Source organism: Triturus cristatus, chromosome 5_2 (assembly GCF_964204655.1).
Source record: "Triturus cristatus chromosome 5_2, aTriCri1.1, whole genome shotgun sequence".
In the NCBI taxonomy this organism is placed as follows: Eukaryota; Metazoa; Chordata; class Amphibia; order Caudata; family Salamandridae; genus Triturus; species Triturus cristatus.
Window position 1 is genome coordinate 1,056,863,422 of NC_140588.1, and position 144,179 is coordinate 1,057,007,600.

General features: G+C 46.4%; 1 protein-coding gene across 1 annotated transcript; it reads right to left on the reverse strand.

Moving 5' to 3' along the window:
- Positions 1–14,994: 14,994 nt before the first annotated feature.
- Positions 14,995–52,033, reverse strand: LOC146829656 (C-type lectin lectoxin-Lio2-like). Its single transcript, XM_085608330.1, has 5 exons — positions 51,841–52,033; positions 43,963–44,132; positions 36,957–37,088; positions 17,503–17,608; positions 14,995–15,440 (listed from the first exon to the last, which is right to left on the reverse strand). Exons 1-5 carry the CDS (start codon positions 51,896–51,898, stop codon positions 15,328–15,330), a joined length of 579 nt encoding a protein of 192 aa, XP_085464456.1. The 5' UTR covers positions 51,899–52,033; the 3' UTR covers positions 14,995–15,327.
- Positions 52,034–144,179: the final 92,146 nt, after the last annotated feature.

Genomic DNA, 144,179 nt, shown 5'->3' on the forward strand with positions numbered 1-144,179 from the left:
GAGATGGACGATCTCCCACGTGCTAGCTTGATTGAACACCCGAGAACTATTGTGTCTGGTGGGTTAGTAACACGTCCAGTAGCACAAAACTTTATATCAGCCTGCTGTTGAATAGGCAAGCATCCTCTCTTGCCCTCTCCGGTATGGGCCTTAAGTATAAGGCCACTGTGGAGTGGGAGTGGAGGTTCTCATTGAAATTTACAGATAAAACGCCACTTGCCCATAGGTGCCCCCAATATGCCTACGTTACATTCTAAGGTGGCAAGATTTAGGGCAATAGAGGATTGTACTAAGCAACTAGCCATATTTATGAATAATGTCCCAAACCTTGCAGTAGGTACCAGGCAGTCACAAGAATTACAGATCAACAATGCCATTTACTGGTTCCGTACATCAATTATCAGGAAGGGCATATTAGACGCTTTTCTGAGAAACACTTGATCATATTGGCCTACGGCTTGCAAGCCATAAGCTTATTGACGGACTGATAGCATTAGAGCACAGGTTTAGGCCCGCCATGGGGTCAAGAATAAGGTTGAAGATGAACCCTCCATTGCATACATCTAACATCACCAACATCTGTAACGCTAAGTCCCCTCCCCGCTCACTGCTAGCCCCAGAATCCCCTGCTCGCCTGTAATTCTTTCAGAAGTAGAATGACTACATAGTGATCTGAGCGAGGGTGATATACCATCCTTACAGTAAAAGTTCCTTTCCGCAGTTAAAATAATTCTGACTATTTCTGCGTGTGCAGCCCATACTAACAAGGGCAAGGAGCCACCATATCTAGCTGCATCGCTAGTCCCAGAGGCAGAAGTGATCCAGTGTAGTGTTTTATCTGCCCGTAGCCTCAGGGTGGGACTCCTACTCAATTGGTGCCATAAGATTACTATCAAGGACTGTAGCAGGGGTAAAAGATAAACTAAACGACCCTGAATGGGGCTCTTTCATAGACCAACATCATATTGTGTTACTTCAGGAGCCATGGGCAATAGAGCCAGTTTTTAGGTCAGGACACATCTCATTGGTAACTAATACTGTACCATCAACAGCAGGCAGAGCCTCTGGCGTTTGCTGATCTGGTTAAAAATATAGATGCTGCTAAAATTAAACAAATAAAAACTGACTGCAAAGACCTACTGGGCGTAGTGATTTCCACAGGTAGTTTATTTGAGTTTAGGCATATTCCCATTGTAAACATCTACATATCTCTCTCCCTGCGCATTCACAGTCAGTTACTATTGACTGACTCTCAGGCATGATCGGCCAGCTGCACCATAACTGGCTTGAAATACTTGCAGGCGGTTGTAACACACCAGTTGGGGCGGGGGCTTCATGCCTAGCCCCGTCTGATGAGGGTCCTCTACTGTCACCAACTCAGGCCTTAGGCAAACAAAGGTTGCCGTTAAGATGGCTGTCCTGATAGTTACACACGGCCAGAGGGCATTGAATGGCTGCACTCCCATTGATTATCCTCTCCGTCCCACTTTTAAAAGAGACTAGTATGTGATCAATAATGATGATATGTTCTTAGATATCAAACGTTGGCCTTACATGACCGATGTGGAGGTGGTCCCTGGAATACATAGCATCCACTGATTGCTTTGCACCCAAATTCAAGATGGAACCTTCATGAACATACACTATATGTGTAATATCCCTTCAAGCATGGTCACTACTACGAACAATAGAAGGAACGTTAAATGGGCCTTGATCTCAGAAAATGCCATGACTCTGTCCCAAGTCTACCAGCTATTGTGGAAATTCTGGACCCATAAGAGCACATTGAGAAAAGACTGATCATTTTTGTAAGTGGTCACTGTGAAATGATGTACCAGTTAAAATACTATTTCACCAAGGAGAGACGGAGCGGTCAGCGGCTGGACAGTTTCCCTGGGTGGTATGTTGGCGATAGTAGATCTGCTAAAACATGTTTACAAAAGTGGTCAAGATAGGAGATTGTAGGGAGTTCATTGAGGTGGGAAGAGGATATATTGCAACTTTGGTCAAGTGTAGAAGCAGATGGGAGGCGGCGCAGTGGGGCGGCCTTACAGAATCTCTTCAAAATAAGAACATCAAAGTATTCTGGAAAATAACAGCCAATGGGAGCCGTACGATAGATACCATCCCGATGCGGTTTATGCAGCCAGATGCATGGGGCGCTCACTTCTCAGAGCTATACAGTAAGTCAGCCACTGACCCACCTCCTTCTAACGATGACCCGGCAAAAGATCACATGGAGTCCAATGAGGGGATTGAGGTCGGCTGTATTGTAAAATTCGATTTGGCAGAAACGGCCCAGGAATCACAACAAATGAAGAGGGAAAAAGCGCCCAGCCCCCATGGCATTCCAGGTGATTTATATCTATCTCAACCTGCAATATGGACCCCTTACCTTAAGTAATGCCATATTGAGAGGGGAGGACATTCCGCCTTCTTGGCAAGCATCTACCATCATGCCCATCTAATCTATGGAGTAAATTATGGTATTCCTGGTGGCCTTTTAAGAACTCCAAAAATCTTGCATTTGGAGACCTTTTCTGTTGTCAGGTGGCGCATCGGTGGGGACCTTAAGCCAAGAATACCAATAAACCGTGGCGTGAGACAGGGATGTGTGCTTGCCCCCACGCTGTCTAGTCTATAAATTAATGGTGTACTGGAGTGGCTGCAAACTGCAATCAAAATCTGCAGGTATTAGCACACTTGTTCTCATGTTTGCAGATGAAATGCTGCTGCTTTCTAGAACCCACTAGGTCTTCAGTCTCTCCTGGATCGCCTTACATCCATCCCGTAAAGTCCACATTTATGGCACTGAATCCATATTGTTGCTTTAGAGGTAGGATGTTAGTGAAGGGGACGCACTTTGAACAAGTGAAAAACTTTGACTATCTGGGCGTTAGATTAGCTGATAATTTGAGCCATGTGACATCATAGAGCAGTGGTTGTAATTAGGAATTAGAAAGCCACCTCTAATGGAACGGTTTCTCCAGCCCTTGAAGTACACAGGGCCACTGCTGTGGCGGAGCGTCTTATGCAGCAGAGATATGGGGTTGTGCAGATGGGGTCTCTGGTTCTAAATGAAAACAAATTCACCAGGTCACGGTTTAGTTTGCCTTCAAGTAAACCTTTAACACCATTATGCTTTGATTTAGCATTAGGTAAGGTAGACTCTGTGGTCCTTGTGGGAATTCAGATATACTGGATACGTCTCTGGACAACACCGGAATTGACCGCTTACTGGGATGCCCTTCTGGAACTTATTAACTTAGACAAAAGTGTATGCACCCTGTAGCTCAAGAAGATAAAATGCCTCTTTCAATGGAGGAACTATGGCAATCCCCAGCCTTGATAGGCAACGATATAGCTATCACGGTGAAGATTGCCTTTTGGGAACTAATACTTTCCAGAGTTTGGAATGACCAAAATGAGGGGCGTATCACTGAAAAATGACTTCCGCATAAATGTATTCTAAGTTTTGAATCCTATATTGTTAGGATCAGGACTGCGCATGCCAAAATTCTGTATATTAAATTTAGAATTAGTAACTTACCGCTCAGATTTTTCATAGGCAAATGGGATAAACAGGTATCCCGTCGCCTACTAATTGCCCTTTCGACCCAGTGTCCTCAGAGACAGAAGAACATTTCTTATTTTTTTTTTCCGGGTTATGTTCTTCCTCAAAGAAGGTGGACCATTCCAATTTGTAAACTAATAGGCACAATACACTATTGGGAAGCCCACTGGCTCTTAAGATGTGACAGAGGGAGCACATTTTTTTGCCACCTCTAGGTTTCTACTCTGAGCATGGAGAATTCGATTGTGTAAGCTTGCAAAAGAGAATTTGTGGAAATTTAGCTTGTAACTGAACATCATCTGCGCCATCTTGCCTCTCCCCAGCGCTACGCACAGAAAACGCACGGCAGCCATTTTAGGCACCTCACTCTCTCTCCCCGCTCATCGTCGATCACCAGCGCGTCCCTCAGGCGCTGCGAACATCCCCCCCGCGCGCTGGCCACCCCCGCTCTCTCACACATGGGCCATAAAACCTCTCCTTCTGCGCGACCCTGCCATGGAATCGCGCCCCGTGCCTGACCAACACCTCCTTTCATCCCATACATGGTCATACATCCTTTTGATAAACCCCCTTCCTCCGCGCCCGATTGTCCGAACCGATCCCAGGCCATCACCTAGCCCTACGGATGCAGTTTATTGCCCCTACTGTAAAAGAAACACCCCACATCAAAGGGATTACAGTGGATCAAGGCCCCCACCCCCTGAGACCCGACCAGTCGCACACACCCCCGGGAATTGGCGGAATGTCCAGCTGTGTGATAGCCATCTCCTACTGTGGGTGGGGCGGGGACTTCCACTGTAGATATGTGTGGGAACGAGCTTGAAGTGGGGATTCTGAGGATGTTCTTTCATGTATCAAAGCGATCTCAAGAATGTGCCATGTATGATAAACCTGCAATAAAGTCATAAACCTGTGTATAAGAGGCCAGGCCTCAGAGATGCAGTTAGAGCACCTCGTGACGATACCTTGCTGTCTGACCTGATGTGTTCTCCTCCGGAGAGAATAAAACTTTGTTTCCTGCCTTCCAGTCTCCGGCGCCTGCCTCTTTGTTGGTTTATCACTGAATGGTATAAAAGGCGATTACCGCCGGGCAATACTTGAAAGGTTATCGACTGCGACTGCCGTTACCATTTAACAATTGGCGTCCCAAGCGTGGGGCCCATCAGCGACACGTGGATCCAGTGGGAGAGGTCCCGACGACAGAGTGAACGACTGCAACGATCGGGAGAGCTCCTGCCCGATAGACCCTCGTCTGGCAGCCGATCATCCGAACTTCACTGGTTCCGAGCAGACCTCTCTCGAGTGATCTACGGTCCTGACTGGGAACCATCAGGACTGCCGCGGCAAATACGGAGAGTAGAGGACCATCGGGCGCTGGAGGCGGAAGACGAGAAACTGTCCACGCGGTCCGGGTAAGGTCGTGAAACACGACAAATTGCGAAACGATTGATTGATTGATTGAAAATACTAGTATTGCTTATTGATTGTTCTCTTTGAGATATTCGCTGTCTGCAAACGGGGAGGAGTAGAAATACTCTCTCTCTCCCTTTGCAGATAGTGAAGGGTAGGTAACGCAGACTTTTGTCCCCATTGTAACCCGTCGTGCCTATTTTTATCTCCCCACTGATTGATTGTCCGAATATTGATTGTTTTGAAGGATAGTGCTCTTTGAGATATTCTCTGTTTGCAAATAACGTAGAATAGAAATATTCTGTCTAGTCTTTGCAAATAGTGAAGGGTAGGTAACGCAGACTTTTGTCCCCATTGTAACCCGTCGTGCCTATCTCTTTCTCACCATTGATTGATTGATTGTCCGAACACTAGTTGTTCGATATTGGTTCTTTGGAGGTATTCTCTGCTTACAAATAACGAGGAATAGAGATATTCTATCTGGTCTTTGCAAGCAGTGAAAAGATAGGTAGTGCTGACTTTTGTCCCCGTTGTAACCCGTCATGCCTATCTTCTCCCCATTAATTGGTAGTTGGTTCTGCCCGGACCGCTTATTAGAGGTGAACCATCCAGCTCCACTGGAGGACACCCCTAATAAGGACATATTTACTGAATATGGATTAGTCGCTGTAGCTTACAGCAAGCTAGGGCATAAAAATCGCTATAAAGAAACAAAAATAATCTAGTGAGACCAGTAGACCGCTGACGGGATCCTTTTTGACCCTACAAACGCAAGAAACGCTAGGAAATAGCCCTTTACGAGGAATATGAAACTAGGAGGAGGAGCCAAGCCCACGGTCAGGGTAGCCACGAGGTAGCTCGGCTCCGCCGCTCTCACTGCCTAAAACATGTCTGCCTTACTGCCCACCCCGCCTAGTAAACGCGACAAAATCCTGCACCAACGGAAGCCTGCTGGTACCCACCATCGACGTCACCGAACTGGGCTAGATCGCGCACAATTGGGCTATGTCATTTTCCGGTTGCGCAGTAACATCCTCGTGCTTATTGCCAGATTGCAAACATATACAAACATTCCAACAAAGTAGTATAATTATAACATTTTAATAACTTATAGGTACAACAACACGCCAACAGGGTAAACACATTAAAACACGTTTTTAAACAACTATTTGCATGACAGTCCTCGCCCCTCCTTCTTCGAAATAGCAACATTGGCCTGTTTTGGGCGGTCCTTTTAGTTGGCTTTGGGCTATAAAAGACCTGCAAAATCCATCGGCCTGTGAGGCGGCATCAGTGGCGGACGATTGTGCGAGTAGACCGGAGGCTACGCGCAGCGCCGGGACCCTGGCAGCGCCAGGGTGGAGTCCACCACGTTGTACTGGTCTTCCCATTCTCTGCTTCGACCGGCAGCGAAGGGTGCCCTGGCAGGGGGGAAGTGACGCGGACGGGCCTCCCCCGCCTCCCCAGGTGGAGGCTCGCCAACAGAGAAGGCACCCCTGCCGTTTCACTCGCCGGCCGGCTGAGTTGCACCCAGCCGTTTCGCTCGCCGTCCAGATGAGTGGGCGCCCCTGCACTCACCAACCAGCTGCAGCAGGACAGCCATTCAAGTCTTGCCTGCCGGGTAACCACTCAGGCGCGGATCCACTAAGATTGCCATTAGCGTTTCACTCGAGAAATGGGCCCCCGCAGCCGAGTGATTGAGGGACCCACCCCGGTGGCGATACCATCGAACTGCTGCTGTCGCTGCCACTGGACTCCCGAGACGGCGGTTGGTTCTTCAGATTTAGGCCCGGCCCGCTAAAAAGACGGCTCTGGACTCGGAAGCTTGTCTGCTCGGGCGTGGGCCCCACCCTTGAAAAACACCCTGTCAGCTTTGCAGATTCTGCGGGAGTCATTGACATTCGACTCCCGTGGACCTCCGGTGGGGGCAATCGCCGCTATTTGCTTGATTATTCCACATTAACTTGTCCTTGCCCCGGGCGGCAGCCATCTTGCCTCCGTTTGGTGCCGTAAAAGAAAGACTGATTCAGGGCGACAGCGGAAGAACCCGCCTGCTGTCCCGCCCCAAGGACGGACCACGGCATCGCTACAAGACCGCGGTGACGCCATGCTGACGCAAGCTGACGCTAACGAAAAGTTCTCGAACTACCGAAAGGGATTCTGGTCCGGCAGCTAGTTAGTGGGAAGACTTAGACTGTGCACTGGACCCACCCGACCTCGCCCCAAAATGGCGCCGAGACGCCTCTCACACCGTGGCCGGCCTGAACGGTTGTAGGCCCGTATTTGTATACAGACATTGTTTTCAATAAAGGGCTTCTTAAAGGAATTACGGAATCAGCGTCATGACAAATCATCTAGGTGGGTAAAGGTTTTGAATAAATGATTGTTACTCCCAAGCAATAGAAAGCAGATAATGCAGACCCTATTTGCCTGAATTTTTTTGATTGACGGAATTTGTACCTATCACACCTGTCTTTTTTTTCCAAGAGTTGTCAGAAAATGGTCGACTGTAGCTTAAGGTATATGCCGAATGCAAGGTACGGTATCCTGCACCATAATATACGACCGATTGAGAAATAAATGTACGACTAGGGAACTCGAATTTAGGAGATGAATGAAATAGAGCATCTTTGAATAAACGAAAGAAAGAACAATAGGTCTTTGGTATTACCCACTCCTGCGGCTAGCCTGGTACGTGGTAAGTAGAATTTTTTTCGTGTCTACGCGCGCTAATGTACTTTGAATGCTGCGCACCCCCCCCCCCCCCCCTCCCTTCTTCTCTTCCCTATAGGCCACATCGGAATTCCGACTGAAGAATGGCGTGAACATGGACCACACCGTGCTCAATGTAGGGAAAAACATAGACAAACGTTGTGGGATGGTGCGTGAAGCACAGACCACCTCTGGGAACGTGAAAAACTGTATGGTATAACTGTGCGTATGTGCCCTGATTGTACGGTATGAATGTGTACGTATTGTATATACCTGGGTCGCTGGAGAGAACGTCGTCGTATGGACTGAGACACTTGTCTATCGACCAAAGGGAGGGGAGTAAAAAGTCCGACCCCCCCCCAAAATGAATTACGGAAAATACTGAAAAATACACAGCACGCGTAGAAAAAAGGGACAGGAAAAGAAAGGCCCCCTTTTCCCTAATTAGCTCTGTGTCTTCGTCTTCAGTTTCTGCGCTTGGTGTGTGTACTGTCATGTCCTATCCGGTATTTGTGTGTACGTGAACGTTGAATTTATGTTTTTCCAGCCTATGTTTCTTTACGTAAAACTAACCCGTGCTGCTCTGCGTTGTGTGCACACCAAGTAGCCTATAATCACACACATTTATCTCTCTCTCTTTTTATGTCGCACATTTATCAAATAGCCTACTTGATGCGCACGTACTCTCTCTCTCTCTCTCTCTCTCTCTCTCAATAAATGATGTTCTCTCTCTCTCTCTCTCTCTCTCTCTCAATAAATGATGTACTCTCTCTCTCTCTCTCACTCTCACTCTCTCTCTCTCTCTCTCTCTCTCTCTCCCTCCCTGAAGGCTCCCTTGCCCTCTTTTTAAATAAATGACGACACTATACCACCCCAGTAGATATATGATTGGCCTAAAAACGGCGGTGTTCGAACAAATTGACAGAAACACAAACAACCGTACTTTACCACGTTACTACCTCTCCTTTCTGCAAAATGTTGAACTTAATTGGCTAAGAAAGAAAGGACAGGTAAGACGACTGATGTCTCCCAATCTGGCCCTCGTCACGGGGACTATTTGTCAGTGGTTTTCATTTTTAGAGCTCTAACGACACAATCTCCACCGCCCAGAATTGCCCCCGCCCAATTGCTCCGAACTAGAATGTCTAAACACCCCGTCCTCCCAGAATCACCCCAGCTCTGTACTAGCCGTCCCAGAGTATTTCGAACAAAACGACTAATGACTTTATTTTCTAAAGGTACATCGCCTAAGCTGATGAGGGTTACCTATTGTCTCCAGCAAGGAACATGTCTAGCTTGTATCCCTCCCCGAAATAGATACCTGTGAACCTATGACAGTAGCACCTCGCACTTTTTCATAAGCTTAACAGTCTCCGGAGAAAAATATGAATTAACAGAGCTTGTGTTAAGAAGAACGAGTCTCTACCGGAGAAGCCGGTTCGAATTTTTGATAGACCAAAAGGTTGACAGATGTCAGGCCTCCTGCCACGATTACAAGGTACAGGAATCGGCACCTAACAGGCCAGACGATGGAAATTTGCAGGAACACCCACAGAAACCTGCACCGCAGCAATGATTAATAAACTAGTAACATGCACCGACGTAAGAGTTAATAGACACCAATCTTACAGCGACCGATAAAAGCATTTCCCGGACTACTCGGTGGTTGGGAGAGAGAATGAAGTGTGTAAATGTCTTCCCTACCAGCTCTCTAAGATTTTGTTTTTCTTGTACTCATTCAAAGATAACATGCGGTCATCGGAAGAGAGGGGTCGGACGTGACGCACAGCCTGGCTGCGGACCATGGAACATCTATGGCATCGACTAAGGGGGAGCCACGGAGCAAAAGGTTGCGGGACGAGGCACCATTCTCAGCGTGGAAAGCAATGGAACGAAAGGCTATCCCGAAGCCCCCTGCTCGCTGATCAGCTCGTGCCTGAAGTCCCAGCCCGTCGGGCCCGATTGATGGGCCCAATGCTGAAAGATTCTGCTCTCCTTGGTCCGCTTTTTGATCCGATCCTACTCCACCCCCTCTTCCCTTGGCCTCCCAAAGCACCCCTATTTTTGACATTGACCTTACAAAAGAAAAATGAGAAGCGGGTACCCCGTCTCAAGGTACCTACGATAAGACCAGTCAAGGGACAGGACAGAACAGGACTGTGATCCAAGAGCAAAGGATGATCACACCCTGCAACGCGAAAAATCTGGATTTGAGCTGGACCTTAGCTCCACCGCCGGTGCTCAACAGTGCCACCGAGAGAAGAAGAAAGAGCTTACCAGTGATGGCTCACTGCAATAAGACACTGGAAAGAAGAACCCCCCCCCCCACCCTGACTGTAACTCATGTTGAGTTGTATTCCTCTCCCAACCACTTTTTGATTTGACTATCTCTCAATCAAGTTTCCAAGATCTTTTATCGGTCGCTTCCAACTACACACTAAATAAATGAGGAAACATTAGCTTATTATAAATGACAATTGTATAGCATCAACCGTACACATGTCTATGCTGTTTAGCTTGATCCACGCGAAGTCTAGGCCTTAAAGTAATGAGCGTAATTATCCCTTGTTTTACCGAACCTTTTTCAAATATCAAGTTTGTGTTCAAACAAGTTTCCCTCCACCTATCTCCGTGTCTGATATATGATGCAACTGATGCAATTCTGTATACGCTACCTCCTCGACTGTCACGTCAACCACATGTAACTATGTACAATTGCGTCAAGATTGCTCCCGCCCGTCCTAAGACTCTGTACTTTTAAAAGGGGAATGCATGAAAACATTTACAATATTATGGCTAAAGGGTTAACGAAGGTGAATGTCGGCCAGACAAGCTGGCGAGATATGTTAAAAGGGGGGACTGTGGAAATTTAGCTTGTAACTGAACATTATCTGCGCCATCTTGCCTCTCCCCAGCGCTACGCACAGAAAACGCACGGCAGCCATTTTAGGCACCTCACTCTCTCTCCCCGCTCATCGTCGATCACCAGCGCGTCCCTCAGGCGCTGCGAACATCCCCCCCGTGCGCTGGCCACCCCCGCTCTCTCACACATGGGCCATAAAACCTCTCCTTCTGCGCGACCCTGCCATGGAATCGCGCCCCGTGCCTGACCAACACCTCCTTTCATCCCATACATGGTCATACATCCTTTTGATAAACCCCCTTCCTCCGCGCCCGATTGTCCGAACCGATCCCAGGCCATCACCTAGCCCTACGGATGCAGTTTATTGCCCCTACTGTAAAAGAAACACCCCACATCAAAGGGATTACAGTGGATCAAGGCCCCCACCCCCTGAGACCCGACCAGTCGCACACACCCCCGGGAATTGGCGGAATGTCCAGCTGTGTGATAGCCATCTCCTACTGTGGGTGGGGTGGGGACTTCCACTGTAGATATGTGTGGGAACGAGCTTGAAGTGGGGATTCTGAGGATGTTCTTTCATGTATCAAAGCGATCTCAAGAATGTGCCATGTATGATAAACCTGCAATAAAGTCATAAACCTGTGTATAAGAGGCCAGGCCTCAGAGATGCAGTTAGAGCACCTCGTGACGATACCTTGCTGTCTGACCTGATGTGTTCTCCTCCGGAGAGAATAAAACTTTGTTTCCTGCCTTCCAGTCTCCGGCGCCTGCCTCTTTGTTGGTTTATCACTGAATGGTATAAAAGGCGATTACCGCCGGGCAATACTTGAAAGGTTATCGACTGCGACTGCCGCTACCATTTAACAATTTGATGGCTCAAACGGGGGAGTGATGCTTTTAATACATTCAGTTTCCTCCATATGTTGCATTTGCACTTTAAAAAGTTTGCTCTTGTTATTTTTAAATTATGTCCTTTCATGACGGTCACTTTTTAATAATGTTTTTTTAGTACTGAGAACTGATTGGTACGTAATATTATTTTCAATTTATTTGTGAATTTACTACTTTTATGGTTTTTATAAGCCAAAATAAAGTAAATATTGACTACTGACACTTCTGTGTGATGCCCTAAGTTGACAGGACAGGCTTGGGTTCCGTGCACACTGTGCCACTTGAACCAAGCTATATCCGGCTGGTGAGGCCATAACAAGGTCGAAACCAATGCTAGGGTTGCTTATGCTCTGGGTCAGGAAGGACCTGGCCTGGCGGTTTGGGTTGAACTGTTCCTGGAGCAGAGTCAAGACTGATTTGCTATTGGTTGGGCCCAAGCTAAGGCTCACTTCGCCAACCAAGGTCAGACCCAGCCATATGCAAATCAGTCTTGACCCTGTTCCTCATGGGAACAGTCCAGCACGAACTGCCAAGCCAGGTCTTTCCTGGAGCAGAAATAAGCATCCCTGGACCGGTTTCGGAGCAACACCCCTCATCAGCCAGGCTAGCTTGAATCCAGCGGCAAAGGGAGCAACTTAGGGTGAACAAAACAAACACAAGGAGAGCAATTACCTGTGGCTAAGTTTAATTCAAGCATTCCCCCATCACTTTTTTGTATTCTTCAGTTAAACAAAAAATAAAGGTAGACAAAGGGAGAAGATGGGGACAATCTATGGCAGGACAAATGAAAGCAGCCTACAAGTTGTGACTGGGAAACAAAAACCACAGGAGTATTCCACACTGAGGGCCCCATCCGCCCGCCACCCTAACGGTGCAGGGATCGGCAACAAGGAGTGCGGTGGTCCCACACTGCCAATTAGGATACGACCGCCACCCTGGCGGTCACATTCCGCATCTTTAACATTGCCAATAAGGCATGTTGTGCATTGCCATGCACAACATAACAGGCACCGCGTGGTGCCTGCCACCTTGAGCATGGCAATGTAGGGAGGTACCACAGGGACCCCCCAAGTGCAGCACCCCGGGGGCCCCGAAAGCAATTCCCGCCAGCCCGATGCCGCCATGGAAAGGCCTTTCTGTAAAGCCATGCTGAGATTGATGGCGGTGCCTGGTAGGCACCGCCACCATATTAGTGCCCCAGTCTGCCCGGCCAGCAATTGTAACGATTGCCGACCGGCGGAAAAGCGTCAGACGCACTTTGCGTCTGCCGCGAAACTCCCCGCCATTGTAATATGGCGGGGGGATACACTCGTTATGATGTCGTGACGGTTGCCACCGCCGGCTCGGCGGTGGCGAACATCACGACATCCTGATGGGGCCCTGAATGCCTAAATTGTTTCTAGGAGCTCTTAAGAGAGGGTTTTGTCTTGTGTCCAGTTCCGCGAATGGGCTGTGAGTTACATAACTGAGAGGCGTCATCGTTTGTTTCATATCATATCACATCATAGGAGAGCACCTCACTTACAAAGGTGTCACATCTACAGCTTAGGCTGGAGTCGGAACAGTGTTTACCTTCCCCTAAAGGTCATTAAGGCAGGATCACTGCGGAAATTTAAGGAGAGCTTGTCCTCTGATATGGGCAGCAATCAAGCAGCTCCTGTCTCCTCTTGTGATTTTGGGGTAAGTAGGAGGTTTGGTTGATTGGATTGGATGAGGTCTGATGATTGGCCGCACCTGATATTTTCCTGCAGGTAGGGAGGTGCAGAGGCACACACGTTTTTGTAGAGGAGGCGCTGGGTTCTGAAGCGACCCTGAGGAAGCAGCGCTTCAGCTGCGGAAGAATGCCAGATGCATGAAAGGAAGTGCTACAAAAGGCGAGAAAATCAAGTGACCAATTGGGTGTTCGCGGGGTCTGTCATCAGCTTGCACTGCGCATGTGAAGACGACCTTCGCTTCAGTGTCCTTCATTTTGTGCCATTTACCCAGGAAGACCTGGTAGATTGCTCTACGAGAAAGATCTGTGATAAGCAAACTCAGGTTGACAGCTATTCGTGATACTCCTTTTCCCCTGCCCCTCACAGGTGCGTTTTAGGTAATTGGGTACAATTTTGCAACTAATCAATTTATCCGGAAATGCAAACACAAAACAAAATAATTCTGCAAAGCAAAAAGTTTAATGTATTTATGAAAGCAAAACCATCGAAATGTGGGGAAAATGAGAGCAATCATTGCAAACCATTAAGAGTAAGGAACAGTGCTTAAGTTGAGTCCGTGGTTTCCGGTGCTTGGCACTAGTGGTACTCATGACAGTCTGCCACAAGGTGGCGCTGTTTGTCTAAATTAAAGATGAACACACAACAGTTGTTTATTAGTTAAATAAACATTTAAAAGAACTAATAGCTGCTGCCCAAGCCATTCTCATAGCTTAGGGGGCCCGGAATAGTCTGAAGTGTCACTCCATTAGGAGTGCGATGGTCACTAGTTGTGTTGTTGTGATCATTGGCAGGGCTGGCACGGGCAATGGGTGATGCCAGCTGCAGTGGCCTCCTGAGGAGGGCCCTAGCACTTCTTTTTTTATACAAATTAAGTACTGAAACACAGAGATGGTTGAAGGTTAGGGACTGTATTGCTGTTTTCCAGGATTTAAAGAGAAGATTAGCACGTCAAGGGGACAGTGACAGGTGATGGTGAAGATCTAGGATCCTATGAGGTTTTACCCAGAAAGGAGCAAATTAATGACCAGCCAGGCAAAAGTAGCTAGCAGAAGCGTAGTAAACAAGGGCTACTGCTTAGCAGAGGCGAAGGTGGGAAAACCATCTCCTCAGGCGGAAAAAAGACCGACATTAATAGACAAACTACGGATGGAAGTAAACATCATTGGTGACAAAAGTTAGTCGAGCAATAAAAAGTTTATTACTGAAATATTTACTTTAAACTCTTAAAACGAACCTTAATAAGTTTGTATAGTCCTAATGAGATCAAATATTTTATATTTTAAGTGAGTTGTTTGAGTAGAGTTCATAATTTGAAATGTACTCTCTTAACATTAATTTAAGGGTTAGTATATACATATCCTTGTGTAAGACATGCGCAGAAAATTCATCAGCTGTTCGCTATTGAGGCATTAACAATATGCAATATAGTTTGTTTATGTCAAATACTAATGGACACATTTTAAAAAGTGAATTTCATGATTTAAAGGAGGTATGTCTGCACACTTATATAATAACCAGGAACTGGAACAACTTTCCATTGATCTTCAGTTCTGCCCCCAAACCCTCCTCACAGATGACACACCTCTTGAAAGAAAACTAATTCACAACCCAGTAAGAGTCCTCTTTCACTCTCTCCTCTTAACTGTCTTTGCCTTTGACCCTGTGCAGCGCCCCACTGTCTTTTCAGCAGCTCTGCATCATACAAATACTACACGCATGCACACAATACAGCTTACATCTGCACATATCACACTTCCTCTAAGCCTCTCACTTTAACCCATCAACCACAAATCTCCTGATGCCACCAAAGAAGACCACAGATTCTAGGATATGCAAAATGAAGGTTTTATTTGAATGCCAAGCAGCATAAGACAGAAACACATGGGTAGATTCACACAGGGAGATGTGTTCTGTCTCCTCAGCCTAGCCTACTCCTCCTGGGTTACTCCAGCTAGTGCTGGAACCTCAAGCATCCGTAAGATACTGTGAGTGCTGGAGACAGGCACATCGGTGGCTTTGGTGTCAACGCTTTGCCTGAATGTGTTGCTTCTACTTAAAGGTGATATCGCCAAGTGGTATTGCAAGGTGTGGATCACAGCAAAAGCGCAGAAACTTCAGCAAAGCAACGTAGGGAACCAAGACTCCGCAGGATGGACCTGCTCCTAATCGGCAATCTCCAGGGGTTCCTCTTCCTGGTCCTCCTTGCAGTGCAGACGGTATTCGCAGATAAAGACTTGCCGAGTGTTACAAGACACGTCATTCCATTTCCCATTCCCTGAAAAAGACATACTGAGTGTGAGGCGGGAACCAAACATCTGGGGGCAAAGGAACTGTTGGAATGGGTGAGGGATAGGGGGTTCTAGACGAGTGTGGGTTGAACAGAACCCAAGAGGAGAGTTTGTACAACAATGCCATCCGCTTCACTCAAAAAGGCAGAGAAGGCATGAAGCAACATGTGAAATTAGTATAAAACGGTTTGGGGGGGGTGGATCATACTAAGTATGTAAAGCGAATGAAGGAGACAATGACATACTTGTCTCTAAAGAGCAGACATGACACATGAATCCTGAATCTAGATCCTTATTATGCGATGTGGTGAATCACACTTGGACAGACGTAGATACACACACGGTCGCATTCATGCCTGAGAATGTGGTACATGTTATAAAACACATTCTCTGAAACAACCTCACTCATGACAAAGTAACGTGCTCATTCGTAGGAACCCTGATGAACTGTTGTGAATGTTATGGTTGCTCTGTGTATCGAAAATAGATATTTGAAGCTGCTAGTGAAAGGAGGGGGCATTAGGCTGAACGTCACTCTTGCTTTAGCATTTCCTAATTTGCGATTTCCTATTAGGAAATCGCAAATTAGGAAATGCAAAACAATTCGTACTTATGGGTCTTGTGGCCCATAGGAATGAATGGTTTGGTATTACCTACATAGCTATCGCCCAATAGCAATTCCTACTCTGTAGGAATCACTATTAGGGAGTCTCTATTTTTGTACGTACCATTTTGCATTTCCTACATAGCAATTTCTAAGGAGTTGCTTTTCAGAAAATGCAAAATAAGTATTTCGTACATCTGGCCCTGTGTGTCAGCAACTGCTTAACGGTCAGCTCCAGATACGGGAGCATATTTGTCAAATATTCCCACAACGCAGTACAGCAAGCCATCTTGGTAAGCTGCATGAAATGAGAGGGCACGTATACGCAGCATTTAACACGATACAGCACACTCCTGCTCTCTGCCTGTACTGGCGCACAAACTCCTGCCTAGCACCAATGCAGGCACTTGTGGCAAGCTGCAAGGGACCCTGAGTTGTAGGCTGGATTATTTTTGTGCAGGTAGGGTCACCTCAGAGACCTTTTCCTCTTTCTACATGCGCTAAACAATGCAGCACACGCAGAAAGAGAAAAAAACAAGGAGAAATCCGTGTATTTCTCCTCGTTACGCCTCTCCTGGGGAGGCGTAGCATTTCCAGATCTACCACTAATGGTATATCTGAGAATGCACCAAAACTCCCTGGGACAGTGTAATAGAAGGCAGTGCCTTGCTCTTCCTTGTGTTACTTCACATGGATCAAACCACGCGGGGCCAAGCCAGGTGGCCTTGCCTGGCCTTGTAAATGTTATTCTAGGCTTTGCATCGCCCTTTTGTCCCTTCGCATGGCTCAAGGACGAAGCAAAACCAAGATAAATATGCCCCCCTGATCTCACCCACACAGGGGAACAATATCTTATCCTTAGAAGTAACTACCACTGCCAGGGTCTAGTTCATCATGGAGTCTATTTAAACAAGGGATTGCTCTCTCCCTCTGTCTACTTCTACCCCTGACTCAGTCTCTCTCCCCAGCTTCATCTTAATGATTTTTGTGGTCTCGGGTAAAGCATATTTCAACTGCCTATCACCGTGTTCAAACTTTACATATAATTTAGTATTTTTTGGCATCACAGGTGGCATGAATTATCATGAAATGGGCAATAAAATTAAATTTTGATCTCTACAGGGACCCCAAAAATATTTTGTTGCCACGTTCCCCCAAAGACGACATGACACTGCTTTCACTGCCTAGTTTGTCCCCTTGTTCAATTGTTTCAGACTCCACAAGTGTGCCATCCTCTGCAAGGGATCCTCAAGTGTACAGAAAATCTACCCAAGACAATTTCTCAGTGGCGGATCTAGGATAAGTCACACTTCAAGAGCTTCAATATTGAACTTTATTTTCCTCCTTCCCGCATTGTTGGAAATGGATCATATTCACCTAAACACTCTTTCTTTCATCCAAATAGCTAACAACTCGCAACAATGTTTGTGTCTCTGTTAACTTACTGAACATCTCCATACAATATTCCCTTCCACAGCTGTTGTTGGGTTCTCCGGGAATCCAGTTCTGGTAGTTGAAGTGAGTGCCATCGGTCCAAATATAGCATTTCCTCTAAAGATAGGGAAAGAGAGATGATCACACACAAGAGGCACACAGATTGAAGTGAGAGGATGAAATCAAAAGAGCAGCAAGATAGCTTTGGAGGTAAAGATTTCAAGGCATTGTAGTGACATAGAGATGAAATACTACCAAGAGGAAAGATAAAGGTTTCAGGAATAGTTGTTCATTTTCTGGTGCATTCAAAACATCTTCTGCCACATAGATGTTTCTACTGGAAATCTAAGCTAGTGTAGCTAACCCAAGTAGTGTCCATTGTGGACCTCTTCTAGTGGTTGGCCCGCCTCTGCCACTTTATACCCATGATTAGATGGTGTTTTACAGTAGTTTTGTCTCATGCACTACCTGCTGTCCTCCAGTCCTGCTATTCATCTGTGAAACTACAACTGAAAGGTCTTTTGAAGGATTGTTAGCGTTTTACTGACGCTAGCGGCCTTATTTAATTTATAAACTTTTGCCTAATACAAGTGGCTTTATTTGCTGTACATAGCCTGAATAGTGATTGGAGTCATAGAAATGCCGAAAAACATTTAAAAATCCATGGAAAGGGGTAAGAAATATTTGCTGCAGTACAAGGGCTATTTAGGTTGATGCATGTTTGGTTTTGCGCAAAATAAACCAGATGCATATGCAGGGACACACTAGTACAAGTGCATGAACGGATGTGTATTGATAAATATTCATAAACCCTGATTTGTGTGAAAACCAATGGGCTTCTGTAATTGAGCGGTCAAGATACTGATGCAGCCATACTCAAGTGTGCTGACATAGTAACTTTTGTAGGGTTCTTGGCACAAGTGACAGCTCACAGGCGATTAGGGTCAAATTTTAGAGTTGATTCATAAGCCTTATTCATGACTTTTATATTTACCCATTAAGAAGAGGTACAAATATACATGCTTGCCTGAAACAATTATCTTCTATTGGATATTGCTGAGCAGGCTTTTTATTGAAAACAGAGGCTGAGGTGAGTCAGAGCGAACAGGAACTGTGTTCAACTACTTTGTACTTCAGAAAATATCAAGACTCACCCTTCTCCATAATCCTACCACCATGGCATTTGCTTCGCTTTTCGCTTTCACGTTGCATTACAAACATTAATTGGATCCACATAGACAAACAAGCCAGGGGAGTTTTGCATTTTCCATACAAGTGTGATGTTTAAACATATGTCATATTGCTGCAGTCCGATGTCTCGCCAAAAAAGAAAATCAGACAGCAGCATTTTTGGGGAGGACAGTGCATAGCTTGTTCATTCCCCCATCACCAGCAGAAGATTTGCATGATCAAGGAATGAAGAAAAAAGGGCCGCAGCCAAAAGAGTTTTATTAAGAAGTAGCTATTTACCTATCTATGCTGTTTAGCTGGCCACAGGCCTAACAGTAGCGATGATGTACAAGCTGACTGGCTACCAGAAAAATAGCGCGAAGGAGATCTTTATTTAGCTAGGCATTAAGAAAAAAGAGACAACAAGCAATGGTGGGATGCTGGCCATCGTGTAATGGGGATGTAACAAGTGTGAGGCATTTCAATGTAAGTGCATATACAAATGTACAATACTTTGTGAATTCATTACAGAAGAAAACAAATAGCAACATCGATTTTGAATAAAAACATTTATGTTATTCTAATATTCAGATAAAACATATAGGAATCAAACTTCTGTTTTAGGATCTTCAGGATATGGCACACAGATATTTTACACTGCAGGCTGGGAGTATTTGGCTGCCTGCAAAGAATAATTAATATGGTTTTAAAGCATGTTCATAAATGTTTTATTCACTCATGAGAATACATTGGTTTTTTTTAAATATTCATGATCCTCCTTTTGATGATTGTTAAGGGCTGGACTCTTTTTGGACTTCTTATGGAAGTAATTGTGCTAGCTTTAGGCTTCTTTTTAAGGGGGATTGTGCTTGCTTAATATTTTGAAACCTGGCAACACACCAGCAGTCAACAAGCACCAGCAAACAGGTAATGCAGCAGACAGGTGATAGCTGGGCCCTTGAGAGAGGCACACATACAATAGGCAATTGGTTCTTGAGGACACTTGCAGGAGGTAAATTGAGTAACAGGGCTTCTGTGGAATGAGGAAGTGACAGCAGGAGACAGGTTAGTAACATCTGTATTATTCACAGGAGGAGTTCACGTTGCTGCTTGTGAATAAACACACTTGTTCATAATTTGCAGCAAGCATAGTGGGTTTCAGGCATAGATGCTTATTGATCCCATGGCCCTTTCAATCACACTGATAGTCTAGTCACCTGCACAATGAATCTTGGGAATGCTACTTTAGATTTTTAACATACTGAGCAGTGTTTTAAGTGGACAAGGTTCTGTCTCAACTGAGCCCTCATTTCTGTCCTTGAAAGTGTTGTAGCAGCAAAAGAAATCTTTAAGGCAAGAAAAAAATCACCTGGGTTACAGAATTAGAGCCTGCACCTGACTAAAAAACTTGTGGAGGGGGTCTGAGGATGGAAGGAATAGGACCAGCAACAGCAGGATAATGACTAGGAGGAGAATAAGGCCCACAAGGAGGACGACCATGAAGGCTAGAACAACCACAGCCACGAGGAGCAGGACAAGCAAAACCAGGCCCAGGGAAAAATAATGTACAGTAACTAGGTTTATCTGAAAGAGACAGTTAGTTGTAGATTCCTTACCATAGAATTTACCCCAGACCTCAGACTGGATCTGGAAATTTTTCTTTAGCAGTACCCCTGCGCATTAGTAGGTGGCGTTGGTCGACTCCACGTCCATCATCGGTGTCACGGTCGCTGGTATGATGTTGCAGTACCTACTTAGAGCCGGCATTGCGTGCTGACGTCAGTTCTATCTTTTCTCAGATCCGGAGAGAGCCCCTTTTTGGCTAGCCTTTTTGTGACGCTTTGTCGACTTCTTTTGAGTCTATCAACTGCTGGTGTGCGAGGGATGTTCCGACGTCAGGCCAGTTTCAAGCATAGCGGGTCCTGTGACAAGATAATGTTGGTGAAGGACCCGCACCTCGGCTGCTTGTGGTGTCTGGAGCCCGACCATCACGCAAAGTAGTGCCCCGACTGCCGGGCCATGCTTCCGAACACTTTACGGGAGCCGTCCCAAAAGATGTTGGAGGCCCGGCTCCACGTCATTCCCTGTCTCGTTCGAGAGGAAAGTCTCGAGGCAGTTCGCAGTGCCCCCACTCCTTGTTGCATTCCAAGTAATCGAGGTTCTTGGGTAGTCTAAACACCAGAAGAAGGCGAAGAAGCCCAAGTGCTCTTCACCTTCTCCCCGCCGGTCAGTTGACGTGATGCAGGAGTTGGAGCGTCGACGTTCAAAGGCTCCGTCTCTAGGGCATGATTCAGGGACGACTCCGTGCCTCCCTCCATTTCTGATAGCTGTAGCATCCCCTGCCCAACTTCGAGAGTTTTATGTGGCTTCACACCGCGCCTTTGGGCAGCCCGACTCCGCTGGCATGCCTTCGTGCCCCGCAGAGCGGGTTGGGGGTCCTTGGCCTTCGATGTCGGTGGCTCTGGCCCCAGCACCGGGGGACATCTGCAATCCATGCCTGGATCCGGATCGATGCCGGTCGATCTCACTGGATCTTCCCCGGTGCAGATCCGGATGAGGATGCCTGTGGTGCCGGATGTGCCCCCGTCCAACGCCGTCCGCATTCCTGAGTTGGACCAGGAGCCGGACTGACGTCTGCACCGATGCCGGAGTGTACTTTTGTTCCCCTGTGGATCCCTGGTGTTCCCTATAGAGCAGAGGGTGGTGATTAGGACTGGGAGGGATCGCTGGATCCTTTAACGGACAAGCTGGAAGAACCGGACTTGCAAGAGGACCTGGGTGATGATAGTGGTCTGGAAACTTCTCCAGACACTGGCTTTCTTTCTCCCCATACCGTGGCTATGGAAGAGAGAGCGTCCTATGCTGTGGAGGTGAGAAGGGCAGCCGAGGTCATAGGCCTTGAGCACCCTTCGGTGGCGGTCAGGACTAACCTCCTGACAGAGGTGCTTCAGCCTGCGGCATCCACTTCTGAACCGTTATTGTCGTTTAACTAAGCCCTTACTGACATCCTACTGGGCACCTGGTCCAAGCATAGCATAGGGACTCCTGTGGAGAGGGCAATTGCCTGTCACTATCGCCCGGCCCCGGGCGACTCAGTGTTCCTACCTCAACACCCTTCCCCCGAGAGCTTGGTTGTCCAAGCCTCTTCTTCAAAGAGCGCGCTCCCTTCTGCCCCTCCAGATAGAGAGTCCAAGAAGCTGGACCATCTTGGGGAGCGTATGTTCGCTTCCTTCAGCTTGGCAGTGCGGTCCGTGAATACCGTGTGCCTCTTGGGCCGATGCTCCCATACCATCTGGGATACGGTTGCTTAGGTGCTGCCTCAGTGCCCGAAGGAGGCCCGGGCCATTCTCTCCCAGGCAGTGTCGGATGGGAGAGATACAGCCAAATTCACGATTATATGTGGCCTGGATACCACCAACTTACTGAGCAAAACGATTGCCACGTCAGTAGCCCTCAGGCGCTATGCCTGGTTAAGGATATCTGGCTTTTTAGGGGATGTCCAGTTAACCTTGATGGACATGCCCTTTGATGGGCGTCGTCTTTTTGGCGACAAGGCAGACTCAGAGCTGGAGCGCCTTAAAGATTCTCGGGCTATGGCCAGATCTTTGGGCCTTGCCGAGCCTTTTCGCCCACTCCAGTTTGCTTTTCGTCCCTTTCGTGGCTACAGAAGGGCACCCAACCACGTCTGGCCCAGTCTAGCCACTGGCTTACGCCGAGTATGTGGGGCCCAACGACCTTGCAGGACTGGAAGCCAGCGGGTGGGCCGGTCCACCCTTTCCCCTCCCTGCCACAGCCTCCAAACCTTGCTAGTCCGACGTTTCAGGCCCATCAATGGCAAGTGGGAGGCAGGATTCGCTATCACCTCCTCCACTAGAAATCCATCATGTCGGACAGGTGGGTTTTGCAAATACTCTGAAGGGGCTACTTCCTCCCCTTCAAGACTACCCCTCCCTCCATCCCACTGTCTTTCGATCGCATGTCATAGGATCATTTGGCACTTCTCTGCCAGGACGTTTCAGCCCTCTTGGCCAAGGGAGCTATGGAGAGGGTCCTTGCACCAGAAGTAGGTTGTGGCTGCTATTCCTACTACTTTCTGGCACCCAAGAAGGACAACGGCCTGTGTCCTACTCTAGACCTCAGGGCCCTCAAACGCTTAAAATGCTCACGTTGGTTCCAGTCCTGTCTGCCCTCGCCCCCAGGGACTGGATGGTGGTGTTGGACTTGCATGATGCCTATTTCCATATTCCTGTCTTGCCAGCCCACAGATGCTATCTACGGTTCATGGTGGGCCACGAGCATGTTCAATTCACCGTGCTCCTTTTTGGCCTTACCAGTGCCCCTCGCGTGTTCACGAAAGTGACGGCAGTGGTCGCAGCTCGTCTGCGCAGATCAGGGGTTCCAATCTTTCCCTATCTGGACGACTGGCTGTTGAAGGCGAGCTCACCCCCAGGCTGTTGTCTCCCGCCTCCAGACTACGGCGGACCACTTGCACTTGCTAGGGTTCACTATAAACGTGACGAAATCACACCTGACTCCTTTTCAGATGCTCCCTTTCATCTGAGCTGTTCTGGACACAGTTCAGTTTTGGGCCTATCCTCCTGAGAAGCGAGTACGGGATATTCGGGCTATGATACCGATGTTTCAGCCTCTGTGCCAGATTTCGGTGAGAATGACTTTGAGGCTGATGGGCCTCATAGTCTCCTACATCCAGGTAATGGATGGCAGATGTGGGATCTGCAGTGGGACCTGAAGTTCCAGTGGGTGCAGCGTCAGGGGAATCTTTCCGACTACGTTCGGATCTCCTAGAGAACTGCACAACAATTGCAGTGGTGGTTAACGAACCAGAGGCAGATCCCGCTCCCTTCCCCAACCAGATATAAAAGTGGTAACAGATGCATCACTCCTGGGATGGGACAGCCACCTGGGAGAGGCGGAGATCAGAGGCATCTGGGCTCCGGCTGGAGCTCCAGGCGATCTGACTGGCACTGAAGGCATTCCTTCCCTCTCTCAAAGGGAAAGTGGTGCAGGTATTCACAGACAACACGAACGCCATACGGTACTGCAACAAACAGGGTGGGGTCATGGGCCCTTTGTCAGGAGGCTCTTTGCCTCTGGACATGGCTGGAGCTTCAGGGCATGACCCTGGTGGTTCAACACATGACGGATTCTCTGAAAGCCTGGGCGGACGAACTCAGCTGACTGTGTTTTGTCGATCACGAATGGCATCTTCACTCGGAGGTGATGCAAGTTCTCTTTCAGCACTGGGGAGAGCCTTGGTTAGATCTGTTCGCCGTTGAAGAGAATGCGCAATGTCCGCAGTTTTGTGTGTTGGAGTTTCCAAGGCGGCATTCATTTGCCGACACTTTTCGTTGCGAGTGGAACTGCAGCCTCCTGTGCGTCTTTACGCCTGTACCACTTCTGCCCCGAGTGATCAAGCGTGACCAGGCTCAAGTTATTCTCGTGGCTCTGGACTGGGCATGAATGGTCTGGTACACCGAGCTTCTGAGCATGGCAATCGATCCTCCCATTAGACTGCCCCTTTGGGAGGATCTTCTGTCGCAGCAGCAGGGGGCTATTCTCCACCCAAACCTGTCCAGTCTCCACTTCCTTGCATGGAGATTCAGCAGCGACAGCTGACAGCTTTTGACCTTCCGCCCGAAGTCTGTAATGTCATCTTGACAGCCAGGTGTCCCTCCACTAAATCGGTAAATGCCTGTAGAGAGCACAAGTTTGTGGCATGGTGCATAGCAAAGGCTGTGGATCCCCTTTCTGCCTCTCTTTCGGAGGTCCTCTTTTACATACTTTCTTTTTCCCAGCAGGGTTCTGCTCTGGGCACTCTCAAAGTCTATCTTACTGCTATCTCTGCTTCTCTTCAGCTGCCAGATCAGCCATCCTTATTCAAGTCTCCTATGTAAATAGATTCTTTAAGGGAATTACTCATTTGTTTCCTCCATCTCCTTTCATAATGCCCCAGTGGGACTTGAATCTTGTTCTAACATATCTTATGTGCGCTTCCTTTGAGCCTCTTTATAACTGTCTTCTTAGGCTCCTTTCCCTGAAAACTACGGGGCAGATCTACCAGGAAGTGCCGCAGCGTGGCACCGCAAACCCTTTGGCTGCGCCACGCTGCGGCACTTCTGAAGCACAGGGATGCGACATATTTACAAGAATATGTCGCATCTCTGTGCTTTCCCCTGCGCTGGTGCACAAACTGCAGCCATGCGCTGCCGCAGGCACCCTTGCACCATGGTGCAAGGATGCCTGCGTCGTGGGGAGATTGTTTTGTGCAGGAAGGTGTGCCTTCCTGCACAAAAACAATCACTACAGGCATTTTCCTCTTTCAATGAGTGCTGTAGAATGCAGCACGCATTGAAAGAAGAAAAAACAAGGAGAAATTAAAACATTTCTCCTCGTTGCGCCTCGCTATGCCACATCTAAGGTGGTGTAGCATTCAGAAGCATCTCCAGATTTACGATTTCTCGTAAATCTGGAGATGTGTCTTGTTCCATGGGTGTTGCGTGGGAACACCCACTGCAACACCCATAGAACGCCCCTTCAACACACAGTGCTGTGTGTGAAGGGGCCGTATTTACAAGGAGAGGAAAAGTCACGCAAGGTGGCTTTCCCTGTCCCTGTAAATATGGAGGAGCCCCCTGCGCCACCAGTACGTCACAAAAAGTGATATACTGGTGGCGAAAGGGGCTTGTAAATCTGCCCCTACCTTCCTTGTGGCCACCACCTCTGCTCGCAGGGTGAGTGAGCTGCTAGCTTTGTCTTCCAAGCCCCCTTTCTTCTCTGTGCATCCTGACAAAGTGGTGCTTAGAACGGGGCCTTTGTTCCTTCCTCTTTCATGTAGGACAATCTATCAGCTTGCCCACCTTTTTCTCACCTCCGCCCCCCTCCAAGGAGGAGGAGAGACTCCACCAAGCTGTCCTTCTACCTTGACTGCACCAAAGATTTATGTCTTTGGTGCAGATCAACTCTTTATTGGATATGTAGGTGCCAAGAAAGGCCGGGCTGTTAAAACATTTATCATCTCTCAATGGGTTGTCCTTTGCATTAGGATCTGCTACGCTTTAACGAAGAAGGATCCTCCAGTGGAGCTGTGTGCTCATTCCACTAGGGCTATGGCAGTAACCACTGCATTGGCACGTAGAGTCCCACTCCTTGATATCTGCCAGGCGGCAACATGGGCATCTCTGTACACGTTCACCAGACATTACTGCCTGGACAGTCAGGTTCGGAGGGACTGCTATTTTGCCCGTTCAGTCCTCCAGGACTTTTATTGGTCTGAACTTGGTTTGCAGACTCTCCACCAGCGATGGTATTTCTTGGATATCTATTATAAGGTAAGGAATCTACAACTAACTGTCTCTTTCAGATGAACAAGTTACTTACCTTCGGTAATGATGTATCTGTAAGACATTAGTCATAGATTACTTACCGCCCAGTCATCCTCCCCGCTCTGCGAACTGACTTCTAGGGATAGAGACTCCCGTCCAGGGCCCTAGTTGCGGTGCACCAGTGGTCAGTGTCTTTAATGGCTCTGCACTTCTGGCATGGAAAGTCGTGTCAGAACTGACGTCTGCACGCATGGGCGGTGTCTAAGTAGACACCGCGACGTCATCCCAGCAATCTAACCCCGCTGACGGACGCGGAGTCGACCGACATCACCTACCAACGCGCAGGGGTACTGCTAAAGAATGATCTCGGGATCCAGTCTAATGCCTGGGGGAAATTCTAATGTAAGGAATCTACAACTAACCTGTCTCTTACAGATGTATCGTTACCAAAGGTAAGTAACTAAAATAGATGATAAGGAACAGGACAAGGGAAAACAGGACTAGAAGTACCAGGACCTGGGTGAGAAGGATAAAGAGGGCCAGGAGGATATGGAACAGGGGAATCTTAACCCAGTGGACAAGGGCCTAAAGGAACAGAAACATTAGGGGTAAAAGTAGCAAAAGGCCAAGAACCATAATGACGAGGTGGGCTAGGAGGGCCAGGAAGCACCAACCAGGACCAGAGGAACAAGGACAAACAGGGCCTGGAGTAGCAGGCTCAGGTAGACAAACCAAATAGGATTCGTACCAGGAGAAAATGGAAAGAAATATCGGAAGACCAAGACCACGGAGATCAGATCAAGGAAGAACAAAGGGACCAGAAGCAAATGGGCCAGTACCAGAAGTCTATGACCAGAATGGACCTGGGCTAACAGGACCTGGAGACCCTATATTAGATTGACCAGGGGTGAAATAAAGGACCAGGAAGCCTAGGCCCAGTGGTGTCAGGATCAGAAGGTCCACGAGGGTCAGACTCAGGGGGATCCTATATCATGGTGACAAGAACGGCATTAACCAGGGTGACTGTCAACATGGGAATTAGGAGAACCAGTGCCAGAGGAATGAAGAAGAGCAGATCCAGGACAAGGAGAAATAGGCAAACCAGGAGGACCAGGATCGGGCATGAGAACCGGGGGGTGGGAGGGCGGTTGGGAAAGCAAGACCAGAGGGACCACCTGCAGAAAATCTGATTCTTGAGATCAGATCAAGGTATACTAGAACTAAGACCAGGACTATATGGATCAGGAGAACCATGAGCAGAAGGGTTGGGGAGAGGCAAACCAGGGAAATAGATAAACCAGGGAAGCAGGACGAGTAATGGATCAGAAATAGGGTGAGGGGAGTGAAAAGGTTTAGGGCCGGAAGCCTGTGTAACAGGAGACACGTAATACAAAAGACTACATGCAGACGTAAATGGGAATAATGACCAGGCTGACCAATAAATACAGGGTCAGTACATTCTAAGGCTTGCATGCACAACCATGAGGGCGATGACCAGGGGGACTAGGGATAGGAGGAACAGAACCACATTGAAAGAAGACTACAAAGATCAGGACCTGGAGGGCAGTGGTCAGTAGTACCAGGATAAACAGGACAGATCAAGGGTACCAGTAGCAAGGACACACAGAAACCCAGAGCAAAGAGGACTAGGTGAACTAATATGATCAGGAAGACTGCAAGCAGGGCTAATGGGCCTTGAAGATTAGGACATAGGGAGCAAGAGCTCAGAATACCACGTTTGGCAGAGTAAAGGGAATTGGACAGTGGAGGCCAAGAGGAGCAGGGCCAAAATGACAAGGTTTAGAATGACCCAAATAAGGAGAACATGGATCAATGGCTGCAGACCTACAAGGGCTAAGATGACAAGAAAAAGATCCAGTAGGACAAAGACTAAGAGGGCCAGATGGACATGGACCTGCAGCACCAGAGCTAGGAGGTTCAGGGTGAGAAGATCTAGGACAATGTGACAAGGACCAAGAGGACCAGAATGAAGCAGAGCCAGATGGTCCAGGTCTGGGGAACCAAGAAGGACCAAGATGGCCGAATGTCAAGGTTTATGATAACAAGCACAATAGGACAATAAGGACCAAGATGACCAGGACGAAGTAAACTAGGCTAGGATGGTGGGAGAACCAGGTCCCTGAGAACTAAGCCCAGGAGAAACCAAATCGCAAGAGCCAGGATCAAGAGGATTAGGACCAATGAGCACATCATTTAAAGAAGAGCTATAAAAAGCAAGAATAGCACGTCTATGGCCAGGAGTGCCAGGGAAGTCAGTTCAGGGAAACAGGAAACCATAGCCAGAAGAAAACATTCTAAGAGGACCAGGAAACAAAGAACTAGGGGGGCAAGGAAGACTAGGGTAAAGAGGATGAGGACCTTGATTATGTGGACCAAATGAGCCAAGGTAAAGTGGATCAAGACCAGGGACATCAGGACCAGGGTGACCAGAGCCTGGAGGTCCAGGCCACAAGGCTAGAACCAGTATGGCTAGAAAGATAAGCAATAGGATCACCAGGCCCAAGAGACCTAGACAAAGCAGAAGTTTGTGTAGAAGCATAAGGACAAGAGGCAGGAAGACCAGGACCAGATGGAACAGGGCCAGCTCCCCGAAGATCAGATTGAGGCAATAGGACCAGGGGGTTGAAATAAGCAGGGAAATTAGGGGGCCTGTTCCAAGAATACTAGGCAGCCCAGAACCAGGAGGAACAGGACCAGAGCAAAGAGGGTTAGATAGATCATCACCAAGAGGCCAAGAACAGTCCTAGTAGTGCCAGGTGGACCATGATCATTGGAATAGGGACCAGAGTACTGAGTGAAGCACTAAAGACCATAAACTCAGTGTAGCAGGTCCAGGGGCGAAACATCTGGAGGACCAGAACACCCAGAGCCAGAAACTAGGAGTGCCAGATTCAGATAACAAGTACCAGGGTGGCAAGAACTAGTTCGACCACAGCCCGGATGAGGATTAGAAGGACCAAAACAGCCCAGATAAGGAGGGCTTAGAAGAGGACTAGGAGGAGGACCAACGCTTAAAGGCACAGAAGGTCCTGAACAGAAGAATGAATACATGTATGTTAGTCTAGGCCACATGTATTAGAATATCCCTTATGTAAATAGCTCTTATTTATGCTCCTTATGCTGCCAGTTCTGAGACACCCCACCTCTTCTTCCTACGTATAGAACTGGTAAGTATTTGCTGAAAAATCAGAGCATGCAACATGAGTCAAAAGTCGGGACTGTTACACTCTTACCTCTGACTGATAAAATACGCTGTCTGTTACTGGCACAGTAGTCTGATGGTGGATCTGAGGGCATAGGGACTAAAACTTGGCAGATTAGTTTAAAGGTAGGTAGGTGAAAATGATTGTGGTCTGTGAAGGGCCGCAGAAAGGGTTTGCGAAGCTCAGATGGCTGAAGTTAGAAAAAATAGTTATGGTTAACAAAGAAAGGGGTCAAAGGGCTATAGCAATACACAAAAGGGAGCTCAGGATCATAAGAAGCTCTGGTGAGCAGAAGAGAGGGTGATGGAGGCACCAGATGGATTGTCTCAGATGGTCCAAAGAGGGATTTTATGTGACCCCAGATTCCATGTGTGTGGTTGTGTGGTGGGTATTTAGCAAGTGTGTAGTAGGAGGACTTCTTACTAAAGAGTAAGGGCATGGACCAGTGCAATGCATTTTGCATGATGTGATGAAGAGAAGAAACAGCTTCATTACACACTGGGTGTGTACTGACTGCATCGCTGTGGCTGGAGGATGGAGACTCAGAACAGAAATGAGTGAGAATAGATAAAAAACTACCCAAACAAATTCTGTGAGGGCCTTTTTAGCAGAGGGCAGCTGATTAGTTCTTCCTGAGTGATGACATAGGGTAGATGGTAGGAATAAGGGGTAGGTCATAGGTTTCTCTTGTTAAAGGTATCAGAGTTTCAAAGCAGGGCTGCCCATTTGTTTGTGCCTGATGACTCCTCAGGAATGCGGATAACAGCCAGGTGTTGAGATCTCATGCTTGATTCTGTCCTTGTTTTGGATACTCCTGCTTGGAGACAACACTATTGCTGCTGCTGTGAGAGTCATCACGTAGCACCTAGGCTGTGTGTGAGCTAAAGCCAGAAAATAATAATTGAAAGGGAATCACCCTAATTCAGTTCTGATACCTCAATGGTGGATTCACATCCCCTTTCTAGGAAATGAGTATTGAAGTAGAACTGTGAAATGATTGATCCATAGGTCGCAAGAATGTCTCTGTTTATCTAGTGTCTTCTTCCCAACAATATTTGTAATAAAATCAATGAAGTGAAATCTCTTTGAGTTTCTTTTCACCTGTGTCTTTGATGGTTTGCTTGGAAAATTGATTCATATTACAATGACATTCATTTCAATTATTTATAGTCCCATTCCTTTGCTTTTAGCTCCTCTGCAGAATACTTTCTATGATGGCCAGACAGAGTAGGGGCGGTCGAAGGAAAGACTTTGTACAGGCTACCCCATTTAGAGCAAAACCTGGCTGTAAGGGACAGGAAAAAATACAAGGACACTGTCACCCTGGGAGAAAGCTTCCAGCGTGTGGGACCATTTGCTTTTTTGTTTTTCAAACACAAACTCCGGCATTGTGTTGTTTTTAAAAACAATACATGTTTGAAAGGTTTGCTGGCCGGCCATTTTGTCTGACAGTAATGTTCCTGTCAATTTGGAGACTTTTCCTCAGGGGCAGCTGACAATTCGATATTTCGCAAGTGGAAGCCCCTTAGGATTGTGGAGGCACTGTTCTCTGCTATCCGGACGGAGCTAACTCTATCCTAAATCATGGAGATAAAACCTCAATCAGGTACATAGTTTTTCTTTGTTTTGTCATGAGATTGGAATGAAGCCTCTCAATTATATTGTGCTTGTCACTTCATAAGGAGCCCTATGCAATTGTTTCTATTTTGAGAAAATTACCCTAAATATTAGATGGCTCCATGTCACTAGTATGCAACATTTCCAGTTCTGGTTTTTGCTTTCACAAATCATAGTTTTCATGTGTTTTGATCCAATTTGTTTAATTTAAGTGAACCAGCATTAATAATTCCAGAATACAATAATTGGCTGCAGAAAAAAAGATGCTCTGATAAGATGGAGCCTTTTTGTAATCCTACATCAGGTCCTAGAGCATTCCCACTGCTTTGTGAATAAGAGAGTAAACAGCTTTAAGTAGCCTTGTAAAGCTTGCAATCATCTTTATCAATAATCAGTCACCTCTGATCAACAATAGGTCCTTGGTCAAGCATCATTTTGAGTTCTCAAATTTCCTAGACTTACATCAGTTTGACTTAGCCTTCATGACAGAAACCTGGGCAGTGCTTGCATCTGGCCTGGATATGGCGGTGGTTGGACCTTCTGAATATGCCATCTATAGATTAGATATAGCATACACAAAAAGTGTGGCGGACTAGCCATCATAAATAGAGCCACTATGGCCGCTATCTTCTCACCAGCTTCATCTAATAAATGCAAGGCACTCATTTTTAACATAGAACTAACTAAAAACCAGTCTTCAAGTTTACCGCCCTCCTGCATCCAGCGGTCCCTTCACCTTAGAGATCACTTCTCTTCTGGAATTTGTCTCCCTTAAAACTGATCTCACGGTGCTATGTGGTTTTAATTTTCATTTAGAAAAGCTTCTGGATAAAGACACAGAGGGGCAGATTTATATCGGACTTGCGCCACTTTTACGCCGCCGTTGCGTCACTTTTGTGACGCAGCGGCAGCGTAAACCCTGCGCCATGTTGCGCCCCATTTACAACGTGACGCATCTAGGGAGATGTGTCATGTTGTAAAGCTTGTGCAACATGTGGGCGTACCTGCACAGGGGGGGGCGTTCCGGCGCAGGAACGCCTCCGAAAAGTGGCTGAGTGAAATCTACAAGATTTCACTCAGTCACTTTTCCGGCCATGCTGCGTCAAAACCCTGCGCCTGCTTGAAGCAGGCGTAAGGATTGACGCAGCATTGTAACGATAGGGCACCCCCGAGCCTTGCTGGAGCTGCGTCGCACTTGCGACGCAACTCCAGCAATGCGCCAACCTTCCGCCATCAGATGCGTCACGCATCTGTTTATCCTTGCGCCACGATGCGCTGCATTGTAAATGCGGCGCATCTATTGTGGCGCAAGGGTAAACTTTCGTGACGCATCTTTCCTGGCGCATCCCTGCTGATTTGCAGCGATGCACCAGAAAACATAAATCTGCCCCAGAATATTTAGTAGATATATTGTCATGTCTTAGCTTCAGTCAGATGGTAGCTGATCCTACACATCTTGCAGGGCACACCCTTGACTGCATTTCACCAACAATCGCTGCATCACTAGTTCGTCCTTCAATCCATTAGCATGGGCGGATCACAGGGCCATAATTTACAAACTTATAATTCCTTCCAAAGACCCCTCCCACTAAATCCTTTCACAACACATGTTTCTCATACATGGCACAACATTTAGGCCTCTGAATTTAATTCCCCACTAGAAGCTTCACTGACAGCTATTACCAATGACCTAGATGAGCTGTCTTTGAATTACTCTGCGTGGCAAAAAATCAACAGTCAATCCTCTTACATCCCCTAAAACTAGGACCTGTAATACAAGTAAACCGTCAGCACCCTGGTTTAATGAGAACCCTAGAGCCTCTAAAGAAGGTTGTCGCAGGCAGGAACGGATATGGAGGAAGGACTACAACTTCCTAGAAAAAGAAAAATACAAACATAGTATCACGGAGTATAAGTACCAGTCCCTAAAAGAAAATCAATTTCTTACTCCAAGCAAATTGAATTGGCCAAAGACTCCCAAAAATATTTTTTTCAGACTGTTTCCAAGCTTAGTTCTACACCTATTAGTAAGTCGGCAGGATGTAGTCAGTTTTTCTGTAACTTTCTCGCAAGCTTCTTTCTTAAGAAAGCTGCGGACATATTTATCAAATTCTCTACAAGAAAATCTACTAGTCTTCTTAGTAACAGCATTACATCTATAGTTCCAGCGGAACTGCACTTGGAGGAATTTGAACACCTCACTACAGATCCGGTAAAACAGGCCATTCTTACCACCAAGCACCAAGTCAGGCTCTCCTCTTGAACCCTGCCAACCTGCAGTTGTTCAATTGGCACCAGAAACGGTTGCCATTTCCTTGACCAGGATCTATAATCTTATGTTTAGTTCAGGCTCTTTCCCTAAACCCTGGAAATCATCTTCAATTCAACCTTTATTCAAAAACGTCAAAAAAAGGCTAACCTTAATCCTACAGATCCTAATAACTATCGGCCCATCTCCTGTCTTCCTTTCTCAGCTAAAATTGTGGAGAGGGCCATGAACCAACAACTTGCATCTTTCATCAAGAGGAACCACTTATTGGATGACACCCAATTCGGCTTCAGAATTGGCCACATCACCAAAGCGGCGCAGATTTTGACCAATGTAGAAATCAGGTCAACTTTAGATAAAGGCGGTGGAGCAGCCCTTATCTTACTTGACCTGCCTGCAGCCTTTGACACAGTCAATCATGACCTTCTGATTGACCGGTTACACAATCTTGGGATCAGAGGCACAGCTCTGTCTCTACTTCTTCTCTTCTCTCAGAGCGTGTTCAAAAGCTCACCCTTGAGAAATTTACCTCTGATCCGTTCTTTCTGCCCTGTGGGGTTTCTCAGAGCTCATAATTGAGCCTGAGCCTTTTTAATCTTTATGTCACGTCCCTCGCTAATTTAATCAAGTCTTTTGGGTTTTCGTTGGTGTCTTATACCGGCAGCACCTACATTCTTGTTTCAGTCTCCAACAACAATCATAACTGGGGCGAGGCTTTCCGGAACTGCATGTCTGCAGTCAGCAACTGGATGAACGACAACTTTTTTGAAGTTGAACTCTTCAAAGATTGAAGTTCTTCTGTTTGGAAGCAATGTTTCTTTCTGGTCCCCCTCCTGGTACCCACCAGATCTTGGAGCTCTTACCCATTGCCGCAAGGAAGGTAAAAGATTTTGGCGTCATAATGGATGAGAAACTAAACTTTTAAATCCAAGTGAACGCGATTATTTCCTCATCGTTTTATATGCTTAATACCATAAAGAAGGTTGCGCATTTTATCCTTCCGCCTTATGGAAGACAGTTGTCACTGTGCTGGTCTTGGCCAGATTGGATTACTGTAATGGCCTGTATCAGACTCTGCAAAAAATCTAATTGAATAAACTGCAAATCTTGCAAAATTCTGCAGTCCAGATGCTGTTTGATATTCCTAGATTAATAAATTGCACCGACTTCCTGTTAAGAAATGCATCCCCTTAAGGCCTTATGCAATGCATTTAAGGCCCTGCACGGATCTGGCCCTCTGCGTGAAAGGTGCAAGTGGTATTCTCCCAACAGAACTCTTCGTTCTAGCTCTGCCAACAATTTGATTGTTTCATCTTTTAAAAGCGCCTCCTGGGGAGGCAGAAGCCTTGACAGGTGTATAGCTCTTCAGTGGAAGAGCCTCCCTGAGAAACTAAAATCTGCTACTTTATTATTAACGTTTAGAAAAATGCTAAAAACTTGGCTATGCAGAACCTAGCCTGGTTCTGCTCAACAAGATCTTTGTTTGTTTCAGCTTTTTGTTTGGTTCTCATCCTTGTTCACCTACAGTGCCAAGATGCCTCCGGGCAATCGAGTGCTCTATAAGTTCTATAATCATCATCAATATTAATTAGGCAGGTCGTTCTGAAACCCCCCACGTTACAGTATTTTGAGGACCGACTGAACAGTACATATGTCAGTTTTGTAAAATACAATTCCATTCACAAAATGTATGTGCAGAATTAGTGCCCACATTTTGTGAATGAAATAGTAATGCATCAGTACCCTCATTTTCAAAAGGAGATGGATGCCAATTGTGTTAATTCCTGGTTTGCAGTTCCACCAATAGGGCCGAGGGGCCACTCCTCCTCACCTTTTTCCCCTCAATAAGGTCAGCCTGACAGACACTCTTCATTTCAGGCCAGGCAGCCAGGAGCTAGACATGCACTAAATGTGCAGGCTCCTGGCATCCTGAGCTGAACTTTGCTGGACTGAGATTATCACAGCTCCTGTGGGTGTGACCTCCTCAGTTCAGCAAAAGTCCTTGAGGCCCTCCCCCTTGGTGATAAAGGGTATCGTCACACATGGCCTCGTACCTGGGCACTTCAGTTTTAAGCCCTGAAGCACCAAGGGCTGAGTGCCAATCAGTGACACTTTGTCACAAAATGGGGTGGGGTCAGCAGTCTCACTGACCCAATACCGCTGTGTGACAAGGTTGGGACTGCTGCCTTCCCTCCTTGGCTGACCTAAGGCCAACCAGCGAGGGAAGGCAGCAGTCCCAACCCTCCTGGGACCTCTGTGGTAGAACTGCAGGTAAGTGTGATTTTTTTAGGTAAGTGTGCTTTTTTTTTTTAATTAATGTTTCGTGCGTGCGTGTATGTTTGAATATTTGGTAATGAATGTTGTGAATGGATGTGTGTGTGAATCCGTAGGTGAGTGAGTTTGTGTGTGTGTGTCCGTCCACACCTCTCCCTCCTAAAATTACCAGCGGCCACTGAGTTTTACCTGGTGTAAGTACCTGTTGAAATCTGCATAAGGCATAATAAAACAAACTTTAAGCTGTGTAGAGATCATCTGGGTAAATAGTGAAGTTCCTCTTCTACGTGCATGGATACTGGCCAAGTCGTGCACCAGGTAAATAATGAAGTTTATTTTCAAGTTATTTGCAAGGCCACTTGCAAACCAGTACATCATTCCTACTATTTAATCTGCTGGGTAAATAGTGACATTTCTTTGCTACTTGCTTGGCTACTGGTCAAATAATATAACATTTCTGCTTTTTAACCAGCAGTCAAGTACATAATTATATGTATTTGCTATTTGCATGGCTGCTGGCCAAATTGTACATGTCTGCTGTTTTGCCAGCAGCTGGGAAATTGTTTGCTTGTCTGCTAGCTAAATAGTGCAAAACCTCTGCTATTTAACAAGTAGCAGGGGAAATAGTGAAGCTCCTTTTTATTTGCACGGCTGCAAGCCAAACAGTGCAGAATCTCTACTATTAAGCAGCATCTGGGTAAATAGTAACATTTCTCTGCTCTTTTAATGGATGCTGGAGAAATAGTAAACATTTTTTATTACTTGGTCAGCAGTTGGGTAAATAGCAGAGAAAATTCAATATTTACCCATCAGGCGAATAAATAATCGCTACTTAATGCATAAAAAAAATCACCCATTTCGTGCTTTGAAAAACCATTCGAAGCTGCAAACTGTCAGGTTTTGTAACTTTGCGGCATTCTTGTAAATGTGCCTGCTTGCGCTCTGAGGTTTGCAGGGGTTCCTGTTGCTAGGTTATGAATGTGAAGGATTTGATCAGGGAGAAGGTAATGGAGTGATCACAAACATCAGAGACATGCAATGTACAGTTTCTGAACGCCCATAAACTCTGGGTTCTGAAGTGTTTTCTTGAGTTCCAAAATCTGCAAAGTTTAAAATACATTTTTGCACTTGATAGACTTTGAGTGAATACATTGATCATTTTGAAATTCACAAGACACGTGTGGGGAGGTGTGCAGACAAATAGCGAGGGAGTGGAGAAATATTGAATTTTCATTGTACGAAAGGAGAATAAAAAACATAAAACATAATTTGTAATTTCCTAATTCTACGCCTGCAAGCTGAATAGAATGTAGTATTTACAGGTGTGCAGTTAGAGCAACAGTTAGAGCTTTTGTTTTGAATGCAATATATATTTCCATCAGTACATCCTGCATAGTAAATGGATAAACAAAAGAAATTCTGAATAAGCTTAAAGTGTAGAGGTAAAGCACCAACTTCACAGTATGCAAATTGACCGCACAGGTTTCAACCAATCTCAAAAGATCAAGACTGCCCCTCTCCCCGCCGGAAGTGCTCCGACAGCACTAAATGTGGGATGTTAAACGTACCTGATGTGAGTAGAGTCCTCCCACCCAGGCCTTGCTGACCCCGCAGGGAAACAACCGTCTTAGCGCTAGGTTGACCCAACTGGAATGTATGGAGGCCAGGCGACCACCCCTGATGCGCCTCCTGCAGTACCACTGGCAAAGAAAGGGGGAACAAGATGTTAGCACACCACGTGGCACAATCGGATAGTCCTATAAGTGAAGAGGAAGATCTATAGAATATGAAACAGTACACCTGCATGGGGCCTTAAGTTAGACCGGTCTAAAACACTGCTTTCAAACAACTCCCAGGAACCTGTCTCCATCAAGGATGGATGACTGCGTCTGTTTGCGCGTGCGCTCCTTGCTGACGCAGAGACGCACAGAGGTCATCTTGCACGTCATGCGCTAAGAGGCTACAGCGGCACTCATAGAGCTCCGGCCCTTTTAAACCGCTGCTCCATCTTTCAATGCAGGCAGAGGCAAGACTTCACCAGGCCCTGCATTTGGCTGCAGGAGGAATCATGTAAAGATACAAAGTCTGCTCAATGCCCTCTCAATGCCAGTATCTTCCAAGATACTTTTAGAGGAGTCCCACACAATATATCAGCGGGATGTGTCTCTCAGCTGCCCTATTTGCATTGCGTTGATCGATATACGCTCAGAGTAGAGCAGCCGAGACATCCACCAACATTTAAATACCCCTCAAATCCCCTCTCCCTAGATCAACCTCCAAGGAGGAGAATGTGTCTACATCTGATGAGGACCCCTGATGGTTCTAGCTCCAAAAGAGCTTCCCTCGCTGCTTGACCCTCTGCGTTTCTGGTCATCAGTGGTGAACCCCTTTATGGTTCACTTGACGTACGCGCCCAAAGCCTAGGGACTGGTTCCCTTCATCGCCTGTGGCTAGGTCGCCCTTGAGGCAAGGATCCTATTTGTTGAGCTGAGTTCCCAAGCCCTTGGCTGAAACTTTGCTTTGACATTAAGATTGGCCCTTGTCTGGTTTCATTTCTTCTGGGGTCTGGTAGAGACACTAAGAGGAGCATTGGACCACCCTTTAGATGCCATATTATTATGTCTCATTGCTAAGGGGGGCAATTAAAGATGACATTGCCATATTATTTACTCCTCTATCTAAAAAATCCATTTCCAGGCACATAAAGTACTGTCCAGATTCGTAAAATGGTTGAGTTCGTCTTTTTATTTGATTTAGATGGTAAACAGACATAATATCGAATAAAAAATATCGACAGGACAGAATATCTAGTTTTTAATATAGAATGGACAGAATATCGAATTGCCAAAATATAGTGGTGAAGAATATCGAAAATCAGGTAAGAAATATCGATTTAAATAATATAGAAGTAAGTAATATCGACAGTCATAATATAGTTGTTAAAAATATCGATTTTTTTTTATAGTGTTTTAAGTGTTAGTATATGTGTTAAAAGTATGTATTAATTTTGGAATGTATGTTTGAATATTTTTAAAGTAATGAATTTTATGTTATCTCATTTTTGTGTAATTTAATTCCGTAGCGGTTTGTGGGTTTATAGGGGATTAGGGTGGGAACTAATTTAATTATAGTACATTAAATAATAATTTTTAGGAATTATTAATTATTTTTAATTTAATTTTGCGTTTTACTTCTGTAGCAGGTTGTGGGTTTATAGGGGAATTGGGTGAGAAGTCATGTAATTGTTATTAGGTAATTATTAATTGGTATTGAAAATTAATTGGTTGTTGATTAATTTTTAATTGGTAAATAATTTGTATTAATTGGTAATTAATTTGTATTAATTGTTTAATTGATAATTATGTTAATTGTATTAATTTATTATTTGTAGCAGGTTGTGAGTTTATAGGGGAATATGGTGGGCAGTAATTTAATTGTAAATAATTAATTATTGAAGTAATTTTTGTATATTGATAATTAATTTATTATTAATTATTAATTGGTATTAAATGTATTTATTAATTTTTGGTATTGAAAATTAATTGGTTGTTAATTAATTATTAATAGGTGATTAATTTCAAAAAATGCTTTATTGGTATTTATAAATAATTAATTATTACATGGAGTGAGAATAATAATTTTTACCCCTACGCTATCCAACGCTTTCCCTACTGTTACACTCTTTGGAGTGGGGATAGTAATTTTTACCCCTATGCTATCCAACGCTTTCCCTACTGTTGCACTCTTTGGAGTGGGAATAGTAATTTTTACCCCTACGCTATCCAACGCTTTCCCTACTTATTGCACTCACTGGAGTGGGAATAGTAATTTTTACCCCTACGCTATCCAACGCTTTCCCTACTATTGCACTCACTGGAGTGGGAATAGCAAATGTTACCCTCCCGCTATCCAACGCTTTCCCTACTGTTGCACTCTCTGGAGTGGGAATAGTAATTTTTACCCCTACGCTATCCAACGTGTTCCCTACTGTTGCACTCTTTGGAGTGGGAATAGTCATTTTTACCCCTACGCTATCCAACACTTTCCCTACTGTTGCACTCACTGGAGTGGGAATAGTAAATTGTACCCTCCCGCTATCCAACGCTTTCCCTACTGTTGCACTCTCGGGAGTGGGAATTGTAATTTTTATCCCTACGCTATCCAATGCTTTCCCTATTATTGCACTCTCTGGAGTGGGAATAGTAATTTTTACCCTCCCGCTATCCAACGCTTTCCCTACTGTTGCACTCTCTGGAGTGGGAATAGTAATTTTTACCCTCCCGCTATCCAATGCTTTCCCTACTATTGCACTTACTGGAGTGGTAATTTTACCCGCCCACTATCCTACGCAAAAAATATTGAATATTTTTAATTAATATTACGTTAATATATATGGATTTAATTTTTTTTTTACTTACATTAATTATTTCTTAATGTTAAAGTTATTTAAGTATTTGTAAGTATGTTTCAGTTAATTATATGTATTATTTCATTAATTTTACATTACTTTTAAGACATAAAAAGTTCGATATTTTGCCTAACTATATTTTTTACAACGATATTTTGGATTCTATATTTTTGTACTTACCTGTTTGGAGATAGGCATTCGATATTTTGGCATTCTATATTTTTTCCTCGATATTTTGGTAGGTCGATATTCTCCTTCTCGATATTTTATCAGTGATCTGATTTAGATATATCACAGTTTTTTGTTTTTTTTTCGATTCTAGCATACAAAGAGACACATTGTATCTTGTTTCATTTGTAGTATTGCTTTTTAATGGGAAACATCCATTACAACCCAGTCATTCCATCGCACTTCTTTTACAATGCTGCTGTTACAACACAACTGCCTTTACATCGCATGGCATTACAACGCATGGCATTACAACGCATGTCACTATAACGCATGCCATTACTACGCATACCATTACAACACATGCCGTTACAACTCATTATAAGGTAAGTAATAGAGATTTTTTACTTTTAGGGTGGGTATGGGTTTTGGAGTAGATGGAATAGTAATTTTTGCCCGTACACTATCCAACACTTTCCCTACTGTTGCGCTCACTGGAGTCGGAATAGTAATTTTTACCCCTACACTATCCAACATTTACCCTACTGTTCCCTAAAAGTATTATGCATTGTAACGGTATGCGTTGTAATGGTATGCGTTGTAATGGAATGTGTTGTAATGCTAGTTTTTAAAAATGTGTTGTAATGGCATGCATTGTAAATTCATGCTATGTAATGGTAGTTGCGATGTAAAAACCGCGTTGTAAAAGCATGCGTTGTAATTGTTTGCGTTGTAACATCAAATATTCCTTTTTAATTCTCAGATCATGATATTCCTCCTATTCCTAGTATCCTTAGCCAGGTTGGTGATTTTTTTGACAGCCGACACAGTTTGCCCCCTTGTAAATAAGCCCTAATGTGTTTCTTTGTATGATAGATTCGAAAAAACAAATAAATAAACCAATAATAGCTCTAAATAAAATACGAGGACAATGTCAACCATTTTACTTTTACTAATGACAGGGGCAGGGAAGGTCCAAACCCCGAGCTACGTCCTACCACGTATATAAAAGAAAAGGGCATTATCCACCCAGTGAGAGAGTACTTGGACCTTAGCAACTTGAATACTACTGTCCCGATTCACCTGGAATGTAGGGTCTGCCCTAGTTCTCGGTCGGAGGAATACAAACTGTGGGGCGCTCCCCCCTGGGGGTCTGTGGCAACATTCCCAGTAGAGTGCAATTGCTGTAACAAGTACTTGTGAATGAAGATGGCCTGGAAGCGCGACTTTGTTTATTTGGCACATTTCCAGGCTGGCTTCATCTCATGCAGCCCTCCTTGAAGTGCTTAAAAAATATATGTGAAATTTTATAAAGTATTAAGTTCGATTTAATTTTCGTTTCAGGTTTCTGCCTTATTCTATGTGCAAATAATTTAAAGTGAAAAAACAAGTCACTTATAGAATATTTCATTCTTTTTTAGCCACGTTTTTGACTGCCACCACAGGCTTATCATATGGAAATACATTATTTTACATTATGAAATGTAATTTGGTTAATGTGACCACTACAGATGTAGGGAATAGTGAATTGTGTATTTATAGTGCTATGATGTCCCATTCTGGAAGAGAAAGCTCTGTAAATAAGCAACTCATTATTTTAAAATTGTATAATACACAGTAAAAGATTAATGATTGTAGGGAGCTGCTGACATAGCATTACATTCAAGAAATAAACTTGAGATAATGTATGCGAGAATACCGATTTATTGAGGCCCCTTATTAGAAATGAACAGTGATGTAATCAGGAATTATTCATGTTTAATAGACAACACTTTGTAAAAAAAAATTATGTTGCGTTAACAATATAGAAGTATTCTCTCACATATTATCTCTAGATTATTGGATGAATGTAATGCTGCGTCAATAGTTCCCTGCAGTCACTAATTGCTTATTTAGAATTTCTCTTCCAAATTGGGTAACTGGCCCAAGAGGTGAAAGCTAGTGCAGGGCTACTGTCATCTTATTACCCTCATACATTTTACACAGTATAAGGTTGTAGAATGATATAGTGTTTTAAGATAAAGCAAGTGTTTTCAACATATATAATTTAGTAATCTGCAAACTGTACCTAGTGCAAACATTGTGTCCATTAAAAGTACATTTTCTAGAACTCAGCTTATAACACCCTGAAATTACATATCAAAAAGAATAACCCGCTTCAATTCAAACCTATGCTGCCTCCCAAGCCGCCTTTGCATGTGGTGCTTAACAAACTGCACACAGTTGCATGTCTTTCAGGTAGCAGGCACCCTGGCGAGAGGTCCTATTTCTTCCTATGTTCTCTGTCACTCCCTTAGCTCGCTGTCCCCCGCGGAGCCTCACAGCACATGAATACCCCTCTCCACCCCAACCTTGCCCTCCCTTCACTCTAATGCGAAGACACCTCAAGGACTCATTGGGAACTGCTTTTGTAAATTGAAAAAAGCATGGGCCTATGGGCTCCCATAGATACCGTCCACTTTGATCTCCGTTTACATGCAGATGTCCTTCAAGATGAGTTGAAGGGGTGACAGGGAGGTGGGCAGCAGGGTCACGTTCAGACGCAGAGCCCTGATCGTCCGGTTTACTTGGACCACAGAGTAGTGGCCCAGGAGAAAGAGGAAAGTAGTGAGATCCTTGGATAGCGTTAAGGAGTTGGGCCAGAGGAAAGGGCTTTATATGGAGGATAATTCTTTACTTTACAAATGACATAGACAGCTTTCTGGGAGCCATGTCTTGAGGAAGGTAGGAAGTTATTGGGGCTCTTTTTTTTAAAGTGCCATTGGTAAAGCAGGTGCAGTGGCTCTTGGGCCATGGTTGTGAGGGACCACACCCCAATTTTGGGTGTCTTACTAGCAAAAAAGGGACTGGGAGCCATTTTCCATGCTAGCATAAGGGGCAAGGTCACCCTTGTTGACAGGGAAGAGGGACCAAGCAACACAGGCCAAGCGATGGGTCTCCCCTCCCCCTTTTTTATAGAAAGGGGCCAGCAGCTAGTTTTGGCCTCCGGCTTAGGCGTGATGTCCCAGTGGAATGGGCAGAGGACACAGCCTTCTTCGCAGGGTTGGAGTTATCATTAGTGCTGAAGGTGCAGTGGCACCAGGGCCCAAGGTTGCGAAGGGTCAACTAAACCTCAGTTGTGGCTGTTGTGCTAGGCTGCCTTGCTTGCATTAGGGCCCAGTACACATTTGTTTTACCAGTTCTGCTTTGGGACTTGGACCGATGACTCAATGGGGATGGAAACTGAAGCAGAGGAGACATCTTAGCTGGGCCTCAGAGAGACGGCAAAAATGGGGTGGGGCAAGATGGATCCCATGGTTTTAGCAAAAGATTGAGTGGACGCCCTTCTGCTCAAGGCTGTAACTGTCATTAGTGAAGCTGGAGCCCTGGCACTGGAGCCCCAGTCGGTGAGGGCCCCGCCTGTCACAATAATGATTGTCTGCCTTTACAAAAGGGGCACAGGGGGCTTATTCTCTTTGCTAGTGTTAGGGCAGACGGCCCCCTTGCGGCAAGGAGGGGGCACTACTTGGGGGCTCATTTTTTTCTCAGACACAGGGTTTGTTTCAAGATTGTGGTGATGGCCATGCATGCGGGAAGGGGTGAAAGAGGCAGAGGAGACAGCCTGCTTCTCCAGGATGCAGCTACCATTAGAGCAGCAGGTGCAGTTGCATTGGGACTCAGGCTCACAACGCCCGAAGGGGGGGGGGCGTGTTTTTGGACAGTTTCTGTTTGATATATTTGCAGTTGTAGAAGTCTCACATATGGTGTGGATTATGGGCTACAGAGAAATACCCCTGAAATTATCTCCTAAACTCTGTCCGCGCTGCTCACCCTTTCCCCTCCTGCTCACCCTATTCTTACTATAAATGTTTGGAGGGTGGTCCGACTTCAAAACATTGCTTAGGGGGCTCAGTGCAAATTTGTTTAAAGACCTCTGCTCTAGAGCGATAACAACTATTTCCAGACCACAACATGCGCTGTTTAAAGAAGAGAGATGTGTAGACGCGATCTTTACATACCTGAGCCTTGGCAAATGGAACCCTGGGAGTGAAAAGTTTATAGCACGCGTTGCCAAACCGGCTCCAGTTTCGGATTCCACACACAGGGCACCTGGTGGTATCAGAGATGTTCATTTTCTCACATGGTTCGGGTGCTGAGGCCTCCGCCACAGCATCTTCCATTGTTATTTCTGCAGAAATCAATGGTAAAGACACTCACATTAAGCTGCATTGACCCCTGGTTCTACTGCGTGGCTTGTGCCATGGAATATCCCCATCTTTGCAAATGTCCCTTACACTGGAGTCTCTGGTCCCCAAAGGGACTGTTCCAGGAAAGGAACAACTTTCACCTTGATTAACCTCCTGTCAAGGCTGCTCTCATTAGTGAAGGATACTTACATTTGAGTTCATTTGTTCCCACATGCAACTCAGTTATCAAACATCCCAGCAGTGGTGAGACACTTACCATGACCAGTTCTGCTGCCAGTCTACCAGGTGAGGCTACACTCTTGGAGGGCACTGGGAGGGCGCTCTACCAGTATTTCAGAATATCCCTGTCCAGTATTGGCACCCTGGACATTTGTGGGGATGTAGGAGTGTGTACGTGTGTAGGAAGGTTTCAACTACCATCTCAGGGGCATTCAGATACTCTCAGCACAGCTACTCCTCACTCACAACAGTGGGCATGGCCTGATGGGCAGACAAGGTGAGGCCATCAACACTTTCTCTGCTGTACTAAAGAGGAGACTCGAGAAAGCAGGATGTGGCGAAGCTTCCTTCTCCTCTTGGAAAGAATGTGAGCCCTACTTCATTCTGGATGTTGGCATGTTTTAAGATGCCCTCCGCCTCTCTCCGTGTCCAAAGCTTGAGGGACCTGGACCACCCTCTATGGAAGGTTAGGCCACAGGCTAAGGAGGGCATTACACCGCTCATTCCCCTTAAGGCATCAGATGCCATGTGGGGTAATTGAAAAGATATCGCTCCTTTTGTCACTAAAACCATTGATAGACAATCATTTTAAAGGGCCACAAATCACAATAGGAGGAGGAACATTTAGCCAAAATCAAACTGTACATAGAGAGCAAAATAATACACGTTTACTGGGCTTCTCTTCTCCATGCATGGCACCCCTTCAGGACCCTTTCCTCCATTTTCAGCCCACTGTGTCACCATGTTATGTCCTCCCAACTCATGCTATGCCATGCAGAGCTTTAGGACACCCTAAGGTCACCTGAAGGTGCTAAGAGGGGAGAAGAGGGATGGAAATGGGGACCAGGAGAATGGAAACGCAGGGGAAATGGAGGAAAAGAGGGATGAGTTTGATGGATTAGTATGTGACTGAACCTAGCAATATTATAATGTTAGGAGCTGCCCTAAGGCCACCGGCTGTTACGATTGTCAATTGGCCAATCATCAGTGCAGGCCTCTAGGAGCTGAGATAGTGTGTGCAGCTGCTAGAGATTATAAAGTAACAGCAAGGTGGTTTTCCGTTGCATTCAAAACATTAAACACTTGTCATTTTCACAGATAAAATTATAGATTAGTCCACACTGAAGACGCTTATAAAACGAAAACGATCAATTATAACACAGATCACAGTGCTTCTATTGGGATACAGCTCAGTAAGAGAATATAGCCAATGGAATTACGTCCCTTGTGAATCCTACAAGCTGACAGACCAATAGGGAGAAGGGCCTATTTAAATGTACATGGAGATAGGCCAAGAGGGAGACGGGCCTTTTGATTCAAACATGAGCATTGGCGCTTGTGAATTAAACATGAACATGAACCAATAGGGTGAAGATGGGCCGATAAGGTGAAGCGCCTTGCCTATGAGAATGGGCCAAGTGGGCATAGCACCTTGTGAACCTGCCATACCGATGAACCAATGAGTAAAGAACAGTGAGCTCCTTATATGGCTTGTCCATCTTTCCACATTGTTCTTGAGCTCCCATCGCCAATTGGAACCCATTCCTGAATTCATCTTTACCTGTTATACTCATGCTCAATCCATTGGGCTTCTTTTGAGAACTCCCTTATCCTAGCCTAGTACACAAAATGTTTTTACGTAAAAATTCCATACATTTTCATGGAATGCCCTGGAGGAGCCCAGTCAGAGTCCTCCTCACCAGTGAGAGCTTCTCATCATGCACGCCACTGGGCATAGCCCGGCCCCAGTGTCAGTTCTGTGTCGTGTGTTATCAAGATTTTGTGAGAAACAATATTCACCAGAGAGTGGACAAAGATCATCAGATACAAGGGAGATGGACCAGGGGAGCCCAGGAAAATCCAGCTCTGGGCCAACTTCAATGGAAATGATGAAAACAATGTGATAAAGGTGAGGTCAGAGGGCACGGGCCGCACCTGCCTGAAAAGAGGAGACAAACACTTGCACGTTGCCCCACTGCCAGCCTCCCAGAGAAGTATCTGATCACCTTGAGAAAATGGCACAAAGATATCAATTTCCATCCTTCTACCTCTGTTCGGATCTGAAAATGACCAGATCATGTGTGCTCATGCTGCTCCCTTTTGCAAGCACCACATCCAGACCCTAGAATGGAATGCTCTATGCACTGAGAGGTGATGTACTCTGCTGAGTATGGTGCACAAGGAAAGCCTTTCCACACTGAAGGGGATGGCATTTGTTTTAGAATCAGATCTAGTCCATTACACGAGCACCACCATCTCTCTATGTTATCGTTCCTATTAGCAGACTCCAGTGTCACAGCATCTCACTTTCGAAGAATGTTTTGATATTGCTGCCACTGCAAGGTTCTTCCCATGGGTATCTGTTCTTACTGCCAGTTCACTGCACTTCACATGAATTGCTCTCACTGTCGCTGCATGGCACTTCATGTGAATGGATCTCACTGTCACTGCATGGCACTTCATATGAATTGAACTTATGGTCAATGCATAGCACTTTGCATGAATTGATCTCACTGTCACTGCATGGCACTTCACATGAATGGATCTCACTGTCACTGCATGGCACTTCATATGAATTGATCTTACAGTCACTGCATGGCACGTCACATAAATTGATCTCACTGTCACTACATGGCACTTTATATAAATTGATTTCACTCTGACTGCATGGCACTTCACAAACATTGGTCTCACTGTCACTGCATGGCACTTCACATGAAAGTATCTCACTGTCACTGCATGGCACTTCACATGAATTGATCTCACTGACACTGCATGGCACTTCACATGAATTGATCTCACTGTATGGCACTTCACATGAATTGATCTCACTGTCACTCCATGGCACTTTATATAAATTGATCTCACTGTGACTGCATGGCACATCACACAAATTGATCTTACTGTCACTGCATGGCACTTCACTTAGACTGATGTCACTGCATGTCACTTCTAAATGGGGTGATCTGATCTAACTGTCACTGCATGGTGCTTCACATGAATTTATCTCACTGTCACTGCATGGCACTTCATCTGAACTGATCTCACTGTCACTGCATGGCACTTCACATAAATTGATCTCACTGTCACTGCATGGCACTTCACATGAAATTATCTCACTGTCACTGCATGGCACTTCACATGAATTGATCTCACTGTATGGCACTTCACATGAATTGATCTCACTGTCACTGCATGGCACTTCAGATGAATTATCTCACTGTCACTGCATGGTACGTCACATGAATTGATCTCACTGTCACTGCGTGGCACTTCACATGAGTTGATCTCACTGTCACTGCATGGCACTTCACTCAGACTGATGTCATTGCATGTCACTTCCCATGGGGTGATCTGATCTTACTGTCACTGCATGGCACTTCACATGAATTGATCTCACTAGCACTTCACACAGACTGAATCTTCTGCATGCTCTTTCCCATTGGGTGATCTATTCTTACTGTCACTGTATGGCACTTCACATGAATTAATTTCACTGTCACTGCATGGCACGTCACATGAATTGATCTTATGGTCACTGCATGGCACATCACATGAAATGATCTCACTGTCACTGCATGGCACTTCACATGAATTGATCTCGGTGTCACTGCATGGCACTTCCCATAAATTGATCTGACTGTCATTGCATGGCACTTCACATGAATTTATCTTGCTGTCACTGCATAGCACTTCACATCATTTTCCACGGACTCCTATTCCCACACAATGGACAACCGTAAAATTTTGTTTTGTAACTTCAAGGCCCTGCAAATCTCCTTGCATTACACATTTTATGGAATACCTTTCAGTGCCTTCACTCCCAGAGACATCATGTGGGAAGAGGACAGGCTACAAGTAATATCCAGCCACAAGGTGGTGCATGATAAGATTTGCAGAAGAGTGGAATTGGATATCACATGAAGTGTAGAACTGGAGATATCAAGGGACGTTTAGAGCTGGAGAAATCAAGTGTATTGTTGAGCTGGAGGTATCAAGGGAAGTGTAGAGCTGGAGATATCAAGTGAAAAGTGGAGCTGGAGATGTCAAGTGAAGTGTATAGCTGGAGATATCAAGGAAAGCGTAGAACAGGAGCTATCAAGTGTATTGTAGAGCTGGAGATATCAAGTGAAAAGTAGAGCTGGAGATATCAAGTGACGTGTAGAGCTGGAGATATCAAGTGAAAAGTAGAGTTGGAGATGTGAAGTGTATAGCTGGAGATATCAAGGAAAGCGTAGAGCTGGAGATATCAAGTGAAGTGTAGAGCTGGAGATATCAAGTGACGTGTAGAGCTGGAGATATTGAGTGAAGTGAAGAGCTGGAGATGTCAAGTTAAGTGTAGAGCTGGAGATATCAAGTGAAGTGTAGAGCTGGAGGTATCAGATGAAGTGTAGAGCTGGAGATATCGAGTGACGTGTAGAGCTGGAGATATTGAGTGAAATGTAGAGCTGGAGATGTCAAGTTAAGTGTAGAGCTGGAGATATCAAGTGAAGTGTAGAGCTGGAGGTATCAAGGGGCATATTACCAAGCCAGGCGATAAAATTATCGCCGCTTTAGCGGCACAAAACTGCCGCTAAAACGGCGATAATGGGCTTGATAATATGCTCTATGGAATTCCAATTGAAGCCCATGTTAGATGTGAAGGACATCAACATGGGCTTCAATTGGAATTCCATAGAGCATATTATCAAGCCCATTATCGCCGTTTTAGCGGCAGTTTTCTGCCGCTAAAGCGGCGATAATTTTATCGCCTGACTTGTTAATATGCCCCCAAGTGAGGTGTAGAGCTGGAGATACCAAGTGACGTGTAGAGCTGGAGATATTGAGTGAAGTGTAGAGCTGGAGGGATCAAGTGAAGCGTAGAGCTGGAGATATCAAGTGACGTGTAGACCTGGAGACATTGAGTGAAGTGTAGAGCTGGAGATATTGAGTGAAGTGTATAGCTGGAGATATTGAGGGAAGTGTAGAGCTGGAGATGTCAGGAGAAGGGTAGAGCTGGAGATGTCAAGTGAAGTGTAGAGCTGGAGATGTCAAGTGTAGAGCTGGAGATATCAAGTGAAGTGTAGAGCTGGAGATATCAAGTGAAGTGTAGAGCTGGAGATATCAAGTGAAGTGTAGAGCTGGAGGTATCAAGTGAAGTGTAGAGCTGGAGGGATCAAGTGAAGCGTAGAGCTGGAGATATCAAGTGACGTGTAGGCCTGGAGATATTGAGTGAAGTGTAGAGCTGGAGATATTGAGTGAAGTGTAGAGCTGGAGATATTGAGGGAAGTGTAGAGCTGGAGATGTCAGGAGAAGGGTAGAGCTGGAGATGTCAAGTGAAGTGTAGAGCTGGAGATATCAAGTGAAGTGTAGACCTGGAGATGTTAGGAGAAGGGTAGTGCTGGAGATATCAAGTGACGTGTAGAGCTGGAGATATTGAGTGGAGTGTAGAGCTGGAGATGTCAAGTGGAGTGTAGAGCTGGAGATATAAAGTCAAGTGTAGAGCTGGAGGTATCAAGTGAAGTGTAGAGCTGGAGACATCAAGTGACGTGTAGAGCTGGAGATTTTGAGTGAAGTGTAGAGCTGGAGATGTCAAGTGGAGTGTAGAGATGGAGATATCAAGTGAAGTGTAGAGCTGGAGGTATCAAGTGAAGTGTAGAGCTGGAGACATCAAGTGACGTGTAGAGCTGGAGATTTTGAGTGAAGTTGATAGCTGGAGATATTGAGTGCAGTGTAGAGCTGGAGATATTGAGTGAAGTGTAGAGCTGGAGATATCAAGCGAAGTGTAGACCTGGAGATGTCAGGAAAAGGGTAGAGCTGGAGATTTCAAATGAAGTGTAGTGCTGGAGATATTGAGTCAGGTATAGAGCTGGAGATATCAAGTGAAGTGCAGTGAATTGTAAGAATGAACATACTTAGGGGCATATTATCAAGAAACAGCTTTAAAATTATCGCCGCTTTAGCGGCAGAAAACTGCCGCTAAAACGGCGATAATGGGCTTGATAATATGCCATTGAGAATTCCCATAGAAGCCCATGTTCTGGTGCCAACATGGGCTTCTATTGGAATTCTCTGCGGCATATTATCAAGCCCATTATCGCCGCTTTAGCGGCAGTTTTCTGCCGCTAAAGCGGCGATAATTTTAACGCCGTGCTTGATAATATGCCCCTTAGTGAAGTTTAGTGCTGGAGTTGTCAAGTGATGTGAGGAGCTTCATACAATGAACTAAAGTGTCCTGCTGGACGTGCCTCTGAAGCGGAGAGCTGGATATATTCTGAAAGGGACTCCCCTAGCCTGCTGCCCCCGCAAATGCCAAAATGGCAACATAACAAGCCTAGACTTTCCAGTTAGGTGGTAACACATTGTCCAATTATGCTTTGTCTGTGCCTCCAAGGTTCCCCAATTAAGGTCCCTCAGTGCTGGCATGGATCTTCCATTAAACCCCCTTGGAGCTGGCATGGCACCTCCATTAGACACCCTTTCAGCTGGCACAAGTCTACTATTACACCCTCTCTGTACTGGCATCGTTGAACCATCAGTGCTTTCTGACCTGGCATAATGCCAACCACAGTCTCCCTCTGTGCCTACATGGTTGAACTGCACATGCTAATGGGGTTCTCCTGATTCCAAAATTGTATTCTGGATATAAGAACAAAGAAAACAAGGTTCCTTTTGAAAGAATTTCAATGTCAATGCAGCAATTTGTCAGTCCAGATGATTTCTGTTTAGACAGCAAAGTATTAAGGCCTCGAAGAATTCACAGTTAATGAAAACATGGAAAAATGGCAAAAAAGCATGGCGGTGTATATCTTGATTCATTTCTGGTGGATGGCTCAGGGTGGGATAAATGACTGCTTACAAATAATTCTAACCAAATATTGTTCTCTTTGCTTACGTCGTAGAGCTCTGTTTGGCATTACTCTGTGTATCTCTCCATCAAGGAGGCATTCCATGGGTGGCAAATGGGAATTTCCTTTCAAAATCCTATGTACTAACAATAGTATACAGAGTTTTGCATCACAAATTAATGCCGCTTGAAAGCAGGTGTTAAAATAAGGAAAAGCTGTTATTTCGCCAAACCTTTCCCCCCTAGCATGTGTGCTGCAGTGTACAGCACACTTCCAAAGTGAGAACGTTTTAAAGTTAGTCTAAGTATAGTATTTTGTACTGGAAGGTTAAAAAAGATTACAAAATCAATGCTAGACTCAAAGAGACACCTTTGCACTACGATGCAACGATTTGTTTGTGGAATTGTGTGCGTGGTGCTCGGCAGCCTGATTGCACACCAGCGCTAGAGAGAGAGCCGGATAGTGCCATATCTCTGCAGATAGCTCTCTCCCTGTCACACAACGCAGCACAGCAAATTTGGGTGCTGCGCTGCGTTCTGTGACAGTTTTGTAAATCTGTTCCTCGGTCTCTGCTAGACACAGGGAGATGAAGGCCCTACGTCCCTAGGAGGACTTCTCTTTTGAACACAGTCTCTAGACTTACCCGGGGTGCCGCACGCCCCCAGACCCAGAAGGGTGAAGAGGAGGAGCAGGGATTTCATCTTGCCAGATGATGGATGGTCCTGTCCCACTGTAAGCACCTGCAGAAGACGTTTGCCTCAGGAGATCAGCCTACGACTTGTGCCTTCCCTCTTTTGTGACAGTCCATTTATAAAAGGATTTTGCAGAAGTGCGTCGTTGAGCCACCCACGATAAGTCCCTTATCATCAGCAGTATCACTATCACCTCTCAGCCAGGCTTAACTGAAGGTGGAGAAATCCTGGCAAACACCCAAGGAGTGTCAGCATGAGGCATTTCTCAAACCCTCACCTAGCGTAGAACTGGCACGGTGCACAGTGTGGAAAGCATTGCACACTGGACCTGATGTAGTTCATGTTATTTGATGACAGCTATAAGTGAAGGGCTCCAGCATTTTAGTAAAGAGCGGAATATATGATGAGGGTGAGATTGAACCAACAAACTATGGTTGTGTAGAGATTGAGTGCTGCTTCATAGAAATATACATTCACTCAGAATATACATTTAGCACTAGCATTTTGAACATGAAGCGGTAAATTCTTAACACTGCTGCACACAGAAGACATTGCTCTAATATTATTTTTAATAGTTTCAGCCATACAATAATAAATAGATACAATTTAGAAAATACATGAAAACACATAAAACAACAGTAATAGACCAAGTTCTATGATATCCTTAGATATAGGGGTGCTCAGAGCACAGGCGGATAGAGTCCTTCAAAAGTGGCACAATGTCCACTTTCCTGCTGAGACCAGCATATCTTGCAGTGGTCTAATACCCTCACCTCAAGCATCAACAGTTCTCCAGTACTGAGGTCCTGTGAGGTCACAGCCATTCATGCAGACCTAGGGTCTCTAACACACAGGGTGTCTCTTGCCGTAAGCTTCCACATTGTCCCAGTAGTGAAGTGACACCCATGCTTGCAGACTAGGAACTGTAACACACGGGGGGCATATTTACAAGCCCCTATCGCCACCATAACGTCACTTTTCTCGACGTTGTGGTCTTCACCTTATTCACAAGGCAGCGTTAAGCCACTTAACGTGGCTTAACGCCGCCATGTGAATAAGGCCCCCTTTTACGCCATACTTAGCATGAAAGGGGTGGGCAATGGGTGTTCCAGTGGATGTTCCACCATAACACCCATTGATTTTGATGCTGCCATATATTTACAAGGGTATCGTAAATAGGAGACAGCGCCAAAATTAAGACCAGGGAAAACCTGGTCTTACCCTGGTGCAACGAGGAGAAATGTTTAATTTCTCCATGTTTCTGCTGTTTCCATGTGTGCTGAGTTGTGCAGCACACATTGAAAAAGCAAAACACCATTGATTGTTTATGTGCAAGAAGGTGTCCCTTTCTGCACAGCACATAAACAATAAAAAAAAGAGATGTTTTGGAACTCCTATGTGTGCTACATTAACCAGCACACATAGAAGTTTAACCCCTTCAGTACCACGCCCTTTCCCCCTCCTGTGCCGGGCGTTGCATTAGTGGGTGGGGTTCATGACGAGATAGTCTCGTCATGGGCACAGCGCGACCGTGCTCCATGAGGAGACTATCTCGTCATGGGCACAGAAGAGGTTAAAAGCGCCATTTCAGATTGTTTATGTGCAGGAAGGGACAACTTCCTGCACATAAATAATCATTCCCCTCAATGCAAGCACCCTTGCACTATGGTGCTTATAAATTAGCACCAGCGCAGGGGGAAACGCAAGTCTGCACCGTATTCTTGTAAATACGGTGCAGCCCTGCGCTTCAGAAGGGGCGGAGCGCGGAGTTAAGCCAAGGAGGCTAACGCCGCGCTCTGCCACTTCCTTGTAAATATGCCCCAGGATGTTTTCCACCTGAAGCTTTAATATTGTTCCGGTACTTAGGTCATACCAATGCCTGCAAGCTGAGGGCCTCAAACACACAAGGTGTCTCTTGCCTGAATCTTCCAGATTGTTCCAGTACTTAGGTCATACCAATGCCTGCAAGCGGTGGACCTCAAACACACAAGGTGTCTCTCGCCTGAATCTTCCAGATTGTTCCAGTACTTAGATCATTCCCATGCCTGCAAGCCGCGGGCCTCAAACACACAAGGTGTCTCTCACCTGAATCTTCCAGATTGTTCCAGTACTTAGATCATACCCATGCCTGCAAGCCGCGGGCCTCAAACACACAAGGTGTCTCTCGCCTGAATCTTCCAGATTGTTCCAGTACTTAGGTCATACCAATGCCTGCGAGCCAAGACCTCAAACACACAAGGTGTCTCTCGCCTGAATCTTCCAGATTGTTCCAGTACTTAGGTCATACCAATGCCTTGCAAGCCGAGGGCCTCAAACACACAAGGTGTCTCTTGCCTGAATCTTCCAGATTGTTCCAGTACTTAGGTCATACCAATGCCTGCGAGCCAAGACCTCAAACAAACAAGGTGACTCTCGCCTGAATCTTCTAGATTGCTCCAGTACTTAAGTCATACCAATGCCTGCAAGACTTGGGCCTCAAACACACAAGGGGTCTCTCGCCTGAATCTTCCAGATTGTTCCAGTACTTAGGTCATACCAATGCCTGCAAGCCAAGACTTCAAACACACAAGGTGTCTCTTGCCTGAATCATCCAGAACTTAGGTCATACCAATGCCTGCAAGCCGTGGGCCTCAAACACACAAGGGGTCTCTCGCCTGAATCTTCCAGATTGTTCCAGTACTTAGGTCATACCAATGCCTGCAAGCCAAGACCTCAAACACACAAGGTGTCGCTCGCCTCAATCATCCAGAACTTAGGTCATACCAATGCCTGCAAGCCGTGGGCCTCAAACACACAAGGTGTCTCTCGCCTGAATCTTCCAGATTGTTCCAGTACTTAGGTCATGCCAATGCCTGCAAGCTGAGTGCCTCAAACACACAAGGTGTCTCTCGCCTGAATCTTCCAGAACTTAGGTCATACCAATGCCTTGCAAGCCGAGGGCCTCAAACACACAGGTTACCCCTCGCCTGAAGCTTCCATATTGTTCTGGTGCTGAAGTCACACCATACCTGCAAGAAAGGGACTCTGACACACAGGGTGCCCCTCACCTCAAACACCAGTAGTCTGACAATACTGAGGCATCACCCAGGCCCGCAAACCACCATGCAGTATTAATGTGTGTGGTACTGGGACACCAAATACCCCTGACAATGCACCTAAATATTCATTCACAGGATATTCTGTTTTTCATGCTTGCACAGAGTCACACCTCTGACAATGAGCCTGATTGCAGTCCTGAATGATCGAGCTGACTTAAATGGGCTTTGTACGGTAAAATGGCGAAGTCCTGGGGGCACCTTGTCTGGACTGGTCATAGCGGGCATCGGGCATTTTCCTGGGAGGGTGGGGGCCGTTTCTGCAGTGATGCAGGTGGTTTTTGTTACTGGGGGCCGGTTTTGCAGTGTGGTGCTATATCGGCCGCGTGTAACAAAAGCAGCAGGGGGGCTGGCCAATAAACATAGTCAGGGATGCTTCAGGTTCCCAGTCCGGCCCTGCCTGGCTGTCTACAGAGCTGAAGAAGGAAGTGCCATAGAGGAAATGGATGGCATCTTTAATACCTTAATAGCCTCCAAAATGATCCAGGCTGGGGAGAGCTCACAGTACCTCATCAGCAGGGCCTATGGGGAATGCGAGGCAATGCCTGCAATGGACTAAGGCAGCCAAGGGCACATCCCATGAATAGAGAAGTCACGGATTGGACCACAAGGCTTCTTGTTGATGTTTTGTCCCATTTGGGCCTCATCAGTAAGGAGCTTGAGTTCGATGACAGTGATCATGGCACCCATGTCTGAGCATACCTCTTTGCTTTCCTCAGCACACCACAGTAAGGGCGGCATGTATGCCCAGACATGGGACCCGTTCCCACTACGCCATATAACTCAATGTTTGCCCTGCTGGCGAGGCCCAGAAAGGCCACATTGGTCTCAGGTTGCTTGTGGTGCTTCTCAGAGGAGACTTGCCTTACAGTTTAGGCTGAACGGATAGTCCTGTGGGAAGACTGAGGCTCATATCCCAAGTGTCTGAGGTGGCGTGGGGGGCAAAAAAAGGTGAGTGAATTGTGGCCCAGAGTTATTCCCAGGCACTGAGATTAATACAAGCAATCCACCCATTACTTTTATGTTTCCTTCACTATACATAACCCGGGCTGTCTGTAGGGCTCACTTGAGTTCCTCTCTCTGCCAGCCCGGCTCTCTCACCTTTAACCCCTGTCCCAGTACCTGCACCACAGTATTACATTAGACTCTTCTGTGTTTGCATTACATGTCCTATGGAGCCCCATCTGGAAAGGCACAGTACCCCCCATTGACTCTCACTGTGCCACAGCTTATTCCCTGAAGACCCCCTCTGTGCAAGCATGGCTCGCTCAGTAAATGCGCTCCGTGCTGGAATGGCTCTCCCCAGTGCTCTTGGTGTACGCCAACATTGTACTCAACATGCACCCCCTCTGTGCATCTTCCTTATTGACCCCCTCTTTGCCTTTTGACTGTTTTATTAGAGTGTCTCTGTACAACCAAGACTCACCAGATACAACCCAACGCTTCTTGCATAAAACTTCATACAGACTCCCTCAGTCCCTGCATGGAAGGCCTCCAAGTATCTCTCAGTCCTTACAGGGCACTACAGGATAATGTCTATGAGGGCCCCAGCTTCAGACTCAACCATGTGTTGGCTCAGTCACTTACTCAGAGCTTTGCAGGTCACCAGTCCCAGCAGGGAGAAGACTATGAGCAGAGATTTCATCGTGGCAGAGGTTGGAGACCCCTGTCCCAAAGCCAATGTCTGCAGAAGCTCAGTCTGAGCCAAGCACAGCACAGACTTCCTTCTTCTCTGCTCTGGCGCAGTCCTTTTAAAGGAGGACTTTGCAGAAGTACTTTGATGACCTGCCACTTTTCCAATTGTTATTACCAGTAGAGAGAGGATTTTTTTTTTGTCAAACCCTCTAGTTAAGCTACTGGGTGAGATACTCTTTGTATTATTTTAGCTCACAAACATCATGTCGATTTCAAATGTCTGGGTATGAAACGAAAAAAACCAACAATTTAGTACAATAAATAGAAAAATAAATTCTGCTTACTGGTGTCTGTCCGAGGGAACTACGTTAAATATTAGGGGGCAGATTTACAAGGAACTGAGGCATCTGCATAGATGTGTCAGTTTTCCTGCGCCAGTGCCGAATATCCTTGCGCGACCATGGATGCGCTGTATTTACAATACAGTGCTCCATGGCGCAAGGATTAACAGATGCGTCAGAAATACTGACGCGTCTGTTGGCACAAAAGTGATGCATCGCTGGAGTTGCATATGAAAGTGACGCAACTCCAGCAATGCGCCACAACAGATAGGTGAGTTCCATACAAAAAGCCCAGCGTCATTCCTTACCCCTGGTCTGAGCAGGGGTAGGGATTTTGACACAGTGAAAGCATGAAATGACACAGTGAAATGTTGTAAATTTCACTGCGTCAGTTCTACATGGCTTCTTGAGTGGGAACGCCTAGCCTGCATCCATTATACCTGGCGCAGGTATAATGTGACGCAGCGATTTACAACATGACGCAGATGTTTCACATTGTATATTGGCCGCATTGTTTGCCCCGAGGTGCATGCAAAAAGACGCAATGGCGGCGCAAGGAGGCTCAAGGGGCTTGTAAATCTGCCCCACAGTCCCTTTCCATGGTGAGTATTTTTTTTTATGTGAACATTTTATCTACATTTTTGGACATTCAGGTTTATAACAATTTCATATTTTGTTTAGCAAATTGGATAAAAATAATGCCAAACAAATAACATTAGAAAAAAAAACTTTGGGATCATAAAGTCCTGGAACCTCTGATGGGTGAGGTTTGCTTGTCGCTCAGTTCTGAGAATCCTCTGTGTTGTCTGCACAGATATAACCCCCCCATCCCTCACCCCACACCCACCAATCTCAAAAGCAGTGTTTCACAGGTGCTACATCGGCCTGTTGTAAATCTCTACTGGTGGAAGTCAGAACGCAACTCACCCCACCTATGTATGAGTGTATGTCTGAGGTATTACCACAGTGTGAGTCGACGAAAAACGCAATGGATGCAGAAAACCGATAGAACACCCCTCTCTGTTGAGCCCCTTGGTTTTTTAGGTCTCGCCTGACTCAGCGCATGCGCTGGTCTGGCCAGACTTATTGAGAGGGCTCCAAAAAGTGCTACCAGGTCAGCCTAGAGCTACAGTGCATGTGCGCGGGCGCGTGCCGCACTTTACCGCGATTACTTTCACTTTCGTGGCCCCACGGCCGCTTTGATGTTTGATCGCGATCACTTTCACTTTTGCAGCCAAACGACGGCTTGGCATAGCCAATAGGTCTCGCTTTTGGGACCTTAAAAGTATTTAGTCATGCAACTGTTGCATGGCTAAACACTTATAAGGTCCCAAAGGCGAGACCTATTGGCTATGCCAATGCTTGTCTACAGTGCCTTATGTACCCATGTGGTGCAGGCGCACCATGTACAACTGTTAAATAACTTTCCAGTCCTAAATAGCTCCCTTTGAAAACCACTTCTTTTACATCAACTGTACACGCAGACGCCCAATCATCCCCCAATCTTGAATGAGTCCAGTGCTGCCCAGTAAATCAAATCATATATCTCCAAAGATTCATTAAAAAATTCATGGGCTTTCCAAATTCCCTCACAATTCCCACATCTTGCAGAAGACCACAGGTGTTCGATACTTAGACGCCCTTTTGGACATCATGCAGTCTTCAAAATTGCATTCACTGATCAGTTAATTAGCAAACCATGTAACTTATGGTTAATTTGTTAATACAGGAATTTAGAAGACAGGCTTAGAAGTCACCTATCACAGGGTCTCCTCTCGGAATGGATGGAATGGATCTGAGATGATTGCAGCCTGGCTACCTTGGCATCAGTGAACTTACACTGTTATGCTCAGGTTGGAAAAAATATTTAGAACGGCTACTTGGACACTTTTTTGTACCATCTGAACTGTAAGGATAGTACCTCACTCAGTGGGGTTGTCAGGTTTATTAAAGCTAAACTGTTGATGCTTTTGATTGTATAAACATCTGTAAATATTAAATACAGCCTGCAGTTATGAAGAATCCCTTGGTTGGTTACAAGGACCGGCAAAGTTCATTTTAAAGTGCATGATGTATTTTAAATAATTTATTTTATAATGGTTATATATTGATGTGGTTTTAGTTAACTATCACTATTTTTTTTTCTTTCATTAACATATTATCTCATCAAGCGTTGGTCTCGAATTATCCCCAAGGAGGTAGGAGCAAGTTGGTCAAGGGGTTGCAGTGTAATATGTTTGTCACAATCTTGTTTTTTTCAATTCAGTTGCTTTATTGAGTGGGAATAAGGAAGTATCGAGGTGCGTAACGTTTTAACTTCATTTTTAACTCTTGTATACGCTTATTTTAAACTTTACAATTCTTGTAAAGCTCACCAAGGCCACCATGTTAGGACTAGGAGTCCAGACTCGTGCTCTCAAGACTTCATTTCCCAACACCATCCTGCCAGCCCCTCCATGCATCAGCCATGCCTGCTCCAGCGAGAGCACTTGGAAGAAAGCGGCATGAGGGAACCAGAATCATGCTTGGTTTGGAGATGCACTGGCATAGTGAAGAACGCGTGACGCGCGCGTGCAGCAACAGTGGTGCCAGGGAGTGCGGCCGGAGGAGCTCACTAGAACACCACCTGACACCAGAATGCTCACAGTCGAGAGGCTACGCATGGCAGCTTCCACCCTGAAGGGTGGCCATCCCTTTTCCATCAAATACATCTTTCAGAAGGGCACCACCCGGATGTCCAAATCCAAATAAAAAATCTGGTTAGCCATAAAAGAACAGATGATTCAAAGTACGGCAACCTCAATAGATTATAAACAGGTTAAAAACAATCATGCAATTAATAAGCGATGCAGCCAGATTGAAAAACACACATGGCAGGTACTACAATTGAGTAACTAAACTTCTCCTGATTCAAACCGCTCCCCAAATATATCAGGCAGTACTAAAACATAAAATAGGGTCCTCCAATAGACTCATAAAGTGTATGGCAATGCTATTGTTTCTAACATTAGGTGCCATAAAATGTTTGCTTAGGCGATCATCAAAGCGTCAAAATAAAATAAAGTGCAAAGTGCTCTATTTTGAAATATCCTAATATCATAACATGGGCTAGGTACCATGGGGCAGATTTACAAGCCCCATACGCCACATTTGCGCTGCCGTTGCGTCACTTTTGTGACGCAGCGGTGGCACAAAGCCAGCGCCATGCTGCAGGGTATTTACAACGTGACGCATCTAGGGAGATGCGTCTCATTGTAAGGCCCTGCGCCACATGTGGGCGTTTTGACGCAGGGGGGGGGGGGGCGTTCCGGCGCAGGAACGCCTCCTAAAAGTGGCTGGTTCACTCAGTCACTTTTACGGCCATGCTGCGTCAAAACCCTGCACCTTGAAGCAGGCGTAAGCATTGATGCAGCATGTTAGGCATAGGGGCACCCTGAGCCTTGCTAGAGCAGCGTCACGCTTGTGACGCGACTCCAGCAATGCGTCACCGTTACGGCAGCAGATGCGTCATGCATCTGTCTATTCTTGCCCCATGGTGCGCTGCATTATAAATGTGGTGCATCCATGGTGGCGCAAGAGGTGTCTACCGTGACGCAAAATAACTCGTGCATCCCTACTGATATGCAGGGATGCGACAGTTATTGTAAATCTGCCCCCATGACCGTAAGCCACTGATTCATAACAGGAAGATGGCGTACTATGCCCAGCTGCAGCCTTGTTAAAACAAACCTGTGTTCTGTATTGGTCACAAGGGACAGCTACGGTTGGAAGACCTCCGGGAAGGCATTCAACAAATATGAGACAAGAATCTACTTTTTGGACTAATTACGTGGACCTGTTTTCTAGCTTAATACCTAAAAAGGAGGCCTTGACCTCATTTGGGCACAGAGAAATCAAACAGTGATTTGGAGAAGCCATGGGATATTTAAAACCTGATCTAATGCACAGTCCAAGATGATAGATTTCATGAAAGCTGTTTCAGTTTTCGCCCAAATTAAATACAGAGTAGAATAGGCTTAGGTAAGAGCAGATCCTCCGGGTGAGATAGCCCTGCTTCCTTATGAACACCACAGGAACACGTTGGCTCTCACAGGCGTATGGAGTTCTGGGACTTGGAGTCCCTGGCAGCGGCAGTGTTGTCCTGCGCTTTGGGAAGAGCAGAAGCACTATGTAGCGTGGTAGGGAGTCTGGCCCTTTCCCCCACCACAGGAACACGACGCTCAAAGGCACCTGGAATTCTGGCCGCTGGAGTCCCAGGCAGCCGCAGTGTCCCATGCAGCGGGAAGAGCAGACGCGCTATATAGCCCGGAAGGGGGCATGGCGGTTTGTTTTGCTCAGAAAAAGAATACACAGAGAGGTGTTTTGAATATTTATTGAACCAGAGTGATTCCTGTATAGAATATGTGGGCTGCGATGATTAATAGACAGAAGCAGAAAATTGATACAATAAGTGTCGAAACAAAAAATAAAACAAAGAGTTCCACCATCTTGTTGAGAGAGGTTATATATGCACACATATAAGAGATTGTTACAATCAAGCGTATCCCTAAGATGCTAACCCTAATGTTAATTTCTAGGGTATGACTATAAAGTTTGCCAATAAAAACCCAGTCTGGATGATCTAACCCCATTACCTGGTATGTAAGAGTGTAGGACCCCGTCTTGGTCATGAACTGGACACCCCTCATGGAGATGTCAGTCAGCTGCTAGGCGAAAGCATCAGCATGCAGGGACCCCTCGAGATCAGCAAAAGTGTCTCCTTAGATTATTTTAGGAAACTAAAAACTATATATAGAAAATGGCATCTTTGCCTCGGGTCGAGATTGTAATCGGGTAGCCATTGTTTGTGTTCTACAGATAGCTGTGCTGCCATATGGATGTAATAATAGAACACATTTGTATTATGCACGTGAGAGACCTTGCACCAATTGCTAAGGCAGTGTGATAGCATTCTCACAAAGTGTTCTGTGTCAGCAAGGTCGGTGTTTCTGCAAAACCAAAGGAAGCATCTTGAACGCAAGATGTGATCAAACGTTAAGGTGGCAAGGAGAAGGCAACTTTAGGAGGAAGGATTTGTGTATGTGTAAGAAAGTTACTGATTCCTACCAGACCTTACTCAGGCACATGACACCTGCATGGTTAGTGCAGTGTAAAAAGTATAAAGTGCAGAAAGCAAAGATGCTTCTTAGAGCTCAGTTTATGACCGCCTTCTTGACCACTGAAGCTTTAGTTTCTTAAGAAAATAAATTTGGGTTGAAATGTGTGCCATGTTGGCCTCAGTTTCTGTTATTTCAAAATTATCGAAAATAGCTGTATTTAATTTAAAAAAATGACAAAAAGTGAGAAAATATAGCCTAAGGCCAAAACTTACCCGGGCATTGTCAGATCAGTGGTCGTTTGACAAGGTGATGATTCTCATGAGATTCAACTCAAGCTGCTGTGCAGCCCCCACTAATCAGTGGCAGCTGGTATCTACGAGGAGAGGGGGCGGGGGCATGCAGAATATTATTAAAAAAAATAAAACTTACCTAATGCGACGTCCTTGCACCGGACCAGAACTGGAACCGGATGATGGATCTCTGTTTTCCAATCCTGGCGCTGCGCATGCAGCATGTGAGCAGCGCCCTGATTGGAGGAAGCAGCCTCACTCTGTGCACCACACCGCAATGGAGGCCTGCACTTACTCTCAACAGACAGCTGGGTTGAGAGGTTTAAAGTGCGCATGTGTGGCTGGCCGCCACAAGTTGGCCAGCTAAAACCAGTGCATTAGACAGCCCACCCTCCTCCCTGCTGCTATCAGTCAGCACCATACCGCCTGCGTCCTGACGCTCGGCTCGGGACGGGGGATGAAAAATAAAATAAGAATGAACTACCTTTTTATTTTTCATCTCTGGGGCTTTGGGGGGAATTTAAGTGGGGTGACGCTCGTCCACTCCAACGGAGGAGACGTCCCTGTCACTAATGCAAGGATGGTGGCCTGTGGGTGATAGAAGACCTTCGCCTTTGCCGGAACAGAGTCGAAATCTTGTTGTGGGATGGTGCAATGACTGGCCATTCTTTACTAGCTTTACTGCTTCTGAGACGACGAGATGATTTCTAACTGCCTGGTAAGTGTGTATCCACTGATGCACACCGAAAAGTGTACTTTGGCCTTTCTAATTTTTTTCATTTTGCACAAATTAACTTTTTTGGCAGCACCAATAACCAGTCCTGGATCATCCCATGGAGCCGCTAAGACCTATATGTTCCAAGTGCTACAAAAAGGTTTGGTCCCTTCATCTCTTAGAAGACTACATGTGGTCTAGCAGTACCCTCAAGACATCTCTCACTGCTGTAGAATATTACTACTTCCATCGAAATCTCAAACCGAGAGCAAGCATGTGTGATCAACGCCCTACTTTTCACACTCAACCTTCATAACTCACTAGGACCTCTCCACCAGCTTTTTAAAGGCACAGCCTGAGTAAATAAAATGATACAAATCAGCATTTTATCTCTTTAAAACATAAAATAAAAGCAGTAGTTACGAGAACAGAGCTTCAAAAGTATTTTAGTGTTTAAGGGCCAGATGTACGACCAATTTTTGCATGCGCAAATGGGTTTGTGAAGCCGTTTGCTCATGCAAAAACATATTGGGCCGCGTACATAGCTTATTTAGTGCGTCGCAATTTTTTTGCGACTCACTAAATAGGTCTTGAGATTAGCTATTTGGAAGGGGCGTTCCCTTCCAAATAGCTAGTCTCCAAACAATGTACTAATGTTTTGCAATCAAAATTGCGTTCGCAAAACATTTGCAATTACCACCTACTTTAAGTAGGTGGTAATGCATTTGCGAAGGGGAAGGGGTCCCCAAAGGACCCCTTCCCCTTTGCAAATGCATGCAAAATAATTATTTGAGGACAGGCAGTGGTCCCAGGGACCACTTTCTACCCATAAAAAATGAAACAAAAACGTTTTTCTTTTTTTTTTAAACGCATCCTGTTTTCCTTTGAGGAAAACGGGCTGAATTTAAAAGAAAAGAGCTGCTTTACTAAAAAGCAGTCCCAGACATGGTGGTCTGCTGAGCCCAGCAGGCCACCATCCCTCGGAGGGCTGGCATTCACATTGGGCTCGCAAATTGCGAGAGGCTCATTAATATTAATGAACCTCGCAATTTGCGACCCCATTGGGAATGGCAAAACAGTGTAAACACACTGGGGTCGATTCCGATCCGGGTCGGACAGCTCTCCGAGAGCTGTTCGTAGCCTTACCTTGCAACCGAGTCATACGCGGAGCCGGTCAGTCCGGGCGAGGAAGTACGATGCGCATAACTGACACAAATCCGACCGACACGTAGGCTGTGATTCAAGCTACATTCTCCGTCCGACCCGTACCTCCGAACGCCGAATCGAGTTGCCCGGAAGCAGTATCCACAGCAGTTTCCGGCCGGACAAGTACGATGCGCAAATTATACGCGCTGGACGGGTCACCACGTACAGCACGTCACAGCATCCGGAAAAAAAACATATCAGGTACGATTCGCGCCAGAACACAATCCACGGCTACGAGACGGACCAGCTAGCAACAGGTACGAGACGAATACATCATGAATCCCATCGCGCAGGTCATACCAGTACTGTACATCTATGACCGGATCAGGAACAGACGCGGACGGCGCAGGCGGTAAGTCAGACACCCACCACACAAACAAACGACACGTACCCGCAAAATGTTAACACACCCAGGGGAGCCATATCCTGGCCACTAGCAACAGGCCACTATAGGGGTTACATGGCCAGCACCATTACCACCCCCACTCATAGGGGACCTGTTGCCCAGCACTACTGCCACCCCCACTCATAGGGCTTATGTTGCCCAGCACTACTGCCACCCCCACCCCCACCCATAGGGGACCTGTTGCCCATCACCCCTGCCACCCCCACCCATAGGGGACCTGTTGCCCAGCACTACTGCCACCCCCACCCGTAGGGCTTATGTTGCCCATCACTACTGCCACCCCCACTCATAGGGCTTATGTTGCCCATCACCACTGCCACCCCCACTCATAGGGGACCTGTTGCCCATCACTCCTGCCACCCCCACTCATAGGGCTTATGTTGCCCATCACTACTGCCACCCCCACCCATAAGGGACCTGTCACCCATCACTACTGCCACCCCCACTCATAGGGCTTATGTTGCCCATCACCCCTGCCACCCCCACCGTTAGGGGACCTGTTGCCCAGCACTACTGCCACCCCCACCCATAAGGGACCTGTCGCCCATCACTACTGCCACCCCCACTCATAGGGCTTATGTTGCCCATCACCCCTGCCACCCCCACCGTAAGGGGACCTGTTGCCCAGCATTACTGCCACCCACACCCATAGGGCTTATGTTGTCCATCACTACTGCCACCCCCACCCATAGGGCTTATGTTGCCCATCACTACTGCCACCCCCACTCATAGGGCTTATGTTGCCCATCACCCCTGCCACCCCCACCCATAGGATGAGTGATGCGCCACACATCCATCATACACCAACATTAGGTATGTCAGCAAAATACACCCCCCCAAACATCATGACAACAGTGTGTAGTCTGTGACAAATGCCCACAACAGTGATTATGTCTTCGAACATACAATGTAACTACCATCACATGTGTGACCAAAAACTGAGTGTGGCCTACACAAGGTAAGCATCACTATGGCACTGTGTCAATGTAAAACCAACACCCCCTCACTGTGTAGAACAAAAGTTAAGTGTGTGGTTCCAAACTGCACCAAATGTTGAGCATTGTGGTGATGGGGTCTAAAACCCCCCTCATCACAGTGACCAAAAGGTAAGTGCCATCATGGTCAAAGCTGCAAATGCCAAACAGCATGTATGATTCCTGGTCCCAACACATGAAACACTTTTGTGGCAAAGTAGTGGTTGTGTCCCATACCCACAGAGATGTGGTGAGGCTAACAGTGCTGTGAAATCCTAACACACTCTCGGCCATGTGCAGACAAGCACCATCCATGGGGGCTGACATTGCATACAGCGTACAATGACACAAAAGCAGAAGTGACCATCACAATGCATACACACATCTCGAAAATAGACACACAATTCAAAACATCCTGTGTAGACTGCAGGTGTCAGGTCACAAACTCCCATTCCATGGCAGCAATGGGACCTAACAACCAGGATGAATGTGCAGAATGATGTGATATGACTCACAGGGACAGCAGGGAAAATCACAAAAACAACATCCAGACAATGGCCCACAACAGCAATACCAATGCACTGGTGCAGATGCACAAACATAAACAGGCAATCTCACACTGCACATTTGACACAACATGTGTGTGTGTGTCTCAGTATCCCCAGGCAACTACACAACACATGAGGGGGGCTGAACCACAGTTACACAGATGTGGACACAGTGCCATACAAAAGTAACCCATCATTGGGCCCCCCTTAGTGGGCAATCAGGCATTGTGAGATGAGAGGGAGCACAACAGACAGGTGACCCAAGCTGGAATGAACAGCAACTAACACAGCAAGAGACTGACACACACCAGCACTACCCCCAGGGACCATACATTGGGGTGACACAAGCATGCATGACACGTCCACTGTGATGACAAAGGTAGATGTCGTACAAACTGTGAAACCCAGACATGTGTCCTGTGCCACAAACGTACATCACCTACACAAACACAAATCACTCAGCATGGCCCGTCATCCATGGACAAACTAGACCTATGGGCCCATCCATGCAAACATTTACATCAGTCCACCCTCAACACCACACACCCTGAACCGCATCAATGTGCATCTGTGAAGCCCACATGTAAAGGTGACATTGAACATGCACCCAATTTTTTTTTTTATATATTTTTTTTTTAACTTATAACGCGCATCAGCTACCCGCAGTGGGTTTCCCGGCGCAAGGGATAGACTCAAGAAGAAAACAAACCTCTCAGACAGCACCATGAATCAACTAAGGCGGCATGAAGATCATTGGAAAAATAAAGTTTTCAGTTTTTTTCTAAAGATAAGAAAATTGGTTTCTGTTTTCAAAGTGGTGGGTAACGCATTCCAATATTTGGGACCTAGATGGGAAAAGGTCCGTCCCCCCATCCTTACAAGCTTAAACCGAGGGACAACAAAGTCGCAATTGGCAGAGGATCTAAGTGTGCGACTAGGCTTGTAGGGTTGGACCAGACTTTGCAAGTATTTTGGGGCCGAGCCCTGCTTGATTTTAAAAAGATAGCATATGGCTTTGAAATTAATGCGGCAGGGGATCCTGAGCCAATGTAGATCGCGCAGAGCCTGTGTGGCCGATGATCTCCTCGGGATATTACAGAGAAGTCGGGCTGCCGAGTTCTGAACAACCTGGAGTTTGTTTACGGTGGCCACATCGGCGCCGACATTTCCGTAGTCCAGGCGAGATGTTACTAACGCCTGGACTACGGTTCTCCTGGTGGCAAGAGGCAGCATCCAAAGAATTTTCTGGAGCCATCGCAGGATGGCAAAACATATGGCGGCCACCTTTGTGGCCTGCTGTCTCAAGGAGAGTTTGTCGTCTATAAAAAAAAACGAGGTTGCGGACTACAGAAGATGGCTGAGGAAGGGGTCCCATCTCACTAGGCCAATGTTGAGGGCCCCATAGATCTTTATGCTTCCCTAAGATAAGAATTTCGGTTTTGTCACCGTTTAGTTTGAGGAGATGCCTTTGCATCCACTCAGCTATACGTGACAATCCAATTTTCAGAGCCGATATATCGTTGCTCTCGCTGCTGGAAAGGGAGAAAACAATTTGGGTGTCATCGGCGTATGAAAAAATAGTCAGCCCAGCGTCCTCCGCAATGGAGGCCAGGGGTCTCACATAGATGTTAAACAACAAAGGGCTGAGTATGACAAACAGTAATGTTGGAAGGTGCACAGACTCATCACACAAGGACAGTCTACAACCCTGGTGAATGGCAGACATACTGCACAGTATGCGGTACATGGCCATGACGTCAAAGCTTCCGTAACCTTCAGAATACCTGCCACAGTCCCAGGACAATGCAGAAGCCAAGGAGAACCACAAGGCACACATGCTGACACCTGCCAACATTGCAGCCCTGAACCGGACGAATGGGAGCAGTCACACACACATACACATGTCTCAATCACTGAAAGGTACCACCTAGGGACAACTACATGATATTGCGAACAAACAAGTGCCTTGGGGACCCCTGACTGTGTCCCATCTGCGTCTGAACACATCATCACCACTCAGAACTGACAAATCCCAATGATGAAACACCAATTAACAGTAGTGTGTTATGCACCCACACATCTGGTAGCTCATGGCAAAGATGTTGGATGAACACAGTACAACTCAGCAAGCATCAACAACAGGAACATATCAAGGGAAAACTGTCAGTGTATGAAAAGGGATGTGGAGACACATACACATGCTCACACAACACACACCATGGGCCCAGGCAATGTGTTGCATCCTGTGTACTTTGTTTCTCATTGTTGTTTTAATTACTTGTTGCCCTTTTAATTATACTGTATATGTTCAACCATGGCACATGCTTCACAGTTATGATTACATCATTTGGAATGTAAAATATTTCATTCTGGACTGAACTTCTGTGGTTGTAGTACTGTGCTCGTCTGATTAAACTGTATCATTCTTCTATCAACATCTTGCTTCTTGGATTTTTACACTGGCGACGAGGGACTCTGTACCTGCTACTTCACTGAGCACAGGAGCGGTACTATTTATTTTGGGATCCATAATATACAAGTGCATCGACTGTTTCACTGCTGGGAACCGAAGTTGACACTTCATGTGAATAACCTTGTGACATTATTCAACACCGTGTGATTTTCATCTTTCTACGAGCTACCTGGACTCTCTGGCCAAATTTCAACAAAATTCAACAATTATATACTTCGGCATCATTCAAAATACATTTTCTACCTGCTCGTGACCTGCTCAAGGCTTTCATTCTTGGGGGAGCGAGACGCGCATTGTACACGGATCACCATAGTTACAGTGACCCTCTGGACTGAAGGAGCGAGACGCGCATCGTACACGGATCACCATAGTTACAGTGACGCTATTTGCAAACGTCAGAACGTGGTGCAGCGTACCCGTCATCACACATCTAAAAAGATCATCGCTACAGTGACGCTGCTAGCTAACGTCGGAGCGTCGTGCGGCGGACCTATCATCGCGCAGGAAAACGAAGCACGCTGCAAGGAGGCGTTCAAGCCGTAATAGCGTGTTAGTTTGGCGCAGAGAACGTTACATTTAGTTAGTCAATTTGCTTTCCGTGTGCGTCTCCGTGGATACACACCACAACGAACTGGTTTCTATTCGTCTGCTATTCGGATCCTGGCAAAAGGTGAAAGATTCTTTACTGTGGTGCACAGTTTCATTTTCTTTGAAAAATGAGCAGGTAGACAATTACACCGCTACAAAGCTGAAGACTTTTACGCTGTTGTCTATTTTGCCATTGTACATTTCGCTGATATGCACAGCTGTTCATTTTAAATCCTGTTCTTTGGTGCACATCGCTGATATGCACAGCTGTTCATTTTAAATTCTATTCTTTTAAATACATTGACAATTTGTAACAAACATTCCTATAGTGGTATCAACCAGTACCATTGTGCACATTTGCTGATCATTTCAAGGTGTAGAATTATTTATTATACCGTGTTTATTGCAATAATTCAAACATTAACTCAAATATTTTTTTAGGAAGAGTACTATCACTTTCTATTTAGTCACCATGCAATCTGACCCTCCTTCTAAGTTTTTACAATCTAAGGGTGATCATCCTATTCCATGGTCTAGATGGAAGGAGGAATTTTTAACATACATGAAAGCTATCGATGGAGAGAGAATGGGGAATGAAAGGAAAAAGAGTATATTTTTACACTGCTTAGGGTCAGAGGGGCAAGCTGTATTTAGGACTTTACCTGTTGCACATGGAGAATTTAGCACATTTGATGAGGCACTTATGTGGATGGAAACTCGTTTTAAACCCACAACTAGTATAGCACTCAATAGGTATAAATTTTATACTAGGGCTCAAAAAGAAGGTGAAAGTTATGAGGATTTTTTTGACTGCTCTTAGGAGTTTAGTGGTTTCTTGTAATTTTGGTGGTTTGTCGGATGAAATGATTAGAGATCAGATCATTGTGAATGTAAGGAGTAAGAAGACACAGGAACTATTGTGGATTTTAGGAAATCCAAACTTACATGACTCGATCGCTACAGCTAAAGCTTTCGAGCAATCGGATAAGTGGAGGAAAACTATGGATGATGTCAATGCCAAGGGTGATAGCAATAAAAGTGTTGATGAAGTTTGCGTTGTTAAAAAAACTTCATCTTATAAGACATTTCGACCAGGTATTAAAGACAATAAGAATGTGGTTTGCTTTAGGTGCGGGAGTACTAGTCATGTAGCATCATTTAAATTTTGTCCTGCCATAGGAAAAGAATGTATCAAGTGTGGAAGGATAGAGCACTTTGCTAAAGCGTGCAGGGATGATCGTAAGAGGACCATTGATGTTCGAAGAAACGTCAGCTCCCTAAACGATGTCTCTTGTGTGACAGGTTCCAACCAGTGTGATGGAAATCGGGACAGTGAAAGAGGCATGGTGGTTTCTATTGTAGATATATGCTCTATAACAGATATAAGCTCGCCCAAATGCAAAGTTAGGTTTTTGAGCGAGACTCTAGAACTCATGGCTGACTCGGGTTCGCCGTGGACCATAATTACGGATGTTTATTTCAATGAGAAATTTGGTAATGTCATTTCTGCAAAAGAATTATCTCCTCCTGATATTGTAGCTCAAAGTTTTGATGGGGCTATAATAGATCTAGAAGGTTATATTGCTTCTGAAGTTGAATTCAAAGGGAGAACGGCTTTTATAAAAGTCTATGTTGCAAAAAAAGGTGTCAATAATTTAGGTTGGCGTGACCAATGGAAGTTAGGGATTATTCTTAATCCTCGCAACAAAGAACCAGTTATGGTTGTTGAGGGGTTTGATGGAAAAGATATGGATATCATTGGGAAAGAATTCCCGGAAGTCTTTTCAGATTCATTAGGAAAACTTAAAGGGTTCACTCATGAGATTAAGCTCAAGAGGGAAGCAGTCCCTGTCAGACAAAAACTCAGAAATGTGCCTATCAATGTTAGAGGTGAATTGGGTAAACTTCTGGATGAGATGTTGAATGAAGGGGTCATTGAAGAGGTGGAGTCATCAGAGTGGGTTTCTCCAATTGTTTTAGCATGGAAAGCAGACAAATCTTTGAGGTTGTGCATTGATCTTCGTGCACTTAATGATAACATTTTGATTGATTGTCACCCCCTGCCAAACATTAATGAAGTTGTGAGCATGTTAGGGGGTGCTGCTGTTTTCTCCACTTTGGACCTTAGGTCAGCTTATCATCAAATTGAGTTGACTAAGGATTCACGCCATTTGACTGCTTTCATTACACCTCAAGGTCTTTTCCAATTCAAGAGGATGCCTTTTGGTTTAGCGTCTGCGGCATCTGTGTTCCAGAGATCAATGTGTCATCTTTTTAAACCAATGGAATCGTGTGTGAAATGTTTCCAAGATGACATTTTGATCTACTCGCCTGATGAGGCCACCCATTTGTACCATCTCAGAAAAGTTTGTACAACACTTAAAGATTTTGGCCTCACTTTAAAGAAGAACAAATGTAAGCTATTCAAAAAATCTGTTGAATATCTAGGTCACACTCTCTCAAAAGAAGGTGTTGTTCCCAAGAGATCACTTGTTGATGCTATTCTCAGAGCACCTTCTCCTGACTCTAAAGATAAACTTCTTTCCTTTTCTGGGTTGTGTGAGTATTATAGTAAGTTCATAAGAAATTTTGCTTCTAAGATGGAACCTATGAGAGAACTAATGAGGAGAAATGTTGAATTTGTTTGGGGAAAGAGACAACAAGAAGCATTTGATATGATTAAGGCAGAAATGATTGCAGCTCCCACTCTTAAACCTTTCTGTGTTGGGAAAAAGTGTGTACTTACGGTTGATGCCAGTCTATATGGACTTGGATGTGTATTATCTCAATGTGTTGGGAAGGATGAATGGAATGTGGCATTTGCATCATGGACGTTAAATGAAACGGAAAGACGTTATGCGGTGATTGAAAGAGAATCGCTAGCGTGCGTCTGGGGGGTGGAACATTTTAGGAACTACATTTGGGGTGCACGATTTGTCTTAAAGACTGATCATAAGCCGTTGATCTCCATTTTATCTCCTGGAGGTGGTGTAATTGCCACAGCACGTATAGCAAGGCTAATGTCTAGGTTGCAGGAGTACACTTTTACGGTGGAATATGTTCCAGGAAAAGTAAATGTCACCGCTGACTGTTTGTCACGTCTTCCTTGCGATGTAAGCGATGCTACAGATGATGGGGAGGTTGTTGCAAGTATTCCTGATGTTTTGTCAGGAAAATTTAGTTCCATTACCGAAGAAGTTTGGAAAAAAGCCATGAATGAGGATAGCCTGTTACAGCAAGTGGTTGAGTATAGTAATGTAGGTTGGCCTTCCAAGAAGGAGATCTCTGATGAATTATATCCGTATTGGAAAGTCTCCGATGAGATTTTAGTGGAAAATGATTTCATTTTTAGACAAGGGAAGTGTATTCTACCGGTTTCGTTGCGTGATTCAATATTGTTATTGAGCCATGAAAGTCATGTGGGGATGTCTTCTATGAAAAGGTTTATCCGATCAGTGTTTTGGTGGCCTAGCGTAGATAAGTATGTCGATAGAATTGTGAGGGAATGCCCAGAATGTGTCTGTAGTGAGAAGTCTCTCAAGTGTAATCCTGCTCCTCTTGTTCCTATTAAATGGCCTGAGTATCCATGGCAAAAGGTCGGAATAGACATTGCTGGACCTTTCAATTTATTACCACAAGATTGTAGATTTGCGTTAGTAATGGTTGATTACCACTCTAAGTGGCCAGAAGTGAAGCTAGTGCCACATGTCACTACTAGTAGTGTCATTCTTTTCTTAAAGGAAGTTTTTGCCAGAGAGGGGAGTCCAGAGGTAATTATTTCAGACAATGGTGTACAGTTCAAGTCTCATGAGATGGTGGAATTTTTAAAAATTCACAATATACGTCATGTTACTACTGCTCTCTATGAACCTCAAGGGAATGGTCAGATTTAATAGAGTTCTCAAGCAAGATATTATTTGGGCACGTAATCATGGTACTGAATGGAAAGACAAATTGAGGGAGAAGTTATGTTTGTACCGGATAACCCCTCATTCGACGACAGAAGTTTCTCCATTTCGTTTACTCAGAGGTAGGGAACCGGTGTCGAAATTATGTCCTTGGTGGTTTAAAAAGGTGATAAAGGTTGAATTCTCAGTTTTGGACAAGGAAGAAGTAGCTAGTAGGGTTGAGGAAAAACAACAGAAAAGTAAAGATTTGTATGATCTTCGTATGAAAGTTAGAGTACCTGAGTTTGCTGTTGGAGATTTTGTGAGAATACGCAAGCCAGGTATTCTTCTCAAAGGTTGTAGCAAGTACAGCAGGCCTGTGAAAATTGTCAAAGTCAATCGTAATAGTGTTGTCACCCAAGGTGGACAAGTTTGGAATGTAAGACGTGTTTCAAAATGTGTTATGCTTCCTCCTTAATGATTTTAAGGAGGGAGATGTGTTGCATCCTGTGTACTTTGTTTCTCATTGCTGTTTTAATTACTTGTTGCCCTTTTAATTATACTGTATATGTTCAACCATGGCACATGCTTCACAGTTATGATTACATCATTTGGAATGTAAAAGATTTCATTCTGGACTGAACTTCTGTGGTTGTAGTACTGTGCTCATCTGATTAAACTGTATCATTCTTCTATCAACATCTTGCTTCTTGGATTTTACACAATGTCACGGAACAACACACTTACTTGAGGGGACTCAACTCCTGTGGAAGCTCAGCTGTGCCAAACATGGTCCCAGCAGGTCTCAGTCATGTCAGCAGAACACCTGGTCAGTCAGCCATCAGTTACCACACAATGAAGGCTCTGGTCACAACAGCCTGTGTACGGGAGTGTCCCTTAAGTCATCTGCACATACTCAATACATATGTCCAGCAAATTGCACAGAGGACCCAGTTGCTCCTACACCAATGATGCCCAAACCTACATGTCCAGTGGAGATGCACCCACAGTCAGGGAAATAGACAAATTGGACAATGGGAAGTACATCATATGTGCATGTGTGCAAGCCACAGATGTGACCATGCAAATGAAATGTTTACAGAGCTGTTCACAAATTGTTAATCATGACACACCCAGTTAGCTGCAAAGGATGACATGGATACCGACCAGAATAGGATACATATCTCATGGACCACATGGAGTACCTCACATCAACACCTCAGTATTCAACATTGGAAATCCAGCATCACAACTGCAAGGTAATGCTAAACATCATCAACATAATGTACAGCTAAATCAAATTCACAAGGATAAAGAAAAAAGCTTTATTCAGCAATTTTTAAATGCAAAGTCCTTTCCAAACAAAGGCCAATAGCCAGTCCCTATCCAAATATCAACAATGTGATTTGAGTGACAACTGTCACACGTTGCTTGCCTGCACTGGTAAGGACAGGGGACATCCCCTCGGAGGGGCATACATGGGGCAGGCCGGGCACCGCAGGGACAGGATCAGGGCTCAGCCAAAGGAGGTAGTGAAGGGGTGGTGGATGCAGGAGAATCACTGGCAACTGCAGTGGAGCTGACTGAAGTAGTGGGTGCAGTCACAACTGTGGGGCACAAGTCAGATGGGGTGGGTGTCGGCACAACTGCAGTGGGCAGGTCAGATGGAGTGGACTGGGTCCCCACTGCAGTGCCCATGTCATACGGGGTGGTCGTGGACTCCACTGCAGTGCCTAACTCAATGGGAGCGGAATGGGGTTCAGGTGAGGTCGGCAGGACAGAGGGGGGGGCACGGTCCCCACATCAGTGGCACAAACTGTCTGACTGGGGGTGGTCGGGGTGGAAGAGCAAGTGGTAGGGGGGAGGGCCTGAGCATTTTGGGGATGGTGTATCTGTGGGTGGGGGAACCTGGGACAGGGTGTGGTGGGGGAAACTGTGGAGTGGTGGCCTTGGGGATGGAAGACGGAGACTTTGTCGTTGAGCTGTGGGGTGGGGGTGGGGTCTTGCTCTTCCGGCTCCGGGGGGACTTGCGGGTGGGGGGTCTCAGTCTGACTGCGCCTGAGGGAGGGTGTCCGGGTGTGAGGGGAACTCCCCTCTGTGTGTGGGGACTTCCTCTTCCCCTTGTAAGCTGGATCTGCTGGGTCGGAGGGGAAGAGGCCAAGGTCACAGAGGAAGAGCTTCTGGTGAGATGGAGTTGCAAGTGAGGCAAGGGAAGGGGGCTGGGAGGAAGAGGTATCAGAGGACTGCGGAGTGGTTGTGGATGACTGTGTGTGTGTCTGCAAACCATCCCCTGTGAGTGTGGTATCAGTCACCTGAGGTTGCTTGTGTGCACGTCTAGCCCTTGGTTTGGGTGTTTGTGTGCTGCCCGTGTCTGTGGGTTTGTGTGAATGTGCTGGTATATGTGTGTGTTGGGACAGGTAGGGTGCTAGGAATCATGGGTGGTTCAGGGGTAGGAGGGGTACAGGACTGTTGGAGGAGGGACACTGCTGCCGTCAGGGAGGAGGCCACGGACTGATTAGTCTTCTGTAGGGCAGACATGCCCGATAAAATGCCCTCCATGAACGACACCAGTTGTGTCAACAGACTGGTGTGTGCATGGAGGACACTCAGCATTGATGTCTGCCCTACATGGATCTGTCGAAGCAAGTCCACAGACTCCTCTCTCAGGGCAGCAGGGGACACAGGGGCAGGGGGTGCGGTGCCTGGCACAAAGGAGACATGGTCCAGAACACGGGAGCCTCCATGGACCTCTGGGATGGGAGCCGATGGGTGGGTGGTGATGGTGGTGGTGGGGGCGGTGGCGGGGACAGCCTCACTAGCTGGGGTTTGGTGGCTGCGGACACCCGCCTCCACAAGGGAGTCATCCTCCGAGCTGCTGTGGCCCTCAGCTGGGGTGGATGGTGCTGAGGACTCCTCGGTGTGGCTCCACTCGCCCTCCGTGCCACTGGGTCCCTCCAACTCCTCGCCTTCTGTCACAGTCAGGCTCTGTGGCTCCTCCTGGTCCATGGAGCTGTCTTCTCCTGTGGCCGTGGATGTATCTGGATAGAATTAGGACAAAAAGAACATCAGTCACCTGCACTGACTGCATACACCACAGTGAGTACAGCACATCACAAGGCAAGCCCTGGCATCATCAGCCGAACACTGCTCAAAGTGCTCACACTGTTTAGAATAAGCCAATTGTCAGTTTCACCATCAACCATGGCACTCATATCCCTCCTGGACTTGCACCCATATGTCTGTTGCATGTTGGATGCTAATACCGCAATGCACCACCTACACATTTGTTGGACATGCAAGTGAACATGTAGGAGTATGTCACTATACACACATCCCATCTCTTGCAACTGACTCAGTACAGGTGTCAGGATGAAGGGATGGCCATAGTATAATTTCTATGCTTGTGATGCATACCAGCAACACACACTATGATGTTCTCATGTCCTGAAAGTCAATGCCACAATGGGGTGCACGGAGCACATTTGACCACAATGCAGGATCACTCATAGCAAGTTAAATGCTATGGCACTGGCATGCCTGGAAAGTCAGTCAACACTGTCTCCTGTCACAGGGGCAGGGCATCCAGACAACAACAGTATGCCCTGTGTCACAATCGTAGCTCATGGGTAAAGCAAACTCTGCACCTGACAAGTGCACTTGTCCATCCCCTGCAAACAACATATCCCGGACCCAGAAGACCCCACATCATACAAAAAAGACATATGAGTCCCTGCGAACACAACTCCCTGTACATGAGCACATCACAGTCTGCTGTGCATGAAACACAGCTGCCTGAAGTTCACAGTTGCATACACCATTGTGCACTGTCAAGTGATCTCACACCTATTTGTCACACATGTCTTGGCTCTCATAGTCACATCTCAGATGTCCTGCTGACCCTCAAACTCATGAACACCCCAGTTGTCCGGAAAAGGAAGCCACACCACAATGACACAGAGGCAGACACCTGAAGGCACATGTCACTAAGCACAACCTGTAAGTTGATACACAGGAGTGGGATTACAGAGTGTTTCTAAATGCCCTTGAGTAGGCATTACTGCCCAGGTCTACGTGAAACAGTGTATAGCCCTGGACAGTAGTCAGGTGGCTAAGCAAGTGTGACACACTTGATATACATACTCCTGAGGCCCACAAATTTGAGTCCCCTGCTGCATGGGTGTGTTTGAAATACCCCAGGCACATGTGGCGAGTCAGACCAGCAATTGGAACACATATCAAGGGCACACACAGATCACATGTCAGATCTCAGGCATTGTGTAAACAATTGACCTACCCATGAAACCCACAACAGAGTCACTGTAACAGATGCTGTCCGGAACCTGAAGCATAGCTGACTGCAGGGACACAGTGCCCTAGTGACACAAGCCACAGACTGTAGAGTATACACCTGTGGATCAGATGAGGAGGGTGCATCACACAATTGAGGGACATGAGTACTGGACTACAAGACCTACGTAATGTGGAAGTGTGACTAGGCCAAAAGACTGCAAATAGCATGTCAGACATAGTACACAGATTAGGCATGGACTTACCCCCTCCTTGCTGCTGTCTGGCCTTCAGCTGCCCATCCAGGTCCGGGAAGACCACCGCCAGGATCCTGCGCATGTGGGAGGTCAGGGTCCGGTGTCCGCCCCTCCTGCGAGGAAGCGACAGCTTCAGCTGGACCCTTGCGATCCTCCAGGTCCAGCCCGAAGGTCCTGCCACCTCTTCTGGCAGTTGCGGATCCAGCGCTTGTAGACCCCCACCGATCGAACTGCCCGGGCGATGGTCAGCCATATTTCCTGCTTCTGGTGGGCATCAACCTGTGAGGATGACAAAGTTAAAAGTCCATTAACACACATGGCCCATATTTGTGCTGCACACAGTTGGATATACATGTTGTCATCACAAAAGAAAATGAGTTACACAGGTAGTACACCCATGAAAATGGACAAATGCCCTGCATGTCTGACATGCAAACAATGCCTGGGAAGTTTAAGCTTGTACAAATGCACTTTAGCTGCAGAACACCTATTCATTAAATTTACCTACACACTTTGGGGGATGAAAGTACTCTGTGAGAGCACTTGCCACTGGTGTACACACTGCTAGTACTGCTAGTCAGATAACATTCACAATTAGAAAGGCAGTGGACTGCACACTCACCTGCTCCCCTGGTTTCTCATACAGCTTGCTGTACTGTGGAAGGAGCCCGTCCAGCAGGGCCTGGTTCTCCTCCTCAGTGAAGGCTGGGGCCCTCTCCAGAGTACGTGACATAGCAGTAGCCAGAGGATGCAGAGACAGCAGCAGTGGTAGCAGAGATGTGATCCAGTAGCATGTAGTGCAGGCAAGTGAGCCCCCTGGGGGCCATCCAGCCTTATATCTGTGCTGCAGAGGCAGAATCTGTGCCATGTGTCCCAAGTGATAGGTCCAACACGGTTGCATTCTATGAATCTGGCCAATCCATGGAATTATACGACTCGTTCAAATCGTTCAAATCTTCACCTTCATAAAACCCTAGTAATTGCAACATTGTTGTAGGCATCCAACTGAATTTCCAGCGCACGACTCGTACAAGTTTTGCATCCGCATCCGTCTCCATGACAGTCCAGAGCCAATGGGTCCGCACGGCTCAGTCAACTGACTGTACACCGCGTAGTTTGAAAATACACATGTACCCGTCTCCATACGATTCAATGGCCAAGGCGTACGCAGGTCTCGGTCCATGCCTGCACGACGCGTATGCATGATAGTCACCCGCATCGGTTCTCATTGCATTCAATGGCTAAGCGTACGCATGGCTCGGTCCATGCCTGCACGACACGTACTCATGATAGTCACCCGCATCGGTCCTCTTTGCAGTCAATGGCTAAGCGTACGCACGGCTCGGTCCTGAACTGTGCAATGCGTACGCTTGATAGTCACCCGCGTCGGTTGACATTGGTGTGACTTTTTGACGGCTTCCACACACAATTACTTGCCAGGGACTCAGGTGCACACCTACCAACCTACAGCATGTGCCACACTGTGTCCCATGGCATGTAAGGCTGCATTCCCTTTGTGTTTCGGGGAGGCAACATTTGGTTTGTTGTGTGGCACTTTTATGCAGACACTCCCAGGCTGTGCACGTGTTCATGGGGACAGAATCCTTTGTGTGTTGTGCACATTACCACTGTGATGTGCAACTGTACAGTTATGGGCATGAGTCATGGACACAGTTTCAGGTTGGATATGTTTAGGACATGTCACATACACCCTGAGTCCTTGGGGTGATGGTATGTACGTCACAGTGAGACCTATAGCCCCAATTCTGATGTACACCCACAGTCTGTGTGCATGTTGTGTCTCAGATGTGGCTGATCAAATGTGCCCAATGGGAGACAGTCTCAACATCCATGTGGTTTGTGCATCAACATTGATGTTGTGTGTGTGTCTAAGAGACGTACATGTAGGGCCTGCAGAGACAACAGTGGCCACTACCTGTGGGACTCACGGTTGTCTTGTGGCGTGTACATGATACGCCATGTCATGCCAGTGTCCATGTGGCAATACAGGGACCCTGGGTATCTGCATGTCAAAGATCTGTGATGCCTGGGAGACATCAGGCCTTACTTGTCACTGTGGTGTGTGTTTGTAACTTGACAGCAGTACATAGGTACTGTGACACAGCCCAATGATTGGCCATTGCACTACATGGGACTTATGTAGACATGTGGACTTGAGATGTGAGGTGATGGGCATGTAGGTGAAATATGTGTCCATACCCAACAGCACACACCTCAGTACATTGTGCATTGTCATGATGTATCATGTGATATTTTGCTTGGTCATAGCCACATGGGTGGATGAATCGACAATCTTCCTTTGTTCATCTCTGTATTGCAGGGCACCAGCTGTCCATAGACCATTCCCAGACCTTGAAACCATGCAGGAACACGACTGCATCAGACGGTACCGCTTCACCAGGCCACTGATTGAGGAGTTGGCGGAGCAGTTGGAGTCACATCTGCTACCTGGCCGGACATACCCTACAGCACTGACCCCAGAGGTGAAGGTGATAGCAGCCCTGCACTTCTTTGCTACTGGTACCTTCCAGTACACTGTGGCTACTGCTGGTGGTATGTCGCAAACTATGTTCAGTCGGGTGCTACGCGATGTCTTGGAGGGGATGTTGCATTTCCTTGACCTGTACATCAAGTTTCCTAGCCTATGTCAACTCACTGAAATAAAGGATGCTTTTTATACACTGGGGAGGCTGCCGAACGTCATCGGATCTATTGATGGTACACATGTGGCCCTGGTACCACCACAGGCACATGAGCAGGCATACCGGAACAGGAAACATTTCCACTCCATCAATGCTCTGGTGGTATGTCATGCAGACATGTGTATCACACATGTGTGTGCACGTTTCCCCGGTTCTGCACACGATGCCTACATCATGAGGATTAGTCGCATTGCAGCGCTGATGTCACAGATGCCAGAACAGCGTGCCTGGCTTGTCGGTGTGTACTGACTGTTTACCACTGTGTGTGTTTGGCAATATTGTATTCCACCCTCTTTCAAAACTCAGCTAATTGTTCAATTGTTTGTATGTAGGTGACTCCGGATACCCCAACATGCCGTGGTTGCTGACACCCCTCAGAAACACTGTGACACCAGCCGAGATGCGCTACAATCAGGCACATGGTCGGAGCAGGAGGGTGATTGAGCGGACATTTGGTCTCCTGAAAAGCCGCTTCCGCTGCCTGGACAAGACCGGAGGGGCCCTCCCATATGACCCTGCAAAGGTGTGCAGAACTATACTAGTATGCTGCATGCTACACAACATGGCAGTGCGGAAGACGTTGCCTCTCATCCAGGATGACGATGACCTACCTCCGCCACCTGTGGAGGATCCAGGCCTGAGCCACGATGCCAGTGATGATGATGATGATGAGGGTGACGTCCGCACACAGCTCATCAACAACTTCTTCACCTGAATGTGAGTTTACAGGGTCGTTATGTCAATGTATTGAGTTAGCCAGAAATGTGTTGGGGCTGCTCTGTTGCTGTTTGAGTGTGTCTTTGTGCCACTTGACTGGATGCGTGCAGTGATGTGTCCTTTCAGGTGGTCTGTACTCCACAATAGTGTCGAACTGCTAACTTGTTTCTGTGTATGTTTATTTTGACATGTTTGTGCATGTGTATTGCATTTCTCTCCTGTTCTGCTGTGCTTTTGACTGTGTCTTGTGTCTGTCCTTCCCAGGGTACTTTGCCTGTTGTTTGGTCAACACTGACCCCCAACACCCAGAATCCAATACCAGTGTGGAAGTTGTCAATTCCCATCAAGTGATGTGCCACACACCCCTGAACTTCAATTCTCCGACACTTTGTGACCGTGTGTCCACTGTAACGTACAATTACCTTGCAACTATTGTGGAATAAACATGTTGATGATGTGTAATGAACCTGTGCTACGCTTTGTTAGGTGCGTTGTCTGTCTTCCCACATCTGACTGACATTTGCTTACCTCACCTGTGGGCTTGTTACCACTGACTGAGGATAGGTGTGGTGTCTGTGCATACCAATGTATTTCAGGTCAACATCATTGTGTGGGATGAGTTACATGGACATGGTGAGTATGTGTTGTGGTGCCATAGTGGTGTATCTCCCTCACATGTGTCACATCATCATGACTCACATAACGGTGATCACATTGTTGTAGTATTTGGCATGCACTATGTTGTTTAGCAGATCAACATCTCCATGACACATGACAAGTTGGAATCACAACAGAGGCAAGTATAGTGTACTAGTGAGTTTATTTACAAACATGTGTGAGGATAGTGCAGAGGATGGTGGGTGCTGTACATTGGGTTTTGAATCCAAAGTTCACAGTAGAGTTGGAAGTGTTGGTAGCTGAAATGTCCAGAGTAAAGTCCACAGTCATCTGCTGCATTGGACCAACCTGAACCCTCCATGTCATGTAGGCGAGTTGTGTTAGATACGACAAGGTGAACGGGTTGCGCACAAAGAACATTGTCCAGAACAGGTTTAGAGGCCCTGGGGGATATGCAGGGACATCTGCTTCTCACTTGTCCTTCTTCGGACGACCCCTCTTCTTCTTCGGGGGGGGATCCTCAGGTGCAGGTGTCTGCGGTGCAGAGGACTCTCCGCCAGAGTCATCCTACCTTCCTGTGGCACTGGCAGATGGTGCGGCAACAGATGTCGTGGCCACACAGGGAGGTGTGGACATGTTGGTGCTTATCTGGCGGAGGCATTGGAGTATGTCCCGATGCACCGCAGTAAATGCATCCCACTTTGCCTCCATGCGGGCATGATGGGCAACCTGCTCCTGTTGAATGTCCTTGAGTATCCCCACTACCTGGCCGAATCCTCCGGTGCTATCCTGGTACGCATCTATGATGCGTGCCAGTTAGGGGTAATCATGCAGTCCAGACCCCTCTGCAAGGCGCGCCCTCTGCCTACCACCCCTCCCAGCACCCCTATCCACAAGGGCAGGACCTGCGGCGGCACGCACAGATGACACTGGGCCCCCTTGGGTGTTGTTGCTGGTGGTGTTGTCCGTAGCTTCCTGGGGGTCCTGTGTCCCTGTGCTGGCGGTGTTCTGTGGCCTTGGTCTGTCCGTGTTGGCGGGGGTGCCCTGTCTGTTCCCAGATGCGCGGGTAAAGCGGGTGCAGATGTTGGTACTGCTAGTGCTGCAGTGAAGATGACTCACACCGGAGGTGCCAGGTTGTTCGTCGTCATCCGAAGAGGACAGAGACGGATCCACACCAGAGAGCTGAGGATCCACCAGAGTCTGGGACAGGGACTCCTCTTCATTTGCTGCTGTGTCCCCAGCACCACCTGTGTTTGGAAGAGACAAACAATATAAGTTATGTTTCTACAGGCATCAATGGTTCACATACATGACATTTTCTATTGTACGTCAGGATGCGTGCCTGTACACTGCTTTGTCCAAGGTTGTCACGGACAGAGATTGATATTGTTGTGGCACATTGCCCAGCCAAAATGAAACATTTCAATGTGCATGTCGAAGTGTGTACATGCCCAGCTCATGTATAGATTTGACTGTACATGGCCATTACTACTCAAGGGCCATCACGTTGCTGACACAGGTGTGTCATCCCTGTACACATTTGAGCTTTAACAAGGACATACGTGCAATTCCACTGAGGAGATGTTATAAGATTGGGGCATGTGTGGTAGCAGATTTTGCTAGTCTTTGTGTGTCACATTGGTGTATTGGTACGACATGGTGCACAGTCCGGTATGCCTGTGATCTCTTTGGAGAAAGTGTTTTTTTTACAGTGTTCCTAGTTCCCATCTCATTTCATACAAGTGATGATGTCACCATCGTTAATGAGTCTGGTGCTGAGTTTTGTACGTGCATATGTGATTTGACTCGTCAATGTTCTCCATGGTGACATGGATTGGGCAAGGTAGCACTCTGGCTTTTCAATGCTCATGACAGTGCGAGACGGTGGTGTGTGTGTTGCAGTTTGTCTGCTGTGAGCAGCATGTCTCCTCCAATGCAGTCCAGGTTAGACCTTGTGTCTACAGTGTCTATCTCAGTGAGTGTTGTGTTGTGTGAAGGATGCATATGTTGCAGCACAATATAGGAGTGGAATGCAGCTCACAACAGCACCGAGTGTGAATGAGACCATGCTTTGGTGTTGGCTATATTGGTGTGTCCATTCCATTCACTATCAGATGTCCCCTGTCAATGATGTATATGTGACTTCCTGTGTGTTTTGTGCAATGTACTATATATGGCTCTCTACACTTGTCATCTGCAAGACACACCTCCCCAGCCAGGCCAGGGGTCACCCCTGGACACTGCATCCCCAGACAGTGAGTTTGAACATATGGTTGCAATGGCTGTGTGTGCGACCGTGTTTGGTTTGGCCAGTGCATATGTGTGATTTTCAACCACATCATTTATCAGGCCCACGTGTCAGACATCTTTCCCGGGCAATATCTTTGTGAGTGACTGGTACCACGTGTGCAATGTGTTTTAGCATAGAAGGTGTGTGTATGGCCAGCATCGGTGTTATTTGTTTTCAAGTCAGGACCTCCTTCTCCCCCAGGCCAGTTATTTCATCTGGAAGCGTGCCACAATTGCGGTGGGTGCAGGTCAACTTTCAGGATGTCAGTCAGTGCAGTCCTGGAGTTTGTTGTTGCCCAGTTCCCAGCATGGCCTTGTGCTCCCCACAACAGAGCCCAGTGTCAGACATCTTGTCAGTACATTTCCACTCCCTGTGAGGTGAGCATGGTTCAGTGTGAGCTTGCTGGGCCATGTGGGTGGTTGGGGAATGTCTGTGAATGCAACTCCCATCATGCTCTTGGCTACACCCCCCTTCTCTGCATGTCCATACTTCCTTCCTTTTGACTCTGCTTCTCTGTGAGGGAGTGTGACAGCAATGGCAAGATGGCTGACTGTGCACTCCTGGTGTTTGTTGGTGTCCAGTTCCCAGCATGGCCTTGTGCTCCCCACAACAGAACCCAGTGTCAGGCATCTTGTCAGTCCATTCCCACTCCCTGTGAGGTGAGCATGGTTCAGTGTGAGCTTGCTGGGCCATGTGGGTGGGTGGGGAATGTCTGTGACTGCAACTCCCATCATGCTCTTGGCTACACCTCCCTTCCCAGCATGCCCATACTTCCTTCCTTTTGACTCTGCTTCCCTGTGAGGGAGTGTGACAGCAATGGCAAGATGGCTGACTGTGCAGTCCTGGTGTTTGTTGATGCCCAGTTCCCAGCATGGCCTTGTGCTCCCCACAACAGAGCCCAGTGTCAGACATCTTGTTAGTCGATTCCCACTCCCTGTGAAGTGAGCATGGTTCAGTGTTATCTTGCTGGGCCATGTGGGTGGGTGGGAAATGTCTGTGACTGCAATTCCCATCATGCTCTTGGCTACACCCCCCTTCCCAGCATGCCCATACTTCCTTCCTTTTGATACTGCTTCCCTGTGAGGGAGTGTGACAGCAATGGCAAGATGGCTGACTGTGCAGTCCTGGTGTTTGTTGGTACCCAGTGACCAGCATGGCCTTGTGCTCCCCACAACGGAGCCCAGTGTCAGACATCTTGTCAGTCCATTCCCACTCCCTGTGAGGTGGGCACGGTTCAGTGTGAGCTTGCTGGGCCATGTGGGTGGGTGGGGAATATCTGTGACTGCAAGTCCCATCATGCTCTTGGGTACACCTCCCTTCCCAGCATGCCCATACTTCCTTCCTTTTGACTCTGCTTCCCTGTGAGGGAGTGTGACAGCAATGGCAAGATGGCTGGCTGTGAAGTCCTGGTGTTTGTTTGGCTATAAGTCCAAAGAGAGACCCTGTGCTTCAAACAGCAGCACCCAGTGCGGTGTATCTTTGGGTGATGTTTCACTACAGTGTAAGTCAATGCATTCTACCCGGTGAGTTGTGTGGAGTTTGTGTTGAGGGGTGTGTGTGTCTCCACATGCTGGTAAGTATGGTCAGAGCTGTCAGTCCTCCTTATCACCCGGCCAGACATCCCACCATGAAACGTGCTTCCATTGGAGGGCGTGCAAGTTGTCTTTCAGGATGTCAGGCAGTGGTGTCCTGCTTCTGATTTGCGCACAACCTCTACCAGGGCCTTGTGCTCCCCACAGCAGGACCCAGTGTCAGCCATCTTGTCAGTCATTTTCCACTCCCTGTGATGTGAGCATGGTTCAGAGATGTCTTGATGGGCCAATTGGGAGGGGGAGCATTATCTGTGACTACAAACCCCATCATGCTTTTGGACACACTCACTTCACCTGCATACCCACTATTTCTTCATGTCAGTCATCTGCACTGTGAGATAGTGTGTTTGTGGTGGCAAACTGTCTGACAGTGTTTTATTTGGTTTTGTGCCACTGCCTTGCTCGATTTGTTGGTAGGTTTGTACGTGTCATGACACAGTTACAAGTCACTATGAGATGGCAGGTATTGTGTTTGTCTGACTAGCATACACATCTTGGGATGATTATCTATTGGTTACTGTGGCTTTGCTAATGGTGCATGGTTTCACTGTCCACTTCCCACACAATATTGAGTATGTTGGTTGTGTACTCACCAGGCTCTGCTTTGTCTGCTAGACCATCGACGCTCTCTGGTGGTAGGATGTTCCGCACCTTCTCCTCCCAGGACCTGATGTATACTGGTTTGGCATGAGGGCCACCACCAGTTCGCTGACTCAAGGCGTGATCTTTGTCAATGAGTTTCTTGACCCTCCTGCGCACGTCATACCACCTGTTCTGGATATCGTCCTTTGTGCGCAACGTTGGTGCTTGTGCGTTCACCTTGTCCACAATCCTCGCCCACATCTTTGTTTTCTGTGACATGGGGGTCCTTTGGACCAATGTACCAAACAAATGTGGCACTACTCTGATGGTCTTGTCTACCAGCACTTCTAACTCACTATCTGTGAACTTTGGATTCTTCTTTTGGGGCATGGTGATGGGTGGTGGTGGTGAGTGATATGTGTGTGAGGGTGCAAGTGAGGGTGGGTGAGTGTCAATTTTGCTAGCTGTATGTGTGGGTGCTTTTGGTGAGGTGCTACTGGTGTGAAAGTTGTGTGATAGGTGAGTTGTTAGTGTGTCTGTGGTTGCTGTGTGATGGTATTTTCTGCTGACTGTTGTATTCAATTTGCAAAGGATCATGGTAGTGATTGGTGTCCTTTATATAGGTGCAGTTGTGGATGTGTCTTTGTTCCAAGTTTTTTTTTTTTATATTTATTGACTTTGTCATTGCTTGTTTGGTCCTTTTTTTGAATTTTTCCTTTGGGTTTTCTAGGCATGAAGGAAACGTTCTTCTGACCGAGACAGACGCTGATGTTGGCTCGTGCGGGCTTCTCCGGCTCTTTCACGCTGACTTTCTTCTGTGTTTCATATGCGTCCGTCGCGGAGATCTCTATTGCTTCAGGTCCCTGTTTTCTGTGCGTGTCGGTCATGCGGCTTGGGCTCCGTGCGAGTTGGTCTGGTTTTATACGCATTGCATCGTACTGCGCGGATCGGACATCGCGGGTACGTGTCGGTCGGGTTCATTCATGGTGCGTGTCGGTCGGTGCTAATCGCGTCCGTTTTCCAGCCGAATCACTGTTTTCCCTACAGCTCCGTCATACGGCTTTTATTCCGTACGTGTCTGTTGTAATTCACACGCGTTGCATCGTACTGAACTGGTCGTACGGCGCCGGTCCGTGTCGGTCGGTCTCCATTCCGGGTCCGTGTCGGTCGGTACGTTTTGCGGCCGGAATCAGAATTGGCCCCACTGTTGTACATTTCATTTGGCGCCTCGCAATTTGCGACTCGCAATGTGTCGTAAATTGTGAGGCGCTAAATGAAAGGGTCATACACCTGGCCCTTAGTGATTATTCATAATAAGTATTGAGACATTTCTCCTGGTTTTTCCTCTTTCTATGCGTGCTGCATTCTAAAGCACGCATTGAAAGAGGAAAACCCCTCATGATTGTTATTGTGCAGGAAGGTGTTCCTTCCTGCACAAAAATAATCATCCTCGCAACACAGGCACCCTCGCACCATGGTGCAAGGGTGCCTGCGTCGGGTGCATGGCAGCCCATTGTGCGGCAGCAAAAGGGAGAGCAAAGGGAACCGCCATATCATTGTAGATAGGACGCATCCCTTTGCTTCCAAAGTAACGCAACGTGGCACAGCGAAATGGCTTGCGGCACCGCGCTGGGTTACTTTGTCGTAAATAGGGCCTCTTGTGCACAATCAGCATTATCAGTATCACTTCACATGTAATCTGCTGAATCCTCTGCAATCGAGTTCCCAGGAGCCTCACATCTGTGAGAATGCATTCCATATGAAGCCAACTTTGGGCCTTATTTAGATATTGGCAAATGAGTTACTCCATTACAAAGGTGACGGATAATTTCGTCTGCTGAAATCCAAACCCCATTGTAAGCTATGGAATTTAGATTTCAGTGGATGAGATATCCGTCGCCGTTGTGATGGAGGAACCCGTCCCCCAAGATCCAAATCAGGCCCCATGTCTCCCAAACCCCATCATAGCAGACCATCCTGTATCCCATCTCCGATCTTCAACTTGGTCGATTATCCCTCCTTGTTTGAAATACTTGCTACTCTCAGCATCCTTGGCTCAGCGCCAGTTCCCTAGACCCCGACTGGGCAATATAAGCCATAAGTTGGGGTGTAATGCCCTCACACATCTGTGCCAAAACACCTGCTGCTGTAGTGCTAGAAAGGCCCTCCTCTGAAGAGGCTGCTTGTAGACTTCACTTGAAATGTCTGTAGTACTTATTTCATTCTCTCGGCTAATGGCTGTCTAATATAAGCAGAGTACATTACTTAACCGCAAGAATTAAAAACAACATTATTGTATTGCTTATAATTGGAGAAGGTAGAGATATATTTAGTGAGTAAAGTACAGGCCTTTAAACTTTAGGACCTAGGTTTTAATCCCGGCTCTGCTGCTTTACTAAAACAATCATGTGATCTTGGGTAAATAAATTAATATTTTAAATGCCTAAAATTGTACATATAAGAATGTGATGCATTTACAATTTCGAAAACCTTTAATAGTTCATTAAAAATGTAACTCCCCATAAAGGTACATCACTCGTTTGTCCCCCTCTGGGTTTAATAGAAATATGCCTAGTTATATAAATGCTATTAGTGAAGACACCCTTAAACCGAGAACATGCAGACGCTTAAAGCACGGGTTACTTGCCTAACACTAGCAGGGCTGATAAAAGTTGGTGAATTTTGAAACAGCTCTTCAAAGTTCCTCAAACCTTGCTCGATAAACTTAGCAGTAAATTCCCTCTAGATCGTTAGATGTTGCCACATAAAAACAGTTCCTCTATCTTATCACAGACGTTTTTAGCAGAAGAATTTATAGAAATGCACTTTTTAAGGATGCAGAATATTTGTTTTAAACTAGCATGAGATACAGCACATGAGGTTTGTAGATTCATGGAGACTAGAAGCAAACTTGCTACATGAGTACAAAGGGGCAGATTTATGTTGCACTTGCGCCACTTTTGCGCCGCCGTTGCGTCACTTTTGTGACGCAGCAGCGGCGCAAATCCTGCGCCATGGTGCGGGGTATTAACAACGTGACGCATCTGGGAGATGCGTCACGTTGTAAAGCCCTGCGCCACATGTAGGTGACCAGGGCAGGTGGGGGCGTTCCGGCGCAGGAACGCCTCCTAAAAGTGGCTGAGTGAAATCTACGAGATTTCACTCAGTCACTTTTAGGCCCATGCTGCGTCAAAACCCTGCGCCTGCTTGAAGCAGGCGTAAGGATTGACGCAGCATTGTATAGATAGGGCCCCCCAGAACATTGCTGGAGCTGCGTCGCGCTTGCGACGCAACTCCAGCAATGCGCCACTTTTACGGCACAGATGCGTCACGCATCTGTGCCGTTTTTGCCCCATGGTGCGCCGCATTATAAATGCGGCGCATCCATGGTGGCGCAGCTGTGGCGCATAATAATTGGCGCATCCCTGCTGATATGCAGGGATGCGCCAGTTAACATAAATCTGCCCCAAAGTGTGCCCATGAGTGATGGCTTCAACAATTACAGGGTCCTTGAAGTTTATGCGCTGACTGTGGATGTGAAAAACCACCTGGCAACTACAATGTGTGCACTCCAAAATATAGAGCAGTCCATGGTCCTCAGTTGTGCCACTGCCATGTGTTGGGCGTGTGGAAGATGTGTGTGAGTGCAGAGGGGCATATTTTCAAGCCCCAAAGGCCACCACAGTGTCACTTTTTTGGACATTGTGGTGGTGATAGTGGCTTCGCCTTATTTACAAGGCAGTGTTGAGCCACTTAAATAAGGCCCCCTTTCACGGTATACTTAGCGTGAAAGGGTGGGCAGTGGGTGATGCTGTGGGTGTTCCACCACAACACCCATTGATTGTAATGCTGCCTCCAATTTACAAGGGTCATGTAAATATGGGGCAGCGCCAAAATTAAGACCAGGGAAAACCTGGCATTACCCTGGCAAAACTAGGAGAAATTTTACATTTCTCCTCATTTTGCCTGTTTCCATGTGTGCTGCGTTGTGCAGCACACATAAAAACAGCAAATCCCCATCGATTGTTTATGTGGAGATAGGAGTCCCTCCCTGCACACAAACAATCATTGCAAAAAAGACATTTTGTACCTTCTATGTGTGCAGCATTAAGCAGCACACATAGAAATGACATAAAAGCCATTTAAATATTGTGTATTTGCAGGAAGGGACTCCTTCCTGCACATAAACGATATTACCCTGCAACGCAGACACCCTTTCACTATGGTGCAAGGGTTCCTGCACAGGTTCTAGGAAGCTAAATTTAGCGCCAGCGCGGGGTGAAAAGCAAGGCTGCACCATATTGTTGTAAATATCATGTAGCCCTGCGTTTCGGAAGTGGCGGAGCGCAGCGGTAAGCCAAGAAGGCGAACGCCGCTCTCCGTCACTTCCCTTGTAAATATGTCCCAGAGTCATTTTAGGAGTATTCTGATAGTTTGGTACAGCAGTTTCACCTGGGGCCACGGATACTGATGGATGCCAAACTTCTCTGGGTCAGAAATTGACTTGCCAAACAATTCACGGCAGGTGAGGTTGGAATTGACAATATCATGCAACGCCTACATTTGCAGAACTGATGACCACATCTTACCTTTCCCCACGCTCTTTTCCCCACGCAAACGTTGCCGGGTTTTTCCTGTTGAAAATCTCACATAGAAAACAATTCAGGGGTGTGGCAGATGATCGCCGCTTGTAATCCTGATTCAGCAACAGACGTCATTGGTGCCTAGATCAGGGGTTGCCAGGGTGAGTGCCTGCAGCCTCGCTCTGATTAGGAGTCAATTCACTGCATGCAAAGAGTTCTGCTCTGACTTACTGAAGCCTTGTGCAGAGCGCAGATCTCCCTGTGGGGAAATGTAATAAAAACCAACAAGCAATGGCAAAGCCCACGGGGCTCACTGCTTCTGACAATGCAGTGGCATGCGCCTTTTCATGCCCTTCAAAACCTGCAAGCAGCACTCCCCTGCTGCAGCTGCAGCGCCGCAGGCCGGCATTGGAGCTCCCTGGAGTTAGACACGAGGGCATCACATAGCAAACTGCAGAGCCTTCTGCACCCACGAGAGATCCCTTCATGATGAGTATAACAATAATTACTATCACTGACCATTATTAGACTTTATCATTACTATTATTATGGGTGGTGGTGTTTGTACTGGAATTAGTACAATGATAAAAAGAGTATCAATAAAAGAAGCAGATATAAAATAATATTAATAATAAAAATAGTAACCATAATAATATTATTAAAGTCCTCTACCATACAGATGGACTTACCTCTGCCTGCCAAACTCTAAACCAACCCCATGGCTGTATCACGATTGCGTTCTAGGGAGGCGCTAAACCCTCTCGCTCCAGAATCCTCTCCCACCCAGGGAACCGTGGGAGCTACAGCCCCCCGTATCTGATGGCAAAGGCTTGAATCAGGCACAGGAGCAGATTGTCACTGTTACGCCCCCAACCCCACATACCCCGCGGGGTTAGAGCACAACTGGATCCCTTGTTTATGCCTCAGGTTTACTTTGCAAAAACAACAATTGATGGACAGAATGCAGAACAATGTCATACATTCACCCCAGTACAGAGATCTGGGCCTAAATCCATCGTTTTTTTGCTCACCATGCCGTTCCAGTTTGAACCCAGCCATATGCAAATCAGTCTTGACCCTGTGCCTCATGGGAACAGTCCAGCCCGAACTGCCAAGCCAGGTCCTCCCTGGACTGGAAACAAGCATCCTAGGACCGGTTTCGGGCATTCAGCCCTCATCAGCCAGGATAGCTTGACTCCAGTGGCATGGAGAGCACGGGACCCACATCTGGGCATACCCGTCCCACTCGGGGTGACAAATGCCCAGCCATATGCAAATCAGTCTTGACCCTTCGCCCAATGTGAACAGTCCAGCCCGAACTGCCAGGCCAGGTCCTCCCTTTACTGAAAACAAGCATGCTAGTACCGGTTTCGGGCATTCAGCCCTCATCAGCCAGGATAGCTTGACTCCAGTGGCATGGAGAGCACGGGACCCACATCTGGGCATACCCGTCCCACTCGGGGTGACAAATGCCCAGCCATATGCAAATCAGTCTTGACCCTGTGCCCAATGGGAACAGTCCAGCCGAACTGCCAGGCCAGGTCCTCTCTGAACGATGGATTTAACCCAGATCTTTTGACTGGGGTAGAATGTTTGCATTGTCAGCATTTCATTCATCATTTGTTTGCTGTAACACTCTGGTTTACTGTGGGCAGAAAGTCTTTCTTCCTTTGGAGAGTATCCCAGTCCTTCTGCCCCTATCGTGGAGAAGCCTGGATACCTGTGTACTTATTCTTGCAGGTTAAGTGGTGAGGCGATGCAACCCGCATCTTCTGTCTTTGCACTAACCTCTCTCTATTTACAGCATCCTTGATCAAAGGCAGCACCACTGGTCCCGGACCATGGCACAGCTCTTCCAGCAGTTGTATCCTCCCATGGTGACCAGGCCCACAGTAGAGAGCTGCAGTTACGGCCTCCAACACTAATTACGCTCACAATAGTAAAGTGAAGGTAAGACCTTGAGGCCGGTTATGCCCATACTGGTGAGATGCATTTGCGACCTCCCAGACCAGCCTCCCCAGCAGTGTTGTGCCTTCTCGATCTTCCGTCATCAGCACCAGCAGGCCTGGTGCATGGCCCACAGTAGCCACATTTGACCTTATGTAGTCTTTGGGACAGTTCTCAGGCGGGAACTGTGCGGAGAAACTGAGTGACCCACTCATGATACGGGTCACTCCTGGCTTCGCTCTTTGAACCCGTCTTCTTACTCTGAGCGCTCAATACACCATGAACATGCTGCCTCTGTGTGTGTGTGTATCTGTGTAAGGGAAGCTTACAGGACAGCGTGCTGGATAGTGTCTCCTCATGCAGGGCTGCACACACTCCTTCCCTCTCTCAACAGGTAGACAGACTTCAAGGCATCAGACAGGTCCTCCAGCAGAAACCGCAGTCTTCAGCTGGTGATCTCTCCCCTGTGGGAGACTGGCTGTCATGCAGACACCAGCCCTGGTTACACATAGCAGTTCTTCGAGTACTCTGCAGCGTACGCCTTTACTTGATCAAGAAGAACTTGGAACTGGAACAAATTGTTTGGTGTGGGTCCCACTTTCATCCACATTGTCTAGACATTGGATCTACTGTCTCAAGCTTCAGAACCAGTTCTATTTGATCCTCCTTTCAGAGGTCAGGGTCCCAGATTCTCATTCTCTTTTGCGGAACCTGTTGTATTGTCAGATTAACACTGTGCCCTTGAAGAATTGTTATTATTTGAGACAGAAGATTGTGTTTGTCTTGAAAGTGATGAACCTAAAAGGCATACATGAGATGGTTATGTGACATTACCCCGCATGCATTTACCCTGCATGCTTTTACCCCGCAGTTTTTACTCCGCAAAATCTTTTACAAAGCAGGGCTTTACAACGCAATTCGTCACAACGCATTCCCCATTCCAACGCAATTATTATTCTAACTCCAGGGGATCGTTAGTTTGGGGAATGCTTTGTAACAGTTTTGCGGTGTAAAGCCCTGTGTTGTAAAAGTTATTGCTGAGTAAAAAATGTGGGGTAAAGCCATGCTGGGTAAACGACGTTTCCCACACAGCATATTACATAGCAGTGTGGAAGCTCCTGTGCCAGCATAGCTTTTACCTTGTCAGCAAAACAGCTGTAAATCCAGCAATGTGTTATCATGAAAGCAAAGTAAAACAACTGAGCATGCAATGGTGATTAGTAAATGACACTTTCACTTTAGTTTATTTATGGGTCGAAGAATCGAAACAGCAGGCAATAAAACAATACATAAGCAATAATAATATCATTGTGCCAGCAAAGTAAAAATACCAACAAACACACACTGGGTGGAAACTTTACTTACAAGTCATGCAACGCAACAAGACAACTTTCTGTGCTGCACTGGGTGACAGGAAGAGCCTTGAAAGGTGCCATATCTTATGTGCCATATCTATTAAGATATGGCACCTTCCGTCCCCTCCCTATGCTGACACACTGAGAGCAGACTAGCGTCAATGCAGGCACCCTTGCGTCATGGTGCAAATGTGCTTGCATTACAGAGGGGATTGTTTTTGTTCAGGAAGGGACACCTTCCTGCACAAAAACAGTCCTCTGTGGTTTTCTCCTCTTTCTACGTGTGCTGCAGAGTGCAAAGGAGAAATTAACATATTTCTCCTCGTCGCACCTCACCTGGGAAGGCATAGCTTCCCAGGTTTGCTAGTCTTATTAAATCTGGGAATGCGCCAAAATCCATGGCTGGATGAATGGGAACACCCGCGCTCCACCCATGGAAAGCCTTCGCAGGGCAGAGTAACGCAAGGCAGCGTCTTGCGCTGCCCTGCATTACTCCAGATTTACTAAGCTATGTCGAGTCAAGCAACAAAAAAATGAATGTGTCCGCATGTAACGCAACTGGTGCTCATGTAATACCTTTGGGTCAAGTTTGCGCTAAAACTCCGGAAGACAAAAACATGACTTTGCGTGGCTTAGTAAATCTCACTGAAGCCATTGCGTTGCCAATGAGACGCATTGCCAATGGAAGAGCTTTGTAGTTCTGGGTCTCAATTAAAGCTACATATCATGTTGCCTCTGCTCTGTCTGTCTCCCTCGCTCTCTTGTTTTGCACCAAAGGTCACTGTTTTGTCTTTTATTGTAGGTGCACGATAAGAAAAATGACACAGACATAGCAGACCTCAACCAGGGCCCATAGACCCAAGTCTCAAGCCACAAAATGCATTTATTTGGGGGGAGGAGGGTGGGACAACATCAAAAACTTTCAGCAGCAGCTAAAGCTGTTGAAATGCGTTGCCAACAGCTTCCGGCATAACAGGATCAACATCAGCAACAACAGCTACGAGCAAGACAGAGGCAACAGCATTGAGCACATTTGTAAAAATAGTAAAAGGCAACAACAACAACGGCAGCTGCCACAATAACTTGACCCACAGCAGCAACAGCAGCTGCTTTGACAGCAGCGACAACAGCTGCAACAAAAACTACCAGTTGACCATAATTGTGACCAAAAAGAACAACACAAAAGTGATACATGGAATGCTTGATTTCATCTCAGCCCCTGTAAATGAAATGAATCTAGGCCATATTCCGGTCCATTGGTTTCCACTCATTGTGCCACTACAGACAATGACAATCATAAGCAAATAAGCCTTCATTCTGCTCGGTTTGGATGGTCCAGCATGAACCACTGCTTGAATGGGTGCAAATCTATTACTTTTTTTGAATTCTCGAACACTGGCAGTATTGTTCTATTTTCTTATCTCACTGTTGGGTCTGGTATATTATTCCCTTTCACGAACCAGGGATGTGCAAATTGCACACTGACTGGTTTGTGACTGGGACACAATTTACGATGTGACGTAGGTACCAATAGGTTACTTCACAACTTGTACATTTGCAGTTGGTTGCAAAATGGTCTGCCTAATTAGTATTACTTTGGCGGGTCGCAATTAGAGACCCCCTGTGATTGGTTACAACTGCATAGATGAAGGACTGCAAAGGACAGCAGACTTTCATCTTGGCAATATAGGGGTATATTCACAAGAAAGTGTGATAAACAACACCAAAAAATGTTAACGCAACTTTACACATCGCAGCCGATCGCGGGAAAATAACCCCATGTCAATGTGGAATTCACAACAAAGCGGTACTATGCGATAGTCTGCCGACACCGAGGACAATATCCGCGATACAACCACCTCAATGGAGATAAAAACACAAACCACAACACAAAAAAACCTGCGATGGGCCAAAGCGCGATAAGAAAACAGTGACAACCAACGCAAGGGCAGCAACACTCACGCGTAATGCGGGAAAAAGCACAAGAACAGCATGCGGAAAATGCCACCGAAAATAATACATCAACTGCAGAGTACCACGGATGCAGCCTGACCGACTGCAGAGGACAACATGTACCCCACAACAACCAAGCACCGTGGAAGAACAGAACCGACAGGCACACCGCATGAAAGAGACCAGTGGCAGACAAATCAGAGCCACAGGAGCGACTCACCCTTCGTGCAGCATATGCACATATGCATAAGTGCACCTCAACATTGACAACATCCCGGTTCAAACAGCAACACCTCCACAACAGAACACAGGACACAACTGGTTCCGCAAATGTGCACAACATGGCAAATCATATCTGTAACCGCAGGCAAATGTAACATGACAATGTACAAGTACAACCTGTAACCTGCAAATATGTTTTAACCACACATGCTGTGCAATTGGACATCTTGTATTGTCCCATGATTGCCATAGACAGCCACAATGTGACGTGCTCATGAGAAGTAAGTGTCAGTGATGATGTTCCTATGGGCCATTCCTGCCGCAGCTGCAGGGGGATACGGGCCACCTGCCCTATCGTTACCATCATCATCCGGTACCTCTGGAACTGGGATCCATGGGGCATTGGTGCGAACACAGATGTTGTGCAACACACAACATGCAACGATCATCTTGCACACAATGTCCGGGCTGTACAGGAGCTTTCCGCCTGTGCCGTCCAGGCACCTGAAACGTGACCAACACGCCAAATGTGCGTTCAACGATGCCCCTGGTGCGTATTTGGGCCGCATTGTACTGCCTCTGGGTGGGTGTGTTCGGGTCTCGGAGGGGTGTCATCATCCAAGGGCAGAATGCATATCCTTGATCACCTGTGACAGTGCAGGGAGAAAAGAATCAATGCTTGGTTCGGCAGGATGTGATTGCAGGCCCACTAATCCAGTGACGCCTGTGCTGGCTGTGTGTGGGGTGAGTGTAAGCCAGCCCTCAGGGAGTAGCTGGTGCTGGCATCAACTCCAACAGTCATCAGGCACTCAGAAATGCAATGTCAGAACTACAAGGGGGAAAGACTCGAGTCGCACAGGGCTAGTGGTCCCGGATGCACAGCGGCCGACACGGGCCCACCGCCACGGGACGCTGACCTGCGGGAGACTGGGGTAGGGTCATGAGGGCAGAGCAGGGCCTCGCATGTGTCCTAGGTGCCTTCCGTGGAGTGCCACGTGGGAGAATGGGAGGTCAACTTTCAGGGCATGATGCAGAGGGCTCATGCCAACTGTGTCCAGCAACATGGCGGATATGAATGCCACAGACCCATGCCAGACACCAAGCCCGTACCTGCCCGTTGCTGATGACAACACCCAGGCCACAGGCTCGGACACCAACGATGTTCCGCCGGAGGATGAGGATCACTCATGGCGCACAGGGTTAGTGGCACCACGTGTCGCCGGCTTGCGTTGAACAGGGATAGTGGCACCACGTGTCGCCGGCTTGCGTTGAACAGAGATAGTAGCACCACGTGTTGCAGGCTTGCGATATGGAATTATGCCTCACTGATCAATGGGAGTCTGGTGCTGTGGCCGCTGCCACAGACTTGCGGTCACTGCCATTCTGGACTCAGGACACAGTTCCACATGTGGGACTTACTGGGCCGAAGAGGATGCCGGTGGAGTATGTTAATAAGAAAGGAGTGATGTGGGCCAGCGTCGGGGGTTCCAGCGATGGTCTACGGAGGCTGCAGAGGTCGCGGGACTGGGGCTTGGAGCTTGCACCGGCACGTGGTGGGCCCTCTTTGACACACAATGGTGTTGGCAGGTGAGCAGTGCGGCCCTGGTGCGCTGGGGCAGACAGGCCTGGTCCGTGCATCAGCGTCCTGGGGTGCAGCAGGCGCACAGGGTCGCAGGCCCCGCTGCTCACGGCGTCGGCCTCGTGGCAGGCCACGAGGCACCGCACTGTCAGTGACGTTGGCCTTCCGGGGAGTGAACCACACTTTGCGCAACAGGGTTTTTGACCACACCCATGTGCAGCCCTGGCGTACCCAGGGCCAACCCACTACGCTCATGCACACAGGGGGGAAGCAGCGTGCGACACTTCCGCATTCTGACCCACGGCCTAGGGTGACAAGGTTGCGTCCACTGCTCACTACTCTCCAGTCACCGGCAGTTGTGGTCTGCATGGACATGTCTGTGGTTTGCATACCCATGTCTGTCCTGCACATCCACGCCTCACTTGTCGTTGTGTACATTCCCATTCACGGGTCACTTGCATCCTTCGCACATGGCTGCATTCCGCATCTCTACACGTTCAGCTGTTGTGTAGCTGTGGTGGCATGATATGTCTGTATTGTGTGCAGGGGTAGCCCAGGATCACCATGGAGTAGTGTTGCCGTGTCATGTAGGTGATCATGTTGATTGACATGTTGTTTGTGGTTTGGTCACATGTGCATTCCCACAGTTGTGCGTTGTGTGATGGTGGCTTTGAGGTGTGTGATGTGTTGATTTGGCACTTACCAACGAGCAGTCCAGTTCCATATGTGCCATCCTGAAGCGCTGGTTGATGATGGACTGTCGGAAGATGTAGGAATCGTGCACACTGCCGGGGTAGTTGGCGACGACAATGGTGAAGAGTCCCCGGTGGTCCACTATTGCCTGCACATTGATGGAATGCGTGTGCTTTCTGTTGCGGTAGTGGTGTGCGGTATCCGCAGGGGGCACAAGTGGGACATGTGTGCAGTCAATTGCCCCCAACACGGCTGGGAATCTGGCTATGGCATAGATGCCTTGCTTTGTCTCCAGCTGTTCCTGCGCAGTGTTGGGGATGTGAAGGTACTGGGGTATGAAGCTGAGGATGGCATCCAGGACAGGTGTGATGAACTTTGATAGGGCTGGCTGTGAGACCCCTCAGACTCTGGCAGTTGTTGGTTGGAAGGTACCAGAGGCCAACAGGTGCAGCACAGCCAGCAGCTTTGTCTGCGGAGGGATGTTGGTTCTCCGCTGTGTTGGGACCGTCAGCCTGTGGGCGATGTGGGTCATGATGCGGAGGATGGTTGTCCTTTTGAGCCTGTAATGGGCAATGACTTCCTCAGGCGTTAGGTCTGTGAGAGTGGTGCGTTTTCGGTAGGTCCGCTGTCTTGCTCTGCGCTGCCTTTGTGGTGGTCGGGGGGGGGCGGGTCTGGGTCCTGGAGGTGGTGGCGGTGGCGGTGGGTGTTGTGGCCCTGTTGGGGCTCTGAGCTGCATGATGAGTAGCTCCATGGCGTTGTTTGTTCTTCGGGTGTGGCTGTGTGCGGGGCTCCGTTGCCTACTGCAGGTAGTCGTCTGGCTTTACACCTGCTTGAGGCAGGTGTTAAATACCTGCGGCTACCACAGCTTATCGCGTGTTTTGGACTCGCATCGCGGATCTGGCATTTCGTTGTGAAAGTGGTGTTGTGGTTTTTTCGTGTGTTTTTGCACGGGAACGCCTACTCTGCATCTCATTAGGGTTAGTTGGTGGTGTCCACCATGGAGATAGACTTTGGGGCAGTTATCGAGGAAATACTGGCGATGTCTGCAGTTTGCACCAAATAGTGAATGGGATGTTAGATCTATCTCCACTTTTGATGCGTTAAGGTGGAGATAATTCAGAGATAAGTCCTTGTTGAATATGCCCCATAGTTTTTAAAAAGAAGACATGTCCATTAAAGGGGTCGGTGCTGGTTTTTAAAAAAAAAAATTTCTGTTTGGGATGACATTGGGGAGAGCAGGAAATGATCCACTTGGCCACTGCCTGCTATTCTCAGGACCACCATCACAACTCCCAAATAGAAAAATGTCTCCCATTGATACCATGCATTTTGATTTGTTGGTATCTGATCAAAGGTTCGAAGTAACAATGGAAATCAGAAAACGCTGATACATTCCTCTCCGAATTGCAGACAGCAGGAAGATGGCCTTTTAACACCCCCTTCTATTTGTGATTCACACAGATTTGCAAAAGTCTGGAAAGGTTGGAAAGACTTTTCCTACAGATAATATGGTTTTTGTCACTAATAAAAGGGTATTTGTGGACATGAACCCTGTGTTTTGTGAATCACAGACTTTGCATCCACAAAACACTTTGTATCTTGTGTTCCCTTTTCCTGCCTGTTACTCCTCTAAATTTCGAGTCAATATAAATTTTAAATATTAACTTTGTATGTTTTAGAATTCAACAGAGATCCACATAAATACAGCATTTCACCCTTAAAACATCATCAATAAAACAGCATAAAAACATTCCCTATGGAGAATATTTACAAAAAATACATATAACTACAATAGTGAAATACATTGCTTCATCCATTCAAGACTGGATTACAAAAATCCGTAGGCATAACTTTCAAAAAGCCTAAATCTGAATGATTGACAAGTATATTGCAAAACTCAAATACTGGAGAGAAGTACTAGACCAACTCAATAGGGTGACAGGATGGAAGATAGCGCGGTAAATACGAACGTGCCTTAGTTTTGGGACTGATTCCTAGCAATCCTAAGCGCTTTCTGCTACTAGGACTCACAATAGCAAAGAGACGAATAGCAGCCCATTGGCTGACCCCACAGGGCCCATCTATTGACAAATGGAAGACAGACCTTAAGGAATGGGCGACAGCAGAGGAACACATGAGGAAAACCAGACGAGATGAGAAACTACCAGAGGTATTACTAGTCTGGGGGGATGTTGATACAGGAGATAGCTGCCACGCCCCAGTCATCACAACTAGACCCAATGGAGGAAGAGGAATGGGAAACAGAGAACTCCTGAAGACAGGAAGGACTAACTAGGGACACGCAAGATGACTTGGTTGTATGATGTTACAACACATTCCGTTGCAACGCATGCCTTTACCACGCATGCGTTACAACGCGAATGCCATTCCCACGCATTCCTTTACCACGCATATTTTTACAACGATTTTCGTTGTAAATTCATGCATGGTAAGGGCATACTCTTGGTAAAGGTTATCCCCCCACCCCTAAACCCTTCTTACAAATACCCCTCTCCTGCTCTTAACCCTAAAATCGGACCTCTGCGTTTTTTTTAAATCTAAAATTCCCCTTACCTCTCCTTGTCGTCTCGTCTGTCGTCTCTTCTCCATGATCTTCATTGTTGACATCACAAGTCGTAAAGAGGAAACGGAAGTGTCTTTCCGTTTCCTCTAACGACGTCGATTGCCTCCATGATCAGTACTTTATCAGGTGCGTTTTTTGGGGGGGGACCCCACCAAGCGCCCTTTTTTAATTTTAGCCTTTACGACACATGCCTTTACTATGTATCTCGTAGTAAAGGTATGCGTTTAAATAGTGTGAGATCGGGCTCCCCACAGGACGCTCTCCCGGCCAAAATATTAAAACAATTAGACCCCCTCACTCATCCCCCCATCATTAAATTACTCAACGCTTCTCTGAGCGAGGCCCATGTCCCACAACCTTGGAAACACGCCATGGTTGTACCGTTATTAAAAAAACAGGGTGCAGATCCTTCAAATCCTGCTAACTTTCGCCCTATATCTTTGTTGCCAATTTTCTTAAAGATATTGGAGAGACATATAAATTCTCAGCTCTCCAAACTGGTTGAAAACACTGGATTTCTCCATCCTTCTCAGTCGGGCTTTCGGCCTAGGCACTCAACCGAGACAGCCCTCCTGGGGGTGACAGAGAGTCTTAGGCACGGTGTCGATCAGGGAAACACCATGGCGCTCATCCTGCTGGATTTGAGCGCAGCTTTCGACACCGTGTCACATTCCATCCTCATTGACTCTCTGAAATCTCTAGGTGTGGCAGGCCAGGCCTTGGCCTGGCTGGCGTCTTTCCTTAGTGACCGAAGCTTCCAAGTGTTTTCTTCTAAAGCTGCCTCCGCCATTTGTCCTTCCACCCGTGGCGTCCCCCAGGGCTCAATTCTTAGCCCTTTATTATTTAATATTTATGTTAAACCCTTGGCAACCATAGTCGAACAAGCTGGGCTAACCCTGTTTTCTTACGCAGATGACACCCAGATTGTCTTCTCCTTGTCAGGGAGAGACGTAAACAACATCTCCGCACTCAAGTCGGGCCTCACTCTTGTGGCCGACTGGATGCGGAGAAATTGTCTCAAGCTGAATGGGGAGAAGACCGAGGTGGTCATTCTGGGACAGAACAAACATCTTTGGGGTCCTCGCCATTGGCCCATCGAACTGGGAAATGCGCCTACACCATCTACGGCAGTTCGCAACCTGGGCGTCATTACTGACGACAGGCTAACTATGAGACAACAGGCTACTAAGGACTCAGCCATCTGCTTTTCAACCTTGCGATGGCTTCACAAGATTTTGTGGATGCTCCCCCTCTCCTCTCGCAGAACTGTAGTCCAGGCACTTGTAACATCACGCCTGGACTATGGCAACATTCTCTATTTGGGCGCAGATAAAGCTACTATACATGTGCTGCAGGTGGTGCAAAATGCGGCCGCGCGCCTGCTAAAGAATGTCCCCAGACGCACCTCAGCCACTGCCGCTTTGCGTGACCTCCATTGGTTGAGCATCCCAGAACGCGTTAAATTCAAGGCACTCTGCTATATGTTCAAGGCTAAGCAGGGTAGCGCCCCAGTATATGTTCAGGGGCTGGTAAAACCCTATAGACCCCTGCGCTCATTAAGGTCATCGGACATTGGCAATTTCACAGTACCAAGATGGAAGCTGGCAAAAATGGGAGGCCGCTCCTTTTCCACTCTTGGTCCTAAATACTGGAACTCCCTCCCATTGGCATTAAAATCTGAGACCAACTTACTCCGCTTCCGTAAGGCTTTGAAGACCCTGCTCTTTACTAAGCGTGACCAATAGTCGGCAGAGGCCTTAAGTCAAGGTGACATTCTCTTTTCTTCTACAGTCTATCCCTGGCGCCGGGAAACCCATTGTGGGTAGCTGTGCGCGGTACAAGCTTAAATAAATAAATAAATAAATAAAGGCTATTCGTGTTAACCATGCATGCGTTGTAATGCATGCATGGTTAATGTTATGCGTGGAAACGGCTGCGTTGTAGTGGCCGTTTCCCGATGACTCCTGAAATTGGAAACCTAAAATGAAAATACACCTAACACTGGCAGACGGAAGCTGGTCGGGGAGAGGGGGATAGAAGGGGTTTATTTGTTTGTTTTTTAAATAAAAGTGATGTTCTCCAAAGTTCGGGAGCACAGTGAAAAAGTGGAATTGTTGCTGTATGAAACTGATTGCTATATTGTAGCAGATTGAATGATTTAAAGAATATCTGACTTTCAATGGTTAATGACTGCTGTTTATGTGATGAAACAATAAAGAAATTGCATCAACAACAAAAAAGTACATTGCAATACTCCATCACAAAGAATGCAAAACCTTACTATGTGCAAACAGGCAATATCAGTACAGAATACAGTTCTCTATTATGAAGCGCGGAGTCCTAAATGGTGAAATGCACAGAAAGAATCAAAATAAAACTGTGGTATTCAAATACTCAAAACAATACAACATACAGTTCACCCTATATTAGAGCATAAGAAACCTGAAGAGTGTGAATAGGCAGGTAAAGTGCTAAAGGGAAAAGCAACTGCAAGAAGGACATATGTAGTTCTGCCACTCTAATAATAAAGTGCACTTATATCAATTTATGCATCGAACATCCAATTTAGCTCAAAGCATATAGAGCGCCAATAGAACATGCAATTGCGTAGTTAAATTTGCGACCCTCTTCCATTCACGTAAGGTACGGAGAGGAATTGCACATTTACATATGAAAATTAAAGCACATTTAAAAAACATTTGTTTAAAAATTGTGCAAACATTTCATTTGCAGAGGTAGGGGATGGGGGAACCTAAAAAAACATTGACTACAACTAACGAAGTTATATTATGCTTCTAAAAGATCAACCTAAAAAAACTGGCAACGTGTAAAATGAAGAATGGGCATACAAAGATCACATATTTTAAATCTTAAACATAATCCATGGAAGGATCACAGAGCCTCTCATTCTTTAATCAATCAATCAATCAATCAGGGTAAATGTAAGCGCGCTACACACTTGTGAGGATCTCAAGGCGCTGAGGGGGGGAGGGGGTCCGCAGATCTGTTTAGCTGAAGAGCCAGGTCTTGAGGGTCTTCCTGAAGGTGTTCAGGGAGGGTGCGCATCTGATATGTGCCGGTAGCTCGTTCTTTGGAATACCTTCCCATATCCCTGTGATAACTCTTACTGGTAACAAGTTGAACCTCAATAGCAAGGTAACTCTCCGTTCACCATGTGACATTCCGTAAGTGATAAGATTGTGTTTTTTACAGATGCTACTTTCTATTAATATCTCATTCCTTGACTACTGTAAACAAAGCAAAATTGCCCTTTTCCAACTCACTATGTAAAAAAAAGTATACTTTTTTTTTAAATAGGTTTTGGGAATGGTAAATCCCCGCTCTGGACAATCTCAAACATTATCAGAGTAGAGTAAAGTGAACTTTTTCCTTTCAAACTATGGGAAATTTCAAGCTTTAATGCAGCTCGAATTGAACACTTTCCACTAACCAGCAGACTGTTCCCCCACCTCAGGACAGCTGCCATAGCGAGCACAACAGTGGAGGGTGACCCAAATTTAATCCGAAGAGCAGGTGGGGATGCCAGAGAGTTCAGATTACAAATTTGGCACCATCCACACCCCTCCACTTTCTCAAAAAAAGACCAGTGCCGCTCATCCATCACTTCACAAGCATAAATCAGTGTGGTGGCGATACTCTTGTAAAACAATAGAACATGTGCAAAGTGCCTTTGCCCACAACACTTATACAATCTATGAATAACAGAGGCTTGGGACAACGCCTTCATTTTACAATGATTGATATGATCTTTATTTAGGCAGTTACTTGAAAAAGTTCTACCGAGGTAAGAATAGATCTGCATTACTTCCATCTTGGCATTCCCCAGAGACAAATTGAGGTTTTGCCTAACTCTGCGACCCTTAGTTCTAAAAATCATAACTTTACTCTTGGCAATGTTTATGTCTAAAAAGTCCTCTTACGCATATTTCTCCAATGCTCAGAGACGTCTTTGAAGGTCTATTGGGCTTAGATGCAGCCAAATCACATCATCTGTGGAGCATCTGATGATAAACCTAGAGGGCCCAAAATTGCTATTTTGATACTATAGCCCAAATTCTTTATTTTATCATGTGACCAAAAGATGTGCCCATTAGATTTATTACAGACAAGGTTGTCCTTTCTCAGAGTTCCAGGAATTAAGAGCCTTAAGCTCTAAGTCAATGGACACAGAAAGAATACTATGATCACTTAAGTCAGTCCTCAAGATCTCCAACTGTGAAAAAACACTGAACATCTGATGGGACACTACCTTTTAATCGAGTAATGATTTACCCCTAGGGGAATGAAACGTATAGGAAGCAGGAGAGTCTTCGGAGAATCTGCTATTTAAGAAAATACATTCATACAATCTCAGACTTTCCAGTATTTGTAAGCCCCGCCTGTCTAATCTGGGGTTTTCTGGCAAAACTGCCTCAGGGATACACCACACCTCGTCCAGTGTGGCATTACCAAAGGTCACACAAAGTGAATTTGATACTTTTTGCATTAAAATCCCCTACGATTGTAACCAAGAGACATTCTGCTAGGAGACTGATGCTGCGAACAAATGAGAACATGGAGCTAACTAAAGTATCATGAGACTTGCCAGGGGGACTATGTTCATTTACAAGCAAAACAAATGACAGTCCTCCCTTCTCATTGAACATTGCTAATTTTAAGAAAAGGCAAAGATTTCAGGGATGAACAAATACCTTTGGATTCCAGTTGATATTATTTCTAAGTAAAGCAGCAATTCCTCTACTGCCATGGTCTTTTACCGAGGGTTTTGCTACACAAGACAGAACAAAATAACTCTCATAGGTGAAATCAGAGCAGACCCATGTTTCCTGCAAACAAATAAATAACGGCTTAAACGGAGCTGTCACGGAGAGGATGTGGTCAAACGGCTAAGGTGGCTGGCCTCAAATCTGAGGAACCGGGTTCGATTTTCGGCAGCAACGCTCAACATCCTGTGATTCTAAGCAAATCACTTAATCTCCCCGTGCCTGACAAAAATGAATGTGTCCGTCTGTAACGTAACTGGTGCTCATGTAAACCGCTCCATACCTTCGGGTTGCGTTCGCGCTATATAAAACTCTGGAGAAAAAAAAAGCGCGACTAAGTTCAGTTTCAGATTATATTGACCTAGACCTGCCATATTCCAGGATACTAGTTCATACTGAGGGTTACCTACGCAACACCGGACGATTAGCAGAGTTTGTAACCCCATTCGGTGAGCCCGCTACCCAACTCCAATTAGATAGCTCATTTCCCTTCTCAGGTTCCCAAACACTCGAATCCTTGATTTCTACACTTAGGACTGCCCTTCCCATGCCTCTATCTACAGAAATGGGTATGTCCTTCAGAATACCACACCCCCTCCTCCGTTTCGGCTCCCGTGTGATACCCTGAGAATCCAAGGTTAAACTCTCACAATTAAACTCTGCAATAGGCTGTCCCTGGAGGACATCAATTCCTCATTTCCGAAAATAATCCACATCCTCTAAAATCAGCATTATGACAATCTTAAAGCTGAATGTTACCCTTGAACACAGCAAAGAAGCAGAGGGGTTTATGTAACTGTTATCAATGTGTTTACTTCTTGTTACCAATCTCAGGGCCTCACTTTCCAATAAGTGTAAAATGAAATGTCTGTTCGAAGAGCCCATTTCGTGATCAAATAAAGACACAAAACCTAATGTATTTGGAAGGTAAATGCTACTTACCAGTATGCATCTGTTCTTGGCATGTAGAGCTGCTGCAGTCACATTATTGCATTAGATCGCCGCCTAGTGTTGGGTCCGGATGTTGCACGTTGTTGTCTTGGAAGAGTCTTCGAGATCTCACGAGATAGGTGACTCCTCCCCTGGACTACAGTGCGCATGGACAGCTCCTCCATCGTCAGATTGTTTTTTCGCCATTGTGGCAAAGATGGAGGATAGTAATAGAAAAGAAAGGTGTCCATGTAAATGTATCTAAGTAAGATAGTACTGCAACTGTGCTCGGCACCAGGGAGGAGGGTGGGCATGTGACTGCAACAGCTCTACAAGCCAAGAACAGATGCATACTGGTAAGTAGCATTTACCGTTCGAGGCATATGAGCTGCTGCAGTCACATTATTGCATAGACTGTATAGCAGTTCCTCCTCTAGTGGTGGTTGCCGGTGGCAGTTGCAGTAGTTTGGAAAAGTGTTTTAAGGACAGCCTGACCTACAGAAGCTTGTTGTTTGGCTTGCACATCAACACAATAGTGTTTAGTGAAGGTATGTATGGTAGACCATGTAGCTGCCTTACAAATGTGTTCTAAGGGGATATTCCCTAGAAAAGCCATGGATGCCCCCATTTTGCGCGTGGAATGTGCTCTTGGGGGAATAGTTAATGTGCGTTTAGCTTTTTGATAACATATTTGTATGCACTTAACTATCCATCTGGCTATCCCTGCCTTTGAGATGAGGTTGACAGAAAGACACAAACAACTGTTTTGTCTTCCTAAATGGTTTAGCTCTTTCAGCTACTGACTGGTTTTTGAAAAAAGACAGGTAACTCAATTGGTTGGTTAATGTGAAAACTAGTTATGACCTTTGGTAGGAATTTAGGGTTTGTTCTGAGAACTAACTTATTTTGGTGTAGTTGCATGAAAGATTCTTGAATTGTTAGTGCCTGCAATTCACTTACTCTTCTGAGTGAAGTGATTGCTATTAGAAATGCCACCTTCCATGTTAGGAACTGTAATTCGCAAGAATGTAGAGGCTCAAAGGGTGGACCCATAAGTCTAGTAAGTACAATGTTAAAATTCCAGACTGGGGAAGGTGGAGCATTTGGAGAGATTACTCTTTTGAGCCCTTCCATAAATGCCTTAATAGGTGGTATGCGGAAAAGAGACACATGTTGTCTGTTCTGGAGGTATGCTGCAATAGCAGCTAGGTGTAATTTTATAGATGAATATGCTAGATTACATCTTTGTAAGTGTAGCAGATAACAAATTATGTTTTGGACAGAAGCGTCTAGGGGATTGATTTGATTATTTTGGCAGTAAATAACAAATCTTTTCCATTTGTTTGCATAACAGGCTCTGGTAGTGGGACGTCTTGCCTCTTTGATGATATTCATACAATCAGGAGGCAGGTTAAGGTATCCGAACTCTAAGGGCCATATGCATGAACACATTTTCTCATAGACACAGAATGGGCAAAACCCTTTGATGCATCTGGCCCTAAGACTTCAGGAGCCAGATTGCTAGGTTCATTTGATTGGGGTCTGGGTGTTGTATCTCTCCATGGTTCTGTGTGAGTTGTTTTGGAGAGAGGTGTAGTCGTTGATGAGGGACGACCGAGAGTTCTAGGAGTGTTGTGTACCATGGTTGTCGTGCCCATGTGGGAGCAACTAGGATCATCGTAAGTGTTTGTTGCTTTAGTTTGCGTACCACTAATGGAATGAGTGGGGTTGGCGGAAAAGCGTATGCAAATCTGCCTGACCAGTTCATCCATATCGCATTGCCCTTCGACTGCGGGTGTGGGAACCTGGCGGCGAAGGATGGGCATTTTGCGTTTTCTTTTGTGGCGAACAGATCTATGTCTGGGTGTCCCCATGCTTGAAAGAATGGGAGTAGGACTTCTGGGTGAATTTCCCATTCGTGGATCTGTTGACTGTGTCTGCTCAATAGGTCTGCAATCTGGTTGTTTACTCCTGGGAGATGTTCTGCTAGAAGATGGATGTTTTGTGGAATGGCCCATCTCCATATCTTTTGCGCTAGGTGTGATAGCTGCAGAGAGTGTGTGTCCCCCTGTTTCTGTATATAGAACATTGCTGTCATATTGTCCGTCCGGACTAGGACAGTCTTGTTGGCTATGTGTTTTTGAAAAGCCTTCATTGCTTGAAAGATTGCCAGTAATTCTAGGTAGTTTATGTGGTGTATTTTTTGGTGCGGTGTCCATAGACCTTGCACTGTATGTTGAAGTAGATGGGCTCCCCACCCTGTGAGTGATGCGTCCGTTGTCAACACCACCTGTGGAACTGGCTCTTGGAAAAGTCGTCCTTTTGAAAGGTTTTGTGTGTTCCACCACTGCAGAGAGCGATGGGTACGACTGTCTACCAACACTAGGTCCTTTAGTTTCCCTTGAGCCTGGTTCCATTGTGTTGCTAGGCATTCTTGTATGGGACGCATTTGTAGCCGAGCATGTGGGACTATGAGTATGCAAGATGCCATCATGCCTATGAGTTGCATAAACACTCTTGCTGTCAAAAGAGTCTGAGGTTGGAATTTTAGGATCATTGCTTGAATGTTCTGTATCCTGGCTGGAGCTGGGTAAGCCTTTGCTACTGTGGAGTCTATCGTTGCTCCCAGAAACTGCTGTATATGGGAGGGTTGTAGATGGGATTTTGGGTAGTTGAGGGAAAATCCCAAATTGTGTAATAGATGGATTGTGGTCACAGTGTGCTGCAGGCATTGGTGATGTGATTTGGCTTTTATCAGCCAATCGTCTAGGTATGGAAACACATGAATATGTTGTCTCCTTAGATGTGCTGCCACTACTGCTAAGCATTTTGTGAACACCCTTGGTGCTGTTGTTACCCCGAAGGGTAGGACTTTGAATTGGTAGTGCTGTCCCTGCACTACAAATCTGAGGTATTTCCTGTGTGCGGGATGAATAGGTATGTGAAAATATGCATCTTTTAGATCTAGCGTGGCGAGAAAATAGCCTTGCTGTAGTAGTGGTAGTACTTGTTGGAGTGTGATCATGTGAAAATGATCGGAGTGTATATAGTGATTGAGGGGACGAAGGTCGAGAATGGGCCTGAGGGAGCCGTCTTTTTTGGGGATTAGAAAATAGAGAGAGTAAACTCCCTTTCCTTGTTGCTGCATGGGAACTGGTTCTATAGCGTGCTTTTGTAGCATTGCTAAGACCTCCTGTTGCAATAGTATGGTATGTTCCTCTGACATTGGTCTGTGTTTGGTTGGTATGTTGGGTGGGGTAGATGTAAGTTCTAGACAGTAACCAGAATGGATAATTTGCTTCACCCACCTGTCTGTTGTGATGGATTCCCAGACAGGTAGGAACTGTGATAATCTGCCTCCGACTGGTGTTAAGTGGTCTGGAGGCAGGTGTAAGAGGTCACTGTTTGGGAGTGGTGGAGGTACGGTTGTTGTTGTTACCTCTACCTCTGCCTTTAGTATTGTTTCCTCTATATCCTCCTCTGCCTCTGTGAAATGTGTTTTGAGAGGTAGTTTGGAAAGGTTGAGAGGTTTGTGTATTATTCCCTCTCCCTGTACCTCTATAGGAGGATCTACGAAAGGAACGTTTGGATTGATAAAACTGCAGTGCACCCATAGATTTAGCGGTGTCAGTATCCTTTTTCATTTTGTCTAGTAGGACATCTGTTTCAGGCCCGAACAGGAAATCTTGGTTAAGGGGTTGATTGAGAATAGTGGTTTGCACCTCAGGTTTGAAACCTGATATGCGAAGCCATGCGTGTCTCCTTAACATCACACTTGTATTGACTGTTCTAGAGGCTGTGTCAGCTGCATCTAGAGCACACTTTATTGAGGCATTAATGATGAACTTTCCTTCTTGGATAAGATCATTTGCCTGTTGTTTATATGGGTCAGGGAGATGTTGTAGCAGCTCCTCTAATTTGTCATAGTGTGCCTTGTCATATCTAGCTAACAATGCTTGTGTGTTAGCTATTCTCCAGGTGTTGGCTGCTTGTGAAGCCACCCTTTTCCCTGATGCCTCCAGTAGTTTGGACTCTTTTTCTGGTGGTGCAGCATCGCCAGTGGTTTGTGAGTTAGCCCTTTTTCGTGCATTGGCGACTACTAAAGAGTCCAGCTGTAGTTGACCCTTGATGTATGTAGGGTCGGAGGGTGCTGCTCTATATTTCTTTTCCAGTCTAGGGTTGAGTATTCTAGCCCTAATGGGGTCTTTGAATATTTCTGGTGCATGTTTTAAAACCCCTTTGAGCATGGGTAAAGTGCGGACACTTCTTTCTGTGGTTGGGAAGGTTTCCAGCAAGAAATCCTCTTCCAGAGGCTCAGCATGCATATCTACCCCGTGGAAACTAGCAGCCCTGTCTACTAACTGATGGAATGCAATGGTGTCGTCAGGAGGGGATGGTTTTGAAGGATATGGTGTGGGGTCTAGAAGAGGTGTGTTATTGTCTGGTGAATATGGGTCTCCCCATGTGTCCAGGTTGGGATTTGTGTCATCAGGATCGTCATAAGGGTCTTGTGGATCATTATCTATGTCCTCATCTGGGTCCCCAACAGGCTGTGGAGGCATGGGGGGTGTGTATGGCACATGAGGCAGAATAGGAGAGAGAGGAGGAGGGGTAACAGGCCTAATAGGAGAAGTAGCAATGTCTTTCCTTTTTAGAGGAATAGGAGAGGGTAAGGCAGGATGAATTTTCCTCTTGTGGAGCACCACATGACCTGTGTTAGGGTCTATGATGATTATTTTCTGTTTTGGATCGACAGGATCCGGAAAAACAGCTCCTCCTCTGTATTTGGTGGTTTCGGCACCGAAGATTTTTGGTGTTTTTTACTGGAAGTCGAAGGATTTGTAGGCTTCGGCTTCGACTTGTTTGGCTCGGGAACCTTGTTTTTGTTTGGTTCGGGAGCTTTCTTGACTTCGACGTCCTTTTTCGTTTTCTTGGGTTCAATCTGTTTTTTAGGCTCGGTGACCTTTTTGGAGTCGTTAGTCTTTTTCGGGTCGATTAACTTTTTCGGGTCGATATTTTTCTTGGGATCGACCGTTTTCGGCTGGAGATGCTTCGGCTCGACGTTTTTGGGAACGGTCGAGTCTTTTGGCGCCGGAGCCGGAGTTGGTGTCGTATGTGTTCTTCTCGGCGCCGAAGACATTTTTGGTGTAGGGAGATACGGTTTGCTCGGTCCCGAGCTACCGGAAGGCTTTTCTATTATCTTCGGAGCCGGGCCCGAGAGTGGGGCTTCCGAAGGGATGTTTCGATCGTGACGAAGGCCTTGTGGCGATGTCTTGACCGGAGCCTTATGTGGGGTGATTGGGACAGGGGCATCGGTACTCACGTGCTGCCCCGCTGGGATTGGGTCATCTGAGTCCGATTCTTCGACTGTGACGAGCTGTAGGTCGTCCGAGTCCTCTGCATCCGAGGGGTCGTCGAAGATATCGTCCGGTGCCGGTGCTGCTGCTTGTCGATGCATCGCTTGTCGATGGGCCCTTCGTTTCCTGATTGTCTTTTTGGAACGGAAGAGTGCGCAGGCTGTGCAGTCTTCTTCTTTATGCTCCGGAGATAGACATCTGTTGCACACCGGGTGATGATCCGTATGTGGGTATTTAGCACCACACTGGGGGCATTTTTTGAAGGGGGTCCTTTCCATGGGCCCGAGGCCCGAGTGGCGTCGATAGGCCCGGAGGCCTGTGTCGATGAAAATATGAGAAATAAAGTCCTGTAAAGTTGTAGGGTATCGACCGGAGAGCAATCCCGTCGAGATACTTTGATTTGCTGTGAATAAAGTTGAAAACTTCGGAGTCGAAGTTGGTGTCGCAGAAGTACATCCGAACCCGATGGCGGAAAAAAACAATCTGACGATGGAGGAGCTGTCCATGCGCACTGTAGTCCAGGGGAGGAGTCACCTATCTCGTGAGATCTCGAAGACTCTTCCAAGACAACAACGTGCAACATCCGGACCCAACACTAGACGGCGATCTAATGCAATAATGTGACTGCAGCAGCTCATATGCCTCGAACTAAACTGGTTTCTGGAACCTTCGGGCCTCCTGTGTGATTATTCGATGTTATCATCATAAGGATTCTGAAACAATTGAAAAAATGGTTGAGCATCCCCATTAAGTGCTCTTTCGGGGTTTAGTTCATGCCGAATGGGTATTTAGAGATGCCAGTGTTAGTTTCCCGATGGGGGGGAAACTAACACTGGCATCTCTGCATTCCGCCCCACCACTTGAAGACCCATATGCCCTGCTTTAGCCCTTAAAATGCCATGGTTCTCTGCCCATCTCGCACACGCACCCTTTTGACAATCCTCATGCGTGCCATCATAGATCTTAGTTACCCCATTAGTGGGAATGAGCCCCTTTTTGTGATGGGGGATATTGGAACCTAGCTCCTGACATATATTACAAGATGGGAAAAGGATAGAAGTTTCTGGACAGTCAGATACCAAACCTGGGTTTAGGGGAACATTTATGTTGAACATTATTCAACATATATATACTATAGCTTGACTGCTAACCTAATATTTAAATGAGAATGCAAACAAGTTGTTACGGACACTGACCTGTGGTGCTTTCATGTAATAAAGGAAGTAGATATTTTTCAGCAAGTCCCCCTTTGCCATATTTTAAATGCGGCATGATTCATTTTTAACAGTGTTACCTTAAGGCTTAGCGCAACGTTTTTTATTTCATGACTTTTAATGAGTACCTGTTTCTGTACAAAATAAGGCAATACTTTTTATGTGCAATGAGCAGTGGTTTGTTTGTGCACTAGGCACTCAATAGGAACATCATAATGCACCATGGATTAAAAAAAAAAATTCATAATGTTTTCCACAGACCACATTAATTATGCAAAGTGATGACAATGCATGTTCACGTAGTTTCAAGGAAATGTAATGCTTTATTATTATTATTAATTAAGAAACTCTTCCATGTCTGTGACTGAAACCAGGTATTTAAGTTGAAGAAAATGGCGCTGAGTAGATAGAGAAAGACTGCTGTGTTAGCCGAAACGCGTCTCTCTTGTCTGCTGGGTCGGAGGAGGCTCTATGCAATAAAAAAGCCTTAAACCCAGTTGCCCTCGTGTGCGTGCTCTTTTCCATGTGGAGCAAAGGTTTTGTTGGATATATATATTCACTAAAAAAAACACAGGTTTCAGGGATGTTATAGTTAGTTGAACATTTCACTCATGCAAAACCAGTAAGATTCGTCCGTTATAGTTAGTTTAGCTAACTATAACTCGCGCCCCCGAAATGCACTGCTGATGACATCACATATTACATCGTTCATGACATGGACAGTGACATTACTGATGACATCTCAAATGACATCACTGATGACATCACTGATGACATCATCCAGTGACTGTGTGTTTCTATAAAGTTTAAATATGTTTTATATATATATATATGCCAAGGTGTATTGAAGAATGAGTGGGTGTATAAGTGTCTGGGTGGAGGATTTAGTAGGTGTGTGACTGACTGTATAAGTGAGTGATTAAATGTGTCTTACTGAATGCATGGGTTAGTGACTAAACTGTATGAATGTCTGTAACAGTCTATCTGTTGTTGTGTAAGCTGCTGCATGGGTTAGTGAGTAGCTACATGGGTGTCTATATGGGTTATTGATTGGTTGCCTGAGTATTTGTATGGGTGCCTGAGTGTCTTTGTGGGTGGGTGGGGGTGTGTGACTTCGTGCATAGATGTGTGAGTGGGTGATTCACTGGGTGTATGGGTTCAAGAGTGTGTCCGCGAAGGGCTGTATGGGTGAGTGAGTGTGCATATGGCTGTGTTGGTGAGTGAATGGTATATGTGTGAGGAACTACATATGTGAAAGGCAGTATATGTGAGTGTTGGAGTATATAAATGACTATATGTGAGAGTAAGTGATTGTGAGAGATGCTGTATGAATGAGTGTGTGCTTGTGTCAGTGATTGTATAAGAAAGTAAATATGTGTTAGTATCTGTATGAATAGGTGAGGTGGTGTGTCTATAACTGTATAGGTGAGTAAATGGGAGTGTGATTGATTCTTTACATGACTGACTAGGTGTGTGAGTAACTCCATGGGTGAGTGGCGGTGTGTAAGTGTCTGTATAGGTGTATGAGTGCTTATGATAGTGCTGTATTGATGAGTGACTGCATGTATGAGTGACTGTATGGGTGAATGAGTGGCTGTGTGTGTAGACCTAGGAATCAGTGAGTGAGTATGTAGTAACTGGTGTTGGTGTGTCTATGGTTTCGACAATGGTAGTCTGTATTTTAGAGTGGGTGTATCAAAGGTTATATTAGGGTGTGCATCAGATTATCACGTGGATGACGTCACCAGTGATGTAATTTGAGATGTCATCAGTGATGTCACTGATCATGTCATGAAGGATGTAATATGTGACGTCATCAGCAGTGCATTGCGGGGTAGCGAGTTATAGTTAGCTGAACTAACTATAATGGCCGAATTTCACTGGTTTTATACGAGTGAAATTCCAACTAACTATAACGTCCCTGAAACCTGTGTTTTTTTCAGTGAATTTCTAAGGTTTTTTAAATGCTAATTTCTAACTATGCCTACAGAGGTAGGACATGTGAAGAAAGAGGAACAAAGGCACAAAAAGAAGCAAGAGAAATGCAGAAAGAGGCAACAGAAGTCCAGAAAGATGACGAAAAGTGCAGGAAGAAGCAAGAGATGTGCAGAAAGAACCAACAGAGGAGCAGAAAGAGGGCTTGTTGGAAAGACATCCTGTGCCCCCAACATTTTGCTGACGGGTACTGGTGGTAACTGACTCTAACTAACCATGCCTAGAGCCAGTGCTATGCTAAAAGACACTTAGAATACAGTGAAAACACCTACATACACTAGGGAACACTATGCGTTTGGGTACCCCTGTGATTGGCATGCCCTGCACTGTAAGGCCCTAGTCCATGATAGGGCAGCGGGATTACAACGGCTTCCAAGTCAGAGGTGCAGAATGATGCTTCTTTAAGTAGTAGTCTCATTTGCAAAAGTGGTGGAGAAAGGGTGCTGGGCCTCCGACCAGCGCTCAGGAATTTCACTGTGTAGGACTTACAGGAGGTCCCAGAAGGGCTTCTTGGCCCCCAAACTCCCTTAGTAGTAAATTGGACTTCATCCCCCATCCCGTTGTCAGCCACGAGGGGCGTTTGCAGAGTGGTGGAGATAGGGGGGGCATGGCCTCCGAAGAAGTCTTAGCAATCCCACTGCGTGGGTCTTACTGGAGGTAACAAAAGGGGTAGTTGGCTCCCAAGGATATTCTTGGGGGCCAACTACCCCACCTATTACCTACATTAAGTCCCACACAGCAGCATTGGTAAGTACCTGTAGCAGGCCATGCCCCCTTTGACCACCACTCTCCAAACCCGCTCCCTGACGCACGCTTGGATGGGATTCAAGTCCCCTTCTCTGCTGGGGGTCCTTTAGGGGCCAACTAGCCTACCTCTTACCTCCAGTAAGCCCCACACAGTGGGACTGCTGAGAGGTAGAGAAAGGCTACGCCCACTTTCTCCACCACTATGCAAATGCGTCCCCCGGTCACGCTGTTAATTGGGGAATTAATTCCCCTTGAATACCGAGTTCACCAGAAGCCGCGTTTGCAGAGTGGTGTAAAAAGGGGCGTGGCCTCGGACCACCTCTCTGCAACACAGCTCTGTGGTGCTTACTAGAGGTATTTGGTGGGCTAGTTGGCACCCAGGGACCCTTAGGATCGAAGGGGACTTAATGCCCCAATTTACAATGCACCAGGGGGCGTGTTTGCACACTTGTTATATCAGACCCCGCCCCCTCCCAGCACCACTGTGCAAACGCGCCCCCTGGTGCGTTATAAGTTTGGGGATTAAGTCCCCTTGAATCCTGAGGGTCCCTGGGGGCCAACTAGCCATTCTGGCCCCCGGGGACCCCATCCCCGGGGGCCGGGCCAGTTTGTTTTTGAATTAACGCGGAGGGGGGGGGCGCGTGGCCCCCCTCCCGGCCCTTTGCATTAGGGACCGTGGGGGGGGCCCCAATACCCCCACGGTCCTACCAGCTCCCCACCTCCTGCGGGAGCCGGCATTGCTTTTGAGCAAGGGGAGCTAACATCAATCAATCAATCAAGGAAATTTATAGAGCGCACTACCTACCCGTAGGGTCTCGAGGCGCTTGGGGGGGGGGGGGTGCCGCTACTGCTTGAACAGCCAGGTCTTGAGCTTCTTCCTGAAGGAGAGGTGGTCTTGGGTCAGGCGCAGGTCGGCCGGGAGGGAGTTCCAGGTCTTGGCGGCCAGGTAGGAGAAGGACCTTCCTCCAGCAGTGGTTCTGCGGATGCGTGGGACGGTGGCGAGGGCATGGCTGGCGGATCGGAGGTGGCGTTTGGGAGCGTAGAAGTTGATTCGGTTGTTGAGGTAGCTCGGGCCTTGGTCGTGGAGAGCTTTGTGTGCGTGGGTAAGGAGGCGGAAGGTGATTCTCTTGATGATCGGGAGCCAGTGCAGGTCTCTTAGGTGTCCGGAGATGTGGCTGTGACGTGGGATGTCGAGGATGAGTCTGGCTGAGGCGTTCTGGATGCGCTGGAGTCTCTTCTGGATCTTGGCGGTGGTTCCGGCGTAGAGTGCGTTGCCGTAGTCCAGTCGGCTGGTGACGAGGGCCTGGGTGACGGTCTTCCTGGTCTCCGTGGGGATCCACCAGAAGATCTTCCGAAGCATGCGCAGGGTGTTGAAGCACGATGAGGAGACGGCGTTGACTTGCCTGGTCATGGAGAGGGAGGAGTCCAGGATGAAACCCAGGTTGCGTGCGTGGTCTGTCGGTTTGGGTGCGGTGCCCAGGGCGGGGGGCCACCAGGAGTCGTCCCAGGCGGAGGGCGAGGAGCCCAGGATGAGGACCTCGGTCTTATCTGAGTTCAGCTTCAGGCGGCTCGTTGTCATCCACTCGGCTACCTCTCTCATCCCTTCGTGCAGGTTGGCTCTGGCGGCGGCGGGGTCGTCGTTGGTCAGGGAGAGGATCAGCTAGGTGTCGTCGGCGTAGGAGATTATGTTGAGGTTGTGTTGGCGTGCGATGGCCGCGAGAGGGCTCATGTAGACGTTGAAGAGAGTCGGGCTCAGTGAGGATCCCTGAGGGACGCCGCAGATGACTTCGGTGGCCTCTGACTTGTACGGTGGTAGGCGGACTCTTTGTGTTCTTCCGTCGAGAAAGGAGACGATCCATTCCAGCGCCTTCTCCTGGATTCCGACGTTGCTGAGGCGCTGTACTAGGGTGCGGTGGCAGACCGTGTCGAAAGCCGCGGAGAGGTCTAGGAGGATGAGGGCCGCTGTTTCCCCGTTGTCCATCAGGGCTCGGATGTCGTCAGTGGCGGCGATGAGGGCGGTCTCGGTGCTGTGGTTGGCACGGAATCCGGACTGCGATGGGTCGAGGGATCCATTCGTCTCGAGGAAGGCGGCCAGCTGTTTGTTGACGGTTTTCTCGATGACTTTGGCTGGAAACGGTAGTAGAGAGATGGGGCGGTAGTTCTTGAGTTCGGTGGGGTCTGCTGTAGGTTTCTTGAGTAGAGCGCTGAGTTCGGCGTGCTTCCAGCTCTCGGGGAAGGTGGCGGTGTCGAATGAGGTGTTGATGATGTCCCGCAGGTGGGGAGCGATGACAGCGTCGGCTTTGTTGAAGACGTGGTGAGGGCAGGGGTCGGTCGGAGATCCGGAGTGGACGGAGTTCATCGTGTGGACGGTGTCTTCGGTGTTGACCGGGGTCCAGGCGCGGAGGATGGTGGTGGGTGGCGTTGCTGCGGTAGTGGCGTGGGTCGGATGGGTGCTGAAGCTGTTGTGTATGTCCGCGATCTTGTTGTGGAAGTAGGAGGCGAGGGAGTTGCAGAGGTCTTGCGAAGGGGTGATGTCGTTGCTTCCGGCGTTGGGGTTGGAGAGCTCTTTCACGATGTTGAAGAGTTCCTTGCAGTTGTGAGCGTTGTTGTCCAGTCGGTTCTTGAAAGCCGTCTTCTTGGCGATGCGGATCAGTTGGTGGTGTTTCCGGGTGGCAAGCCTGAGGGTGGTCCTGTTGTCCGGCGTGGGTTCCCTTCTCCAGGCTTTCTCGAGGGCGCGGCAGTACTTCTTGGAGCTCTTGAGTTCGTCGGTGAACCAAGGGGCTCTCTTGCTGCCGGGTCTGCTGGGCGGGGTCCTCAGTGGGGCGAGTTCGTCCGCGCAGTCGCTGATCCACTTCGTGAGGTTGTCGGCGGCCTGGCTGGGGTTCGCTGAGCTGGCCGGAGGGTGCTGGCTCAGGGAGGCGGCGAGCTGGTCGGCTGTGATCTTGTTCCAGCTTCTTCGGGCAGCCTGTTGCTGGTGGTGGTGGATCGTCGTTCTTCTGAAGGTGAAGTGGATGCATCTGTGATCCGTCCAGTGGAGTTCTGTGGCGTGGCTGAAGGCGATGTCTTTGCTGGATGAGAAGATGGCGTCGAGTGTGTGTCCGGCGAGGTGGGTGGGGGTGGACACCAGCTGCTTGAGTCCAAGGTTGGCGAGGTTGTCGAGCAGGGTGCTGGTGTTGCAGTCGTTGTTGTTCTCCAGGTGGAAGTTGAAGTCCCCCAGGAGGATGTAGTCGGCGGAGGGGAGGGCGTGCGGGCTGACGAAGTCGGCGATGTCCTCGGTGAATTGAGTGCGTGGTCCCGGAGGTCGGTAGATCAGGGTGCCTCTGAGGGTGGTCTTCGGGTCGGTGTGGATCTGGAAGTGCAGGTGTTCGGCGGAGGGTGGGGAGTTGTCGGTGCTGGTCGTGATGCGGATGGTGTTCTTGTGGATGATGGCGATGCCTCCTCCCACCTGGTTGGCGTTGCGATCCTTCCGGGTGATCTTGTATCCTTCTGGGATGGCGATGGCGATGTCGGGCGTTGAGGAGGCGTTCATCCAGGTCTCCGTGATGAAGGCGACGTCGGGGGCTGTGGTGTCGAGGAGGTTCCAGAGTTCGATGGCGTGTCTGTGGACGGAGCGGGTGTTGAGCAGGATGCACTTGAGGTGTTTGTTGCTGGTGTTCGGCATGGCAGGTGCTGGTGTCGGGCAGGTCCGGATGCAGGTGAACTTGCAGGCGTGGCAGCTGAAGGGCCCGTGGGTGTGCTTCGGAGTAGCTCGGTGGCATCCCTGGGTTCCGCCGGTGTTGAGTGCGATGAGGGTGGCGGCGTTGTACGTCAGGCGGGTCGGTCGGGGTCCTCGGGGGCCAGGGGTCCTGGCACTGGGCGCGGTCCAGGCGCGGATGGGCGTAGACGGGCTTGCCTTTGGCGCGCCTTCGGCGCACAATCGGCGCGCCCGCTGCGCGTGACCGCTGCGCGTGACCGCTGCGCGTTCGCACGGTCGCCATATATGGCGAAGTGCGCGGGTGGGCGGGGCAGCTGGGAGGCGGGAGCGGGGAGGGATACAGAAGGCAAACAGGGGCGGGGCTTAGCGGCGGTGGCAGGAAGCGGGGAGCAGGGAGGGAACAGAGGGACGGAATATGACAATGCTGGCAGTTAAGGAAAAAAAGACGAAATCACACAGAATAATGCAAACAGAGCTAAATAAGGTAGATAGACGACAGCAGGGCACAGGAGCAACCACGGACCTCGAGGCTCGAGGGAGGGGGCGTGGTCAAGCGGCAGCAGCCGGGCAGCGAGGCACAAGCGGAAGGGGCACACGCAGCAGCTGGTGGCCGTGCGGCACGGGGGTGTCCCACAAGTAGGTCACACTCACCTGCGTCGCACGGTCGCCAAATATGGCCAAGTGCGCGGGTGGGCGGGGCAGCTGGGAGGCGGGAGCGGGGAGGGATACAGAAGGCAAAAAGGGGCGGGGCTTAGCGGCGGTGGCGGGAAGCGGGGAGCGGGGAGGGAACAGAGGGACGGAATATGACAATGCTGGCAGTTAAGGAAAAAAAGACGAAATCACACAGAATAATGCAAACAGAGCTAAATAAGGTAGATAGACGACAGCAGGGCACAGGAGCAACCACGGACCTCGAGGCTCGAGGGAGGGGGCGTGGTCAAGCGGCAGCAGCCGGGCAGCGAGGCACAAGCGGAAGGGGCACACGCAGCAGCTGGTGGCCGTGCGGCGCGGGGGTGTCCCACAAGTAGGTCACACTCACCTGCGTCGCACGGTCGCCATATATGGCCAAGTGCGCGGGTGGGCGGGGCAGCTGGGAGGCGGGAGCGGGGAGGGATACAGAAGGCAAACAGGGGCGGGGCTTAGCGGCGGTGGCGGGAAGCGGGGAGCGGGGAGGGAACAGAGGGACGGAATATGACAATGCTGGCAGTTAAGGAAAAAAAGACGAAATCACACAGAATAATGCAAACAGAGCTAAATAAGGTAGATAGACGACAGCAGGGCACAGGAACAACCACGGACCTCGAGGCTCGAGGGAGGGGGCGTGGACAAGCGGCAGCAGCCGGGCAGCGAGGCACAAGCAGAAGGGGCACACGCAGCAGCTGGTGGCCGTGCGGCGCGGGGGTGTCCCACAAGTAGGTCACACTCACCTGCGTCGCACGGTCGCCAAATATGGCCAAGTGCGCGGGTGGGCGGGGCAGCTGGGAGGCGGGAGCGGGGAGGGATACAGAAGGCAAAAAGGGGCGGGGCTTAGCGGCGGTGGCGGGAAGCGGGGAGCGGGGAGGGAACAGAGGGACGGAATATGACAATGCTGGCAGTTAAGGAAAAAAAGACGAAATCACACAGAATAATGCAAACAGAGCTAAATAAGGTAGATAGACGACAGCAGGGCACAGGAGCAACCACGGACCTCGAGGCTCGAGGGAGGGGGCGTGGTCAAGCGGCAGCAGCCGGGCAGCGAGGCACAAGCGGAAGGGGCACACGCAGCAGCTGGTGGCCGTGCGGCGCGGGGGTGTCCCACAAGTAGGTCAACATGCAGCTCCCCCCTGCTCAAAAGCAATCTGCTATGCTTCATTGCCATAGCAAACGGCAATGTCCTGGGGGTGGGCACCCCGGGACATTGCAGGAGCTGGTTCTGGAGGGTTAGAGGTCCCCAGGCCCATCAAGGGCTCCTGGAGGGGGCCGTGCTGTGGTAAATAAAATTCCTTTACCTGGACTTAATTTGATACAGAAACATAATAAAATAGCTCAGTAAAATGAGAGGCAGAATCCGTGGTATTAGAGGTTCGGAATGGGCTTTATTCCAATGATCGATTATAATCGGTTGCTCCAAGTTCCATCACCACGGGGGTTCAGGAAGTGAAGTACATACTTTATTGACAAGAAGTAACTTTTATAGTACATACATTACAATGAAGCGAATGCAGTAGGCGTAACAATTGATAAGGAAAATGACGATTTATCTGCGTAACCAAAAATGGGTGTAATAAGGAGTAAAGAGGAACATAATTGGTTATGATGTCACATATAGGTGGATCCATAAGATAATACTTGGCATAGATGCGCGCGCAGCAACATGACGTGTAATTGACGTGTAACTGGGGGGTGAAGGGGACTTGACATTTAGCTCTACATGTGGAGACAAGAAGTCTGGGGGGTCAAGTCAACCTAATCCCAAATCATATCTAACATCCTATGTTTAAAGAACTATGTTATCCACGAAAGAAGGACTCTCGGACAGAATCTATTCTATACTGACTGTGCGTGCGTGTACAAGCGTCTAAGTGTCTACACTAAATGCGAGGGGGTAGAAATATTCCATGGTAACAGGGCTATGAGTTACTTGCATGAGGACAGAGAAGCCGGGCCTTTTGCTCGGTAACTGGAAGAATGTTTACTTAAACTACTAGGCAGGAATGCATCGGCTGAGAGGGAAGCAGATAATTCGAAGGTGAAATACAGTTCTTGGCAGGCGACGGGCTGGATCAGGCTTCGTGAGCCGCGCAGAGAATGAGACAAAGTTCATGGTCACAGATGCAGGCTCAGACTGGAGCTTTCAGAGGCAGAAGGCAAGAAGAGTTTGATGACAGAATCAGGGCCTACTTGCCTAGACTGTAAAATGGAGTAACTGAGCCATATAAAGCCGGTGGCCTTTCATATTTAGGAATGGAATATCCGGCCTATTCATGGCGGATCTGACAGAGGACATGTTGACGGTGGACGCACATGTATTTGCGTCTTCATAACTGGAACTGGAGGGAACATACATGTACTTGTGACATGCACATAGAACCGTTGGGGTCCAAGATAGGGGACATAACTGACCAGAAAAATCCATATTTCCACATTCCCTCCTTGTCCCCTACTTGCCCGTCAAGAGATATCAATCTTCATTAATCCATTGATCTGTTCGTATAACATCATTTGTTCTTCTTTCTTCTTCCGTGACGAATGAAATCTTGGTGGTCGAATACACGATGTGGCACACAGACCACAGATCGCTGGTCCACATTGTAGACATAGACAGCAACTGAATAGTATGAGAAGGCCAATACCTAGGAAGGATAGAACTCTCCATCCCCAGGCTGATATCACACTCCAAAACCAACTGGACCAAGTCCAAGTGCCTGGGTTCTGGTGTATCTGGTTTACAATCTTATGAAGGCGAGTTATAGCTTTATATACTGATGGCGAATTTTCTGGTATGAATACGCAGCAGCTTGATCCGATGACCCTACAAGCTCCGCCCCTATCAGCCAGGATGACGTCAAGGACAAGACGATTTTGAAGCACAACAATCCGCATAGCAGACTGCTCTTCTGTTAAATTGCCTAGGGCGGAAATAGTTTCATTCACTACTGCTTCAAGGGTTCTAGTTAATCTACGTATCAGTTTACTATTAGTAACAGTACCTATATAAGGAAAGATGCCTTTATTGAAATCTACATACTTGTCCCATGCCGTCTCAGTATAATCGACAATTGGGAGATCTCTCCGCTCTCTGTTGTGTACTAAATGAATATTTCTGTAATAATCAGGAGGAGCTAGGAAAACAGGTGGCAAAAGGAATGCAATGTAGCAGGTACCATCCCAATCTAGAGGTAGACGCATATATGCGGTCTGACCACATATAAAGTAGGAGTGGCGAGAAGCTCTAAATGAAGATTTGCCTTGATCACTGAATTCTACTATAGTAGTGCATTTACTATGGCCCATATGTATGGAACCAACCTTTCTTACACACAATTCACCCTTCGCTGGGAATACTGACATGGTGGGTAAGACTAGTTCAACTTCGGATACGACATTTAGAATCATGAGATTAGGTGTAAAATTACCTAATCCATATACTTCATTTTCTAGATCAGTTCCTGTTCTTTTGGGGCGACCCTCCTTGTCAGGGTAGCAGACCTTGAGTAAAACTAGGTTCAGGTTTCCCCATACCCACTGATCTTGGTAAACTGCTGTGTCTGAGTCTATGGAATTGATTAAACTAAACCATGCTCCACAGGAGCCATTATGTGTAAATGGGTGTGGAAAGAATGGCAGGACTCCTTCATAATTCTGATAGGGAGGGAGCCGACCACACACCCAACAATTGGTGGCATTACTAGTCTGATGGGAATGATGTAACATACTAATGAAAGTGTTATTGCGCAGCGCAAGTCTATAAGACAATTCATGCGGCGGTAGGTCACTAAAAGAATGTTCTGCGGTAACATTGTAAACGTTTCTGGCAATAGGGTAATATATGTGCAACAATATACTTGCAGTAATTATTAAAAGACTTAAGGAAAACAAGATTATTAATGTCACTATGCAATGGCTACGCAGTGATTTACAATACGCCTGCCGTTTCAACATTTTCCGCGACTGTTCATGATTCAGGTCTAGAGGATACATGTCAGAGACAAATTCAACCGCTTCACCTTGGAGAGGACTTAAACAATCAAATTGTCTGACGTTCTAGGCCTCAATTTTACTTTATAGAGTTCGGTTTTAGTCTTTTCAACCAAAGGAAGTTTTGAATCAGTCTGTGAGGGAGTGCAGGGCACAATGTCTATATCCGAGGATAGTCCATGAAATTTCTTGATATGACTTGAATGAATCCAGCCCTTGCGGCCCTCGATCTTCACGGCTGTCCTTGTAGTGAGCAGAACCAACTTGGGTGTCTTCCACCTGGGCTCCAGCTGAGTCTTTCGGTCGAAATTTCTCACAAATACGAGATCACCCGGAACTACGTCATGGGGTTTCACCTCAGTGTTGTCGGGAAAGGCTGCAGCTACCTGTGAACGACAAGATTGTAGTGCAGACATCAAGGAAGCCAAGTAATCTGTCAGCATATTACAGTCAACATCAGTTATTTTGCGTGGTATAGGCGTCCCCCACATATTTGGTGGTCTGCCAAAGATCACCTCATACGGGGATAGCCCTGTTCGAGAGTGTGCTACCATTCTCATGTAGAAGAGTGCAACTGGTAACGCTACTACCCAGTCGACACCTTTCTCTCTGCATATTTTGGACAATCTGATTTTCAGTATCTGATTATGTCTTTCTACGAGACCTGCTGCCTCGGGGTGTCGGACACAGTGGAATTTCCACTGATATCCTAACAGAAGTGAAACATGTTTCATTAATTCGGATGAGAACGGCTGGCCGTTATCTGAGTAGACAACACGTGGTAAACCGTATCGTGGGAAGAATTCTCGAACCAACTGTTTGGCAGTAGTCGGGGCAGTGTAATCTGAAACCGGGTATGCCTCCGTCCAACGGGACAGAGCGCAGACAACTACGAGAACATATTTGAATCCTCGACATCGTTCCATCTGGATATAATCCATCTGGAGCACTTCAAAAGGGTGATCAGGAGGATGAAATCCACCCTGTTCTACGGGAACGCTTTTTCCTGGGTTAAACTGACAACAGATCATACAGGTACGGACTTTTTGTTTGGCTGCTGCTCGCAAATGTTTATTGAACCAAATGTGTTGAATGCTGTCTAGCATAGCTTTTTCTCCTAGATGTGCTGGACTATGTATGGTGTTAATTATAACTTGGACCATGGAATCAGGAAGGAACCACACAGACTTTTCCTTCATCATCCATCCTTGGTCCGTTTGGATCCCTCCTAATTCAGTCCATTTCTTTATTTCGTCTGGTGTAGCATGTGTCTGTATGTCAATTACGTCAAGAGTAGGATCTTTAACTGTCATACACTGTGTCGGTGTCGGGACTATTGTCTTTATCATGTCGGGGGTTTGAGTTTGAGCAGTCTGTTTAGCTGTTCTGTCGGCTAGATCATTGCCTTGGGAAATGATATCAGTAACCTTCGTATGAGCCTTACATTTCATAATTGATATTGCAGTGGGTCGATGTATTGCATCTAATAAGGCATGAATGTGGGGTCCGTGCTGAATGTGGGCACCGTGGGAAGTTAAATAACCTCTCTCTCGCCACAGCACGCCGAAGTCATGTACAACTCCGAATGCATAACGTGAATCAGTGTATATGTTGACTTTTTTATTCGTGGCTTGAATACAGGCTTGTGTCAGAGCGATGAGCTCTGCGGCTTGAGCTGACAAAGTATTTATACGATTAGTTTCAATGACTTCAGTATCTGTTGTGACTGCGTAAGCAGCCACCAACTCTCCTGTATTTGTTCTCATACATGAACCATCTACATACAATGTCAGGTCTGGATCTGACAATGGGACATCGGTTAAGTCTTGTCTGGGTTTTGTCGTTATAGTAATAACTTCAATACAGTCATGAGCTAGTGGGTCTGTTCCGGTTACTGGCAAAAGTGTGGCAGGATTCAATGTGTTACAGCGTCTGATTTCTATATGTGGCTGAAACAATGTAAGTTCGTACCCTGTAAGTCGCGCTATAGTCAAGTGTTGTGTTTGCGTTCTGTTTACAAGAACCTCTACTGCGTGTGGCACTTGAACTGTCAATGGATGTCCTAACACTATGGCATCGCTTTGTCTGATTGCTAAAGCTGTCGCTGCTACTGATTTCAGGCATGCAGGCAAAGCCTGAGCTACGGGATCTAATGTACTAGAAAAATAAGCACATGGTTTGTGTGCTCCTGCTTGTTCCTGTGTGAGTACTGACAAAGCAGTACCTTCGCGTTCTGTAACAAAAAGTGTAAACTGTTTTCTGTAACATGGTGTTGCTAAAACAGGTGCTTGACATAAAGCTTTCTTTAGGTTTTCAAAAGCTTGTGTATGTTCCTGAGTCCAAGGGAGAACAGTCGATGTGGCTGCCTCCTGTGTTGTCAACTGAATGAGTGGTTTTGCTAGAAATGCATACTGAGGGATCCACTGCCTGCAATATGAAGTGAGACCTATGAAAGCCCGCACCTCCTTTTGTGTCTTGGGTGTTGGCATGTTAGCTATTAACTGAATGCGGTCGGGTGTAAGCTGCCTTCCCTCCTTGGACAGCGAGTGTCCAAGATAAACAACTCGCTGGACACAGAATTGCAGCTTAGAAGGGGACACCTTGTGCCCCTTTTCGGCTAGAAATTGTAAAACTGTCAGTGATGCTTTTTCACATTCCGGTTCGCTTCTCGCGGTGATCAGCAGATCATCGACATATTGAAGCAGAGCAGTGTTAACTGGCATGTGGATACTGTCTAGTTCTCGTTTCAGTGCTTGGCTATAGATGCTGGGGCTTTCTGTAAATCCTTGAGGTGCGCGTGAGAATTTAAAGCTACGTCCATTTAAACTAAATCCGAACAAATATTGGCTCTCCGGATCTATTGGGACGCTGAAAAAAGCATTCTTGAGATCAATTACAGTAAAGAATGTTGCTTCGGAATCAATGGCTGTCAGTAATGACGAGATATCTGGGACCACAGGGAATTGTGGCACAATGCATTTGTTTAACTCGCGCAGATCAATAACCAATCGATAGACTGGCGGGGCCTTTGGATCTGTTCGTTTAAGAATCGGAATTATCGGTGAATTACATACATTGGAGTCTGTTTCTACAACTACTCCTTGGGTAATGAGCTCGTCAATGATTTGTAGTAAAGCCACTACAGCATCTGGTGGTAACTTGTATTGTCGCATTCGTGGTAGCACCACTCCTGCCTTTAATGTGACTCGATATGGTGTAATATTCATGCAACCAACATCAGTAGGGCCTTGTGCCCATAGATGTGTAGGTAAAGTCTGCAGTCGGGGATCCATGTCTCTAGACACATAATGACCTTTAAAATCACGTAAAAACAACCTTACTCCTTCCGGAGAACAACATATTATGGCTCCTAGAGCTTTCAATGTTTTTATTCCTAGCAAGTTTTCTGGACATGATTTAGTAAGCAATAAATCTGTAGTTCGGGTCAGAGGTCCTATCGTAAGTGGAAGTGGCTGTGATACTTCATTAACAATAGGTTTTCCTGAAAAACCAAGGGAAATATTCTGTGAGCCTGAGAGGGGTGCCCCTGGAACTTCACTACGTTTTATAGTTGTTCGACTTGCCCCTGTATCGAGTAAGAATTTTCTATCTTGGCCTAATAATTCACTATGTACATAAGGTCCTTCTTGATCTACAGGTATTTCAATAAGGGGTAAGTCAACTTCCCTCTCTAGGCTAGTTCATGCGTAACGCTGATACTCAGGATATTCATACTGTGCGGTCTGATACATTTGTCGTGTTGTTGTCTGTGTGGCAGCAACAGGCAGCGCTGGTGCAGCTGGCACAAACTGTATAGACTGTTGTGCGGCTGGCATGGCCTGTGCATGCTGCGGAGCTCCTTGTTCATTCTGATCTTGTCTAAGTGGCCGTGGTCTTTCTTGTGTTTTACCTATGGCGATATTATGTTTTAAAACTGGACAATCGTGTACGTAATGACCTGGCTTTTTACAATAATTACATGTCCCTTTTACAGGTCCTGCTGAATCGGAATGTGTCATACCCTTTTTATGTCCTTCAGCTGGAACTGTCTGGGAAACTAGCATTTTCATTTTCGTGTCTTTCATGCGTCTGTGTTCATGTTCTTGTTCCTCTCTAATTCTATTGTGATGGTACTGTAACATTTGTAACATTTGTGATGGAGTGTTACCTTGCCAGGTACTCTCGAATTTTAATACTCTATTCTTTACTGGGGGCAGGGCATTTTCTACTAATTTTGTTACAAACAGATGTGGGTATGATTCGCTACTTGCTTTTATGCCACTATTTATACCAAAACATTTTTCAAATCGGGCATAGTAATCACTAGTGTCTTCATCTTGCTTCTGTTTACAGGCTGAAATTGTACCCCAATCTTCCTTTTTCGTAGTTAATAAACGTGGCAGTACCTGTACTAATAAACCTGGTAGTGCTTTAGTTTTATCCCCAAGTCCTGCTCCTGCAGTTCGGGCCTTTTCTTCCGCTTCTAACACTGACCATTCTATCTTTTGGTCTCCTACCTCCCACTCTTTTTCCTTGAGTTTCTCATAAATACCAGCAGGCATCAATACCTTTAATATTGTCATAATGTCGGGATAGGTATACTCTCCCATGAGTAACATGTCTTTAATTTCTCGGTGAAAACCCGCTGGATCTTTGTCATAACTGGGTACCACTTTCTTCATTTGTAACAATTCTATTTTTGATATGGGCGTATATACAAATACGCGCTTAAACTCGTTGTCCTCGCCTTTTATTGGGTGCACTTCTCGTAAGGGATTCTGTCTATCCATGTGATACGTTGTTCTTTCCTTGACGGGCAATGAGACACGGTCTGAACATACAAAAAGAATATACTGCTTTCTTGATTCTAGAATTTCTTTAATCAATTTAGTACCTGAACCTCTCCATTTATTCATAAGCAATTCAGTCAATATGTCAGGTAAGGGACCAGGGTCCGAACGCTGACTCCGATATAGTACAATGAGTTGTTGAATCATATAAATCCCAGCTAACCTCTGTTCATCTGGGGTGAGATTCAAAAATGTGCGTGCTACTGTATCATCACTATATTTTCCGGGACTGTCCACCCAATGGACAGCTGCCCTGGCTAAATCTTGTTCATCCATAGAATCGAGAAAATGATAACCCCTTCGTTCTCGGAGTAGTTTGTCGGCGGTTTGGAACGAATGCTCGTTAGACCTTATATTAATTATAGGTATTTGGAAATTCTTGTTATTATCTGGACATATCGGACGTATCGAGTCAGTAAGACATCTATTACTATTACAAGATCTTCCTCTACCTACATAGGCTATGGTGTCTGACTGTCCTGCGGGCAGTCCAGACCCTTCCTCCTCGTTTTGTTCGAACTCGTCTACCGCTAATCTTTCTTCGTGTAGGCGTTCTATTTCTTTACGGATCTTTCGGCACATGGCTATTATACAATTTTGCTTATCATGTCTCCCTTCTGATATATTCTGGCTCCATCTGGTAAGAATTTGCATTGCTTCCGGGTCTACCCCCGGTCGGTCTTGATTTCTGATCACACAATTTATGAGGAAACGTAACAGTTCCCCCTGTATCTCTACTTTCTGGTATTCCATAGCTCTGTTAATACATTCTGGATCTCGCCCTGTTTGGACAAAATGATATATTTTATCTAGATGCGCAGTCATTCCTGGTAACTTCCCTAAATACACTGCGGCTCGTCTGATACGCAATGATGCCAGGGTCATTTCGTCCTCTTTACCGGGCACAGGGTCATATCTGCAATCTATAAGAAGTTCCTTCAGCGTACGGGCACTTATGAGTTTGGGTGTACGTGAATGTGCTGACTCTTGAAAAGTACGTTTATTCATTCTGGGTGGCGTAGAAAAAATATTGGTAGCACCTCCCGTGGCCCCATCTGGGGTGTCGGGTGTGAAAGGATTCGTCGAACGTGACACAGCAACTACAGGTGTGGACACAGCTATAGAAGTAGCTGTAGGAGCGGATGCAGAAACAGATGTGCTTGCCGGAACTTGTGACACGATCTGTTGCTGTAGGGATACGGGTACTGGATCTTGGCGTTGGACCTCCCTGGTATGCGGTCTATGCGGGGCGGAATTAGCATACTCGGGAGCTGCGTCATCTAAATATGAGGAAAGAAAAACATCTTCTGCGGTTCTAGGATGCCCCTTAGGATGTACCTTTATTGGGAATAATGGGGGCGGCAAGTCTTTCGGTTTTTCTGGAGTAGCCTTAGGTAATCCTTCGGCCAGGAGGGGATACATACCATTCATAAGGGCATTTCTTTGCCTATCTACTTGTTCTGATTTCACTCGGATACCTTCATCAATTAATGGATTCTCTCGAACTTTATTTGAACTCTCTTTATTCTTTTCTTCCTGTCTACGTGCTTTTTCTGTGCGTCTATGAGATTCTTTACGCCATAACTCAACGGCGTCTTTCTGTGACTGTCTGACCTTCCTTTTCCATAACTCTTCCTCGACTTTCATGATGCACTCCGCATCCCAGGTTCCCGCTGCGGGCCACCTCTGACTTTCTGGTAATCCCTTGGTGTAGTCTACCCATAAATCAAGAAATAATATAGCGTCTAAGCCATGTTTGTGATACATGAAGTGCCCTGGAGTGTCCCTAGGAGGAATAGGAACGGCTTCTTCGAGTACCCCTTTTCTTGTAGTGATCTGTCTTAGTTTCGAAAAGAACGGCATATTGACAACTGATCCGATACTTAATCTTGAACACATTTAATACAAAAGCACAATAATGAACAACCATTCATACCACAATATGCAGAACGTACTTAAAACATTTAACATTTAACATTAAACCTTTAACTGAAACAACAATGATGATCGTCTGCATAACTAATCACCAAGCTTAATTCTTGACAATAACTAGATACTTCGGAATACTTGATATACTGCTAAACAGTACAGATACACTGCTAAAACAGTGCAGACCGGATTTGTGTACCCAAACCCGTCTTGACCGGCACAACCTATGTGCACGTCAGAAATGCCTCCCCAGTAATGGTACTCACCGGGTAGCTTCGGAAACGGAAGGCCTCGGTAACTTGAACTTGAACCGGACTGGACTCGACTCGACTCGTCGGACACTGGGCTTGACTTCGAACTGGTGGGTCTCTGTATACCTCGGATCTTGCTCTCTCAGCTAGGCTCTGGTCGGGATACTTCGCACTTCTCACCGCCTCGTCTGGGTGTTGATCGCAGCCTCAGTCGCCCCCGCTTGACCGGAGGGAGATACAGGAAATCCTGCTGGTACGCGTTATTGTCCGTCCAGCTGTGGCAGGAGACCGGGCCTGCAACGCACCGCCGGCGCGTGAGATGAGAAAGTGTCCCTGTTCGGGCGCCATTCATGTGGTAAATAAAATTCCTTTACCTGGACTTAATTTGATACAGAAACATAATAAAATAGCTCAGTAAAATGAGAGGCAGAATCCGTGGTATTAGAGGTTCGTAATGGGCTTTATTCCAATGATCGATTATAATCGGTTGCTCCAAGTTCCATCACCACGGGGGTTCAGGAAGTGAAGTACATACTTTATTGACAAGAAGTAACTTTTATAGTACATACATTACAATGAAGCGAATGCAGTAGGCGTAACAATTGATAAGGAAAATGACGATTTATCTGCGTAACCAAAAATGGGTGTAATAAGGAGTAAAGAGGAACATAATTGGTTATGATGTCACATATAGGTGGATCCATAAGATAATACTTGGCATAGATGCGCGCGCAGCAACATGACGTGTAATTGACGTGTAACTGGGGGGTGAAGGGGACTTGACATTTAGCTCTACATGTGGAGACAAGAAGTCTGGGGGGTCAAGTCAACCTAATCCCAAATCATATCTAACATCCTATGTTTAAAGAACTATGTTATCCACGAAAGAAGGACTCTCGGACAGAATCTATTCTATACTGACTGTGCGTGCGTGTACAAGCGTCTAAGTGTCTACACTAAATGCGAGGGGGTAGAAATATTCCATGGTAACAGGGCTATGAGTTACTTGCATGAGGACAGAGAAGCCGGGCCTTTTGCTCGGTAACTGGAAGAATGTTTACTTAAACTACTAGGCAGGAATGCATCGGCTGAGGGGGAAGCAGATAATTCGAAGGTGAAATACAGTTCTTGGCAGGCGACGGGCTGGATCAGGCTTCGTGAGCCGCGCAGAGAATGAGACAAAGTTCATGGTCACAGATGCAGGCTCAGACTGGAGCTTTCAGAGGCAGAAGGCAAGAAGAGTTTGATGACAGAATCAGGGCCTACTTGCCTAGACTGTAAAATGGAGTAACTGAGCCATATAAAGCCGGTGGCCTTTCATATTTAGGAATGGAATATCCGGCCTATTCATGGCGGATCTGACAGAGGACATGTTGACGGTGGACGCACATGTATTTGCGTCTTCATAACTGGAACTGGAGGGAACATACATGTACTTGTGACATGCACATAGAACCGTTGGGGTCCAAGATAGGGGACATAACTGACCAGAAAAATCCATATTTCCACAGTGCGGCCCCCTCCCAAGTCTTTAAAGTCCCAGGAAGGTGGCGGTCCCCGGGACTCCGCTACGGACCCCCGCATTTTTCCCCAGGGCAGGTGGGGGAACTCTTTTCCCCCCACACATAATTTGAATTTAAAAACAGAGCCCCGGGGAGGTGGCGGTCCCCGGGGCTGCAGGATTGGTACCCTCCACGCATTTTTTTTAAAGCCCCAGGGAGGTGGTGGTACCCGGGGCCGCGGGGGGCCACGTGCCCCCTGCATACAATTAAATAAGCCCCGGGGACGTGGCGGTCCCTGGGGCCCCCGCAAATTAATTGGTGAGTGCCTCCATGACCTGGCCCACCCGGGGGCTTATAGGAAACGAAGCACTTTTTTTTTAAATTATTCGGCAGGATTCGTGCACCCAGCGCGAATTCCGCCCATTTTTTTTTTAAAATACTTTTTGTGGCCCTTGGGTCCTACAGGTACCCCCTCAGCAGGCTTAAGGGGTCAGGGTGTTTGTACCCTGCCCCCAATTCTTGGTTTTTTAATGTTTTTTTCACTGTTTTCATGTGACTCGGTTACCGAGTCACAAGATGGCTACCAACACTTCCTGGTTTGGAGTGTTGGCAGCCAATCAGAGTAAAGCTAGTGCCCAGGACAGTTCGCGAACCCTCCTCGGTGGTCAGATATAGAAATGTTTCTTTTTCTAATGTCTCCGGAACTATTGAACGGATTTACACCATTTTTAAAAAAAGGTCGCTTTCTGAACCAATAGCTACAGTAGTTCGGGCTGTAGCCTGTAATAAAATTTCCTACGGAAATTAACAGGGGAAAAATGCATTTTTCGACCCCCCTTTTTTCTTAGCCCCCGCTTAACGAATCACCCCGAAACTTTCACGACAGGAGCTGACCTCAATGAACCTTTTTTTGGAATGTTTCGCAAGGATTTGTCAAACGGCGCCAAAGATATTGGTAAAAGCAAAAACGCTTTTTGAATAGAAACGAGAGCGACGGCCAGTAGGTAATTCATGTGTGTATATATATATATATATATATATATATATATATATATATATATATATATATATATATATTACCTACTGGCGGTCGCCAGTAGGTAGTTATAGTTAGGACCCCTTTTCCATAGGAAAACCTCAACATTCTATTTTGAATAACTTTGGCGCCGGTCGATGAATCCTCGCGAATTTCTCAAAATAGGTGGGGCGCTACGCTCCGCTCCTACCCTGAAAGTCTCGGGGGGATTCGTCAAGCGGGGGCTGAGATAAAAGGGGGGTCCCAAAACGCGTTTTTCCCATGCATTTTTCCATAGGACCTTTAGAACGAGCTACAGCCCGAACGGCTGAACAGAATTACTAGAAATTTGGCAGAGAGGTAGTCCCTAGGTCAAGGAAGTGCCTTTTGTAGGTTTGGTGTAAATCTGTTCAGTATATTCTGAGAAAATAGCCTTTAAATCAATATATATATCTGAGCCCGCTTACGGTACGCTTACGGTACGCTTACGGTAAGCGTACGGTGGCGTGCGCGAGCGCGATTCTGATTGGCTCTTAGATCTTAGTAAACATTCGAATCGGCCGAAACCAGGAAGCGGCGTCCGCCATTTTGTCTCTCGCACTGAGTGTTATTTATCAAACATGATGGCCAAAAACATGTTACGGGGCTGTTTTGACAACTCCCTCCCACATAATCATGTTGAGGGAGTCCCCAAACATCCCCCAAGAGCAAAAACGGTTTTATTTTTTTTTCGGCAATTTCGCCGTGTACGCTTACCGTACGCTCACCGTAAGCGTACGGTAAAAAAAATAAAAAAAAAAACCACTATCCACACTCACCCCACCCCCTGTGCCTTTTGTGGCTGCAGGCCACCAAATGTGCAGGGCTTATTAATATGGAAAAAAAAATGAATTTTGGCAACATGAAATTATAAAATAGAAATAAAAAAAACACTATCCACATTGACCCCACCCCCTGTGCTTTTGGTGGGCGAAGGCCACCAAATGTACAGGGCTTATTAAAGTCGATATTGACCCCACCCCCTGTGCTTTTGGTGGCCGAAGGCCACCAAATGTACAGGGCTTATTAAAGTTGATATAAACCGTGCACGGAACGAACTGCGTTAAGTGGGCGCGCACGCCTCGAATGGCGTAAAGTAACTTAGCATTTAAAAAACCGTACAAATTCACTGAAAAAACCATAGGTTTCACACACGTTATAGTTAGGAATTAGCATTTAAAAAACCTTGCAAATTCACTGAAAAAACCATAGGTTTCACACATGTTATAGTTAGCGGAAATTTTACTGATAAAAAACCAGTGAAATTGCCCCGTTATAGTTAGTGCTGGCAACTATAACTCACGCGACCGCAATCTTCTGCTGATGACATATGTGTCTTTATGAAAAAAAAATATTTGTAATATATGTATAGCTAAAAATGTATGGAAGAAGACATGGGCAAATAAGTGTCTAAATACAGTATTAGCATCAGCAGAGGATTGCGGTCGCGTGAGTTATAGTTGCCAGCACTAACTATAACGGGGCAATTTCACTGGTTTTTTATCAGTAAAATTTCCGCTAACTATAACATGTGTGAAACCTATGGTTTTTTCAGTGAATATATATATATATAAAAGGATTTTCCTGTGTAAAACCCCCAAAGAGTGTCCACCAAATTGCAGAGGGTCACAGAAAGGCAGCACACCAACAAGCAAGTCCAGGTCAGTTTTCGAGGTTTGCTCAGTTCATTTTTATTTTCTTCTTTTCTTTAGTTGGGAATGCAAAGTGCATAGTACATCAGGTACAGAAAGAACGACCTAGGCGTTTCGGCCAAGGGCCTTCGTCCGGGTCACGTGATTAACAGTGAAGGGTGTTTAAGAAGGGGTTCGTTGGACCCGCCCCCAATTATCAACACACCCAATTTTATTTAAAAGAAAAGGTGCAGAATACAGGGATATTGACATAAGTAATTGTAAATTCAAAACATTCTCAAAACGCGACATAAATGCAAAATATATAAACATGGAAAGTACTCAGTTCCCATTGCATTATGTGGCAAATATATAAATGCTTTACATTACAACGCAAACAAAGAGGGAAGGGGTGGGGAGAGGAGAAAACAGCACAGAATGTTAGAGATTGCAAGCATTGTGTATGTGTAGATGCTCGGGCTTAAGATGTTACTAGTTGATAGAAGTAAAATATGTGTATAAAAGGCACACAATTGCATCAGTTGTGACTTTTAAACTGATGTGTTCATTTGATGGTTCAGCCAAATATGAAAACATAATTTAGTTTAACAAAATTGAGGTATAACGTGGGTTTTATGATGAATATGTCGTATTCTCTCTACAAGGTATGGTAGTTTTCTTGGTGATTTAAATCATATTATATTATATATTATAAGCTTGATAAGGGTTACATTTCGGTAAAGTACCAATATCTAACAAAAGACCATTTAGTAATGTCTCCATACAAGAGATAATCAGAGGTATACCTCATTTTGAAAATAGCTATGTTCTAATTATAGGAGGGTGCCTAAGGTATATAGAGAATCCAAGATGTACTGCACAAATTCTAATGTTGATGGTAATAATTGTGCTCATTTTCTCTCTCCTCAGTAGGTTTGTAGGGATATGGTATAGTATGAATTAGATGGTTGAGTTTTAAGACATGTAAGACTTCATAGTATATTAATTACATCATGGTAAGTTTTATGTCCATAGATTGAAAAAAAGGTTTATCATAAAAGTTGTGTAGTTCAGCATCTCCATTGAGACCCCATGGTTGTTCAGTTCCTTTAAGAATAATCCATTTGGATTCCGCTTGTCTCAGGAGACGATCACGATCCCCCCCTCTGATATTTTGAGGGATGTGTTCGACTCCGTAATATTTTAGATTGTCAAAATTGCCATCATGTGCATTCCAAATGTGTTTTGAGATAGCATAAGAGAAGTCTTTGTTCTTGGTAGCTCTCAAATGTTGTAGAATTCTCAGTTTAAGTTTTTTACAGTACTGCCGATGTATTCTTTTCCACATTCACATTTCAGAACGTAGACCACATGTGTGGTTTCACAGGTGATCCTCTCTTTAATGATCTTGTATTCGCCGGTCAAGATGTTGATTTTTTGTGTATTCAGACCATGACGGCAGGCTTTGCATTTTGAGCACTTGAAAAAGCCCTTCGCAGTTAGCCATTGTATTTTACTTCCACCTTTTTCACACCTTTGGTGGTGGCTGTGAACTAGAATATCATTCAAGGAAGCGGCTTTCTTATATGTGATGTTCAAATGGTCTGTTGTTATTTCTTTAAGATCATCATCTTTTCTCAAAACTTTCCAATGGTTTTGGAGTTTATTTCTAATGATGTTACTCGATGAGTTGAATTTGGTGATGTATCTTATTTTGTTAGTGTCCAAATTTTCACTCTGTTCAGAAACAGTTCTTTTTGGTAATAGTGTGGTCTCTCTCTTTTGTTGTGAGGCTCTTAGTTTAGCATTGTCCAGCACCACTGTTGGATATCCCCTGACTAGAAATCTCTGATACATTTCTTCTAGTTGGAAAAGAAATTCTCTTTCTTCCGAGCAGTTTCTCCGTGCTCTTAAGAATTCTCCGTAGGGAATACTCCATTTTAAACATTTCGGATGTGCACTGTTTGCTGATAGGATGCTGTTGCATGAGGTCGATTTGCGAAAGAGTGTATTGCAAATTTTCTTGTTTTCAATGTAGACATGAATATCCAGATAATCAATCATGGTTTTGCTGATATTGTAGGTAAATTGAAATTGAAAAGGATTGTTGTTAAGACCCTTGAGGAAGATGTTCAAGTCCTCTGTGTCTCCTTCCCAGATTAAGAACAGGTCATCTATATAACGGACCCAGAGTACTATGTGCTCAAACATGTCCTTGTTTCTTTCGGACCAGATTTGATCTGCCTCCCACATGCCCATGGTGAGATTTGCATAATTTGGTGCAAAAGAGGTCCCCATGGCTGTGCCTTGGCTTTGTTTGTAATACTTTTTGTCAAAGATAAATACATTGTTCATGAGGCAGAAATGCAACATTTCTATTAGCATATTAGTTTGTTGTAGCACATTAAGTGACCTCGTTCGAAGGAAGGATTCACAAGATTTGATGCCATCTGTGTGCCGAATTGAGGTGTACAATGATACAACATCAATCGTTATCATGGTGTATTCCTCTTTCCAGGGTATATTCGAGATCCTATTCAGGAAGTCCATTGAGTCTCTGATATATGACGGTAAGCCTAATACAAATGGAAATAGGAAGATGTCCAGGAATCTCGAGGTGTTTTCAAGTAACGAGCCACACGAGCTGACAATCGGACGACCAGGGGGATTGTCTAGGCTTTTATGTACTTTTGGTAGTACATAAATTGTGGGCATTATATATATATATATATATATATTATCTACTGGCGGTCGCCAGTAGATAGATAGTTATAGTTAGGACCGCGTTTCCATAGGAAATCCGCAACATTCTATTTGAAATAACTTTGGCGCCGGTTGACGAATCCTAGCGAAATTTTCAAAATAGGTGGGGCGCTCCGCTCCACTCCTACCCTGAAAGTCTCGGGGGGATTCGTCAAGCGGGGGCCGAGAAAAAAGGGTGGTCCAAAAACGCATTTTTCCCATGCAATTTTCCATAGGGACCTTTAGTCCAAGGTACAGCCCGAACGGCTGAACAGAATTACTTGAAATTTGGCAGAGAGGTAGGCCTCAGCTCAGGGAAGTGCCTTTTGCAGGTCTGGTGTCAATCTGTTCAGTAGTTCCTGAGAAAATCAAAAGTAAAATCATATATATATGTGGGCGGAGCCTAACCACACATCTCATCCTGAGATCTGATTGGCTGTCAGCACTTCATCCAAGAAGTGTTGGCAGCCATCTTGGGACCAATATACATGATAGCACCTCATTGAAAAGCATTGCAGTTAATAGAAGGTTTTAAGACTTTAGTTACATTATAAATCATTTGTTGATGGTACCATACTCATTTTAGGAATTGTGGTATGTTCTAAGGTGATTTCACCATGTGAAAAAGCCTTCTGCTGGGATATCATGATTGAGAGAAAAATATTTTCTCATGCTTTTCCCACAGAGGTTTGGAAGGTGATCTATAAGCTAAACTGAGAGCTTATTTTCTGTAAATTCACATTATCTTTCTCAGTCATGTGAGAATGAAGTCTGACATTCTCAGTAAAACATGTACATCCAACAAGGGCAGAGACTGTCAGTTGATTCCTTTGTGTTCTACTGCAGCTTCCCAGAGTGTTCCAAAGAACAACTAGAGCGCTAACAGTCCTACTTATGATAAACGTATGGCACACCTGAAGCCATCTTGCTTGGATTAAAGTGGTAACTCTTAAAACATTTAATTTAAAAAGGAACAAAATGAGGGGGTTCATTTTTCCATAAAAAGTATGATTAGTGCTGCAGAAAGAAAAATTAGGGCACATTTTGAGTGACTTCTCAAATCCTCTTCTATTTCATTAAAAAATTCTGACATGCAGACTGAAACATGCACTTTCAATACCAGCAGCAGTTTTCCCTGGTGAGCAGTAGCTTTACTACAGTGATCTAATGAGCAAAACGAGTGCTAACATTCTGAATTTATGGCAAATGTGTGACACATCTGAATGCCTTCTTGATGGAATCAAAGTAAAAAACTGAAAGTATTTCCTGCTGAGGAGACTGCAGTAAATGAGGAAATTAGGAAACTTCATAACAAACAAGTCTCCCAAGATGGCCACCAGAGACAAAAGAGCCCAAATGTAGCCCAAATATCACCCAGATGTAGCCCAATGACAGAACGTCCCAGAGTGTTCTTAAAAACAACTAGAGCGCTTACTGTCTTCATTATGACAAAAGTATGGCACACCTGAAGCCATCTTGATTGGAATAAACTGGTAACACTTAAAACATTTAATTTAAAAAGGAACACAATGAGGGGGTTCATTTTGCCATAGAAATTATGATTAATGCTGAAGAAAGAAAATGAGGACACATTTTGAGTGACTTCTCAAATCCTCTTCTATTTCATTAAAAAATTCTGACATGCAGACTGAAACATGCACTTTTAATACCAGGAGCAGACTTCCATGGTGAACAGTAGTTTTACTACAGTGATCTAATGAGCAAGTAGAGTGCTAACATTCAGAATTTATGGCAAATGTGTAACATATCTGAATACCTTCATGATGGAATCAGAGTAAAAAACTGAAAGCATTTCCTACTGAGGAGACTGCAGTACATGAGGAAATTAGGAAACTTCATAACAAATAAATCTCCCAAGATGGCCACCGGAGACAAAAGAGCCCAAATGTAGCCCAAAATCACCCAGATGTAGCCCAAATATAGCCCAATGACAGAAGTGTGGTGCAAAACACTTATTATTTTGTGTTTTTGCAGTGTTATATAGTGCAGACTTGTCAGGTATTGGAGTGCTTTACATGAGCATTGGTTACATCACACAAGAACAAATTCATTTTGGTTGTAGACATGGGGAGACTAAGTGATTTGACCAGAATCACAGAATGTCGAGCTGAAGCAGAAACTCCAACCTGGTTCCCCAGTTGCAAAGTCTGCAGTTCTGGAAGTAACACCACATTCTCTCCCCTAAGTGCAACATTTAATCAAGTGGTCAACTGGATAAAAAAACATAAAGATAGCAAATAATTTAAAAGTGCTTTGTCGCTATTTGAAAACTCAGAAAATATGTCCTTATTTTAGTCTTTTAGAGCACAATGTTTTTAAGCTCAAATGGGCTTTATTTGATCTGTCTCCTGTCTACAATCTCCTCTTTTTCAATGTAACTCAAAGGGGAAAATCAATACCCCAGCTTTTTTTCAAAATCTCCCTCTTACCAAGTTCAAAATGTTCGCAAGTATGGTACATTGGATCATGGAAGGAAATGGGGTAGGGACATGGACTTGGATAACAGAGGACAGGAGGGACATGGAGAGGTGCACCAAACTGACCCTGCAGGGCAGGCATCAGGGTTTGCAGCAGCACAATACACCACACGGGGCATGCGGGACGGGAGTGCAGCACAACAATCCATAGAAAGCAAGAGGGAGGGGACAGGACCATGCACATGGACAACAGAGAACAGAGGGGCAAGAGTCAATGGTAGCTAGCTGACCATAATGGACAGACAGGAGAGAAAGCTGCAGCATAACAGACCATAAAGGGCAGGAGGGACGGATCAGGGGCATTACAATGGAACAGACAAGCCAGGAGGGAGGGAGTAGGGGTCTGCACATGTAAACAGAGGGCTGGGGGCAAGGGGGCAGGGCAGGAGCAGCAAGATAGCCATGGAGGTCAGGCAGGATGGGCACTAGAAGCAAGACACACCATGAAGAGCAACAGTGAGACTGTGATGGCATACACACAGACCATGGAGGGAAGGTGGGAGGGGGTCAGGGGCAGCTAACTGACCACACAGGGAAGGTGGGAGGGGCCATGGCAGCACAGAAGACCATGCATGGCAAGTGGGAGGGTTAGTGGCAGCACAATGGCTATGATGGGCAAGAAGGAGGGTGCAGGGGCATGCACAAAGGACGAAAGAGGATAGAAGGGAGGGTCAGGACCTGTGCACAGACAAGAAAGTTCAGGGGAAGGGGCCTCACAACAGACCGCACGGGGCAGGCAGGAGGAGCAGTTGCAGCACAACAGACCAGGGAGGGCAGAAGGGTGTGGCAGTACAATGGACCATGTAGGACAGGAGGAAGAGGATAGGGGCATGTCATGTGGACAGGCAGGGTGGAGGTGGCAGGGACAGGTTACAGTCATCTGACAATGCTAGGCAGGTGGGAGGGGAGTGACAGCTCAACAGAACACTCAGAGTAGATAGGAGTGGCAGGTCCATGGAACATGGTGGGCAAAAAAGATGGAGCAGGGGCATGCACAAAGACTTCGAAGGGCAGGGGGAAGGAGAATAGGGGCAGCAAGCTAAGCACAGAGTTTAAGCAGGAGGTCAATGATGGGGCATAGAATTGGGCAATGGAGGGCAGGAGGAGTGGACTGGTACATCATACTAAATTGAGGGCAGTGGCAGCACATCAGACCATGCATGGCAGGAGGGAGGAGGCTAGTCTATGGATTCACACAACAGAGGATAGGGAGGAGGGGGATGGGGCAGCAAGCTAACTGTTCAGAGGAGGCGGGTATAAGGAACTTTATTGTTTTTAAAACGTGTGTCTGTGCGAACTACTTAAAATACGAACAAGTATGCAGCATAATCTCACTTTTATTCAGGAAGAAGAGGACGTTTGTGACTGTGACTCCGGGCTCACTTGGCAGAAACACCCCCTGACCCTCCACCCCCTATCGCAAAATGTAATGCCCGTGAAAAGGGTAGGTGAACACAGTGTTATATAGAACATAGTCCTGAGAGCACGATTGAAAATGAAAACTAGATATAGTGTATGGTATAAACTATGCACCAAAAAGTGTGATATAAGATGAACCGGGCGTGAAATATAATATGCAATACATTGTGCGCAATGACAGATTCATTGGAGAGCGCGAGATAGCACAGGCACTAGCGCGTGCTATGCGATATGCGCCTTGGAGTGTAATATGCACAGGGCAGTGTTGTGTAACCTAGCTAGTCTCTAAAGTTGTAATATAAAATATGTGCTGGGGAGTGTAACATTGCATATGCACTGTGACAAAGATATGGATCCCAGATTGTAATATGTATGGCATAGCACTGTGCGTTATAACATAGGCATCGAGGAAGGCACGTTAGATGGGGCAATATAAGCCGTGCGAAGACAAGTGTGGCATGACATATTCATGGGGTGGTGTTACAGTGCACATGGGCTAGAGAGTGTCATAGCATATGCACTAGCTAGTGGAATATAACACAGAGGTGTGTGGCACTCAGCAAGCAATGGTGGGTGTAACACAGCATTGGGCTCTGCCAGGAGCGCGCTGTGACTCTCAAGTGATGTTCGTCCCCTTTCCAGAGAGTAAAATAAAAAGTATTACACATCCGGCAGTGGATGTGTGTTTTATTACCCGTGAGGGGGGTTTCTTGCATAGTTTTGGTCGAATTTTTTTCGAATCCCCTTTGAATGGCTTGGTGTGCATGTGTATTAAATGTGCCCGTCAATAGCTACCCATGTTTGTATAAATAAACGACAAGGGTGTCTACCGGGATTAGGCACGGTAGGGCATCAGACATGTCAGAGCTTCACTAGTGGTGTAAATACATTCCACGTGGATTCATTGTATGCATGTATGCTTTTAATGAATATCACGCAAATCGTCATGGTGATAGGTACGTACGGTTTGTCCAGCATGTCCTAGGTGTGTCTATAAATATATATTTTTTAAAAATAATAAAAAACAGTGGCCGGCCCTGGGGATTGGGGTCAAAAAAATATAATTAGGAGACAGGCCCTGGGGGATGGGGTCATCAGGGCCAATAAATTAGAATAAGAAGGGGAACCACACAGCCCCCCTCCTTGCAGCACTCTGCAAACGCGCCCCCTGGCGAGTTGTAAGTTGGGGAATTAATTCCTCTTCAATACTGAGGGTCCCTGAGGGCCAACTAGCCCAACAGGCATCTCCAGTATGCGCCAGGGAGCTGCGCTGCAGACAGGTGTTCTGAGGCCAAGACCCTTTTTACACCTCTCTGCAACACAGCTCTGTGGCGCTTACTGGAGGTACCTAGTGGTCTAGTTTGACCCTAGGGACCTTTAGGATTCAAGGGGACTTAATCTCTCAACTTAGAACAGCCACAGGGCGCGTTTACACAGTGGTGAAGTGAGGGGACGGGGCCTGAGGTGACGTGTGCAAACACGCACTATGGCACGTTTTAAATTGGGGATATAATTTCCCTTCAATACTGAGGGCCCCTGGGGGCTAACTAGCCCACCAAGTGCTTCCAGTAAGCGCCACTGAGCTGCATTGCAGAGAGGTGGTCCAGTCCGTGCCACTTTTTACACCTCTCTGCAACGCAGCTCTGTGGCACATACTGGAGGTACCTAGTGGGCTAGTTGGACCCTAGGGACCCTCAGGATTCAAATGAACTTAATCTCCCAACTAAAAACGGACACAGGGCGTGTTTACACAGTGTTGCAGGGAGGGGACGGGGCC

Excerpts from the sequence above, each read along its gene's own strand:
- LOC146829656 (XM_085608330.1), bottom strand. The coding sequence starts at position 51,898 with ATGAAATCCCTGCTCCTCCTCTTCACCCTTCTGGGTCTGGGGGCGTGC. Across the intron at positions 37,089-43,962 it reads TTCCATTTGCCAAGGCTCAG|TGGTACTGCAGGAGGCGCAT; the intron begins GTATGTAAAGAT and ends TTTCTTTGCCAG. Across the intron at positions 15,441-17,502 it reads ATATTGTATGGAGATGTTCA|GGAATGGGAAATGGAATGAC; the intron begins GTAAGTTAACAG and ends TGTCTTTTTCAG.